Genomic DNA, 121,896 nt, shown 5'->3' on the forward strand with positions numbered 1-121,896 from the left:
GGAGGTCATCTGTGTGCTGAACTTCAAGAGATTGGGGAGATACTAAATGAATAGTTTGTGTCAGTTTTGACTGTGGAAAAAGAAATGGTGGCTAGAGAATGCAGGAAAGTCAATATTGATGTTGTAAAACAGTTCACATTATAAAAGAAGTCAAAGTGCACTTTTCAGGGTTAAGTTGCATCTGCCACTGACCTGCCCATCCCCAATCTGTTTTTATGCTGCTGTAACTTAATACCTTCTGCTGCACAGTCACCAACCAAGCAATCAATCATTATGTCATTCGCAAACAAATTTATCATCACTCCCCACATTTTCTTGCGTATCATTTATGTCACAAACAGTAAAGGACCCAGTGATATGTCTTTGGACACTGGCCTCCAGCCACACAAACAGTCTTCTGCTCCCATCCTCTATCTCATCCCACGAAGTCAATGTTTGGATCCAACTTGTCAAGTTACCCTGGATCCTGTGTGCTTTTGTATCTTTGTCACTCTCCTGTGTAGGCCTTTGTTAAAGGCCTTGCTGGAATCCATATAAACAACATTAACCAGTTATGGACCAGACCAAACAACCTCAAAATATATTAAGAGATTAACCTAGCCCTTATTTTAATGGTAAATTTAAGGTGTTGCATTCCTGATGCAATTTGATTGGTCAAACTACTCAACATTAAGCAAAACACAGTTTATTCATACAATATAGTTAAAATACAACAAAAGAAAAATGACAAGAAAAGGAATTGGCTTAGTTGGAAAAGGTTACAGATTAATGGAGCAGTTAGCAACTAAACAATGATTGTTCCAATACAGTAGCATCCCATAAACATACCCCTTAGCAAAAGGCAAACTCAGAAAATAGATTGTCTCACATGCAACTCGAGCAGCAGGATGGGAGAAACCTCAGATTTTAGTTATATCCAAAAATCACAAAAAATAGCTTCCACTTTTTCAAGATCTCAGCAGCAGAGTCTAAGGAACTGAGAAGCCTGGTTCTGTGAGAGCTTGACCACACCCATTCAGGCTGCTTCTATTGTTCCAGCTAAAAAAAAACAAGGCTGCACAAGCTGTTTATTGGCTTTCCAAATCAACAGCTCACTATATCTGTCCTCAAATCTCTCTTTAAAAGAAGAACAAAATAACCTCTTGAAGCCACGATATTGTCATAAACTGCACTAACCTCATCGACTCCTTAAAAAATTAAATCAAATTTGTTATGCACGACCAACACTTGACAAAGCCATGCTTCCTATCCCTGATTATAACTTTCCAAGTGGAGATTAAATTACTCCTTCAGAATTTTCTCCAGTTGTTTCTCCAGTGAACAGATGATGATGTGCGACTCATTGGTCTGTAACTCCATGGTATATCGTGACCACCCTTTTTGTAGAGTCGAGCCACATTTGCTGTCCTCCAGTCCTCTAGCACCTTCCCTCTGGCCAGAGAGGAATTAAACATTTGGGATAGAACCGCAGTAATATCCACCCTCACCTCCCACAGCAGCCTGGGCTACATCTCACCCAGACCTGGGAATTTGTCCGCTTCTAAGCCCTCCAAAACCTCCAATGCCTCCCCACTCCTGATGTCAATCTGCTCAGGAACCTCACAGTCCCCCTTCCTAAATTCTGGACTCACATCCTCCTCTCCAAAGTGAAGATAAAGTTGAAGTACTCATTTAGCACCTGACCAATGTCCTCTGGTTCCACACAAAGGCCGCCCCCTTGGTCACTAATGGGCCCTGGGGGCTTTTCCCTGTTTATCCATTTCCCCTTGGTGTACTGATAGGATACCTTGGGACTCTTCCCAAACTAATGTGTCACTATTTTTTCATTCCCCTCTTTTCTCTCTTAATTACTGCCTTCAGTTCACACCTGCATTTTATGTCCTCCACTGAGATCTCCATTGATTTGTTCCCTGTGTCCCTATTAAAAGCTTTTGTTTTCCTACTTTTCCAGTCCCGAATATTCTGAGACATCCAGGGTTCTCTGGGCTTCTTGCTCCTACATTTCACCCCAAAGGGAACATGTTGGGCCTATACTCTCGCCAATTTCATTTTGAATGCCTCCACTGTTCTGTGGTAGATTTAACCAGAAATAGGTGTTCCCAGTTAACTTTGGTCATCTTCAACTGATCTAAGGTAAGATGAAGTACCACCATACAGACCGATCAGACAAAACAGAACAGTTGTTCAAGCTTTGAAGAAGAACATCACGGAATTTGGACACCTGTCTGTAGCGTGTACAACATGTTGTGCCAGGAGAAGATGTGACTGTTCAAAGTTGGTGAGCCATGTTGGGCTAAGATTCTCACCTTCTGATGGTGGTGACTGCCCATCAGGAGTGTTCACCCTCCAGTCACTTACCTAACCATCCAACATTCCCAGTGAGAGTGAGTAGTGGGGGTTATTAATGATGCAATGATTATGTCATTGAGCTCATAGTCCCATGTTCTGAGTGAATGTTCTGGAGGCATGTGACATTAATTAAATTGTGAAATACAGAGCAGCAATGAGTTGTGGGGAGCAAAGCTTTTCAGTTAAATTGGCAGATGACACCAAGATGGGGAGGAAATTACATTGAGACACAGAGAGGTTGCAGACAGATATAGATAGGGTGAGGGAGTGGAGAAAAACTCTCTGTGTATAATGTGGGAGATCTTCACTTTGGCAGAAAGAAGAAAAAGTAGAAATTTACTTAAGTGGAGAATGACTGTGAAATTCTACGGTGCAGAGGGATTTAGATTTTCTCAGACATGAGTCACAAAATATTAGAAAGGGAGACTTGTATTTCATTACAAAGGCTCATGGGATGCTCCCCTTCATTTTGGAAGGAATTGAAAATAAAAGTAAGGGTGTTCTGCTTCACTAATACATGGCATTGCTGAGACCACATCTCAATTCTGTTCACCTTATTTAAGGAAGGATGTAAATGTACTGGAGGTGTATTGTCTTATGAGGATCGGTTGGACAGACTGAGCTTGTTTCTGCTGGAATTTAGAAGAATGAGGGGTGACTTGATGAAAGTGTCGAAGATCTTGAATAATCTTAACCAGGTCAACGTGGAAAACATGTTTCCTCTTGTGTGTGAATCCAGAACCAAGTGACACTGTTTTAAAATTCAAGATTCCCCTTTTGAGGACAGAGATAATGAGATATGTTTTCTCTCAGAGGATCGTGTAAGTTCAGAACTCTCTGCCTCAGAAGGCAGTGGGGGCAGGGTTATTGAATATTTTTAAGGTGGAGGTGGAGAGATTCTTGTTAGGCCGAGGGGTCAAAGCTTATTGGGCTAGGTGGGAATGAGAAACTCGGAACAGAAACAGAACAGCCATGATCTTATTGCACGGCAGAGCAGGCTTGAGGGTCTGAATGGTCTACGTCTACTTCTGTTCCGTGTGTTTGTTTATTTGTATAAATAGAGTCGTGGAGGAGGATTGTCAACATTTACATCCAAGTCTAATAGAGCAATAAAAGTGCTGGAAATACAGTTAGAGCCCATACACACTTTCAACTTTTATCAAAACAGGTCTGCAGTGTAACCAGCTTCTTTACCTCGGCAGTGTGTCGTGGTGGTAAAGTTAGTTTCTCCTGATTCACTGGCGTATCCTTTCTTACAGGTACAGTAGAAACCCCCGAAGGTATTGTGACAGTCTGTGTTGGTACCGCACAGGGCCAATGATTCAGCTTCGGTTTCACCGCACTCATTGTCATCTGGAAATATGATGAACAGGGTTAATAGATTAATTTTACCTTTTGGGAATTGAAGGGTCTCATGAAAGCCAATGGAATTTTCTCTCTGTTGGTGTTCAAGAAGGAATTGGCATTTCTGAACCGATATTGCTGTAAGGTATAGATAAATTAAGATCATGTTAAGTCCTCCCTCCGAACTGTACCTCAGCTGGGAATACTATATGGATTGAGGAACATGTTGCAGTTATGTAGTACATTCTGTCTGTTGCAGAACTTTTACATTCATCTTGTGTTATAAACATTGCTGACATTCATTGGTCAGTGCAGAATTCTCTCAAGGAAGTGGTGCTGAGTCTTTGTTTTAAACCATTTATGTCTGCTGATGACAGTGACGGTACAGACCCAGAGGTTTGACTCAGTTTGGGAAGCCCTGTACTTTAGGGAATGAAATCTGGTGCTTACTTGTTCTGACCTACACCAGGCTCCAAAGTGATTGACTCCTCACTGTCCTCTGAAGCCACTTATGAAGCTACTCAGCCACTGTAGAGTTGAATTCATACTCATGGAATTGTAGCTTTCAGACCATGTCCCAGAGAGCACCACCATCACCATATCTGGGTATGTCCTGTCCCATTGGCAGGAAAGGCCCAGCAGTGTTGGCAGCACAGTGGTACACAGTCAGGATGGCATTGTCCTGGGAGCCCTCAACATTGACTCCAGACCAGATTTAGGCACCAGATGAAGATCAAATTGACAAGGGAGACTCCTGCTTAGTACCATCTCCCCTCCCCCCACCTCTGTCCATTGAATCAGTAAACCTCCATCTTAAACACCACTTGGAGGATGCACTGAGGGTGACAAAGGTACCTCATATCCATCACCGAGGTTGGTTGGATAGCCCGACTACTTACAGAGAAGGCTGAATCCTAAAAGACTATGCTGCTGGACGGGGTCTGCAGCAGATGGTGAGGGAGTCAATACAAAGGAAATATCCACTTAACCTCATCCTCACCAATATCTACTTAAACTCATCCTCACCGATATCTACTTAACTTCATCCTCATAAATATCTACTTGAACTCCTCACCAATATCTACTTAACCTCATCCCTACCAATATCTACTTGACCTCATCCTCATCAATATCTACTTGACCTTATCATCACCAATATCTACTTAACCTCATCCCCACCAATATCTACTTAACCTCACCCTCACCAATATCTACTTAACCTCATCCTCACCCATAACTACTTGACCTCATCCTCATAAATATCTACTTGAACTCCTCACCAATATCTACTTAACCTCATCCCTACCAATATCTACTTGACCTCATCCTCATCAATATCTACTTGACCTTATCATCACCAATATCTACTTAACCTCATCCCCACCAATATCTATTTAACCTCACCCTCACCAATATCTACTTAACCTCATCCTCACCAATATCTACTTGACCTCATCCTCATCAATATCTACTTGACCTTATCATCACTAATATCTACTTAACCTCATCCCCACCAATATCTATTTAACCTCACCCTCACCAATATCTACTTAACCTCATCCTCACCAATATCTACTTGACCTCATCCTCATCAATATCTACTTGACCTTATCATCACTAATATCTACTTAACCTCATCCCCACCAATATCTACTTAACCTCACCCTCACCAATATCTACTTAACCTCATCCTCATTAATATCTACTTAACCTCATCCTCATTAATATCCACTTAACCTCATCCTCACCAATCTGCTTGCCACAGATGCATCTATCCATGACAGTGTTGGTTGGAGCAATGATCACTCAGTTCTTTTGGATATAAAGACCTCTTTTGACATTGAGGATACTGTCCATTATGTTGTAAGGCAGTGTGCTAAAGGGACAGACTTGGAAGAGTTCTAACAAATGAAGACTGAGCATCTATGAGGTGCAGTGGATTATCAGCAGCAGCTGAATTGTACTAGAACATAATCTGCAACCTCATGGCCCAGCATCTCCCCCACTCAATCATTACCGTCAAACCGGAGGATCAGTGTTCAATGGAGAGTGCAAGAAGGCATGCCAGGAACAGCACCAGGTAAACCTAAACATGAGGTACCAACCTGGTGAAACTACAACACAGGATTACTTGTGAACCCATCGAAATAAGCAGCAAGTGATTGACAGTGATTCTACAAATGATGGATACGATCTAAGCTCTGTAGTGCTGCTGCCACATCCAGTCATTAATGGTGGTGGGCAATTGCAAAACACATTGGAGAAAGAGGAACCACAAACATCCTCATCTTTGATTACTGAGGAGTCCAGAAATCACTGCAAAAGGTAACGGTTTAGTATTTGCCACAATTTCCTGCCAGAAGATCCATCTCACTCTCCTCCAAATGTCCCCAACATCACAGATGCCAGTCTTCAGCCAATTTGATTCATTCCATGTGATGTCAAAATGTTGAAGGCACTGGATAGTTCAAGGGTTACGGGGCCTGACAATATTCTGCCAATTGTACGAAAGACATGTGTTCCAAATCATAATATGCCCCTGGGCAAGCTGTTTCAGTCTCGGTATAACACTGGCATCTGCCTGACATTGTGGAAAGTTGCCCAGATATGTCCTGTGTACAAAAAGCAGGAAATATCAAACCCAGCGCACTACTGTCCTATCACTTGGGTTATCTCTCTGCTGGTTGAACTTGTAACTGGCACATCGGAAAATGGTTGTGGTTGGTGGAGGTCTGTTACCTCAGCACCAGGACATTTCTGCAGAGTTTCCTCAGGGTAGTGTCCTAGGCCCATCCTCAGCTGTTTCATCAACGACCTTCCCTCCATCATAAGCTCATGCTGAGGTTTGCTGATGATTGCACAACGTTCACCATCATTCTCAACTCCTCAGATACTGAAGCTACTCATGAAGATTGGGTTGCTTAGTGGCCATTAACATTCATACCACAGAAATGCCAGATAATCAGATAATGACCATCTCTGACAAGAGAGAATCTAACTCGCTCCCCTTGACCTTCAGTGGCATCATCATCATCATCATCATCATCATCATCATCATCATCATCACAGTATCCTATGAGCAGCATCCTGGGAGTTACTATGTTTCCACGCTGTAGGGGATCTGAGCAAATCTAATTGTATAAACTGAACTGGACAAAACACACACATATACTTAGACCACTCTACACTCACGCCCACACAAAATACACTCTGTATCACAGACACTCACAACCCCTCACCCCAGACACACACACACACTCCCACACTCACACATGCACCCCCTCACAAATTTAAGACACTCTACCCTCACATACACACATATATACACTCTCTCTCACACTCACAACCCCAAACCCAGACAGATACACACATACACACAAGTATACATATACATTTGTGGGGTGAATTTGTACTTGCAGAGTTGCATTGTACTTTGCTCAAAAACTACGTGGATTCATGTAAAACTCTGTTACCTCACTTTTTAGGTGAGAATCAATCTCAACATCATGGCAGAGACAGAGAACACAGGGGGCTAACACCTTCAACATGTTGTCTGGCTAACACCAAATTGTTACAGTTAACCTGAGAATGCAACTTTTGAAAAAGGTTTTGTGATTTAAAATGAAAGAAGTGCAACTGTCATGGTATTTGAACAGATGGAAGAGTCAACAGACAATCAAGGTATTTTTCAATGTATAATTTCAGTTACATCACACTGTAAACTTTTGCTCTACATTCTGTGCCTTACAATTGTGTGCTCGACAACCACCTGTTGAAGGAGCAGTGCTCCAAAAGCTAGTGTGTTTCCAATTAAACCTGTTGGACTATAACCTGATGTTGTGTGATTTTTAATTTTATCCATTCTGAGGAAGGGTCACTTGCCCCGAAATGTTAACTCTGAATCTTTCCATATTTGTTGCCAGACCTGCTGAGCTTTTCCAGCAATTTCTGTTGTTGTTTCTGATTGATAGCATCTGCAGTCTTTTTGGTTTTTAAATAGAGTGGACACAAGAGAAAATCAGAGAATGGGAATTCTCTGGTAAGTCACTTACCTCCTGACTCCCCAGATCCTGTCTACTGTCTCTAAGCCACAAGTAAAGGGTTTAGTGGAACTCTCTCCACTTCCCTGGATCAGTGCAGCTCCAACACCCACTGAAGGAGTAAGATCCCACTTGAACAAAGCAGACCACTTGATTGATAACTGCTCCAGCACCTTCAACCTTCACTCTCTTCACTGTAGTTGTACAGTGCTAGAAAATGCACTGCAGCAAATGAGTCAGCCTCCTGAGACATCACCTTCAAAAGCCACAACCCGACCACCTAGAAGGGCATGGGCAGCAGATACATGGGATTACCAGCATAAGGAAACCAGCATCCTGACTTGGAAATATATCTCCATTGGGTCAAAATCCTGGAACATTTCCCTGAACTACATTGTGACCGTCCTTGCATCAAACAGACTGTAATCGATCTCACTCCCACTTTCTCCAGGGTAGTTAGAGATGGGCAATACAAGATGGCCTTACCAGTGATGCCCTCAATCCTGTGAATGAACATATAAAATAAATTGTCTCCTGACACTGCTACAACATTGCATCCATGTCTCAAATTGCATTCTCTGAGGGAATGGGCTTGATGGGCCGAATATGAGTCGGGAGTGTGGTGCTGGAAAAGCACAGCAGGTCAGGCAGCATCCGAGGAGCAGGAAAATCGATGTTACGGACAAAAGCCTGTCTTCAGGAATGAGGGTGTACATCCCCACTGTACATCCTCAGAGGAATAAACCAACTGATCCCACTTGGATTCTGGACTACATTCAGACCAACACAGTTTGGATCTGAACAGGACAAGTACAGACGACAAATTCAAAATCTCCAGAAATGGTTCTCCTTCTGGATCCTCGGCTCCACACTCGCAGCCATGCACTGCCACCTTATCTCTCTACAGTCAGCCATGCCTCAACTGACGGCCACACTCTCTCAGAACTGCAAAGGACCCCTGCTATATGACATCCTCAGAAGAATTCTCCTCTACATTGGGGAGACAGGACGCCTACTTGCAGAGCGCTTCAGAGAACGTCGCCAGGACATTCACACCACCAACCCCACTGTCCCGTGGCCGAACACTACAATTCCCCCTCCCATTCCACCGAGAACATGCAGGTCCTGGGCCTCCCTGTCGTCACTCCCTTATCACCTGCCGCCTGGAGGAAGAATGCCTCATCTTCAGCCTTGGGGCCCTTCAACTCCACGGCATCAATGTGGATTTCACCAATTTCCTCATTCACCCTCCCCCCTCTCCACCCTTTATCCCAGTTCCAACCTCCCAGCTCAGCACCACCCTCATGACCTGTCCTACCTGTCCATCTTCCTTCCACTCCACCCTCCTCTCTGACCTATCACAACTACCCCCACTTCCATCCACCCATCGTACTCTCAGCGATCTTCCCCCCCCCCCCCCCCCAGCCCCACCCTCCCTCCCATTTATCTCTCCATCCCCAAGGCTCCCAGACTCAATCCTGATGAGGACTTTTGCCCGAAACGTTGATTTTCCTGCTCCTCCAATGCTGCCTGACGTGTTGTGCTTTTCTAGCACCAGCCTCTCGTCTCTAATTTCCAGCATCTGCAGTCCTCACCTTCATCTAGATGGGCTGAATGACCTCCTGATGATCCTATTTCCTGGCATTGGGAAGAACATGATGGTTGCAAACAATACATTTCTCTTTTGGTGAGAGAGACTTCTGTTCAAAACATGAAAGGGGGAATGTCTTGAGATTCAGTGACACAAAACCCATCATTGGTGCTGCCGTTTTCTTTGGTTCCCCTGCTTGGAGGATTCAACCCAGAGCTACTTGCTCAGTGGCAAGGGCACTACGCACTGCACCACAGGGACTTCCCTGACAAGGGATCAGGAACCTCTTTATTCCACTCAGCAAAATGAACCACCTTCCACTTCACCAAATGTCACTCCAAAAGTTTGTTAATAAAAATAAACATTGTAATAAGCAGCCCACGTTCTTTACTGTACATCTCCAGTTTGGTATTAGGTATAAATTTTGAAAATTTCTTATGTTATAATCAGTATTTCTCAAATTGAGTCCTCCTGCTGCCTAGTGGCTCTTATTGGAATTAATATCAGAGGAAGAAAGGAACAGAAATTTAGTCTCCAAGCCATGACTCACCAACACATGTCCTGTTTGCTCCAAGATAGAATCCTTTGCCACAGTTTGTGGCTTCGATTCTCCACGAATCCCATCCATTGGTGAAGGAGATCACTGGGAGGAAAAGAAAACTTCATGTACTTGAAAAAGGCTCACACCAAGTCCAGTTCACCCACCACTCCATTCCTTGTTTAGGGCTTGATTGTTTGCTCTCTTAACCTTCTCCAACCTGATAAACCCTTGAGATCTGTAATCTCCCAACATATACTAATTGAGCATCTCCATATTCTTACCCTCCACCATCAGTGACTGTACTGAGGGGAAGTTACACCTTTAGCTCTGCAATTCCCTCCCTAAACCTATGTCACCTGCTTTAACAAATTCTCAAAATCTATCACTTTGGTCAAAAATTTCACCACTCACTGTAACATTTCCTTTTGGGCCTCAGAGTCAGTTTTACTTTGATTGCTCTCCTGTTGTAGCATAATGAGAATGGATATAATATTGAGATGTATATCATAACGCAACAGAAAGATCTCCAATCACAATCGAGTGGCTGTGGAGAAAGGGTAAAATAGTCTGTACTAGTGAGAGATGTACTTACAGAGAATATTATTAGGTTCAACAGAGTGAATAAGAGAGTTTACAGAACTTATTAGATCAGGCAGCAGCCACTCTGAGATTAGGGGAAGCGATTATAGTGAACAAAGTACCAGAGAATTCAGGCTAGGCATCGGATCAATGTGCAGAATAGAAACCAGAGCCATGGCAAGACAAGTCACTTGGGCCATCTCATTATGTAAAGGGTGCAATATCCATACAAGCTGGTGTTGTGCACTGTTTCACACTTGTCATTGATCAGCTCCCTTTATTTAGACACAGACAATAATAAAAACATCAACGCTGAAATGTCAGGCTTCTTTCCAACAGATATCGTCATCACAGAATCAGAGAGGTTTTATGGCCCAGAAGGAGACCATTCATCTCATCATGCCTACACCACCTTTTCAAACGATCATCATTCTTCATGTCAATCTCTCACGCTTTTTCCCCATACTCTCGCACATTATTTCTATTCAACTATTCATCTAATGCCCTCAATTGAGCCTGCCTCTACTGCACTTCCTGGCAGTGCATTCCAAACCTTAACTAACTATCACCCAGATTAAGTATCTTCTCACAAGTTGTGTGGATTTGCTGTCCACTGGCCCTCCCAATATGCTACAGACCCAGTTGTAGAAGATATATTCCAACGCTCTGGTGTTCCAGTCCATTTCTCACAGTGGCTGAACAACTTGGGACTTCTCCTAATGAACCTTCTCTGCAAAATTTCAGGAAAACTGAAAGAATTGCTGAGAAAGACCGAACTGTTGACTTAACTGAAGTGAAGCAGAATGAGAAGCTTGATCAATTCAGACAGAATTCCTGGATATTATCATTGCTTCAGCCAGGTGAAGGTTGACTCAGATTTGATGAGCCTTCCCAGAGACAGATGTATTTGCATTGGAGACAGTTCACAGAACGTTCACTAGATTAATCTGAGCGATGAAAGGCTTGTCTCATTTGGAGATATTGAGGAGTTCAGGCCCAGACATGTTAGGCTTTAGAATAATGAGAGGTGATCTAGTTGAGGTACGTAAGACATTAAAGGAGATTGACAAAGTAAACATGGAATCGATATTCCTCCGTGTGGGCCAATCTAGTCCGAGAGGTTATAGTAAGAGACGAAGGGGTGGCCGATTTAAAATAGAGTTGAGGAGGAATTCCTTCTCTCAGGGACCATGAATCTGTGGGATGTACTACCCCAGAGTGTGGTGGATGGCAGGACACTGAATAAATTTAAGGAGACAATAGATTTTCAATTTGTACCAGGTTAGAGGGTTATGGGAGTGGGCAGGAAAATGGAGTTGAGCTGAGATGAGAGCAGTCATTAAATGGCAGAGCAGTCTTGAGCCGCCGAATTGTCTACTCCTCCTAGTTATTATATTTCTAGATGAGGAGAAGAGTTATAAGATAAGACAACTACCAGGCCAACTCTTGCAACATGTATTTCACACATTAGCAAACTGTAAAGAGCCTCTTAGTCAGTTCCAGAAGATAGACCAGAATCTGAGCCCAAGCAGGACTAGCAATGAAGAATCATTTTGACCGTCTTCCAAAGACAAATTGATCATTGAGTTTCATTTTGCCATTTGCAATGCAAGCAATTGTGTGGTAGTATCAGAACAAAGAACGCTGAAGAGAAGTTTTCAATCGTATGACCTGAAAGAGTGAATGGGGTGTTTGAAATTACTCTGCGCAAACTGTTGTACCCAAGTTGATAATGAAGTTTACAGTTATTTCAGCACAAATTCACAACTGATTATGGTGGATTTTAATTTGTTTTCTCTATCCAGAACTGCTCTTACATGCACATGAACAAATTTTTTTCCTTCAGCAGATCAGCCATGTTATTTTTTCATCAATTAACTGGTGAATTACCCATATTTCTGACTGAATAATTTACGTGCAAAGCCCGTTAATGGCAATACAAACCATCAAAGGTAAGGGGGATGTAGGGAGAGGGGAACGCGTGGTGGAATTTAAATATAGGATGACAACAGGCAGTGGAAAAACCCAGATGGTTCAACAAGCCAGCCCAACACTTGAGATATCTGAAACACCAGGAAAAGAATTGAAATTTGTGTCAGAGATGGAGGGGTTGGTTAAGAAGATGTTTAGCTTTCATTGCTCAAACCTTTAAATAAAGGAGTTGGGACGTCATGTTGAGGTTGTACAGCACATTGGTGAGGCTTCTTCCAGAGTACTATGTGCAGTTCTGGTTGCCCTGTTTTAGGAAGGAGTGGTCTCATAAAAGATTTCCCAGGATGTTGCTGGGAATGGAGGGTTTGAGTGATAAACATAAGCTGGGGATGGCCATGGATGATGGAGTGATTAGGGCTTAGCAGTAGGATAGTGAATTATCTTAGTTCAAAACAATGACTGCAGATGCTGGAAACCAGATTCTGGATTAGTGGTGCTGGAAAAGCACAGCAGTTCAGGCAGCATCTGAGGAGCAGTAAAATTATCTTAGGCATAGAGTCATTCAGTCCAACTGCTGATCAAGTTTCTCAAAGATTTTAAACTAGTCACACTTGCCTGCATTTGGCCCATATCCCTCTAACCCTTTCCTATTCATGTTACCGTCCAAATATTATTTACATGTTGTAACTGTACCTGCATCTACCACTTCCTCTGGCTGATTACAGGTCGTTCTGCTATAACACACATTTCATCAACACAAATTCACCGGAACATGATTGACTAATGGGGGACACTGTTGGCTGTGACGCAATTACATTGCCAATATTTTAAGTGCTAATTTTAAACCCATGAGGCTGTGGAGGAGCCTGTGTTGGTCTGGGGGGGACAAAGTTAAAAATCACACAGCACCAGCTGATAGTCCAGCAGGTTTGTTTGGAAACACTAGCTTTTGGAGCACTGTTCCTTCACTAGTTGGGTGTGAAGGTGATACACCATAACCACCTGATGAAGGAGCAGCTCTTCAAAAGCCAGTGCTTCCAAATAAACCTGTTGGACTATAACCTGATGTTGTGTGATTTTTAAAAACTATTTCTAAAGCATGATTTTTGTATAGTGCAAACTGTTGTGTTATAGAAGAACAGACTGTGTGCCACATATGAAGCACCCTTATATTACCTGCAGACAAAGGTCGGCTCACAGTCATCCTGAACAGAAGGGACTACACAGAGAAAGCCAATGCACTACTCGCAGACACTAACACCTACCAACAGGTGGCGTTGGACTCCACAACTAGGAAACAAAATTACATATCTCCGAAGAAAATTACACAATTCCGGACAATTAAACAAGACGGAATTCCAGAAAATGAAACCCGACGGGACCAACACCCCACGATTCTACGGACTACCAAAAATCCATAAACCTGGAGCCCCCCTCAGACCCATAGTCTCACTACCCGGAACACGAACTTACAGACTGGCCAAAGAACTACATGCAAGACTGAAATACCTAGTAGAAGAGTCACAGCACTCCATCCACTTAACCCAGGAATTCCTAAAAATCATCAAAAACACCAAAATAGAGGAAGATGAAGCAATGATCTCATTCGGCGTAACAGCACTGTTCACCTCCATCAACATCGACCTGGCAAAGGAAACACTTACCACACTTTTATAAGAGACCATCACACGCACACCAACCACCATCAATCACATTACCAACGAAAAAATCATGAAGCTAGTGGAACTGTGCCTCACCACCCATTTCACTTTCAACAACATAGTCTACAAACAAACCAACGACTCACCCATGGGATCTCCGCTATCAGGATTCAGAGCAGAAGCGGTAATGCAAAGACTAGAACAAACAGCCCTGCCAACCATCAAACCAAAAATCTGGGTCTGCTACGCAGATAAATCCTTTGTCATCACAAAACGAAACAAGATAGAAGAGATATTTAACATCATCAACAACACCCTCACAGGTATAAGGATCACCAAGGAGGAAGAAACCGACAACAAACTCGCATTCCTGGATGTCACAGTTGAAAGACAGGACAACGGAGAACTACAAACCTGAGTATATAGAAAACCGACAAACACTGACCAAATACTTAACTACACCAGCAACCATCCCAACACACACAAACAAAGCTGTATCAGAACACTATTCTAACGAGCCACCACACACTGTAGCACAGACGAACTTTGGAAAACGGAGGAAAACCACCTATACAATGTATTCAAGAAGAATCAATACTCAAAAAATGCAGTGCGCAGATTCCTCAAGAAAAAACCACGACAAGCAGACCAAACACAGCCAGAAACCCTAACCACCTTACCATACATCAAAGAAGTTTCAGAAATGACAGCCAGACTACTAAGACCCCTCAGAATCCTAGTAGCACATAAACCCACCAACACTCTCAAACAAAAACTAACAAACTTAAAAGACTCAGTACAACCCATGGACAAAACCAACGTCATCAACAAAATTCCATGCAAGGACTGCCACAAACGCTACGTAGGACAAACAGGAAGAAAGTTAGCCACCAGGATACACAAACACCAGCTAGCCACAAAAGACATGACCCTCTCTCCCTCTTAGCCCTGCACACGGATGAAAGAAACCACATTTCGACTGGGACAACACATCTGTCCTGGGGCAGGCAAAGCAAAGACATGCCAGAGAATTCCTAGAGGCCTGGCACTCCAACCACAACGTCATAAACAAACACATAGATCTAGACACATTCCACCCTGACCTTAAATTTACCTGGACCATCTCTGACACCTCGCTCCCCTTCCTGGACCTCTCCATCTCCATTAGTGGCGACCGACTTGACACTGACATTTTTTACAAACCCACCGACTCCCACAGCTACCTGGATTACACCTCTTCCCACCCTATCTCTTGCAAAAATGCCATCCCGTATTCCCAATTTCTCCGCCTCCGCCGTATCTACTCCCAGGAGGACTAGTTCCACGATAGAACACACCAGATGGCCTCCTTCTTTAGAGACCGCAATTTCCCTTCCCACATGGTTAAAGATACCCTCCAACGCATCTCATCCACATCCCGCACCTCTGCCCTCAAACCCCACCCCAACAACCGTAACAAGGATAGAATGCCCCTGGTGCTCACCTTCCACCCTACAAACCTTCGCATAAACCAAATCATCCGCTGACATTTCCGCCACCTCCAAAAAGACCCCACCACCAGGGATATATTTCCCTCCCCACCCCTTTCCGCCTTCCGCAAAGACCGTTTCCTCCGCGACTACCTGGTCAGGTCCACGCCCCCCTACGACCCACCCTCCCATTCTGGCACTTTCCCATGCCACCGCAGGAACTGTAAAACCTGTGCCCACACCTCCTCCCTCACCTCTATCCAAGGCCCTAAAGGAGCCTTCCACATCCATCAAAGGTTTACCTGCACATCCACTAATATCATTTATTGTATCCGTTGCTCCCGATGTGGTCTCCTCTACATTGGGGAGACTGGATGCCTCTTAGCAGAGCGCTTTAGGGAACATCTCCGAGACACCCGCACCAATCAACCAAACCGCCCCGTGGCCCGACATTTCAACTCCCCCTCCCACTCTGCCGAGGACATGGATGTCCTGGGCCTCCTTCACCGCCGCTCCCTCACCACCAGACGCCTGGAGGAAGAACGCCTCATCTTCCGCCTCGGAACACTTCAACCCCAGGGCATCAATGTGGACTTCAACAGCTTCCTCATTTCCCCTTCCCCCACCTCACCCTAGTTTCAAACTTCCAGCTCAGCACACTCTCCTTGACTGGTCCGGACTTGTCGAACCTGCCTATCTCCTTTTCCACCTATCCACTCCACCCTCTCCTCCTTGACCTATCACCTTCATCTCCTCCCCCACTCACCCATTGTACTCTATGCTACTCTCTCCCCACCCCCACCCTCCTCTAGCTTATCTCTCCATGCTTCAGGCTCACTGCCTTTATTCCTGATGAAGGGCTTTTGCCCGAAACGTCGATTTCGTTGCTCGTTGGATGCTGCCTGAACTGCTGTGCTCTTCCAGCACCACTAATCCAGTATTTGCTTTCCAGCATCTGCAGTCATTGTTTTTACCACATAGATCTAGATACCATCTATCAACCCCTCAAAAAAACGAACAGGAAATGACATCACCACAAACCCCAGGAACCCCATCCAGGACAAACATATAAACAGAAAGCAGGAGAGAACAGCTTCACTTCACTTAGAGGTCGCCACTGATGATGTTACCTAGCCAGGTAATGAAACGTCTGGATATCAAACCTACAACTCAGCGAGCAAACCTATACCCTGAACCACCCTTTGTGTGAGAAAGTTGCTTTCCAGGTCCTTTTTAAATGTTTCACCTCTCACCTTAAAATTATCCACCCGGGTTTTGAACTGACCTTTGCCGTTTAACTTTTTGAATCAATGCCCCTCACGATTTTATAAATCTCTATAAGGTCACCCCTCAACTTTCTATGCCTCAGCGATAAAAGTCCCAGCCTCTCCTGCTCATCTTTATAACTCAACCCCACCAGTGCTGACTGTTGCTGGTTGTAATCATTACTGTCCTGTCAGTGTTGCACTGGGGAGGTTCTGATCAAGTTTCACTGAATTAAATTAGAATCTACGGCACAGAAACAGGTAATTCAGCCCAACTAGTCAAGGCCAGCATTTATACTCCAAATTTGACTATGGTGTACATGTTCTGGTTGCCACACTAGAAGGATGTGGAGTCTTTGGCATCGGTACATAGAACATAGGACATAGAACAATACAGCGCAGAACAGGCCCTTCAGCCCTCGATGTTGCGCTGACCTGTGAACTATTCTCAGCTCGTCCCCCTACACTATCTCAAAATCATCCATGTGCTTATCTAAGGATTGTTTAAATCTCCCTAATGTGGCTGAGTTGGCTACATTTGCAGGTCGGGCATTCCACGCCCTTACCACACTCTGCATAAATAACCTGTCTCTGACATTTGTCTTAAATCTATCACCCCTCAATTTGTAGTTATGCCCCTCATACAAGCTAACGTCATCATCCTCGGAAAAGGTCTTTCACTGTTTACCTTATCTAATCCTCTGATCATCTTATATGTCTCTATCAAATCCCCCTTTGGCCTTCTTCTTTCCAATGAGAACAGACCCAAGTCTCTCATAAGACCTTCCCTCCAGACCAGACAACATCCTGGTAAATCTCCTCTGCACCTTTTCCAATGCTTCCACATCCTTCCTGTAATGGGGTGACCAGAACTGTACACAATCTTTCAAGTGTGTCCGCACCAGCATTTTGTGTAGTTGCAGCATGATATTGCGGTTCCGGAACTCAATCCCTCTACAAATGAAACCTAACACACTGTATGCCTTCTTAACATCACTATCCAGCTGGGTGGCAACTTTCAGGGATCCAAGCACATGGACACCAAGATCCCTCTGCACATCCACTACCAAGAAACTTTCCATTGACCCAGTACTTTGCCTTCCTGTTATTCTTCCCTCACATTTAGCTGCATTGAACTCCATTTGCCACCTCCCTGCCCAATTCTGCAGTTTATCCGAGTTCCCCTGCAACCTGTAACATTCTTCCAAACTGTCCACGACTCCACCGACTTTCATGTCATCTTCAAATTTACTAATCCAGCCACCTATGCCTGCGGCTAAGTCATTTATAAAAGTTACAAACAGCAGTGGTCCCAAAACAGATCCTGTGGCACACCACTAGTAACTGGACTCCAGACTGAATATTTTCCATCAACCACCACTCGCTGCCTTCTTTCAGAAAGCCAGTTTCTAATTCAAACTGCTAAATCACCCTCAATTCAATGCCTCTGCATTTTCTCCATCAGCCTAGCATGTGGAACCTTATCAAAGGCTTTAATGAAGTCCATGTTTACCACGTCAACTGTCCTACCCTCATCTACATGCTTGGTCACCTTCTCAAAAACTCAATGAGGTTTGTGAGACACGGCCTGCCCTTGAAGAAACCATGTTGACTATCTGAAATCAAATTGGTGTTTGCTAGATGATTATCAATCTTATCTCTTATAATCATTTCCAAAACCTTTCCTACACTGGTCTGTAATTACCTGGGTCATTATAGAGGACTGCAAACTGTACCGATGTTGTCTGATAAACTGTTACTGTCCATCTGAAAGATAATGACTAATTTCACAATAAAGCTCCTGTTACAGTGCACGAAGCAACTTCCTTCTCTATAATTACCCGGGTCATCTCTGCTGCCCTTCTTGAACAAGGGCACAACATTTGCAATCCTCCAGTCCTCAGGTACTAAACTTGTAGACAATAACGACTCAAATATCAAAGCCAAAAGCTCTGCTATCTCCTCCCCAGCTTCCCAGAGAATCCTCGGATAAATCCCATCCGGCCCAGGGGACTTGTCTACTTCCACTACAGAAAAGGTTAACCAGGATGTTGCTCGATTTGGAGGATCCTAACTATGAGGAGAAATTGGATAATATTGTTTTGTTTTCACTTCACCTTTGAAGGACGAGAGGTGAGCTGATAGAAGTTTATTAAATTATTAGAGGCATGGGTAGATTCATGAGTTAGAGGTTTTTTTTCGGCAGGGTAATGATCTGTCAATTATTAGGAGACATAGTTTAAGGTAAAAGGGGGCAAATTTAATGGAAATGTGAGAAACAAGTTTTTTATACAAAGGGCGCAAAGTGTCTGGAATGCGCTGCCAGAGGAAGTGGTAGAAACGAATACGATAGTAATGTTTAAGAGGCATCTTGGCAGATGTATGAATAGGCAGGGGATAGAGGGATATGGACCGTCTAAGGCAAAAGCTTTTTAGTTTAAAAAGGCATCATGTAAAATGCACCTTGGTGGGCCAAAGGTCCTGCTCCTGTATTGTACTGTTCTTTGTTCTCTTTGTTCTTTGGAAACTGATCAGCCCAAAATTCTTACACCATTTTACTTTGAACACTAAATACACTCTATCCTGTTAATGAACAGAACTGAGCTGAGAACACATCAGCATTCCTGCTGGACATCCATTCTTTCCAACCATTGAAATTTCCCATTCAGTACAGTTTCTGTTCTAGTATAATATAAAAATACTGAGACCGCGAACCCCATCTGATTCCTTGTACTCACCCAGGAGTAAGTAAGCTGTTCCTAATCTCATGACTTTCCACCCACAGTGTCACCAGAGGAAATGCTTCAGCAGAGCTCTCTCATGCACTGAGTCTGAGCACAATCTCAATATGTTTACACATTTTACATCATCCACACGTACAGCCACTGCAGTGGAGGAAGTTGCTTTATGCACTGTAACAGGAGCTTTATTGTGAAGTTAGACATTATCTTTCAGATGGACAGTAACAGTTTATCAGACAACATCAGTGCAGTTTGCAGCACTCTATATATGAGCAGCTCCAATTTATATCTGAACAATAACTTGCACATGTTTATGATGGACAGGAACTGTACTTGTCATATTTCGATAGAGAGAACAGAATCTTCCCAGGCCCTGAATGACATGGGCGATGGTGAGAAATCTGGAGGATTTGAGTGGGAAGTCAAGGGAGATGTTTCTTGATGTGACGAGCAAAAAGTTGTATTTTCCAACGTAGTTTTGAACCTTGAGACCAGATTTTCATTAATGATCAGCAAGAAGGCTTTAACTGGGAACATTGCTCATTCTCACCCTCATCATTATTTAATTTTGTCTCATTAATTGACAGCTTCCTTTTCTACCATCTGCCAGATAGAAGCAGATGTTGTGAATTCTTAAAGTGAATGTCTGCACAGGTCCCTGGCAACTCCAGCTTGTTCTTCCAGAGCTCCATCTTGGACACTCGGCAACAAGATCTCAGGCAGCTACCACCCCCAAACACCTGCTACTGCAAGGACACTGCATTATACCCAGCTGATGGACTGGAGCAGGCTGCATCTCAGGGCTGCTCACTTGCTGTTGGTGTTCACTCACATTGTGCCCACTTGGATGCAGACAGTATCACTTACCTTGCTTTTTGCCTTTTGGTGTTTTGACACTTGAACCAGATCCCAAAGTCTAACAGTACTGCTCTCTTGCCTTGCTGTGTGACACAGACATACAAGTTCCCTGATTGGGGCTATCAATCAGGTCCATTCAGGGAGCCCAGGCTGACAGTTCATAAGATACTCGGCAACACTTTCTGACACTCTGAGAGCTGGCTCAGAGGGATTTGAACCAATGTCAAGGAATTTCCAGTGATGGGAAATTGGCCTCTGTGGAGTTATCTCAGTGACAATGAGAATGAAGGATGTTTCTGAAGGACCTCACTGACAGCTGGGGGAAGTATTTCTGGCAAGATGCCATTATTTGGGAAGCTTGACTCATTCGACCCTGCCATCGACGACTGGGCGCAGTATGTTGAAAGAATGCATTACTTCTTTCCGGACAAATGACATTGGGGCAGATGGAAAGCAATGAGTCATTCTCCTGACAGTTTGTGGACCCATAGCTTTTTCAGTTATTAGGAGCCTGACTTCCACTGAGGCACCAGATACAAAAATATTTCAAAAGCTGTTGGATTTAGTTAAGGAATATTATGACACCAAGCCTCCTATAATTCTGAGATGCTATCATTTTTACTCAGCAAGTCGAGAACCAGGGAAATCCATACCAGGATTTTTGACAAGGTTAAAAACATCTGGCGGACACAAGTGACTTTGGTTTGACCCTTAATGAGATGCTGAGAGACCATTTGGTACGTGGGATTGGTACGTGACCATACAAAAGCACCTACTAGCTGAAACCCAGTTGGACTTCAAACAGGCACCACAACTGGCTTTATCATTGGAAACTGTGCCAAGTGGAGCACATGAGTTACAGGGTACTCCGATGGAAGTGGACATGCTCGCCAGTCTGACTACGTTTGGGGAACATCACTTGAGTGAAGACAATTGCATGGCCTCAGGACATATCCTAAACAGAGGGACTCTTGTTCAGCCCACAGCAAAACCCCAAATCAAAGCCAAGCCTCTGTCAAACAGTTAAAATTTCCTTCAGTATCTGGGCCGGCAAGCCATTGTAGTTGCTGCCAGAGTGTGGACTTGAGATAGCAAAGGAGTCCCACTAGATCTTAATTAGGAGAACTCAGAGGCTGTTCTCCAGTAAAGTTCACACCCTGGAACATGCATATGCATCAGGTTTGGAACAGTTAAATTGCTTAACATCATTCAAATCAGAATCAATGAAAATAAATATCTGTGGAATGGTCATCCAGTTCTTATGGAGGTCGATAACAGCGTGGTTGTTTCAGTGTTCACAGAACCATTTTTTAACAAAATTTGCTCTGGACTGCAATCCTGAAGTCTGCTCAAGGCCTCAGCTAGACTGAGAATTTGTCCTGGGGAACCTTTACAGATTTAGGCTCCAGCTTCGGTTCCAGTCTCTTTTGAGAAGCAGCTGATTCGGTTCCCAGTGATTGTCGTAAAAGGCTTGGACCCAAGCTTCATGAGGTGAAGTTGGTTGAGAGAGATTCACCGAGATTGGTTCAACATTTTTTAGTGAGAAAATGGTTGCCTGTGAAGTTCTAATGAAATATGCCAAAGTCTTTCAGGAAGGTCTCAGGACTATCAAAGGGACCAAGGCCATCTTTCATGTTGACCAGGAAGTAATTCCACAATTCTGCAAGGTCCGACCACCGCCATTTGCCTCACATGCAAAAGTAGAGGCAGAAATCAGGAAGCCGGATAGCGAAGGAACCATCAAACCAGTCCAGTTTCTGGAATGGACAGCACCTATTGTTCTGATTGTGAAGAAAGCACCGGTTCACCTTTGTGGGGACTTTAAATAAGTGGTAAATTGCTTTTCTCAGCTGGATGAATACCCAATCCCTCACATAGAGATTATATCCGAGATGGCAGGGGGTCTGTCCTTCCTGAAGCTGGATATGGTCCATGCATATTTGCAATTGTGGTTAGATGAGGTTTCCCAGACTGATGTTACCGTTAATAGTCATGAAAGTTTGTACCAATTTACGAGACTACCATTTGGGGTATCGTCAGCCTGTGCAATTTTTCAGCAGATGATGGAGAACATCTTACAAGATCTACCCCAGGTTGCCATTTATCTGGATGATGTGCTCATAACAGGGAAGACCAATAAGGAGCACTTAGAGAACTTGAACATAGTTGTTAGGTGTTTCTTCCAGGAGCGCGTCTGGCTAAGAAGGGAGAGGTGTGTGTTCCAGGCAGCCCAAGTGACCTCCTTGGGCTATCGAGTTGACAATATCGAGTCACACTCATTGGGCAATAAAGTGAGGGCAATCAAATGTGCCCTGGCCCCAACATCTGTACCGGAGCTCAGGTCTCTCCTTGGGCTGGTGAGTTCTTATGGAAAGTTTGTCCATAACCTGGCCTCCATCCTGGCACCTTGCATCAACTCCTAAAAGAGGGTGGGTCTTGGAAATGGTTGTGAAGCCATAGCTTTCAGGGAAGTGAAGAAACAGCTATCATTCTGGAAATTGTTGGCACACTATGATTTCAAACATGATCTGCTATTGACATGCGATATCTTCCTGGTAGGTCAAGTTTTGCATCTTCTCGAGTCAGTACATCCACATAAAAAATTAGAAAATGTTCTTGTTCACATTTAACAAATTCCTCTCAATCTAAACCCTTAACATTATGGCAGTCCCAGTCTATATTTGGAAAGTTAAAATCCCCACCATAATCACCCTATTATTCTTATAGATAACTGAAATCCCCTTTCAAATTTGTTCCTCAATTTCCCGCTGACCATTTGGGGGTCTATAATACAATCCCAATAAGGTGATCATCCCTTTCTTATTTCACAGTTCTACCCAAATAACTTCCCTGGATGTATTCCCAGAAATATCCTCCCACAAGGACCTCCTTTTAAAATTCCTACCTAACGTCCTATATTCTCCCTTCAGAATTTCATCCTTTTCCCTTTCTATGATTGGTTCCAATGTGTACAATGACCTCCTGCTGGTCCCACTCCCCTTGGAGAACATTCTGCACCTTCACTGAGACATCCTTGAAGCTGGCACCAGGGAGGCAACACACCATTCTGATTTTTCACAGCTGGCCGCAGAAATGTCTGTCTGTGCCTCTGACTAGAGGGTCCCCTAACACAGTCAATCATTTAGAACCCAACGTACCTCTCATTACATTAGAGCCTGTCTTGATACCAGAAACTTGCCTGTTCATGCTACATTCCCTTGAGAATCCATCACCCCTTAGATTTTCCAAAACAGCACACTTTCTTGAAATGGGGATACCACAGAAGACTCCTGCACTTCTGGCCTACCTCTCCTAACTTTCCTAGCATTAACCCATACATGTAACTGTATCTGCAGATTTTCTCCCTTCCTGTAACTACCATCTATCACACCTCCTTGCTGTTTTCAATTCCTCGTTCCCTCTAACTATCAGTCCAACCGATCCATTCGATCTGATAAGATTTTCAACCAACCCATTTATTGCAGATATAATCATCAGTAACACATAAACTCTCTCAAAACATCCACAACTGACAAAATGGGCTATTTTTGCTCTTTCCAATCTAGAGACCCAGAAAATAGCACCATCTTATTGCTCTACAAAACACAACTCCAGGCTAACTTAATATTTACGGCTTATATTTTTCATATTTAGTCAAGGGTCAGAGCTCAATATAAACCAAGAAAGAACCCACTCTACTCACTAGTTACTCTTCAGTGTGGACTAGTTGGGCCGAATTCCCTGTTTCCACACTGTAGGGATTCTATGATTCTCTGAACTATTGTAGATTTACAGCAAGGCTGCACTTAAAATTATACCCTATCTGTTTCGGTGCTGTGACCTCTCCCAAACAGGTTCCTCCAAGATCAGTTGTGAATTTCACTGTTTGTTAAGTTTTCCTAGACACATTCCAATGTCTTCTTTCTGCCAATGTGGCAAGTTTATATTGTTCCACATGACGGTCAATTTTCCAAATTTTGCCAATTCTCTTATATCTCTCTAATAACCCTTTGCAAACTCTCTATTTTGTCTCAAAACCTTAATTTCTTATCTACATTGGTATCATTAACAAATTTAGCTACCACCCATTCTGCACTTATTTCCAAAACATTACATAGATTGTAAATAGTTGAGGGTCCACCTTTGATCCCTGTGGCATCTAATCTTGTTAACCCAAAAAACGCCCAATTATCTCACTCTCTGCTTCCTTTTAGAAAATGAACCCTTTGTCTATGTGAATATGTTATCCTTCACAGCACAAGTTCTTCTGTTGTAATCTTTACTGTGGCATCTTATCAGATGCATTTTGGGAATCCTTGTATAAGTCCTCAAAAACTCCAATAAATTCAATTAAACATGATTTCCCTTTCACAAAACCATGCTGAGTCTACATGAACAAATTATGACCTTTATAAGTATTTTGCCAAAATTACTTTAAAATGGATTCTCGTTTGTGAATCAAAATGATCACACTGAGTGTACATGTCCAGGGTTTACCAGGCCTGTACTGTATTTCTTCCTGTCAGGTTGAGGGTACAGTGCTAGAAATGGTTTTCTGTGCTATTCAATTCAAAGAGAATCATGTCACCCAAGAATATAGTCACAATCATGCCGAAGAATATCAGGACGGTAAGTGGGTTTTACTTGACCTCTATTCAAGTTGCACTGGCAGCAAATTGATTGATGCCTATTGTGTGTGTTGTTGACTCAGTCAAATACTCTTATGTTAGAATGTTCAGCTGATATTCAAATCCTCAGAAAAAAATGGATTTGAAATTCAACAAAAATGCATCATGAAATTTGGTGCTGTCATAGAGATTGCTCATTATATGGTTTGCCTAAAATGGTCCTATTGAAGCCAGGGAGATACTGGTGAGTACAATGGGTGGTAGGTTTGATGCTGTCACTGTCCAAGATCAAATGCCTCTATCTGCACTGTAGGGGTTCTATGATTCTCACTGATTTCCTTCTCCCATTGGCACTCATGTGCCACTTTGGTGCTAACCAGCACGGGGGTTATCAAATCTATGATGTATGTTCACATGTATTGCCAGCAAATGTCGTGGATAGCAGAGCCCCTGACTAATATTTCCCTTTGCGAATCCAGAAGGTCATTTGTTATCCAGTTTACTTCAAAATGAGACTATTCTAATCAGCATGGCTGAAATGAACTCAGCCAAACCATCAGAGGACCCTGCGCCATTGCATTTTGGACAGAAAGTAAATCATTGGATGCAATCATAAGAATGTATTTTTCATTTTGTTGTAGAACTCAGAGTAATGATGAAACGGTTTTTGTCTCATCCACTGTGTGAAATAGACCTGACAGTCGAAGAAGTGGAGACCATCATTCGTTTTGCTGCAGTGATGTGGATGGACTTTTCATTGCTCCTTGAACTGACTGGTATTTGTTCCAAGGACCATGTGCATTAGTGACAAGAATCTCAATTCTGGCAACTGATGCATGGAAACACCACCCTGTGTGACCTCCCACCTGCCCCCACCCCAAATTGAATGGTACCATGACTAGTGACTAGAATTTGGCCATTCCTTAATCATCACTGAGTCAAAATGTAGAATTCCCATGAGGTAATAGCATGTTGGAAATCCTTCAGTGCCTGGACTGTAGTGTTCGAGGAGGTGGCTCACGACCTCTTTCTGAAGGCAATTTGGGGTAGACTGTAATTGTCAAGTACTGTGAAAAGGTTTCACGTTTCCCTCTATAATGCTGGTCCGATAAAAATCATGATTAAGATTTACAAAACAAAATTTCTTATTGCAAAACCAGGCAGCTTTCGGTTCTTCTCTGTATTTTGGTCTTCTTGTCTTCTTCTTGCAGATTCTGCCTCACAGGTTACTGATTGATAAAGGTATCTTTAAGAGAGCTATTTTGTTGGCAGTCTTTACATGCTGGTGGTTTGGCAGTTCTCCTCCCAACTGTTCAATTTTCCCCGGTCTTATCCCCAAAAGCATAGTTCAAACTTGATTGGAATTTGGTATATTTCGGGATGTAATTTAAACTGATTGGTCTAATTTGAATCTGTTTTTGTCTCCAGGCAACCAGCTATCCTAGCTTTCAACCAAGAGTTACATTGTTACCTTATTGAGAACACTTGGTGCTGTCAAACAGTTATTTTAGCTTTTAACTCTCTTAACTCTCTTAAAGGTACAGTACACCCACATCTTCATAACATAATGCAACCCTGGATGTGAAAAGATGGGTCTTCAGTAGTTTGGAGCATTCAATAAAGGTCATAAAAAAACTCTGCTGTTGTCCTACTGACAAGGATCCCGGGACATATCGATAAACACAAAATGGAGTCAGTCTGTCATAGAAACATAGCAAATAGGGGGCAAATAGGGGCAGGAGGAGGCCACTCAGCCCTTCGAGCCTGCCTCACCATTCAATATGATCATGGCTGATCATGCAACTCAGTCCCCTGTGCACTCTTTCTCCCCACACCCTTTGATGCCTCAGAACTATAGCTACTTCCATCTTGAAAACATTCAATGTTTTGGCATCAACCACTTTCTGTGGCAGACAATTCCACAGGCTCCCCACTCTCTGAGTGAAGGTGTTTCTCCTCATCTCAGTCCTAAATGACCTACCCTGTCTCCTTCGACTGTGAACCTCTAGTTCTAGACTCCCTGCTCATCAGGAACACCCTTCCTGCATTTAGCCCTGTTATAGGTTTCTATGACATTCCCCTCACCCTTCGAAACTTCAACGAATAAAATCGCAACCAGCCCGATCTCTCTTCATGCACAAGTCTTGCTATCCCAGGAATCGGTCTGATAAACCTTTGTTGCCCTCCCTCCATAGCCAAACCATCCTTCCTCAGATAAGGAGTCCAAAACTACACACAATACTCCAGGTGTGGTCTCACCAAGGCCTGAACAATTGCAGCAAGACATCTCTGCACACAGTCAGTGTGTGGATATGCCAGAGACTGGAGATAGCGATGCTAAACTCTCTGGTAAGGAATCCTATAACACTCCTGGAGTCTGAGTTCAGGGAATTGAGTGTGTGCTCTGGAGTTATTTAGTTTCCAGTTACTTTCATTGTCTCAAGGAGAGGTGCAAGCTGATGGAAGGCATGAGGTAAATGCATAGAAATTCACCAAATGGAAACCAATTGCATGTATGAGCAAGAGCTGGCGTAAAGATCATGATGAATGTTTGTTAGGGTTGAGGAATTTGTATTGATATTGTTGGGAACAGAGACAGTGAAAATTGTATCCTTTTTCTGGGTATCTGAAATGAGAAGTTTCCAAACCTTTTTTATCTTTGTCAAATATGTAAAGTACTTGTTGTCTTGTTTGATAAATAATTGCTGCTTGTTGTTTAAAGTACACCAGCAGACTCTGGTGATTGTGCTCAGTATTTTACAGTTTTTCTAAAAAGAAGCCCTGTCAGGGTCTACCAGCTGTCATTCTGGGATCTGTCCTGTCAAGATTAGCATCAGTTTCGATCATGTCACTGGAAATAATGATCATTTTGCAATGCCTTCAAAAGTTGTGCTGCTTCCCCTGTATGTGACAACCAGAAATGAGTCAGGCAGTAAGATTTCCTCCCAGCACAATTGTGCAACACCTGACAGGGTTATGATCAGCAAGAAGGAACCTCTCTTACAGGTTCTGTTCAAAGGAAGTGTTCGGTGGATCTGATTATGAAGATTGCACAATTATTGCAATGCATTTCTGTAAACACACCCCAGGCCTAAAACCATAGAATCTTTACAGTGTGGAAGCAGACCATTCAGACAATAAAGTCCACACAGACCCTCTGAAAAGCATCCCAACCAGACCCTGCAACCCCACATTTCCTATGGCCTACACATCCCTGGGCACTGCAGGGCAATTAAACATGGCCAATCCACCTAATCTGCATATCCGCAAACTGTGTGAAGGAACCGGAGCACCCAAAGGAAACCTGCACAGACACAGGGAGAATGTGCAAACTCCAAACAGACAGTCACCCGAGGCTGGAATTTGAACACAGGTTTCTGTGGGGATTCTATGATTCTTAATCCACTGATAATATCACTAGGCCATTATCTCCCTTTATCATCCTTTTTATGCTGATCTGAGGGCTGTCAGTAGCAGGTGGTGGAGAATGGAGCACAAATAATTACCACAGACAAACCTGACTTAGTGTTAGTTAGTAACTATGGGTTATATTTACTGTTAGATATGTTAACAGGAGTTAGAGAAATCTCTTGTGACTCCAATAGGAGACTGTACCAGAGTCCTCTGGTTATGGTGTAGTCCCTTCTATGAAACCTAAGGGCTAGCCATTGAATATTAAGCCAATGTATCAATTAAAAATCACACAACACCAGGTTATAGTCCAACAGGTTCATTTGGAAGCACTGGCTTTTGGAGCACTGTCTCCATCATATCTGATTTGACGATCCCAATGTCTACATTGCTGCTTTGAACAATTCTCCACATTCCCTGACTGAAGACCTCCGTCTGACTCAGCCCCCGATTGTGGCAATTCCAACTCCCGCACTGCTGTTCCCACCTACTTTCTCAGAAAGACACAAGGGTAACCTTGGTCCCCACTTTTGACTCCACCAGCCTCTTTATGAAAGGAATCATCCTCTGTTATCTGAGTGAGGCCAGCACCAAATGTATCTGCTCTTCCATTCCTCCTTTCAGTGTCCCAACACCATTCCCATGCATCCTTCTCAGGCATGTGTAGACAGGCTACTGAAGAAGCCATTGCGTACGCTTGCCTTTATTGGTCAGTGCATTGAGTATAGGAGTTGGGCGATCATGTTGTGGCTGTTCAGGACAATGGTTAGTCATTTTTGGAATACTGCATTCAATTCAGGCTGCCCTACTGTCGGAAAAATGTTGTGAAACTTGAAAGGGTTCAGAAAAGCTTTACCAGGATGTTACCTGGAATGAGGGATTTGAACTATAGGGAGAGGCTGGATAGGCTGGGACTTTTTTCACTGGAGAGGAGGGGGCTGAGGGGTGATCTTACTGAGGTTTGTAAAATCATGAAGGGCTTGGAGAGGATTGATATCCAAAGTCTTTTTCCCAGGATAAGGGAGTTCAAAAAGTTGTCCCCCAAGTCTTTTTTAGATCTTTCTCTTCTCACCTTAAACATATGCCCCCCCACCTTGAAATCCCCCACCCTAGAGAAAAGATACCTGCCATTCATCTTATCCGTGCCCCTCATTATTTTATAAACCTCAATAAAGTCCCCCCTCAGTATCCTACGCTCTAAAAAAAGGCCCAGTCTATCCAGCCTCTCTCGATAGCTCAGACCGTTGAGTCTTTTTTCCCAGGGTTGGGGACTCAAGGACAAGAGGGAATCAGTTTAAGGTGAGAGAGGAGCTTGAGGGACAACGTTTTTACACAGAGGGTGGTACACATATGGAATGAGCTGTCAGCAGAAATGGTTGAAGTGGGTATATTAACAACTTTTAAAAGGCAATTGAACAAACATGGATAGGAAAGGATTAGGAGTATATGGGTCAAGTGGGCGGAAATGGGGTTATTGTGGATGGACATTTTGATCCACGTGGAACAGTTTGGCCAAGGGGCCTGACCTGGGTATGATTCCACCTTCGGCCGACTGTCTGCGTGGGGTTTGCACATTCTCCACATGTCTGTGTGGGTATTCTCCATGTGCTCTGGTTTCCTCCATCAGTCCAAAGATGTGCAGGTTTAGTGGATTGGCCATGCTAAATTTCCCCATTGTGTCCAGGGATGTTCAGGCTAAGTGGGTTAGCCATGGGGAATGCAGGGTTACGGGTAGAGAGGTGGGTCTGGATGGGTTGCTGTTTGAAGGGTTGGTATGGGCTAAATGTCATGTTCTCACACTGTAGGGATTCTATGCCGCAGTGGTTCAAGAAGATACCCTGCTAGGGACTGCAATAAATGCTGGATTTGCCAGCTCTCCCTATATTGCAAAATTGAGGAAAAGGGATAAATCATTTCAAATCCATGGCTTCAGCATATGCCAACTACAAAGCGGATGACAGTAATTTGCCAAAGCTGCATTTAGAGAGCGCCTTTCAAGCTTGCTTAGAGGAGCAAGGGCAGCAGATACATAGGAACGCCATCACCAAGTTCCTCTCTGATCCACATAACATCCTGACTTGGAAATATTTCACTGTTCCTTCATCAACTCACTGAGTCAAACGTTTGAACCTTCACTCCACATCCCCCTTGGCCCACAACCCAAGTATTACAGCAGTTGAAGAAGGCAGTTTTCCATCACCTCCCGAAGGGCAGTTAGGGATAGGCAATAGACACTGCACTTGTCAGTGTTACCACCATACCACGAAGGGGAAACAAAAAATAACCATTTGCCTGTGTAGGGAATACACTGAAGGACAAGGTTAATGGCTCTTATATTCCAACATTATGTAACATTGTAAAACGGACATGCATCATCTTGCAGGTAATCTCAGACAATGGAAGCAATGGAACCAAACATACCATGAGATGCAAAACAGTACCAGCTCTTCAGCTTCCTTGTCCTCCTCGCACTGAAACACCCTCACAGATCTGCAGATATTTGAGAACAGTCATGAGACCACTCACATTTCACAAGTGCGATTGCAATCGCTTTTGCAGCAACATCGAGGTGTATTGATAATATTAATTCAATTGCAATTGGTTGTTTCTGTCTCTCTCCCCCACCGCCCCCCACCTCCGGAATCAGAGATTTGTGAGTTCAAACCCCTCTCAATTATGAGACTCCAGCATAGCACAGAGGGAGTTCTATGGTAGGAATTGCCTCTTGGATGTGATGTCACATTAATTGAGCGACCATCTCAACTCAGCATGGAGTCGGCTCTACCCACTGTCCCAGGTCAGTGTGGAGTGAGAATCTTCTCACCCATCATGGCTCAGTGTAGAGTGAGAATCTACTCACCATCTCAGCCCAGTATGGCATAGGCTCTACCCACTGTCTTGGCTCAGTATAGAGTGTTCCCAGGGGAACATATGAAGCAGAAGGTTCCCACTGATACCCTGGACAATAGTAGTCCCTTAACCAATGCCAACAACTGGTGATTGCTGGATGACAGATCTGAGTGTTTCCTGCATTCCAGCTGTACCAGGGAAAACAGGAGAAGTTTGAGGTAGAACAGCAGTGTCACCCATTCCAGGAAGCTCTAGGTTCAAGTCCCAGACAAGATTTGTATCATCGATCATCACAGGTGAGAAGACTGGAGGCTGGCTAACGTGGTACCCCTATTTAAGAAAGGTGTTAAGGAAAAAAACAGTGAACTACAGACTGGTGAGCTTGATATTAGTGGTGAACAAGTTGTTGGAGGGAATCCTGAGTGACAGGATTTGCATGTATTTGGAAAAGCAAAGACAGGTTAGGGATCGTCAGCATGGTTTTGTGCATGGAAAATCATGTCTCACAAACTTAAATGAGTTTTTTTGAATAAGTAGCAAAGAGGATTGATGAGGGCAGAGTGGAAGACTAGATCGATATGGACTTCAGTAAGGCGTTTGGCAAGGTTCCTCATGAGAGACTGGTTAGCAAGGTTAGATCTCACGGAATACAGGGAGAACCAGTCATTTGGATACAGAACTGGCTCAAAGGTGGTGGTGGAGGATGCTTTTCATACTGGAAGCCTGTGACCAGTGGTGTACCACTAGGATTGGTGCTGGGTCCACTGCTTTTCATCATTTATATAATTGATTTGGATGTGAACATAGGAGGTATAGTTAATAAGTTTGCAGATGACACCAAAATTGGAGATGAACTGGAGAGTGAAGGTTACCTCAGATTACAACAGAATCTTGATCAGATGGGCCAATGGGCTGAGGAGTGGCAGATGGAGTTTAATTTAGATAAATGTGTGGTGTTGCATTTTGGAAAAGCAAATCAGAGCAGACTTATCCATTTCATGGGAAGTTCCGAGGGAGTGTGGCTGAACAAAGAGACCTTGGAGTGCAGGTTCAAAGCTCCTTGAAAGTGGAGTTGCAGGTAGATAGGATAGTGAAGAAGGCGTTTGGTATGCTTTCCTTTATTGGTCAGAGTATTGAGTATAGGATTTGGGAGGGCATGTTGCCGCTGTACAGGACACTGCGTGCAATTCTGGTCTCATTCCTTTTGGAAGGATGTTGTGAAACTTGAAAGGGTTCAGAAAGGATTTACAAGGACGTTGCCAGGGTTGGAGGATTTGAGCTGTAGGGAGAGGCTGACGGGTTGGGGCTGTTTTCCCTGGAACGTCGGTGGCTGAGGGGTGACCTTATAGAGGTTTATAAAATCATGAGGGGCATAGATAGGATAAACAGACAAGGTCTTTTCCCTAGGGTGGGGGAGTCCAGAACTAGAGGGCATTGGTTCAGGGTGAGAGGGGAAAGGGATCTAAGGGGCAATCTTTTCACACAGAGGGTGCTGTGTGCCAGAGGAAGTGGTGGAGGCTGGTCCAAATATAACATTTAAAAGGCCTCTATTTGGGTATATGAATAGGAAGGGTTTGGAGGGATATGGACCAGGTGCTGGCAAATGGGTCGAGATTAGGTTAGGATATCTGGACGGCTTGGACAAGTTGGATCGAAGGGTCTGTTTCCGGTGCTGTACATCTCTATGACTTTCTGACTCTGTGTGTCAAAAATGTGTCAAAGCATGGCCAGGCCAGTTAGCTTCTCAACCTGTGAATGGTTCTGATCTGCTCCACACAGCAAGACTGGGAGAGTTTCCTGGTTAGACAGGACTGTCTGCAAGTTCTGGGGAGCCCTCAAATCCCACAGCCCAAATTGAATAACAGGATGTTCCAAGGGACCACCACACACTCTACAAGGTACACTTAACCACCTGTGAAACCCTTCAGAATGCCCTGAAAGGTGCTATTTAAATGCAAGAAACACCATTTAGATTAACACATAAAGATCTGCTATTCACATTACCATGCGAGCCAATACATGTGTGTACACACTTAAGCCAGCATGTTATATACTCCTGTATCATGATAATCAGTTTGAATCTTGTAACCAAGCTTTTATTTAGAATCTCTACAGTGTAGTAGCAGGCCATTCAGCCCATACTGACCCACCAAAGAGCATCCCACAGTGACCCACCTACCTTATCCAATGGCTAATCTGCCTATCTGGGCATCACTGGATACTCTGGTCAATTTGAGCACGGCCAGATATCCAATCTGCACATCTCTGGGCTGTGGGAGGAAACTGGAGCACACCTACACTGACACAGGGAGAACATGCAAACTCCACACGGACAGTCACCCAAGTGTGTAATCAAATCCAGATTGCTAGCACTGAAATGGAGCAGTGCTAACCACTGAGCCACCTGTGACCACATTTCTTTCCTGTTCAGACTTCGACGAAGGTATTGGTTTCTTGACTGTGAAACCGCATCAGGGAAGGGAAACTACACATATCTGCAAAGTAATTTCAGAAACACTGCATTGGAGAGACTGTGGCCCACAGTTTCTATGAGTTGAATAATCGGAGGGATCAGAGAGAACACCTCCCTCCAGATATCTGCTTGGGTTTCTTTCAGCAGAACCTTGAGGTGAAGCTCACAGGTTGATGGCATTGAATAGTACAGTGGTAGAATTAAAAAAAACTGTTTACAGGGACTATAAATCTCATTGAAACATGTCTGGGTCAGATTGACTGGGTCAGTGCTGGGAGGATATTTCTCTCATGGGAGAGTCTTGGACAAGAGGATACAGTCTCAGAATTAAGGGGCTCCAATTTAAGACTGGGATGTGGAGGAATTTCTTCTCTCAGTGGGTTCTAAGTCTTTGGAATTCCTGGGTGGGCAGAGTCCTTGTGTATATTTAAGGCTGAGATAGAGAAATTCTCGATCAGTCAGGGAATCAAGAGCCACAGGACCGTGGACATGAGGTTAGGATCAGCCAGTTGAATGGTGGAGCAGGCTCGAGGGGGTTGAACAACCTCCTCCTGTTCCTATTTCTTCAAATATTGTCTTAAAAATATCTGGCACTCAAAACAACACACAATCAGCAGCACAGAAGACTTACACAGAAGAGGCATTGTAAATGACCAGATGTTGGAGCAGTCCTGTGAGCCGAAATCATGCCAAGAGATGGATTGAAAGCGATCCTGATTTGTGGAACTTCTAAGCAACCAGCATCATTGTAAATGTGTTGCTTACTTCAGTCAGAATGGACGGCCATGTTAAGTTCAACTGTGTGCAACTCGTTGTGTGCCATTGATATTTGGTCAACACCTTCAGATGCAAAAAGGGTTATCTTTTACATTCCACAGAGTACAAACTTGTCTGCCCCATGTGGGCAATTTTAATATTCAGTGAAGTTAGCAGTTCACTTATTTTAGTGCAGTTAACATATACAAAGTATTCTTCCTCAATTTGTGGGACTACAAACTGAATATGCATCATGACCCCAATTCTCTGATCTGTAGGAGGAAGGAATCAAATAATCAGCAACCGAACTTACAGTTTAGTAGAAAATGTGAGTTTTCGGGGGGTGGGTAGTGTATTCACTCGATTTCACAGTCTCCCAAAATCTCCTGGGAAGAGATTCCCTGCTCAGTGCAACTTGTGACAGTGAAGATGTGAGGGGATCTGCAAATTCATCCTGTGTATTGTGTTCTTTGCAATAAGAATATCAGTCTGAGAGTCACATGATAGGTGTTTGTGATGTGATCATAATCTGTCCAACTCAGATGAGAATAGACGTCAGCTGTGTTGCAAGATTACTTGTGAGTTGGCACAGTATTTAGAGTCATAGACATGTACAGCATGGAGATAGACCATTCGGTCCAACCCGTCCATGCCGACCAATATCCCAACCCAATCTAGTCCCACCTGCCAGCACCCGGCCCATATCCCTCCAAACCCTTCCTATTCATGTACCCATCCAAATGCCTCTTAAATGTTGCAATTGTACCAGCCTCCACTACTTCCTCTGGCAGCTCATTCCATACACGTACCACCCTCTGCGTGAAAACGTTGCCCCTTAGGTCTCTTTTATATCTTTCACCTCGCACCCTAAACCTATGCCCTCTAGTTCTGGACTCCCCAATCCCAGGGAAAAGATTTTGTCTATTTAACCTATCCATGCCCCTCATAATTTTTTAAACCTCTATAAGGTCACCCCTCAGCCTCCGACGCTCCAAGGAAAACAGCTCCTGCCTGTTCAGCCTCTCGCTGTAGCTCAGATCCTCCAACCCTGGCAACATCCTTGTAAATCTTTTCTGAACCCTTTCAAGTTTCACAACATCTTTCTGATAGGAAGGAGATCAGAATTGCACGCAATATTCCAACAGTGGCCTAACCGATGTCCTGTACAGCTGCAACATGACCTGCCAACTCCTGTACTCAATACTCTGACCAATAAAGGAAAGCATACCAAATGCCTTATTCACTATCCTATCTACCTGCGACTCCACTTTCAAGGAGCTATGAACCTGCACTCCAAGGTCTCTTTGTTCAGCAACACTCCCCAGGACCTTACCATTAAGTGTATATGTCCTGCTAAGATTTGCTTTCTCAAAATGCAGCACCTCACATTTATCTGAATTAAACTCCATCTGCCACTTCTCAGCCCATTGGCCCATCTGGTCCAGATCCTGTTGTAATCTGAGGTAACCCTCTTTGCTGTCCACTACACCTCCAATTTTGGGGTCATCTGCAAACTTACTAACTGTACCTCTTATGCTCGCATCCAAATCATTTATGTAAATGACAAAAAGTAGGGTCCCAGCACCGATCCTTGAGGCACTCCACTGGTCACAGGCCTCCACTCTGAAAAACAACCCTCCACCACCACCCTCTGTCTTCTACCTTTGAGCCAGTTATGTATCCAAATGGCTAGTTCTCCCTGTATTCCTTGAGATCTAACCTTGCTAATCAGTCTCCCATGGGGAATCTTGTCGAACGCCTTACTGAAGTCCATATAGATCACATCTACCGCTCTGTCCTCATCAATCCTCTTTGTTACTTCCTCAAAAAACTCAATCAAGTTTGTGAGACGTGATTTCCTACGCACAAAGCCATGTTGACTATCCCGAATCAGTTCTTGCCTTTCCAAATTCATGTACATCCTGTCCCTCAGGATTCCCTCCAACAACTTGCCCACCACCGAGGTTAGGCTCACTGGTCTATAGTTCCCAGGCTTGACTTTACTGCCCTTCTTAAACAGTGACACCACGTTTGCCTACCTCCAGTCTTCCAACACCTCACCTGTGACTATCGATGATACAAATATCTCAGCAAGAAGCCCAGCAATCACTTCTCTAGCTTCCCACAGAGTTCTCAGGTACACCTGATCAGGTCCTGGGGATTTATCCACTTTTAACTGTTTCAAGACATCCAGCACTACCTCCTCTGTAATCTGGACATTTTGCAAGATGTCACCATCTATTTCCCTACAGTCTACATATTCCATTTCCTTTCCCACAGTAAATACTGACGCAAAGTATTCATTTAGTATTTCCCTCATTTTCTGTGTCTCCACACAAAGGCCGCCTTGCTGATCTTTGAGGGGTCCTATTCTCTCCCTAGTTATCCTTTTGTCCTTAATATATTTGTAAAAACCCTTTGGATTCTCCTTAATTCTATTTGCCAAAGCTATCTCATGTCCCCTTTTTGCCCTCCTGATTTCCCTCTTAAGTATACTCCTACTTTCTTTATACCCTTCTCAGGATTCATTCGATCTATCCTGTCTATACCTGACATATGCTTCCTTCTTTTTCTTAACCAAACGCTCAATTTCTTTAGTCATCCAGCATTCCCTATACCTACCAGCCTTCCCTTTCACCCTAACAGGAATATACTTTCTCTGGATTCTTGTTATCTCATTTCTGAAGGCTTCCCATTTTCTAGCCGTCCCTTTACCTGCAAACATCTGCCTCCGACCAGCTTTTGAAAGTTCTTGCCTAATACCGTCAAAATTGGCCTTTCTCCAATTTAGACCTTCAACTTTTAGATCTGGTCTATCCTCTTCCATCACTATTTTAAAACGAATACAATTATCGTCGCTGGCCCCAAAGTGCTCCCCCTCTGACACCTCAGTCACCTGCCCTGCCTTATTTCCCAAGAGTAGGTAAAGTTTTGCATCTTCTCTAGTAGGTACATCCATATACTGAATCAGAAAATTTTCTTGTACACACTTAAGAAATTCCTCTCCATCTAAACCTTTCACACTATAACAGTCCCAGTCTATGTTTGGAAAGTTAAAATCCCCTACCATAACCACCCTATTATTCTTACAGATAGCTGAGATCTCCTTACAAGTTTGTTTCCCAATTTCCCTCTGATTATTGGGGGGTCTATTATACAATCCCAATAAGGTGATCATCCCTTTCTTATTTCTCAGTTTCACCCAAATAACTTCCCTAGATGTATTTCCAGGAATATCCTCCCTCAGCACAGCTATAATGCTATCCCTTACCAAAAATGCCACTCCTCCTCCTCTCTTACCACCCTTTCTCTCCTTCCTGGAGCATTCGTATCCTGGAACATTCTGCTGCCAGTCCTGCCCATCCCTGAGCCATGTCTCTGTAATTGCTATGATATCCCAGTCCCATGTTCCTAACCATGCCCTGAGTTCATCTGCCTTCCCTGTTAGGCCCCTTGCATTGAAATAAATGCAGTTTAATTTATTAGTCCTACTTTGTCCCTGCCTGCCCTAACTGTTTGACTCACTTCTGTTTTGAGCTGTACCAATCTCAGATCTATCTCCTTCCTCACTAATTCCCTGGGTCCCTCCCACCCCACCTTACTAGTTTAAATCCTCCCGAGCAGTTCTAGCAAATTTCCCTGCCAGTATATTAGTCCCCTTCCAATTTAGGTGCAATCCGTCGTTCTTGTACAGGTCACTTGTACAGGTCACTTCTATCCCAAAAGAGATTTCAATGATCCAAAAATGTGAATCCTTTTCCCATACACCAGCTCCTCAGCCATGCATTCATCTGCTCTATCCTCCTATTCTTGCCCTCACGCTCGTAGCACTGGGAGTAATCCAGATATTACTACCCTTGAGGACCTCCTTTTAAAATTTCTGCCTAACTCTCTGTAATCTCCCTTCAGAGTCTGAACCTTTTCCCTTCCAATGTCATTGGTTCCAATGTGGAAATGACCTCTTGCTGGCCCCTCTCCCCCGTGAGAACATTCTGCACCCTCTCTGAGACATCCTTGATCCTGGCACCAGGGAAACAACACACCATTCTGCTTTTTCTCTGCTGGCCACAGAAACGTCTGTCGGTACCTCGGACTATAGAATCCCCCAACAAAGTTGATCTCTTGGAAGCCGACGTACCCCTCGTTGCATTAGAGCCAGTCTCAATACCAGAAACTTGGCTGTTTGTGCTACCTTCCCCTCAGACTCCGTCACCCCCTACATTTTCCAAAGCAGCATACCTGTTTGAAATTGGTATATCCACAAAAGACTCCTGCCCTAGGTGCCGATCTCTCACACCCTTCCTGGAGTTAACCCATCTATGTGACTGTATCTGAGACTTTCCCCCCTTCCTATAACTGCCATCCATCACATACTTTTGCTGTTGCAAATTCCTTATCACTTCGAACTATCTTTCCAACTGATCCACTCGGTCTGATAAGATTGGCATCCAACAGCATTTATGGCAGATATAATCTGCAGTAACCCTTAAACTCTCTTTAATCTCCCACATCTGGCAAGAAGTACATATCACTGCAAAGGCCATTTTTGCTCCTTCACAATCTACAGACCCAGAAAATAACACTATCTTATTCCTCTACAAAACACTGCCCCAGGTTAAATTAATAGCTATGGCTTATATTTTAAGTTTAATCAAGAGACTTATCTCCAAAAACATATAATCAAGAAAGAATCCACTATACTCACTACTGCAGCCTTTCTCTTGGACAGACTTAAAACAACAATGAACTTATTTGATTCTGTGTTGTGAACTTTACCCAACAGTTCCTCCAAGATTCTTGTGAATTTCACTGTTTGTTAATTTTCCCAGATGCACTCTGATGTCCAGTGATTCACGAATTCAAACAGCAAAGGTGGTCTCTCTCTTTTTCTCTCTCTCTCCTCTCTTTCTTTCTTTCTTTCCTTTTCTCTGTCGCTCTCACTCTCGCTCTCACTCTCCTGCACTGTCCTCACCATGTGCTTCCTTCGTCTACACCTCTCCCTTTTAAACTGCTGTTGTTTTGACTTTTTTTTCCAAGTTACAAAACAATGCAACAGCATATTAAACAGTAATTGCTGCTCCTGGAATTTGAAAAAATCACCTCCAGCACCTAAAATACCTCAAAAAAAGGAGCAGCTCTTACAGCCAGAAAATTTTCCCGTCTTCTATCTTGGATTACCCAGAATCCATTTGTAATATACAGGAAATGAAAATGCTTTTTTGTCCAGTTTTAAGGAAGTTAAATGAAGCTAATTCCCTGGGTGGCATGGCGACTCAGTGGTCAGCACTGCTGCCTCATAGCACCAGGGTCCCAGGTTCGATTCCAGCCTCGTGTGACTGTTTGCGTGGAGTTTGCACATTCTGTGTGAGTTTGCTCTGGTTTCCTCCCACAGTCCAAAAATGTGTAGTTCAGGTGAGTTGGCCATGTTAAATTGTCCATTGTGCTAGGTGCATTAGGCAGAGGGAAATGTGTCTGGGTGGGTTACTCTTCGGAGGGTCAGTGTGGACTGGTTAGGCCGAAGGGCCTGTTTCCACACTGCAGGGAATCTATTCTAATCATAATTGTTGACAGATATTTTGTATATGGGATGCAGAGTTCCCATAATCAAAAGCAACTACATCCAGCTTCTGTTGCAGAGTCATACAGAGGCACAGAAAAATGCCTTTCAGCCCATCAAATCAACTCCAGTCAAAAACAACAATCTAACTGTTCTCATCCCATTTCCCAGCACGTGGTCCATAGCCTTGACATCACAAGCACACATCTAAATTCTTCTTCAATGTGATGGGGGTCTCTGCCTCTCCTACCCTGACAGGCAGTGAGTTCCAGATTCCCACCACACATTCCTCACATCCCCTCTGTGTCTCCTGCCCAATCCCTTAAACCTATACCCCCCTGGTCATTGATCCCTCCAACAATGGGATACATTTCTTCCTGTCTGCTCTATCTATACCCCTCATAATCTCATACATCTCAGTCATGTCCCCTCTCAATCTCCTCTGCTCCACGGAAAACAACACCAGTCCGTCCAAATTCTCTTCATCACTGAAATGCCCCAGCTCAGGCAACATCCTGTTCTAACATCATACTGAGCTTTCCATTCTGTGATACTCCAGTCAGAATGCTTCTTACAACGTTTTAAAACTGCTTTTTGTTTTAATGGATAATGATGAACAATTTCAGATATCGCCACCAAGTAGGGTCAGCTGACGTTCACAAGTTCAATGCAGACTGTCAATGATTTCTTCAAACTAACTTAGACCAGGCTTGTGGGTCATTTTAAACAACAGCAAGAGAAAAACTTTTGGCAGCACAGTGGCTCAATGATTAGCCCTGCTGCCTTACAGTGCAAGGGAGCTGGGTTTGATTCCAGCTTCGGGCGACTGTTTGTGTGGATTTTGCACATTCCCTGCGAGTCTGCGTGGGTCCCCTCTGGGTGCTCCTATTTCATCCCACTGTCCAGAGATGTGCAGGTTAGGGTGAATTGGCCATGCTAAATTGCCCATGGTGTTCAGGGATACATAGGTTAGGTGCATTAGTCAGGGGAAATGGGGGTAATAGGGTTGGGGAATGGCTTGGGGTGGGATAATCTTTGAAGGGTTGGTGTAGAGATGTTGGGCCAAATGACCTGTTTCCACACTGGAGGGATTCTGTGAAAACTGAAACACTGCGGATACTGGAGATTTGAAATAAAAATGGGAAGTGCGGGAGAAACTCAAATCTATGCTCAGCCTTCTCGCTAAGGAGAACAATCTGAAATTCTTCAGTCTATTCTCATCACCGAACCCCTGGAATCAGTCACTTTTGCATTCTCACATATGTTCACATCACTCCTACAAAATAGCTCCCAGTACTGTGCACATCTGTGGTCTGACAAATGTCTAATACAAGATCAGCATCACTTCCTTGCTCTTCTATCTATGACCCTTTTAATAAAACTGAGAACAATGTATGTAACATGTCACTATCACAGAGTGAGCTGGCTAAGGCTCAGGTAATTTACATGTGACAATGAGGTGGCTCATCTCCAACCCAGAATTGCAAAGGTACAAGCACTCGTACAGTTTCTCAAACTCAATGCAAAATGTGAAATGATGAGATTTTTAGGTGTGTGGGGAGGTTTTTAGTTGATCATGATCTTCAATGTTGTTGGTCCCCTGCTTACTGCAGAAAAAAGCAAAAGTGGAATGGGCCAGGAAATACCAAGCAGGTTTTGAGAAACTGAAAGGCATTTTAGAACAAAAGGACTAGGAGCAGGAGTAGGCCATTCGGCCCCTTGAGCCTACTCTGCTATTTAATTCTGATCGTAGCTCATCTCACCTCAACTTCAAATTCTACTTTCCTGCTCAGTGTCCATAACCCTTCAATAAGACCATAAGACACAGGAGCAGAATTAGGCCATTCGGCCCGCTGAGTCTGCTCCACCATTTGATCGTGGCTGATATGTTTCTCATCTCCATTCTCTTGCCTTCTCCCCATCCCCTTTCCAATCAACAAACTGTCTATCTCTGCCTTAAAGACACTTAGTGGCTTGGCCTCCGCAGCCCTCTGCAGCAATGAGTTTCACAGAGTCACCACCCTCTGGGCTGAAGAAATTCCTCCCCATCTCAGTTCGAAACGGTCGCCCCTTCACCCTCAGGCTGTGTCCTTGGGTCCTAGTCTCTCCTATTAGTGGAAACATCTTCTCCACATCCACTCCATTCCAGCTTCTCAGTATTCTCTTAAGTTTCAATCAGATCACTGTCCTTTTAAACTCCATTGATTCTAGATCTAGAGTCTTCAACTGTTCCACACATGACAAGCCCTTCGTCCACAGAATCATTCTTGTGAACCTGCTCTGGACCTCCACAATGCCAGCACATCCTTCCTCAGACATGGAGCCCAAAACTGCTCACAATATTCAAATACAGTCTGTCCTGAGCCTCATACTGCCTCAGCAGTACATCTCTGCTCTTGGTCTCCAGCCCTTTTGAAATGAATGCTAACATTGTATTTGGAACTAACCTCCAACTGAACCTGCAAGTTAAACTGAAGAGAATCCAGAACCAGTACTCCCAATCCCATTGTGCTTCAGATTTCCGAAGCCTTCCCCATTTAGAAATCAGTTTATGCCTCTGTTCCTCCAACCAAAATGTATAAACCCACACTTTGCCAAATTGTATTCCATGTCCTGCCCACTCTCCTAGCCTGTCCAATTTCAATTTCTTCTGCAGCCCCCCCCCCCACCACCCCACACTTCCTCAACGCTACCTGTCCCTCTCGCTTTGTGTCCGAAATCTTAGCACGATTTGGCATCAGTTCCTTTGTCCAGGTTGGTAATGTATAATATGAATAATTGTTGTCCCAACACACAACCCCTGCGGAACTCCACAAGTCACTGGCTGCCATCTGAAAACCCATTTCTCTCTACTCTCTGCCTTCTGCCAGTCAGCCAATCCTCTATTCATGCCAGTATCTTGCCCCTAACACCATGTGCTCTTATATTATTTAGCAGCCTCTTGTGTGGCACCTTGTCAAAGGCCTCTGGAAATCCAAATCACGTCCATTGTCTCTCCTTTGTCCAACTGGTTTGGTACCTCCTTAAAGAATTCTAACAGATTTGTCAGGCATGACCTCCCCATGATGAAGCCAAGCTGACTCAGCCCTATTTTACAATGCACTTCCAAGTACTCCACGATCTCATCCTTAATAATGGACTCTAATCTTACCAACTGCCAAGTTCAGACTAACTGATGGGTAGTTTCTTCTGCCTTCCTACCTCCCTTATTAAACAGGGGTGTTACATTAGCCATTTCCCAGTCCTCTGGCACCCTTCCTGTGATTTGTGAAAGATCACCACCAATGCCTCTACAATCTCCTTAACTATTTCCTTCAGATCTCTGGGTGTAGTCCATTGGTTTGGATGCAGTCCTTTGGTCTGGAAAAGGAGTCAGGGAAAGGGAAGAGAAGTTATTTGAAATTGGAGAGCTCAAGGTTGAGTTCATTCCAGCTCATTCCTTTCCCAGACCTTTCAGCTTCCCCAACACCTTCTCTGTAGAAACTGGCCACAACACTCAGTTAAGCTCCGAGTCTCTTAAAGTTCTGTCTTCTACTGGAAAGACTGATGCAAAGCATCTATTCAGTTCCTCCACCATTTCTTTGTTCCCCATTACTACATCTCCAGCCTCATTTTCCAGTGGTCCATTATCCACTCTTGCCTCTGTCTTTTAGATATCTAAAAATATCTCATGTGACCTTCTTTCATATCACTAGCTAGCTTACTCTCATATTTCATCTTCTCCCCTCTTATTGCTTTTTTAGTTAGTCTGCTCATTTTTAAAGACTTTCCAATCTTTTGGCTTCCCACTAATCTTCACCAGATATATACTTTTTTAATGCAGACTCTAATTTCCTTTGTCAGCTCCAGTTACCTCTTCGTCCTCTTACTATGTTCCTTCTTTAGGAGGAATTTCTGCTGTGTCCCCTGAATTACTTCCAGCAACTCCCACCGTTGCTGCACCACTGTCTTCCCTACTCCACTCCCCTTCCATTCAATTCTGACCAGTTCCTCCTTCATGTCTTTGTAATTACGTTTGCTCAGTTGTAATACTGTTACATCTGATTCCAGTTCCTCCCTTTCAAACTGCAGGGTAAATTCTAACATTGTGTGGTCAATCAGACTGCAAATTGGAGGAGCAACACCTCATCTTCTACTTGGGCTGCCTAGTCCAATTTGCCAAAACATGATCAGAGTTTTCCAGATGCAAAATGGCCTGAATCCGTAACAATGAAATGGAAGCTCTTAAAAAAAGTTTTCTTTGATGCGTTGAATGGTCTGCTCCCACACTGTAGGGATTCTATGATTCTAGCTGGAAATGCCCAGGTCCCTCTGCACTGACGTACTTTGAATCTGCTTCCCACTTAAATAAAAATTTGCCCTTTTGTTTGTTTTCAGCCAAAATGGTAACCTCACGCATTAAAATCCATCAATTAGCATCTGATATGTCTCAATTAGCTCTCCTCTCAATCTTCTAAACTCCAGCAAGTGTAAACTCAAACTGTTCAAACTCTCTTCACGAGACAAATCAATAATTTCTGGAATCAATCGAGAAAACCTCCACTGAAGTGTCTCCAATACAACTACATCCCTCCTGACGCAATGGGACCAGAACTCTTTGCAATACTCTCTGTGCTCCCTGATCCTTGGACAATTGTGGTAATACTTCCCTACTTCTATCATAATAAACAATCCCGTACTAGCAGCTCCAGACACTAGCTAAGCGTTTAAAATTGTCATTGATTCCTTGACATGGGAGCTCTACTATTAGGGAAGGGTAAACGAGAATCACTTCCCCAAAAAACCTGAATGGACATCATCAGTAACATTCCAAAAGAGATAAAGAAACATTAGGTTTCTTACTGGCTCTGAAACACTTTGAGATGAGTGTCTGAAACTGATACACAGAGGGACCACGGTTTATTCAATCACAACCCTCTGACCTTTGTTTTGGTTTGATTTATTGTTGTCACATGTACCTAGGTATAATGAAAAGTTTTGTTTTTGCGTGCAGTACAGGCAGATCATACCAGGTGCAGGAGAGTTGACGTTTCGAGCATTCCTGATGAAGAGCTTATGCTTGAAACGTTGACTCTGCTGTGTCTCGGATGCTGCCTGACTGGCTGTGCTTTTCCAGCACCACAATCTTCGACTCTGATCTCCAGCATCTGCAGTCCTCACTTTCTCCTAGCTCCATTCAGAAGTCTATTAACCACGGGAAAGAAGCTGTTCCTGAATCCGTTGGTACGTCTGTTTAAGCTTTTGTATTTTCTGCCTGACTAGAGAGGTTAGAAGAGATTATAACCGGGGCAGGAAGGGTCTTCGATGTTGGTTGCTTTCCTGAGGCAGGGAGAAGTGGAGATGGAGATAATGGATGGAAGGTTGGCTTGTGTGATGGACTGGGCTGTGTTCACAACTCTCTGTAGTTTTGTACAGTCTGGGGCAGAGGAGTTGTCATACCAAGCCGTGATGGGTCCAGATTAGAATGCTTTCTGTGGTGCGTCTATTAAAACTAGGCAAGAGTCTTTAAGGACATGCAAAATTTCCCTAGCCTCCTGAGGTAGTAAGGGCAATGCTGTGCTTTCTTGACTGTCAATCTGGGTGATCCAGGACAGATTGTTAGTGATCGTCATGTCCACATACATGTTACATTCGACCCTCTCCACCTCAGCTCCATTGATGTTGAGGGGGGCATACCCTCCACCTTGCTTCCTGAAGTCAATGACCAGGTCTTTGGTTTTGCTGACATTGAGGGAGAGATTGTTACCTTTACACGATGCCGACAAGAACTCTATCTCCATCTCGACATTGTTTGCAATCCAGCCTGCAGTGGTGCCATCAGTGAACATGTAGATGGAGTTAGGATGAAACTTGGGTGCACAGTCATGAGTGTACAGGGAGTACAGTAAGGAGCTGAGCACACAGCCTTGTGGGGCGGCGGTGTTGACCTTTGTGGAGAAACTCAAAACTGAGAGTGCACATTTATCCAATTGGAGTTTATTTCTCCAGACATCTCATCTAAATATTATCTCTTTACAAATTACATCATTAATTAATGTACAGTTGGGGGGAAGATTGTTGTGCCAGTTTTGGCTCAGTGGCGCACCTTGGGGTCCACAAAGTCGGGGGTTCAAGTCCCACTGCAGGGTTTGAGTGAATCACTGCTGCAAAAGGAGAGGTGGAGATGCTGTCTTTCAGATGCGATGTTACCCTGAGCTCTCAGACATATCTGAAAGATCACATTATGGTATTTTAGCCAAAGAACTGACTTTCATCCCTGGAATCAAACTCGTGAGCTTCCTCTGAAATGCTTCCAGTGCCAAGTAAGGAGCCTGGAAGTGAACACAATATTCTAGATGCTCTCTCACCAATGCCTTTTATAATTGTAACAACACGTCTTTACTTTTACAATCCAGTCCTTTTCCAACAAATGCCAGGATTTTATTTGCCTTTCTTATTCTATGCTGTACCTGCACACCCACATCAAACTCTCAACCAATGTCACACAAAAACGCATCAGGCTCTCTGATCGTGATCACAAAGGTAGCCACATTCTCAAACCTGTTTACTTTGTGAAGCCGGCACAAGTAAAGTTGAAGCACTTCTCAGCCTAAGTGTGGATTTGTAGATGTTTGCTGCACACCCCTTGACTTCCTGAGGGGCCAGCTCTTGCTACACCTCAAACAGCAACACGTCCTGCAACAGAAACAGCTCAGGCAAGTACTAAATGCCAGATATAGCTCATCCGTGAGATACTAAACACGAGCACTCCCCGACACAGTTGTCTCACAACCCTTACAGCCACCATCCCAACATCTACCTTCCTTTCACCAGCCTTCTTCCAGCCCAACCTTCAGGATCTTGACTACACTAGAAGTGAGGAGAAAGTGAGGATTGCAGATGCTGGAGATCAGAGTCAAGAGTGTGGTGCTGGAAAATCACAGCAGGTCAGGCAGCATCCTCTCAATCCATGTCAATAAACAATTTCGTGGCCAAGATGGTCAAGTTCCTAGGAGAGATGATAACCAACAATCTGATCTGGTCCACCCACGTTGATGCAACAGTCAAGAAGGCACAACAACACCTCTGCTTCTTCAGGAGCTAAGGAAATTCAGCATGTCCAAAAGAACTCTTACCAATTTTTACAGATGCGCCATAGAAAGCATTCTATCTGGAGGCGTCATGGCTTGGGATGGTAACTGCTCTGCCCAGGGCTGCATGAAACTACAGGGAGTTGTGAACACAGCCCAGTCTATCATTGTAGCCACCCTCCCATCCACTGACACCATCCATACTTCCCACTGCCTCGGGAAGGCAACCAATGTCATTAAAGACCCCTCCTGCCCTGGTTATAATCTCTTCCAACCTCTTCTGACAGGAGAATATACAAAAGCTAAAACACGTACCAACAGGTTCAAGAACAGATTCTTTCCTGTTGGTATTAGACTTCTGAATGGACCTCTTAAATTTCAAATCTAATGCTGGTGTTATTTTTGTGCACTTTCTTTGCAGCGTAACTGTGTATTCCTTGCTCTGTTCTATCTCCCTCTGATCTTGTACAGTGTAATCTGCCTGTACTGCACACAAAACAAAATCTTTTACTGTACCCCGGTACACGTGACAATAATAAATCACATCAACTTGTCCACTTATTCAGTTTCAAATATAGTGAAGATATAACAGACATGACTCATGAATCAGCTTCATATAATCCCTTCATACCTGCCCAATTCTCTACAGCAACCAGCCAATACAGTATCTCAGCGAAGCAAGGGTCCAGGCCAGAACACAATAAATAAACTTACGAAAGTCAAACGCTATCCTTGACTGTTAAAAAAGTCACAAACAAATTCCTGGAGTTCCTTTCCAAATGCTGTGCTGGTAATGAATTTCTGAGAAATATAGGGGCAGGAGAGGGTGAGTCAGTCCCTTGATCAATTAAGTTAAGCCATGTTTGTATCTCCATCTTCACTCCATCTCTTTGCATCAGTTTCATATACTTTAATATCTTGTCTAATAAAAGTCTATAAATCTCAGTTTTAAATTTTCCACTGGCACTGAACCTTAATAGCTTTCTTTGTTGAGTTACATAGCTATACAAAATAGTGATAGGGCCTTCAGTCCAACTTGTCCATGCTGATCAGGTTTCCCAAGCTAAACCAAGTCCCATTTGCCTGTGTTTGGCCCACATCCCTCTAAACCTTTCCTATTCATGTACCTCTGCAAATGTCCTTTAAATGTTGTAACGGTACCTGCACCTACCACTTCCTCTGGCAATTCATTCCATTTATGTACCACTCTCTGTATGAAAGAAATTGCCCCTCGGTTCCTTTTAAATCTTGCCCCTCTCACCTGAAACCTATACCCTCCAGTTTTTAAACTTGGATTCCAGATTTCGTGTCATGAAGAGATATCACATTTAAGGACTCTAGGTATGTTGCAAATCTTCTGATCAATCTGTTTGCTGCTGGGAGGTTTGCTTTTGCTGTTGTTAAGTAAACCAGCCACAGAGTTCATCAACAGAAGAAGGGTCACTGCACCCAACATGTTAACTCTGTTTCTCTCCACAGATGCTGCCAGACCTGCTGCATTTCTCCAGCAATTTCTGTTATTATTTCAAATCTCCCGCATTCATCATATGTTGCTGTTATTTGAGTCTTAACTGGGTTATCCCTTGAAATGTCCATACTGAAAGGTTTACAAGTCCAGTGTATGCAAGGTGATCCCCAGAAGTGAGTCCTTTATTCCTCAGGATTGTTCTTGTGAATCTTCACCACACTCCTATCTTCCCCAGAATGGAGCACTGTATTCTCAATCATATCTAACCAGAGATTACTGGAACATAACTCCCACAGTTCTGTTATTCAGCCCTATGGAGGCAAAGACTAACATTCCATTTGCCTTTAAAATAGTCTTTGTTCTACCTGTTCACTACCTTTAGGTGATTTCTTTGCCGAAGCCTCACTGCTCATCTTGAGTTTCTAACCTCTCACCACTTAGAAAATGCCCTCAATTATGTCTTTAGTCCAAAGCAGATGGTGTGACATTTTCTACCCACAATGAATTCCTGTTGATCTATAAATGTGCTGAGAAGTCTACATTAAGACTGAAGAGAGGAAGTAGATGTAAATAACAGTGTATTTTTTTGGTCCATCATTGTTAGTGCTGACTCACTGGAAAAGCTGTTTTTCAATGCAGGGATTTTTCTCCACCTTGTAAAAGATACGTTTGAATGCATTTCCAGCATTTTCCTACCAGTGCCCAACACAGCATTAAAGAGAAAAACATTCTTCATCCCCTGTTTGGATTTCTTAATAATCATCCTAAATCTATGTCCTCGATCTGCAACCTTTTTCCCAGGGTTAATCGTTCCTGCATCAAAATCCTTCACCACTCTGATTATAACTCCCCGTAATCTTGTCTACTTTAAAGAGAACAATTCCCTCTTTACCAATCTCACCATGTAACTGCGTTCTGTCAGCCCCGCTCTAATTCTGGAAAGGTGCCTCTGTACGCTCTCTAAGTTCTTCACGCCACCGTAGTCTGTCGTGCTCAGTGTTTGACAACGAAATTCCAGCTAATGCCGAACGTGACAACACTGTGGCTTTAAGGGATGTATTTAGTTCTGTATTTTTTATGAAGAAATGTTTTAAGACAGCAGTAACAATCTCTCTATTTGCATCCAGTAAAATACACCGCTTGTGAGGCCTTGGAGTTTTTAAAATGTTGCAACAATGCTTTGAATGAGCGGAGTCAATTCAGAACCATGAACTTTAGTTTTAGTTTTTCAGCAGGAGTTGCTGGGGTCTTGAAGCTGGGTTTGGAAGCTGCAGTCCATCTCTCTCTGCTCTCTCAGAGATTTCTCTTGATGGTTTTCCTCCTATTGCTTATGAGACAATCTACTTTACTGAACTGGCCTTTGCCAAGGGTGTGTTTGTGGGCTGTTTCTGTGTTGGAACAGTTACTGTTTAGCAAATAAATAATATATTATTCTGTTAGGTTTTCCAGAAGGGTTAAGTTATTCCAATTTCTTCTTTCTTTTGTTAAATTTTAATTATGGTGTATGAATAAAGTGTGTTTTGCTTCAAATGTGATAGTTTGACAATCAAATTTAATCCAGAACACACATTTAACAATTGCCTTTAAAATAAGAAAATGTTAGGATCTAGGCTGTCTTCTTAATATATTTTGAGGGGGTTTGGTCTTGCCCATAACACTAACCAATGTTTTACAAAGAGCTAGCCAATTTTCTGGCTGAATCACAGAATTGTTACTGTGCAGAAGGTGGCTGTTCAGCCCATCCGCTCTGTACCATCTGTCCTGATGAACCACTATCATCCATTTTGTGCCACCATGACAGCTCTTTTTCTTGTGGGCCTCCTCTCCATGTCTGTGTCTGTTCTTCTTTTTCTGATAATCTCAAATTCCCTTTTTCAATGTCTTGATTGAACCTGCCTCCACCACAGTCTCAGGCAGAGTGTTCTAGACCCTAGCCACTCGCTGCTCATAGGATTCCTATGGTGCAGAAAGATTCCATTCAGCCCATTGAGTCTGCCCAAATGCTCTGAACAGCATCAGCCTCACACCTATTCCCACCCCATTCCTGCAACCCTGCATGGGGTTTTTACCATGGCTAACCTACCCACCCATCCTACACATCCCTGGACACTATGGGGCAATATTCAGCATGGCCAACCTCCCTAACCTGTACATCTTTGGTCTTTGGATCAAAAACCTTTCTTGCCACTTCCCTTTTGCCAACTACTTCTCATTCTCAATCCTTTCCTGAGTGGGAGCAGTTAGCTTGGATGGTTAGTTCCTGATGCAAAGTAACGTGGGTTCAATTCCTGCCCTGACTGAGGTTCCTATGAAGGGGCTCTCCTTCTCAATCTCTCCCCTCGCCTGAGCTGTATTCACCCTCAGTTTAAACCACCGTGTCAGTTGTCCCTCTCTAATGGGGTAAGTGGGACAATGGTAACTTTATCCTTACGGTGCACTTCTCCACATTGAATTCTATTTGTCCTGTACCTGGCTATGTCACTGCTAACTTGTTCGCTCGATTGCCAAGTTTTATATCAAATGCAAGCTTTGAAATAATATAATCGAAATCAGGTGACAAACATCGAAAAGAGCAGTGTTCCTAATATTACCCCTATGGGGACACTGTTTTATAAGAGTGCAAGGGCTCGAAAGGATTAATGCTGAGCAGTGCACTACCCACTATGATAATACCACCCGCATTCAGGAGACTGTGGTACAGTGACACTGACACCAAGCTCATAACCCAAAGGCCCAACGAATGCTCTTGGGTTCAAATCCCACCATGGCGAGTGGTGAAGTTTATCATTAAAAGGAGGAGATTCCTGAAATTGAAAAAGAGTCTGCCAAACCATCATTGATTGCTGTAAAAAAACATCTGATTCACTAATGCCCTTCAGGGAAGAAAATATGCCATTTTTACCTGGTTAGTGTGACTCTAGACCCACAGCAAAGCCTTTTAACTACTCAATGAAACAGCCTGACCAAACCATTCAAAGGTAATGAATCCCACATCCCTTGAAAGAGTAGATTTTTAAAAGGCTCATTTGGGGAACAGCTTGAAGGAGCAAGCCTTCACATCAAGGTCTCTCTCATAATCTCAATCACAATGTCCATCTGATTGGCCTAACTTGTACCTAGTTGCTGATATCAAATGAACAACATGTTGTTAAGGTAACAGCCTCTTCTTGTTAGAGTACCAGGTGGTTTTCCTTTCCCACACTGGACCAAATATGCTCAAGTGGGAGTGGAGATGGTGGCTGCAAACATACATTGCACACCTCGATGAGCCGTGGTGAGGGCCCATTTTACAACAAACACCACTGTGTATTTCCCTCCAGTCTGTAAAACAATGGTTCACCACTACTCTCTATCTCTTCCTGTGTCTTGGCCAGACCCATACTCAAGGTGCCATTGCCCCAGCAATCCCATGGACTTGCACTTTGCTAACAAGTCGAACACGTGTCACTTTATGAAATGGCTTTCGCAAAATTGGTTCATGGGATGCGAGGATCACTGAGCTTTCAATCTCCATCTCTAGCTTCCTTTGGGATGATGGTGAGCTGCTTTCTTACACCACCACAGTCCATTTTAAACGCTGCATTGGATACACAATCCTCATTCTTGTTGCGTATTTGGGCTACATCATAAGTGAGACTTGAATTTCCGAACTGAAAATCTCAATGTTAGACTCTTTCCAGAATGTTGGTCTCCATTTTTACCTATCATGGCACCCCCCCACACCTTTTCCACTGAGCATCGATATCCAAGTTCAATGAGCCTCTTAAACTACACGTTCTAACTCTAGCCCTGACCATCCACTGCCCACTGAGTCAACACTTCACGAAAAACACCACAGATTCCCTGGTTCTTAAACATTTGCCGCTTTCCTAGCTGAGTTCTCCATTTCTGCAGCAAAATGCAAATGAGTGCAGAAATAAAATCCAAGCAAAGAAGTTTCATTTTGACCAGGACTCTCAGTAAGTCATGAGTGAATAAATATACAGCATTGCAGTCTCTGGGCGAAGGCAGAACACGTGTGAACAAATCACAAGCTGAGAGATTGAAAAGGACAAAAGCACTTCAGTAGCATGTGTTGGGCTAACTTTCTGGGTAAGTCATTAATATGAATGGGTAAGTCATGAATACCTTTTGACCAATATACCTGATGTAATTGCTTGATATACAGTTCTTATGTAAAGTATTTCCACAACATTATTCTTTCTAAGTTCCTGCTGCAGATTTGCAGCATTGTTTTCTTTTCTGAATCTACCAATAGCTTTTCTTTGAAGTGTGGAAACAGGCCATCTTGGCCCAAAGGTCCACACTGACTCTCCAAAGAGTAACCCACCCAGACCTCTAGTTTCTGGACTTTCTGGGAAAAACACCTTGGCTATTCACCCAATCCATGCCCCTCATGATTTTATAAATCTCTATAAGGTCACCCCCCCCAGCCCCTGATGCTCCAGGGAAAATAACCCCAGACTATTCAGCCTCTCCCTATAGCTCAAACCCTCCAAACCTGGCAACATTCTTGTAAATCTTTTCTGCACCTTTTCAAGTTTCACAAAATCTTTCATAAAGCAGGGAGACCAGAATTGAACAGAATATTCAAAACTGGCTGGACCAATGTCCTGTACAGCAATAACATTACATCCTATACTCAATGCACTGACCAGAAAAGGCAAGTGTACCTGATGCCTTCTTCACCATCCTATCTGTGTTGAGACTCTATTTTCAAAGAACTATGAACCCATACTCCAAGGTCTCTTTGTTCATCAACACTCCCCAAGACCTTACCATTAAGTTGAGGAATAAATAGGGAAGACATTCCTTCTCTTCTTTGAACAGTGGACACAGATTTACTTACACTTACCTGAGAGCGCAGGTGAGGTTTGGTTTCAAAATTCACCCAAACAGTGACACCTCAGACAATGCAGCACTCCCACAGTACTGCACTGGGAAACATCAGTTTAGCTTTCAGTGCACTAGTCTCAGAAGGCTGGGTTTAAAAATCTGACTTTCTGACTCAGAAACAATGGTGAGTATCACTGAGGCACAGACAACACTTCGAACCACTTTGGAGAGATTTTTGTTTGTATTAAAAAAACAGACATCATCCCAAGAACTCACTGTTTGTCTCTTCCCTTTCAAAGGGGTGGAGGAGAGTCCAGGAGACAGTTGACATCCGGTGCAGTTTAGTGACGTAGTTGTGAACTTGTTGGACTGTAACTTCTCACTGTACCTCAGTTAATGTGGCTTCAAGTTTTATCACTTGCTGCCATACAGACATCAAGCCCCAGGCAGCCTGGTTTATAACTGTTATGAAGATGTGCGTGCACTGTACCTTCAGGAAAGTTAAAAGCTAGCAGAACTATCTGACTGCACCAAGTTTCTCAACAAGATACAATGTGGCATGTGGTCCAGCAGTTAGGGTAGCTGGTTGCCTGGAGACAAAAGAATTACACCCCAAAAAATATTAAATTCCAGTCAAGATTGAATTTAGTACAATGATAATTCTAAAAGCCAATGATACAATCCGATGCTTTGAAGGTATAAGACCAGGGAAAATTGAACAGTTGAGAGGAGAACAGCATGTAGAGATTGCCCAGAGAATAACTCTGTTAAAGGTACCTTTATCGATCAATAACATGTGAAGCAGAAATCCCTAAGAAGAAGAAAAAAAGACGATTCGAAATCTGGCTGGTTTTGAAATTTGAATTTTTTCAGTAAATCTTAATCGGGGGTTTATCAGACTAGTGCTGTGGAAGGGGAAGGTAAAAGGTAGGTTAGAGGAAGAAGTTGTAAATAGTTGTTAGTTAATTATTCTCTGTTATACTTTAAGAAATAAAGTTGTCACTTTTACTCTAAGTAGTTCTTGGCTTCTCAAATTTTCAGATTACTGCACAGGATAAATCCTGTTGCTGTGTTGCTGGCTTAAAGTAAACAGGAGGGTTTACCCCGTGTCATAACAGTTTGGGGGCTCATTGCTAGGATTTAAATGTTTTGGGGGGCTTTGGTTCACAATTTGAACAGTTTGGGTCTTGGAATTGGGATTTGAACTGGTTTGAACAGATTTGAATAGATTTGGGGGGTACAAATTACCCACGAGATTTAAACACTTGCAGGTTAATGATCTAGATCTTTAAATGAAACGTAGATGAGACAATTTGTTTCATTTTGATGGCTTGTGGTTGATTAGGTTGAAAGTGAGAGAAATGGCTCTTAAAATTGCTAAAGAGGTTCTGGGAGTTGAAGATGATTCTCAAATTTGCCAAGAAAGTTTAGAAGGAAAGAAAAAGGCCATACTTTTAGAATTTGCAAATCAGTTAGATTTGGGTTTAACCAAGGAAAAAAAGTGAAGCTGAACTTGTAAAGGAATTACACTAAGGTGTGTCAGAGAAACAGACAATTGCAGAAGAGGTAGAAAAACCTGAATTACAATTGAGGAAAATGGAATTAAATGATAAACAAAGAGAGAAAGAGGAAAGAGAGAGAGAAGAGAGAGAGAGAAAAAAGAGGGAGAGGAAAAAATAGAGGTAAGGTTCTTTCCTGAACAAAAAGCAAGAGAAGAAAGGGAGAGAGAAAGTGTGAGAGAGGAAAGAGAGAGACAAAAACAGAGAGAATTTGAACTTGAGAAGTTGTGACATAGTCAGCAAAGTCAAGTTAACAGGATGGACATTAAAAGAGAAGGTAGTGATATATACAAATATGTCAAAACTCTGGCACATTTTGATGAGAATGATGTTGAAGCCTTCTTTATTTCATTTCAAAACCTCGCGAGGCAGATCGAGTTGTCTGAGGATTTATGGTTAATGCTAGTTCAGACTAAACTGGTCAGCAGAGTTAGTGAGGTATTTGCTGCGCTGTCAGATGAGGGGTCAAGAGATTATGAAGAGGTTCAATCAGCTATTTTATGTGCTAATGAATTGGTACCAGAAGCATTTTGACAGCGGTTCAGAAACACAAAGAAGGAACCAGGTCAGACGTACGTTGAGTTCAAAAGAATTAAACATAGTCATTTTGATCGATGCTTTGAAAAGAGGTAAGACCTTTGAGGCTTTAAGAGAGATTGTTCTGCTGGAGGAGTTTAAAAACTCACTTCCAGAGATGGTAAGAATTCACGTGGAGGAACAGAAAGTTCAGGAAGTGAGAAGGGCAGCAGAATTGGCAGATGAGGACATGTTGGTGCATAAGACAAGCTTCCAGCCAGAATTTCGACCTGTGAGGGACAGAAGTTGGGAGAAGGCGAGATCCTACACTATGAAACCAAGAATATAGCACACTGATAAGAACTTATAATAAGATAAAAAAGAAGCCCAAGAGGGTGGAATGGAGGTGAAAAGCCTCAGGACTTTCCACTGAGGTAAAGAGGGACACATACAGTCACAGTGCTGGTCGTTAAAGAAAGGTGCTGTGGGAAAAGAAGCTAAGCCAGTAGTCAAGGTAGTGAAGGATTATCTGTGGGATAATTTGTGGGATAGATGGGCAGAAATGGGGCGGCACGGTGGCACAGTGATTAGCACTGCTGCCTCACAGCGCCAGAGACCCGGGTTCAATTCCCGCCTCAGGCGACTCTCTGTGTGGAGTTTGCACATTCTCCCCGTGTCTGCGTGGGTTTCCTCCGGGTGCTCCGGTTTCCTCCCACACTCCAAAGATGTGCAGGTCAGGTGAATTGGCCATGCTAAATTGCCTGTAGTGTTAGGTAAGGGGTAGATGTAGGGTAATGGGTGGGTTGCGCTTCGGCGGGGCGGTGTGGACTTGTTGGGCCGAAGGGCCTGTTTCCACACTGTAAGTAATCTAATCTAAAAAAAAATTAGCATTCCTCTATGCAAGATCAGTTTGGAGTGCCAACTCAAGACTGGGGAAGTTACAGCAGGAATGATCGACAGAGTGCGAGTTCCAGGAATTCAGTTTGTTTTTGGGAATGATTTGGCAGGATCCAAGGTGGGAGTGACACCCTTTGTTATGGAGAAGCCCAAGGAAGACCAAGAAAGTGAGGGGTTAAAACAGAAATATCCTGGTATTTTCCCAGACTGTGTGGTAACCAGCCCCCACTGTCATAAGTCACAGCACAAAGTGAAAAGTAAAGAGAAAGATGAAGGAGTTGAGGTTCAGTTAGCAGATACCCTGTTTGATGGAATGGTGTAGGAAAAACCTGAATAGAATAGGCAGAGGGTCAGATAGAAGCGCTCAGTCCTGAAAGACTAAGAGACTTGCAACAGCAAGACAAGATGATGAAGGAGGCAGAGAATATTCCAGAGGGTTATTATCTGAAAGATAGAATCCTAAGATGGAAATGGAGACCATGGCAAGTTAGTGCAGAGGAGAAATAGACCAAAGTGCACCAGATTGTGTTGCCGGTAGCATACAGACAGGAGGTGTTACAGGTAGCACATGAACTACTGTAGGAGGTCACCTGGGGGTACAAAACGCTCAGGCTAAGGTACAAAAACAGTTTTATTGGCCTGGAATGCACAAGGATGTGGTTAACTTTTGTCGTACATGTCATACAAGCCAAATGGTAGGTAAGCCACAGGTGATAATAAAACCAGCCCCTTTGTTGCCAATTCCCAAATTTGAAGATCATTTCATCCGGGTTATAATTGATTGTGTCGGTCCCTTCCCGAAAACTAAAAGTGGGAACCAGTACTTGTTAACCATAATGGATGTCAATCAGATTTCCAGAGGCAATTCCATTCTGGAGTATCAAGGCAAAAACGATAGTAGAGGAGTTAGTAGCTTTCTTCACACAGTATGGGCAACCCAGAGAGATTCAGTAAAAACTCTGAGACTCAGACATTTTCCCAAGGGGATGATATGTTAGTACTGTTTCCAGTGATAGGAGATTCCTTCAAAGCCAGGTTTAGTGGTTCCTATCAAATTGAGAAAAACTTGAGTCAAGTGATCTATTTAGTAAAAATGCCAGATAGGAAGTAAAGGTATTGGGTATGTCATGTGAACATGCTGAAACTGTGTTATATGAGACAGAAAGAACTGGAGAAACAGGTATTAAATACTGACCCGCAAAGTGAGGAATCAAATCCAGATGATGTGGATTTTGATGTGCCTCAAAATAGATTTAAAAATGAAGAAGTCCTTGAGGAGTGGGATAGATTAGTAAGCTATCTGTCTCAGGAGCACAGAATGCAGTTGAGAGATTTGTTACTTTTGTATGAACACACATGTAAGAATCAGGTGGGGAGAACCAATGCAATTGTACATGAAGAAGACATGAGGAATACTGTTCTGATAATCCAACACCCTATCAGCTTAATCATTTCAAAGCCAGACAGGTCTAGAAGGAGGTGGAGGCCATGCTCGATGAGGACATCATCGAGCCAAGCCAGAGTGAGTGGAGTTCGCTGATCGTCCTAGTTCCCAAACTGGACAGGACTCAATGATTCCGTCTGGATTATCGGAGGGTCAGTGCTGTTACAATATTCGACTCATATCCAATTCCTAAATTGTATCGAGAAAGCTAGACAAGCCAGTTACATCATAAAGTTAGACGCAATGCGTGGTTACTGGCAGGTACCTTTATCAGAGACAGTGAAAGAAATTTCTGTGTTTGTAACCCCAAATGTGCCATATCAGTTTAATGTGATGCCCTTTGGAATGAAGAACGTACCCACCACATTCCAAAGACTCAGGAACAAGAGTTGTGGCTGGGTTAACAAACCATGTAGTCTATTCAGATGATGTAGTGATCTTTAGTACGTCCTGGAAAGATCACATGGTAAAGTTGCCAGAGCTGTTTGAACGACTACAAGAAGCAAAACTGGTGATAAATTTAAATAAAACGGAATTCACCAAAGCAGAGGTGATGTTCATGGGACAGAACATCGGTCATGGAAGCTTGACCCCACGGAATGCAATGATGAAGGCCATTGAGGAATTTCTAAGACCAAGCTCGAAGAAAGAGGTGCTTCGATTCTTAGGACTCAGCGGATTGTATCATCAATTAAACTATTAATTTGCAAGCAAGAGTCAGTTGTGGCCCACATTTCACTGTCAAAGCAGCTGTAGTCTCAACAAAATGTGCCAAAAACATCTCTTTGATACGAATTCCTCCTTTTCGTTGTGTTCACTTGAAAGTGGTGTCAGGTTAGACACCCAGCCACATTGAAGAATTCTCAGAGACAGCAAACCAGTTGGTAAAAAGCTGGATGTTTTTAAAATTTCACTTTTGGTCAAAATTTTACACAGTGAATATTTGGACAAAATCATGGGTTGAAGTTAGAAACTGAACTATCGTTCTCAATAACAAAACAAGGTTTTCTTTTATAAAATGACTTTCTTCTCACAATAGAGAAGCTGGCATTCCACAATGTATGAATCTAGTTTTGCAGGAAACCAGTGAGGCTTTTTTAACATAGAACATAGAACTGTACAACATAGTACAGGCTCTTCGGCCCTCAATGTTGTGCTGAACTTACCGCTTTCAGTGCAGAAGTAGTTTGATTTGGTTTTATTTATTGTTGTCACATGTCCCTTAGTACACTGACTTGCGAGCAATTCAGGCAGATCATACCGTACAAGGACACACAGATCACAGGGTGCCTAGACAGGACGAGACACACAAGGTTACAGCTGCACAGATGTGCAAAAGCAAGATCAATGTTAGATTTGAAATTAGGTCCATTCAGCAAGGAAGAAGCTGTTCTTGAACCTGTTGCTGCATGAGTTTAAGCTTCTGTATCTTCTCCCTGGCAGAAGAGGTTGGAAGAGTGTTTCCAGGGTTGGAGGGGTCTTTGATAATGTTGGCAGCCTTTCCATGGCAACGAGAAGTCTAGATGGAGTCCACGGATGGGAGGTTGGCCCTCGTGATGGTCTTGGCTGTGTACATAACTCTCTGTGGTTTCTTATGGTCCAGATCAGAGCAGTTGCTGCACCAAGCCATGATGGATCTGGACAGATGCTTTCTACGGTGCATCTGTGAAAGTTGGTGAGGGTCCTTATGGACATGCCAAATTTCCTAAGCCTCCTGAGGAAGCAGAGGCATTGTAGGTATCTTCTGGACTGTCGCATCTATCATTATCCCAGTACCAAGGGGAATACATGCAACGTGGCTCAACAACCACTGCCCAGTGGCTCTGACCTCCGTCATCATGAAGAGAAGTTAGTCATGGACCACAGTGACTCTAGCCTCCCAGCCTGTCTTGATCCCCTACAACTTGCCGACCGGCAAAACAGGTTGTCAACAGACCTGATACTCTGCCAGCAATGGTCTTGAATTTTAAAGAAGGGAATGATGGTGACTTCCCTACTCCTAGATCAGCCAGCCCGGGTTCAAGTCCCACCTACTCCACATCTCCAGTCCATTAGAACTCTTCCAGAGTCTATAGAATGCTGGAAAATGACCACCAATGCATCCATTATTTCTAGGGCCACTTCCTTAAATACTCTGGGATGTAGATCATTGGGTCCTGGGGACCATTGAGGTTTACTCCCATCAATTTCCCCAATACCATTTCCTGACTAAGAAGGATTGCCTTCAGTTCCTCCTTCATGCTTGGCTCTGTGTCCTTGAGCATTTCCTGAAAGTTATTTGTGCCCTCCTGAGTGAAGACAGACCCAAAGTATTTGGTCAACTGGTCGGCCATCGCTTTATTGTCCTTCATGAATTCACCTGACTCTGATTACCAGGAACCTGTCTTCACCAGTCGTTTTCACTTCACATAGCTATAGAAGCTTTTGCAGTCAGTTTTTATGTTTCCCACAAGTAATCTATTTTCCCTTTCCTAATTAAATCCTTTGGTCTCCTCTGCTGAATTTTAATTTTCTCCCCATACTCAGGGACTTTTTCTGGGTAATTTATGTGCCTGCTCTTTGGCTTTAACACTATCCCTGATTTCCCTTGCTAACCATGGTTGAGCCACCTTCCCTGTTTTACCCTTACACCAAACAGGGATGGACAATTGTTGAAGGTCATCCACGTGTTCTTTCAATGTCTGCCTTTGCCAATCCCCCATCAATCCCTTAAGTATCCTTGGTCAGCTTATCCTAGCCAATGCTTGTCTCATACCATCAAAGTTAGCTTTCTGTATTCTCAGGACCCTAGTCTCAGATTTAACTGTGTCACTTTCTGCCTTAATGAAGAATTCGACCATATTATGCTCACTCTTCCCCAAAGGAGCTCGCACCCCAACGTAGCTAATTAATCCTCTCTCATTACACAATTCCCAGTCTAGGACAGCCTGTTGTCTACTTGGTTCCTTGACATAAGTTGGTCGTATTGAGAGTGTGGTGCTGGAAAAGCACAGCAGGTCAGGCAGCATCGAGGAGCAGGAGAATCAGACATAAGCCCGTCATCAGGAATGCAGGAGAATCAATGTTTTGTGCATAAGCCCTTCGTCAGGAAGACCCGAAACATCAATTCTCCTGCTCCTCAGATGCTACCTGACCTACTGGGCTTTTCCAGCATCACATTCTCGACTCTGATCTTCAGCATCTGCAGTCCTCACTTTCTCTGCTATAAATTGGTGGAAGAAACCATCCCTCATACAGTCCAGGAAATCCTCCTCCATTGTATTGCTATCAGTTTGGTTCACCCAATCAGCACATGCACTGAAGTCACCCATAATAACCGCTACACCCCTACTGCATCTCCAACTTCCTGTTTGAGACAATCCCCAACCTTACAACTACAGTTTGGTAATCTGTACACAGCTCCCGTTAACATTGATTCCCTTTTGGTGTTCCGTAGTTCCACTGATACAGATTGCACATTGTCCAGGCTAACCTCCTTCCTGACCATTGTGTTAATCTCCCTTTCCTTTCCATCTATCTATCCTAAACATTGAATGGCCTGGATATTGAGTTCCCATCCTCTTGGTCACCATGGAGCCAGGTTTCTGTGATCCCCAATTACAACATACCCATTAACAACCATTTGCGCAGTTAATTGTTCTACCTCATTACAAATACTCCTCACAAGGAGACATACAGCCTTCAGGCTCAGTCTTTTTTGTCAATTATTTAGAATTAAGTGCCCTTTTAGGATTAGAATAAATATAGAACATAGATCACGATATCACAGTACAGGCCCTCGATGTTGTGCCGACCTGTGGAACCAATCTGAACTCTATCTATCCTGCATTATTCCATTTTCATCCATATGTCTTTTCAATGACCATTTAAGTGCCCTTAAAGCTGGTGAGTCGACTATTGTTGCAGGCAGTGCAAACAATGCCTCCACTATTTGAGGAAAAAGGCTCTCATTTCCACCCTATCTAACCCTCTGATTATCTTATATGTCTCTAGAGTCAGGGGATGTAGAGTCAGTGTGGATAGAGCTTCGAAACACTAAGGGTAAAAAGACCCTCATGGGAGTCATCTACAGGCCCCCAAACAGTAGTCTGGATGTTGGAGGTAAGTTGAATCAGGAGCTGAAATTGGCTTGTCGCAAAGATGTTACTACAGTTGTTATGGGGGATTTTAACATGCAGGTAGACTGGGAGAATCAGGATGGTATCGGGCCTCAAGAAAGAGACTTTGTGGAGTGCCTCAGAGATGGATTTTTAGAGCAGCTGGTGCTGGAGCCGACCAGGGATAAGGCGATTCTGGATCTGGTATTGTGTAATGAACCAGAATTGGTCAGTGACCTCGAAGTGAAGGAGCCATTGGGAAGTAGTGACCATAATACAATAAGCTTCAATCTGCAATTTGAGAGGGAGTGGGTACAATCTGAAGTGACAATATTTCAGTTGAATAAAGGGAAATATGGAGCTATGAGGGAGCAACTGGCCAAAGTTCAATGGTTTAATACCTTAACAGGGAAGACCGTGGAGGAACAATGGCAGATATTTCTGTGTACAATGCAGAAGATGCAGGATTAGTTCATTCCTAAAAGGAAGAAAGATCCCAGGAGGAGACATGGGCGGCCGTGGCTGACAAGGGAAGTAAAGAAACATATAAGGTTAAAAGAGAAAAAGTATAACTTAGCGAAGATAAGCGGGAAAACGGAGGACTGGGAAGCTTTTAAAGAACAACAGAGGATTAGTAAGAAGGAAATACGCAGAGAAAAAATGAGGTACGAAGGTAAACTGGCCAAGAATATAAAGGAGGATAGTAAAAGCTTTTTTAGGTATGTCCAAGGCAAAAAAATGGTTAGGACAAAAATTGGGCCCTTGAAGACAGAAGCAGGGGAATATATTAGTGGGAACGAAGAAATGGCAGAGGAATTAAATGGGTACTTCAGATCTGTGTTCACTGGGGAAGACACAAGCAATCTCCCTGAGGTAACAGTGGCTGAAGGACCTGAACTTAAGGGAATTTCTATTTGCCAGGATTTGGTGTTGGAGAGACTGTTAGGTCTGAAGGTTGATAAGTCTCCGGGACCTGATGGCCTGCATCCCAGGGTACTGAAGGAGGTGGCTCGGGAAATCGTGGATGCGCTGGTGATTATTTTCCAGAGTTCAATAGAATCGGGGTTGGTTCCTGAGGATTGGAGGGCGGCTAATGTTGTGCCACTTTTTAAGAAGGGTGGGCGGGAGAAAGCAGGAAATTATAGACCAGTTAGTCTGACCTCAGTGGTGGGAAAGATGCTGGAGTCTATTATAAAGGATGAAATTACGGCACATCTGGATAATAGTAACAGGATAGCACAGAGTCAGCATGGATTTATGAAGGGGAAATCATGCTTGACTAATCTTCTTGAATTTTTTGAGGATGTAACTCGGAAGATGGACGAGGGAGATCCAGTGGATGTACTGTACCTGGACTTTCAGAAAGCTTTTGATAAAGTCCCACACAAGAGGTTAGTGAGTAAAATTAGGGCGCACGGGATTGGGGGAAAAGTACTAGATTGGATAGAGAATTGGTTGGCTAATAGGAAACAAAGGGTAGTGATTAACGGCTCCATTTCGAAATGGCAGGCAGTGACCAGTGGGGTACCGCAGGGATCCATGCTGGGACCGCAGCTTTTTACAATATATGTAAATGATATAGAAGATGGTATCAGCAATAACATTAGCAAATTTGCTGATGACACAAAGCTAGGTGGTAGGGTGAAATGTGATGAGGATGTTAGGGGATTACAGGGTGACCTGGACAAGTTAGGTGAGTGGGCAGATGCATGGCAGATGCAGTTTAATGTGGATAAATGTCTGGTTATCCACTTTGGTGGCAAGAACAGGAAGGCAGATTACTACCTCAATGGTATCAAATTAGGTAAAGGGGCTGTTCAGAGAGATCTGGGTGTTCTTGTCCACCAGTCAATGAAGGCAAGCATGCAGGTACAGCAGGTCATGAAGAAGGCTAATAGCATGCTGGCCTTCATAACAAGAGGGATTGAGTATAGAAGCAAAGAGGTGCTTCTGCAGCTGTACAGGGCCCTGGTGAGACCACACCTGGAGTACTGTGTGCAGTTCTGGTCTCCAAATTTGAGGAAAGACATTCTGGCTATTGAGGGAGTGCAGCGTAGGTTCACGAGGTCAATTCCTGGAATGGCAGGATTGCCTTACACTGAAAGACTGAAGCGACTGGGCTTGTATACCCTTGAGTTTAGAAGACTGAGAGGGGATCTGATTGAAACGTATAGGCTTATGAAAGGACTGGACACTCTGGCAGGAGGGAACATATTTCCGTTGATGGGGGAGTACCGAACCAGAGGACACAACTTAAAAATACGGGGTAGACCATTTAGGACAGAGATGAGGAGAAACTACTTCACCCAGAGAGTGGTGGCTGTGTGGAATGCTCTGCCCCAGAGGGCAGTGGAGGCCCAGTCTCTGGATTCTTTTAAGAAAGAATTGGATAGAGCTCTTAAAGATAGTGGAGTCAAGGGGTATGGAGATAAGGCTGGAACAGGATACTAATTAGGAATGATCAGCCATGATCATATTGAATGGCGGTGCAGGCTCGAAGGGCAGAATGGCCTACTCCTGCATCTATTGTCTATTGTCTATTGTCTATTGTCTAATTAAGTCGTCTTTCTATCTTCTTCTCTCTAATGAAAACAGCCTCAAATCCTTCAGCCTTTCCTTGTCAGACCTTCCGTCCATACCAGGCAACATCCTAGTAAATCTCCTCTGAATCCTTTCCAAAACTTCCACATCCTTCCTGTAATGTGGTGACCAGAACTTTACACAATACTCCATGTGCAACCACACCAGAGTTTTGTACAGTTGCAGCATGACCTCGTGGCTGCAAAACTCAATCCCTCTGCCAATAAAAACGAACACACCGTATACCTTCTTAACAACACTATCAACCTGGATGCAACTTTCAGGGATCTATGTACATGTTCACGGAGATCTCTCTGCTCATCTGCTCTACCAAGAATCTTGCCATTATAGTTCAATACTCTTTGTTCCTGTTGCTCCTTCCAAAGTGAATCACCTCACACTTTTCCACATTAAACTTCATTTGGCATCTCTTAGCCCAGCTCTGCAGCTTATCTATGTCCCTCTGTAACCTGCAACATCCTTCAGCATTATCCACAACTTCACCAACCTTAGTGTCATCCACAAATTTATTAACCCTTCTAGGCTCCAGGTCATTTATAAAAATGACAAACAGCAGTGGCCCCAAAACAGAGCCTTGTGGTACACCACTGGTAACTGAACTCCAGGATGGACATTTCCAATCAACCACCATCCTCTGTCTTCTTTCAGCTAGCCAATTTCTGGTCCAAACAGTGAAATCACCCTCAATCCATTGCCTTCATATTGTGTGCAATAAATAGCCTACAGCGGGGAAGCCTTTCAAATGCCTTACTGAAATCCATATACACTACATCGACCACTTTCCCCTCATCCAACTGTTTGGTCACCTTCGCAATGAGGTTTGTGAGGCACGACCTACCCTTGACCAAACTATGTTGACTGTCCCAAAGCAACTTATTCTTCGCTCAATCCAACTAATTCACAGTGCATCCACACAAGAAGTTGTTAGAATATTCCCTAATACCAGCTGAGACATGGTTACTTTTAGATTTGCCAGATCAACCCCAACTGGAGCCTCAGTACTCTTTGTATGTCTTAATGTGGACAGGTACTGGCATATGGTCCAGTGTAACCAGCATCAGTGGTGAAATCCATATCCACAGGCTGAGGGATTCTGAACCTTATCCAACTCGTGATGAACTGATGACATATCCCTTGTAGTTGTGGGATTGGGCAACACCATAAACGGAATCTCCAAACTTGAACATATCTCCACATCCTCGGTATACAGGCCTTAATCAGTTATGTGACGCTGATAATTAGCCTTGTAGTCACTGTGATCGCTACTCAATGGAAGACTGAATGTTGGCTGAGCCCTGGTTTTGGTGCATCCAAGTTTTTTGGTTTGGGAGATCAGTTATTGGATCAGTAATCCCACAGCCAATCATCCGAGTCCCAGGAGGTGCTCAGGATAGCAGCGATGCCCATTTTCTGCTGCTTCATCAATAACGTTCCCTTTGTTGTAGAGTAGATATTTTCGAATCCCTTTATTCAGAGAGATTCCTACATAGTTTTGGAGTTGAAGGGACTTGAACACAGGCCTGCTGGCTTAGAGGTAGGGGCATTACCACTGTGTCACAAGAACATCAGTGTCCTGCATCTGGTATTTGTAGGCACTTTCCCATCCAAGTACTGGCCAGGCTTGAGTCTGCTTAGCTTTCGAGACCAACAGGATTGGACATTTTCACACTAACGTGTAATGACCCATCTCTGGATCAGGTTCAACTTGAACCCAGATCTTCTGGCTCAGACCTGGGAGACACTACCACTGCACCTCAAGAACCCGAGCCTGTTGTGGAATATCTAAAACACCCCATGTCAGTCAGCCGTGAAGTGAGTCAGGTGAAACTTTACAACCGTGAAGTGATGAATGTCCTGATAATCAAGACCCACTATTCCATCAGTCATATCATTTGTATAAATGTGTTGCTGCAATCACCTATTTGGCCAATTGATTCCCTTGGAGTCAACTAGTTCGAGTAGAAGGCACCTTCACATCCCTTCCTGAATGAACTTAAAAATAATCCATGTATTACAAACAAAATTTAATACTAAAGCATTGTAAAACTAGTTAACCACAACATTTTAAAGTGTAATTAAAACTATACCTGATTAATCTCTGACAAACAAATTCACATGATTCAAAACGACTAGAAACTCTGCAGTATTAACAAAGATAGAAAAAGGGAAAGAGCAGTCTTGCTGATCCATGGTCACTGATACAAAGGATAACGTTTGATGAAACGATGATTCTTTTGAATGGAACAAAATCTGTGATCGCAGCAAATCGATGGCAAATTCTTGGTACCAGGCTTTGATTTGGATGGAAATCCACTTAGAAATAGGGCTCTGCATAAAGGTTCCATTTTAATACTTTTATTACGATTGGCAAAAGTAGCCCAAATATTGAATTATGAAACTGTATACAAATTATTCCTAAATTTGTGCAGGACAGAAGGAGTGAGGGAGCTTTTTGATTTGCATGCGGCTGCTGTTCCTTTTCCAAGTGCCCGCTGTGTTGATAGACTCTCTCTGCCCTTCCCCTGGTGTTCAACACAGAAACCCAATGCAGCAAGGTTTGCTGGGTAATCACCAACTGCCAGAGTCTCCTCTCAATAGTGCTCCATCTCCTGGTGTTTTCCACATAGTCCACAATAAAAATATGTATTCCCATCAATGCAGGTATGTCATTGAGGGAGAAACTCTCAGATCACTCTGAGAAGAAGTATCAAACCAATCAAAGGATCTTGACTTTATTTTTACAATTTCTTGTGACATTGCTTGTAAGATTACTTCATAGACTCCAGTTATATCATGAATCATATGCTTATGTTTATAGTTTGTGTTACTTTCATTGCCTGCGTAAAAATAAGTTACTGTGTTGCTCACCATTCTGACTTGGGACAATATTGTCATTCATTCACTGTTGCTAGGTAAGAATTCCAAAATTTACCCAATTCACAGACTGCAGCAATTCACAAAGGTTTCATGGTATTTGAACCTGTGTCTCCAGAACGTCAGCCTGGGCCTGTGGATTATTTGGTGAGTACAGCATCACTGTCCTTTCATATTTAAGTCAACGTGCAGGAAAACCCCCTTCAGTTTGTGTGACTGGGATTCACTAACAAGATGTGTACTTGAGGTGGACTCTGCAACAGTATTCAAGATTCAGTTTGATAAGTGGCTGAAGGGAATGGGGTTGAAAAGACATCAGTAAAAAATGGATAAAGGTGATTAGAACAATTTGGGCTCACAGATGGTAAACATCAACACAGACTTGTTTGACTGAATGTCCTGTTTCCTCAGTAGCTGCTAAGTATTTCAGTGTTTGATGGTTCCATGATCACGGTGGCAGAGACAATGATCGTTTTCATGTCTTCATCTGTCACACAGCCAGTGAGGGAAAAGAAGTTTCCTCAGTCCTTTGAGACCTGAAAAATAAGATTGTTAGGTTATTAACCAGAAAACTAATTGTTCAAATCTGATTCTACTATTATAAGTATATATTCGGATGAATATCTAATTATTATATCCAAAAATACAGAACTAACTTTATTAAGAAATTGCCTTACTAGTGTAGAATATGTGGAACAAGCAAGGCAAAACTCATGAATTTGGTTGGAAACTAATGAACAACTATTTCAAAGCTTTGTTTTGTGCTGATGCCAAAGATTTATATATAAAAAATATACTCATCCATCTTCTCTGTTAACATAAAGACAAAGGCTTGTTAACTCTCCAAAAACAATTTGAAAAATGTCAGTGTCTTAGTATTCTTGGATTGTTTACCTTTCTGCTGATTATGAAATGTTTGTGCAACCCGGAAGGAAAGCTGTTATTATCTTTCATAATAAAGATCCTCGATGGCACCTGTCACATTCACGGGGAATACAGGAAATTTCAACAGATAGGCATTGTCAGGGGAGGCTATGAGATCGTAATTTAAATGAAGAATTATATATCTCTTTGAACAATTGTAACTTAAGGTGAATTTTCATCTTGTTAATGAAACATCTGGCCAATTTATAAAGAAAACGATACAAGTTGTTGCTGAAAATAGTTTGATGTTTAAGTCAGGTAACTTGGGAAACTAATGAAGGACTATCAGCAGCAGATTGAAAGTTTACTTGGTGACTGTATGTACAATTTTGTGCAACATATTTGTGAACGATGGGTGTCTTGTTAATGGGTATATTGTAATTTTCAAACCTGGGAAAGGCAATGATGCTTAATTTGAGTAGGTATCTAAAAGAGACATGGGATTCAAAGTGTTAACTTCATTTCTGTCTCCAGTGATGTGACCAGACCTGTTGAGCTTCTCCAGCACTTTGTTATCATTTCAGATCTCCTGCATCTGCAATATATTGACGTTATTTGACTGCCTCAGTTGAGCTTTGACTGTTGTGTCAATGGACTGAACTTTACGCTCTCCCACCGGCATGTTTATACACAGGCTGTGAAAATACCATGGCTGGCCATGCCCCACTCTCTCTTCCACCCTGACCTGTCTGCAGTTTTACAGTGGGCTGGGCGAGAACGAGGCCAGACTGCCCTTTGGCCAGTTGAGATCCGAAAGTGGGCAATTAATTACTTCTTACAGGCTGTTATCCCCCTTGTCTCAATGTTCAGGCTGGTTGGAGGAGATCAGGACCTTCCTCTTGAGCTTAGTAATCATCCCCCCCACTATAGGGTTTGCCTCCCGTGGACAGACCTGCTCCCTCCTTCCCCATTTCTTCTTTGAGCTCCCCTGTCCCCACCACCACCTCCAAACCCCCTCCCCCTCCCCAGCCTCACTTTTCTTCATTTGCATGACACCACCTATATTTACCTGGCCCTTGACTCTGGGACTTAGAATCCAGGGGCTTCTTGTCGTTCCAATCCTATCCACTGCTCTACTACATTGCTGGGGCAACCGAGCTGCGAGCCAATCAGATTCAAAGGTCAATGGCGACATTTCACATGCTGATTGATGCCAGTCAAGGCCTACTTACCGACAAGACTGTCATTGTGTTGGCTTTGTCCTCCTCTGAGGGCTTTGTGTCCATTGCCTTACACTTGCTGGTGAAGTAGTTAGAATATGCTGCCCTCACCTGAAAACAGAATGTAGCAGGCAGTCAGTGATCCGATGGTATCGAACTAAATGGAATCAATTTGAATTTCACTGAATCTCTGACCTTGACATACTAATAATACACATCAGAATTTCGACTGCCTTAAAAGTATCAAGAAGCCCTAAGCATCTTGAGGTCCCCTCCCTGTCTGTCTCTTTCCTGTATTGGCAGACTGCAGCTCTCTCAGTGTTGGAAGGCTTTCCATTGGCCTTGCAGCATTAGGAAATGGCTGACTGTCCTCAATTGAAAAGGCATAGTATCATCGACCCCCTACAATGGAGAAGGAGGCTATTCAGCCAATGAAGCCTACAGCAACCCTCCAAAGAGTATCACACCCAGACTGAATCCCATCTCACACCCCCACCCTCCTAATTGCTGTAACCCCAAACTTTTAAATTTAACATCGCTAATCAAACTGCTTGGATGGTAGATCCAACAAATTGGAAAATGAGCGAACCTTTGGGGGTAATTAATCAGCTAATCTTACAAAAGTTGTGTAAGGTGTCTACTTCTGACAGGGCATGCATTCAAGTCACTGAGTCAGAGAGATATACAGCACGGAAACAGACCCTTCACTCCAACTCATCCATGTCATCAGGATATCAGAAAGAAATCTTGTCTCATTTGCCAGCACATGGCCCCAATCTCCCCAACCCTATCCTGATGCCTTTTAAATGTTGTAATTGCACCAGCGTCCACCACTTCCGTTGGCAGCTCTTTCCATACAGGCACCACCCTCTGCGTGAAAACGTTGCCCCTTAGTTCCCTATTAAATCATTCCTCTCTCACCTTAAACCTTTGCCCTCTAGTTTCAGACACCCCACCCCAGTGAAAAGACATTGTCTATTTACCCTATCCATGCCCCTCATGATTTATAAAATGATGTCATCCCTCAGGCTCCGATGCTTCAGGGAAATTTGTTCCAGCCTATTCAGCCTCTCCCTATGGCTCAAACCCTTCATCCTGGAAATATCCTTGGAAATATTTTCTGAACCCTTTCAAGTTTCACAACATCCTTCGGATAGCAAGGAGACCAGAATTCAATGCAGTCTTCCACAAGTGGCCGAACCCATGTCCTTTGCGGCCACAACATGACCTCCAACTCCTATAGCCAATGCAGTGATCAATAATCGAAAGCATAATAAAAGCTTTCTTCACAAATATATCTACGTACGACTTCTCTTTCAAGGAACTATGAACCTGCATTCTTTGTTCAGCAACACTCCCTAGGACCTTACCATTGACTGTATAAGTCCTGCCCTAATGAGCCTTTCCAAAATGCAGCACCACACATTTATCTAAACTAAACTCGATTTGACACTCCTCAACACATTGGCCCATCTGATTGTCCAGCTGATGTAACCTTCTTTGCTGTCCACTATACCTCCAATTTTAGTGCCATCTGCAAACTTACTAACCATACCATCTATGTTCACATCCAAACCATTTATATGAATGACAGAAAACAGTGGACCCAGCACTAATCCTTGTGGCACTCCACTGCTCCCAGGCCTCCAGTCTAAAATGCAACCCTCCACCACCACCCTCTGTCTTCTACCTTCAAGCCAGTTTCTTATCCAAATAGCTAGCTCTTCCTTAAGCCAGCCAGCACCTCCTCCTCGGTAATATGGACATTTTTCAAGATGTCGCTATTTATTTTGCCTTTTTAAAAATTTTCTGTGTGCTTCCCCACAGTAAACATTGATGCAAAATACTCATTTAGTAGCTCCCCCATCATCACTCTGTAACCACATCACTGCTTACCTTGGGGTTTAACATGCAGAGGAGAATGAAGATGAAAGTCCCTTGGAAACTGTTGATGATGGTGAATAAATAGGTCATTACACCGGGCTGCTCCTGAAACTGAAACAAACCAAAAATCCAAGTGCAGCCCAGGATAAACACCTGAGCAATGGCTTTGAATGTCAACATCCTGCAACAGAGACAGAAGGAGATCAGTGAGAATACAAGGAGCCCGGAAACAAGGAAGGCACCAATAGATCAGATCAAAGCTCTGCAGCTCTGTAACATGCTGTTCTGAATGCTTGTGGATGTGGATGTGGAAGCAAATAATGGGAGAAGGAAGCTCCATGAGCATCCCTTCTCCATTGCATGTTGGTTCGGCAATAATCGGCAGTGTTTTAGTGACAGAAATTAGTTAATGAGATATTGTATGTTGTGATAATGTGATTTTACTGTCAAGTCACATGAAAAAATGTGAAACAAAGTAAAAAGTGTCTTTTAATGTTGAGTAATTGTTTTCATATTGTATGTGGTGCATTGTATCAGCAAATAAATCCTTGAAATAACGCTGACATTTATGGTTGTACCCATATAAACCTTTACAGAATCATATCACCCAGAAGGAGGCCATTGAAGTGTTTAAGCCCATGTTGTTTCTTTGAAATGCTAACCCACTGAGTCGCATATCTCTAATCTTTTCCTGTAACGCTGCACTACATCAGAGTGTGGTGGAATGCTGTGAAACTGAATCCATTCAAGAAGGAAATCGACAGCATTTTCATAACTAACATATTAAAGGGGTATTGGGAGGGTGCAGGAAAGTGGACTTGAGGAGGTCTGAAGGACTGAATTGTCCTCTTTTGTTCCTGGTTTGAATTTTCTCTGCAATTTACCCTTCTTTACATGTTCCTGCCAACTTCAACAATATTTCCTTCAAGTTCAAGACAAAAGTATCTTACCTTGTATTCTGAAGTTTTGACACTTTAGTGTCCCGTTTAGAAACTTCTCTTTTCAATATCAAGAGTATTGTGAAGTACAGAGCCATGTTGATCTGTTGGAAGATTTCAAAATATGTTAAATGACTGTCAAGAGATTGTTGTTGGAGCATATGTGAAAGTAGCTCGATTTAATTCTTAATTTATTTTGCAATTTGCCAAGTGATGTTTGCAGCCAGAAATGGTGAAATTTCAGCCTGTCCTCCCTGTCACCATAATGTTTGTCATATTTTCTCTGCTTGCTCTGAAGATCCTCATTTTCTCCTGATTTTGGGGAAGACAGATCATCCTATGGGCAATTTAGCATGCCCAAATCACCCTAACCTGCACATCATTGGATTGTGGGAGGAAAGCAGAGCAGCTGAAGACAGAGAGAAGAAGGAAAGGTTTTGGGAGAGACGGCTATGGATGGCATGGTAATGGGGTGAAGAAGTTTTGGCAGACAGTGTATGGAGAAGAGAGGATATGGAGAATCGAGGACATGGAAGAGATGCTGTGCAAACGAGACTGGTAGAAGGTGCTGTATACTGAAAATGTCATTGTGCATTTGGCCACCTGAGACTACCTTGTAGCAGCAAAATAATTCTCTGAGGAAGAGGTAGGACAGGATCCATCTTTAACCCAAATGTCTTTTGCTGGATGTGGAACTGTTATGTCCCAGAAACATTATGGGGGAGGGGGGAGTGTAGTGAATGGAAGGATGTCAGTCAGGTGGATCTCAGAGAATATGAGTTACCTGATTGGGGCTGTTAACCTGAGCCAATCAGGGAGTCCTGGCTGACAGATATAAACAGGAGAGTCAAGGTTTCTGCTCAGTCCAGGAGAATGTTCTGTGCTAGCTGGGTCAGTGTAATGTGCTATATACGTGTAAATAAAGGGTGATTTGGTGATGGGATGCCAACCTTCATGGAGTTATCTCAGGGATAGAGAGAGTATTAGAGAGAGATAATGTGCAAAAAGAGTATATTATGGAAAGCAATGGGATATAAATGAGCCGCAAATTGATAATACCTACTTGTGACAGTTTGATTTGATTTGATTGGTTATTGTCACATACCAAGATACAGGGTAAATTATTGATTTGCATGCTGTCCAGAAAAATCACACCCTACATAAGTACGTCAGGGTAATATTACAGAATGCAGAATGGACTATTACAGCTACAGAGAAGGTGCAGAGAAAGATTAAGTGTAATATACAATTTCATAGAATTGCTTCAGTGTGGAAACTGGCCATTTGGCTCAACAAGTCCACACCAACCCTGCGAAGGGTAGCATATTAGTCTCCATTTACCCCTGACTAATGCATCTAATCTACGCATCCTATGGGCAATTTAGCATGCCCAAATCACCCTAACCTGTACGTCATTGGATTGTGGGAGGAAAGCAGAGCAGCTGAAGAAAACCCACACAGACATGGGGGGAATGTGCAGACTCCACACAGACAGTCACTCAAGGCTGGAATTGAACCCATGTCCCTGGCGCTGTGAGGCTGCAGTGCTAACCACTGAGCCACTGTAATATATGAGAGGTCAGTTCATCAGTCTGATCACAGCAGGGATGAAGCTGTTCTTGAATCTGTTACTAAGGTTAGGTAAATAAAAAAGGGGTTTACTGTACATTTTAAACACAAACATTTCATGCAATCAGATAGAAATAAAACACAATAGACTTGATATGAGTAGTTAGAAAATTACCCCAATGATCAGACACACAGGTCCCAGGAAACTCCAGATGAATCCTCTGTTTGTGGAGACCCAGCAGCTGGAAGTTGAGAGAAGAAAGTAAATCATTCAGAACAATGAGTATCAACAAGAGAATAAGACCCAGGAAGTGGGAGCTATTCATGATGCAAAAATAGTTTCACAACCCGTGCACTGATTGGATGATGATATTCCTGGTGGTTGTAGGTAAAACTAATTCAGAAGGTACTCAGTGAAATACCTTTGTAATATGAATTATGAATGAAATAAGAGCACAAGTCGACTATTTATCACATTGAAGCTGCTCCACCATTCAACAAGATCATGGTTGATCTGATTGTGGCCTCAATTCCACATTCACACCTGACCCACTCCCCCCTCCCTCCCCCCAGCAGTAATCTTTGACTCCCTTGTGAGTCAAGAATCTGTCTCCCTTTGTGTTATAAATATTCAATGACCCTGCCTCCACCACTGTCTGGAGAAGAGAGATCCAAAGACTCACAATTCTCTGAGAGAAAATGTTTCTCCGCATTGCTGTATTCAAGTGGTGACCCCTTTATTTTCAAACTGCTCCCCCCCCCACCCTCTAGTTTTGGTCTCCCACAAGGGAAAACATCTTGTCGGAATGGATCCATTCTGTCAAGTCTCCTCAGGATCTAATATGGCACATTTAGATCACCTCTCGTCCTTTTAAACCCCAAAGGGTACAGTCTCAGCCTTTAGAACTGTTGATTATGAGATTATCACCCAATTGAGGTTTCCATGCCTTGATGTGACTGAACCAAAACTGTCCACAAACAGACCATGGGCCACTAATGGTTGTGATGCATGTTGGCTGCTGTTCCCTTCTCAGATTTTTTTTCAGAGTGCTGTCTGCTTTTACATGGGTTTCCATCGCTTGGACCTGGTGTATGGTTCTGGTGTATAATGCTCTTGAGATGGCTTAATGCCGACTGGCCAGCCACCCTTTGGGGAGAGTCACATTCTGTATAAAACTGGGTACTTCTCTTCACAGCATTGTACATCTGCCTGTTTGGCCTTTGCCCTGTCACAGGGACATGCACTTCATCCCTTTTTCACTTGCCCCACATCTGCCTCCATCGCTCTTGATTTCCATTCCCTTTTTGTAGACCCAAGACCTATCCATCCCTCAACTGTTACTGTGGTTAACAAGGATCATCAATCTTTTTGACAAAAATGAATTCTACAACTGCAAGTGTTGATGATTTGAAGTGTACTTTCTGAAAGGATTGCAGTAATATAATGAATGGAAAGTTTCAAAAGGAAAACAATGATTGAGATTTTATGGTTCTTGGCTCCAAGAGGGGGGACTAATTGAGCAGCCCTCTGAAAGATGGGGTGAATGATCCCCTTCATTACTCTACAATCCAGTGAAATGCATCCTTTCCTTCCTGTGCACAAAGGTGAAAGGTGACATTGGAAATTAGGATCTCTGCTGTGGACCACAGTTACAGAATCCACTGCTGGCAAGTGTTATTGTCAGAGGGAGGAAGTGTAATTCCTGGAGTGGGGTTGGGATACATGAGTCAAGAGCCTATTCCTGATATTGCTGACAAGGAAACAGAGAGAGAGAGAGAGGGAGAGGGAAGGGAGGGAATGGGTAAAGAACAAAATGGATGAGAGGAGAGAGAGAGAAAACATGAGTAAAAATGAGAGGAAGGGAGAGCCAGGGGATAAGTCAAGGGAAGAAAGCTGAAAATGAGAGGAAAAACATAATGAGAGTATCTTCTGGTTCCTATATCGCAGAAATAGTCACACTTTCAAATCAAAATGCTGGAGTTTCATTGAGTGTATTTCTCACAGATTTCCCTTTGGCTGGTGGACTGACAGATTGATCCTTGGTTACTCAGCACATGACCACAGTGCATCAGTGATACATATTCACATATTATTCAGTCACAAATCAGTCCCAAGCTCTTCAGGAATAATATGAGGATTAAACAACATGTATGGCACATTTTATGTCTCAAAGCATGTAACAGTTATTGAAATACTTTTGATGTGTAGTCACTGTTGTAAAGTAGGAAATGTGTCAGACAATTTGCAAACTGCCACTAACAACAATATAGTAATGTTTGGGATAATTCTTTTTTGAGATGTTTATTGAGGGGTAAATACAAATACACTGCCATTCTTTCCTATGGGAGCTTGTATATCGACCTGAGCAGGTAAATGGGTCTTTGGTTTAATGTCTCATCTGAAGAATGGCATCTTTGCAGAGCAGCGATCCCTCAGTGCTGTGTTGAAATGTTGGACTTTTGTGCTCAAAGCCTGGAGTGGGGCTTGAATGCTTGAAGTTAAAGCTAATTTCATTGATAACACGTGTGCAAGAAAGAGAAAGAAGTTTAAATTCTGAAGATGGCTTGAACCGGAAGGTGATAATTCTAGCTATAAGATTTGAAGAAGAGGAGCCATTACTTACTGCCTGGGTGATCCATAGCCATCATGATACACTGCAGCGGAAATGACCACAATTGCCGCAGGAACCCCATAGCCAAGAAGGTACTTGAATTTCTCAACTTTTTCCGAATGAGGAACCCTCAAATTCCTGATGTTTCTGACCATGAGAAAAAGCTGGACTCCCTCCAGGAACATCCAAACAAACGCAGCCAGGAACAGGTAGTGTAGAAATCCTGCTATAATCCCACACATCACCTGTAATAATGAGAAACAGCATGAGAGCTTTTTTTGAAGCAGTGATTCCTCACAATTCCACCTGACACACTCTTGGAGCTAACCCCAAAACCATGTCCCAGCTGATGGTTTGTGCTCATCAGCAGAAGGGTGCCCCAGTTTGAGTGAGCCAGTGGGCATCAGTACCATTACAGAAGTATCCTGATCTTCTATCTCTACAGAATGTATTAAAGAAGGATGGTACAGAAGAAGCCTGGTTCAGAGGAGGAATTCCAGATTTCTGGAACCATCGGGTCTAAAGGTAGCTGAAGGTACAATCACTAATTGTGGGAGAAGGAAGTGAGGATTTCATAAGGGATAGAACTTGATGCACAAGGATCAAATATACAATCAAATGAACATCAAACATATTTGTACACGAGTGTACAATCAAATCCATTCAGTTGCACTGGACAGATATTTACACAAGTACCCATCTGTACCGACATACTCTCACACTCGCACTCAAACCCACACATGCTCAGACACATTCTGTTTCTGTTATACACACACATTTACTCTGTCACACAGACCCTTCTCTCTCAAACATATACATTTTCATACACACTCATAAACATAAATCTCTCCCTCTCACACACAAACACACACACTCTCTCTATGACACAGACACTGTCTCACACACGCACACACTCTCTCTCTCTCTGTGACACAGACACTCTCTGACACACGCACACACACTCTCTATGACACAGACACTCACTCACACACGCACACACACTCTCTCTCTGTGACACAATCTCTGACACGCACACACACTCTCTCTCTCTGTGACACAGACAATCTGACACACACACACACACACACACTCTCTCTCTGTGACACAGACACTCACACACGCACACACTCTCTCTCTGTGACACAGACACTCACACATGCACACACTCTCTCTCTGTGACACAGACACTCACACACACACACACTCAGACACTCTCACTCTCTCTCCCACACAACCTGTTGCATTGCTGGCTGTGGTGGATTCTCTTACCCGGTTTGTGGTTCTGTTGATGCCGAGAAGGAAAAGCAGCTCCGCCAGGAAGAGACTCACACACAGCTGCATGTGGGTGATGTGGAGAGCATTTCTTACATTGATGCAGAAAGCAAAGGTCACAATGGTGATTCCCAGACACACCAGAGAAATTGGGATCCCAATCAATGTAATTGTCGTCAAAGCAAAGGGATAGTCCTTGGAAAGAAATGTACTTGCATTAAGTTTTTGTCTTTCTGAACATGGTAAAATCCCCTCTGATAATCTGATAGGGTGAAAGCAGGGGGAGGGTGCTATACCCTTAAAGTGAGACCGAGATTAACAAGACTGTATTGTTTGATTATTCTGTGATTTTGACTGTGGATTGAAATGGGACATGGACTGTTATAAAAACCAAACATTGTGGAAGGGTTTGCTGCCCCTTTAAAAAGTCAGATTCCGGTAACTTTTTCTAAGGAGATGGTGAGGACTGCAGATGCTGGAGATCAGAATCGAGAGTGTGGTACTCGAAAATCACAGCAAGTCAGGCACAGTCCGAGGAGCAGGAGAGTCTACATTTCAGACATAAGCCCTTCGTCAGTACCACACTCTTGACACTCTTTGTATCTGCTGTTGACACAGCTGTTTTTTTAGCAGTGGTTACTACAAATGTGCTGGAGCCAAGGGGTGTATACAAAGGGAGATTTGGCCAGTTGATTGGGATATGATTGGTGACCAGTTGACAATAACGAAGGCCTTCTGCCTATCATCATTTATGTGATTGACTCTCAAGTCGTTAAAAAGTTTGTGAACATGACTGTTTGATTCGAAGCCAGCAGGCCTCAGGAAAGGAAGGTTCTATCTTTCTCTCTGCAGCAAAATATATCTAAAGTCTAAGAAAGCCGATAGAAATCCCCTTATCAGTTCCTGTGAGCTGTGACTTTCAACCAATAAGGCAGAGATTTTACAAATGTTTAAATGGAGGTTCGGGTTTTTACGAGTAGTTACATGTCAACGGCTCATAATGAATTACCTGAATGTTGATTTGATTCATTTGTAATAAATAGTAATTTTTGTTCAGTAAAGCCCCCTGCTGCATGCTTTGTGTGATCATGGATTGTAAGGGTGGGACAGCTGGGACAGTGTGCATATTTTTATAAAACCTTTAACTTTGTGATGAGTCCAGCAATAGCAGGGCTTGATTTCCTGTGATGTGTTCCAGTGAGGCCGACCAGAGTGATCAAATGGAGCATCTTTTCACAAAAGGGTGTTTGGAAATCTGAAACTCGGTCCCCACAAAGTTCTCAAGGTTGGAAGTCCAATGACATTTTCAAAATTGAGTTTGATCGTTTTATGTCAGGGAAGGATACTATGGGATATGGCATGGAGACAGATAATGGAGTATAGGTACAGACCACTGTCTTATTGAGTGGTGCAATAGGTCTGAAGGGAGCTGAATGTCCTCCTCCTCTTCCCATGTAAGTTGTCACATTCCTGACTGAAGCCTTGTCAATGTGGTAAGTGTGGTCACTTCTTCTGTAACTTCACATCCATCATTTTGATCCTTTGGGGAATATTGGAGGAGAGATGGAAGGATTCACAATCTGATCAGCCTGTTGAACACTTAGGACTGCTCCTTCCATTGCTAACAAGACTGGGTGTTGACTTGATTTGATAGTGTCAGGCCCAGAGGTACTAACCCTGTATTAGGTTTCGGATTAGGGTTTGTGTGGTCATTGATAATGCTGTATGATAGTAAAAAAAGCAGATTTTCCCACTATGCAATGCTTTTACATGAGATGGTTTCACCTTTAGTTCTGTATTGCCTTTAGATAATCTAGATTTGCCTGTGTTTCTAACCCTTAACTGCAAGGTGCACATAATGTCCAACATTTCAAAGAATCTTAATTATACTTTTCATGCTCAACATTTCCCCTTTAATTCACTGTCTGTCTGTCTCTCTCTGTATCATTGGCATCACCATTGTCACGATATCACGATGGGGTGAAGTATGGAGTCTGCTCCCAAAACAGCATCCAGTACCTTCTGATATTATTACCTTTTATTCTGCACCACCTTCTAGCCACTGAAGCTAATCAGCTTCTTTTTAATTCACGACAAGTCCCAAACCCATTGAAACTTTGAATGCTGTTCCTGTTCCATTGTGTTAAATATACAATGCAGAGCCAGGCCATTCAGCCCAACCTATTTCTGCCAATGTTTATTCTCCACATGGGTCTCCACCCACTTATCTTCATCTGCCCTTTTCAGTGTAATCCTTGATTTCCTTCTCCCTCAAGTGTTGTTTGTCGTCCAGATTTCTCTTAAATGCATTTCCTATGTGCACTTCAGTTTCTTCACAAGTTCCACATTCCAACTGCTTTTTGCATGAGCTATTTTTTCAAACCTGTGTTCAATTTATCAGTGACTACAGGAACCTAGAAACGAACAGCAGGAGTAGGCCATTTGATCCTGCTCTGTCACTCAACGAGATCACAACTGGCCTGTTACCTCATCGCTGTTTTCTGGCAGTATGAATTAGAATGAGAATGAGCTTTATTGTCACACGTACTCTAATGTGTACAGGGGAAATTGTGCCAGTTGATGCTAATGGCATCATCTTAGGTACAAACGTCCTCAGGTACAGCTTTTTCAGATGCAGTTCATGGAAAATAGAGAAGTAAAAAAATGTCCAGCATTGCAGATTTCGGAATAAATTATAACGTGGAGAATACAAATACAGAGAAACCATCTTCTGAACCAGTCAATGTTGACATCTAGCCTCCCTGAGATTGCATGTCCACACCGAGACCATGCCAAGCTGAGAGACTGCCACCTAGTGCCCAAAAACCACTACGCTGGGGCGCTGGGAGATCACCACACCAGGCCAAGAGACCTCCACCTACCACCAGAACACCCATGTTAGGCTGCTGGAAGATCTTCACGCTGGGCTGAGAGAATACCATGAACCATTGTAAGACCAGCACTCTGGACCGAGAGGACACCACGTACCGCTCAAAGACCACCATGCTGAGCCAAGCGGACACCATGTACCACCCAAAGACCACCATGCTGGGCCAAGAGGATATCATGTCCTGCTCAAAGACCACCACACTGTGCCAAGAGGACACCATGTATCACCTGAAGACCACCGTGCTGGGCCAAGAGGACACCATGCACCACCCGAAGACGAGCATGCTGGGCCTAGAGGACACCATGTACTGCCCGAAGACCACCATGCTGGGACTAGGGGACACCATGTAGCACCCAAAGACCACCTCGCTGACCAAGAGGACACCATGTACCACCCAAAGACCACTACGCTGGGCCAAGAGGACACCATGTACCACCTAAAAACCACAGTACTAGGTTAAGAGGACACCATGGACTGACCAAAGACCACTTTGCTGGGCCAAGAGGCCACCATGTACTGCCCAAAGATGACTGTGCTGGGCCACTTTGAGAATGCCACGCTGGGCCAAGAGGACACTACGTATAGCCTGAAGACCACTATGCTGGACTGCTGGGAAATCGCCATGCCATGCCGAAAGATTACCATGCTGGGCCAAAAGGACACCATGCTGAGCTGAGAGGATGCTACTCTCAGCCACCAGGTGGCCACACTGGGCCAAGAGACCATCATCCTAAGAGGCAACCTGGTCGGGTCTGTACTGAAGTCAGGAGTTCCAAGGCTGGGAATTCTGAGGCAGCCAAGTCGATGGCTGTGAGTTAGGAGGCTGGAGGTCTGAGGCTGGGATTTCTGAGGCTGGGATTTCTGAGGCTGGGGTTTCTGAGGCTGGGGTTTCTGAGGCTGGGATTTCTGAGACCAGGAGGTTCGAACATGGGAGGTTCAAGGGCGAGAAGAGAGAAGAGGAGGCTTAAAAAAAGACGAAAAGAGAAAAAAATGAGAAAGGAAAATAATTCAAATGTACGAGCTCTTTGAGAAGCGTCCTACTCTGCTGCTGTCTTGCAGAAAGGACATACTCCTTGATAGTTTGAGATGTTATGTTTATTGTTTATTAAGCATCTCCATTAGGTTCCTGCTCAGCTTCCCTTTCCTGGAATGAAGTCCAACCTGTTTAGATCTTTCCCTTCCAGATGTCCCCTCGGTTTGAATGAGACTTTTCCAACTCTCTCAGTCACTAACCGCCTACGGTAAGTCTTCTTTCCAACAACTACAGATTACGCAATTCACTACCTCCAACTGTCCTCTGGGTTTTCAAATCCTGTCTTATTTTCCATACGCCTTAATTGACTCCTTCAGTTGATACTGCCCGACATGACGTACTTGGCCCCATCACCCAGATGAGACTGCATCCAAAAAATATTAACTGGTTCCTAAGGTGCCAAACACCCAGGTCCTAAGAAGCCAAATTTCCAACCCATTGAGTCCCTTCAACAATACTTCTTGATTGGCTCTGAAATGTCACCATTATTTGAGACTGTCCTGCACAAGAGTGTTGGTGCACCCCCCAGATTTAAATCCTTCACTCTAGGAGCTTGCATTGTAACATAATCTCGTTCACAATCACTGCAACACTCAGGGCCTGTATCCAGTTCATGAATTCTGAACTAACTGTAGAGATCACAGATGGAGAAACAGTTTTACCTGCCATCCAACAGGAGACATCAGCAATGCCAGGGTGGAGAAATGGTTACATCGACACTGGGTGTGTGTTCCACTGGAATCTCCCACACTGCAGCCAAGAGGAGACCAGTAGCTTTTCCCAACTGTGTAATCCCAGTGGACACAGTGGGTTGTCCACTCACTGTTCGCTTGCTGTGGAGAGCAAGGTTTATATTCAATATGAGAGGGATTCAATATCAACTTAAGGTTGTTGTGCATCAGTTATACATGGTATTGGTAAGACCACATCTCAAATCCTGTGTGCTGTTTTGGTCCCCTTTTTAAGGAAGGATGTTAATACATTGGAGATAGTTCAGAGAAGGTTTACTGGATTGATATCTCAAATCAGTGGAATGTCTTATGAAGAGAGGTTGACCTGACTGGGTCTGTTTTCACTGGAGTTTAGAAGAGTGAGGGCTGACTTGATAGAAGTGTACAAAATCCTGAATGGCCTATACAAGATGGATGGAGAAAGGATGTTTCTGTTGTGGTTGAGTTCATGTCAAATAGACACAATGTTGAAATTATGGGTGACCCTTTTAGGACAGAAATAAGGAGAATTGTTTATTGCCTCAGAGGGTTGTGCTAAGTTCAGGCTGTCTGCCTCAGAATGTGCTGAAGGTGATGTCACTGAATATTATGAATGAAGAGGTAGATGGAGTTTGGTTAGGGAGTGGAATGAAAGGTTATTGAGGTGATATGGGAATGTGGAATCAAAACACAAACAGATAATTCATCATCTTCTTAAATGATAGAGCAGGCTGAAGGGGCCAAATGGCCTACATTTGCTTCAAGTTCATATTTTTGTGTGTTTGACTCTCTGCTATTATAAGTTGAATGTTCACTGAATAAATGTGTGTGTGTGTGTGTACGTTTGTCTGTTCATGTGCCTGCCTGGGTCTGTCGATGTGTGTCTCTGTGTTGAATCTTCTGCTGACACTGTCTTCCTTCATGGAGGAGGAATGAAGAATTGAGGGAAGGAATGTCAGGCTGTTCTCACACAAGAGTCAGGATATTGAACGAGGAGGGGAGGAAACTGAAAAAGTGGGCAAATGTTCACTAACTCTGATAAGAATAAAGAAGTCTCTCATTAATTTATATTTCCTGCATCATTAAAAGCTTTTATGTCTCTAAGAAGGTGTGTATATTTTCTTTTTGGGGATGATAAACTAAAATGGAATTTGGAGTGCCGACTCAAAATTATCTGCAATTTAAAAATCAAGTGCTGCAAATGTTTTGAACTGTGTGGTACAAGGTTGCTATCAGAAGCAGCGAGAAGGGAAATTCTTCACTGAATGGCAATGACTGGGTTTCAAGTGAAGGAAGTTCTGCTTGACAAAAGCCCTCCGGTTGGTTGAGCTGCAGTTTGATAAGTAGGAAATCCCAGGGCAGCTGAGAGAGAGAGAGGGACAGACAGACAGTCAGTCAGTTCCAGAAACTGCATGTAGAAATGTTCTATTTATCCTTCTCTTTCTCTTCATCTCTCTGTCTCTCTCTTTCTCTTCATCCCCCAATTGGGAAAAGACAAAAACAAAACAAGAAAGCTGAAAATAAATTTTGAAACAAGAAAAGCCTTTGGTCCAACCAATCTACAATGAAGTCAAATAATGACCATTACTCCACAGGCAGCAGTGTGTTATCCTTGTTAAAATCAAAAGGACTGGGAGAAAATACCTTCCAACCTTGTGGACTAGAATGTGGATGTTCAGAATTTTGTTTCCCCAATCTGTATTCTTTTTCCACCCTTCGTATACGTGTTAAACTCTCTATCCCTGTCTCATTTCCTGATGTTTGAGTCTGTGTTTACGTGTTGGGTTTTCAGGGAGTATAATCTGAGGCACATAGTGGTAGATTGGAAATTCTTTCTTTTCTCTGTTTTTGGCAATGTGAAGTGTGTTGAAATAAGTAGTTATTCTTCTGTTATGAAACTCACCAGCTGTGAAATGCTTTTGTCCGAATATCAGTCAGTCAGGCAAATTGACCATTTTGGTGGTGTCAGTGGGGTTTAATATATTTTGTGAACACACATAGAGCAGTGGGGCTCGATTATTGGTGCACATGTTCCAGTTAAATTGTGACAGGTCTCAGAGCTGACTTTCGGTGGCTCATCTAAAATAATATTATGTCACATAAAAGAAAGATAATCTCTCTCTCTATTGGAAGCAGTGAAACTGTGTCAAGTGGAAGCAGGTCAAACGCCTTTCAGCTGATCTGAAATGGCATGCAGCTCAAAATCAAGTGCTTGTCTATTGACATCCTTCCTCCCAGTTATCACCCAATTTAAAGGATGCAATGTCCCATTTTCTACTCTAAATGGAACTCACAGACTGATGAGTATATCTTTTTTAGCTTTATTTTTGGACATATCTGAACCATGTGTATGTGTATTACATTATTATTTCTTCTTGTATTTGGCAATTAATAAACTCAGTCTTTCACTAAGTCAAGGGAGCCTGGTTAAATTGGCTCCCTTTAGAATATCAATTACATTTGTCTGGGTGAAAGGCACCTACAAGAGAAGGGATTGTTTTCAAATTAACCTTGTAGTGACCAGCAGGGAGGGTGGATGAATACACAATGGCAGCCCTTCTCATTGGTCCTCAGCAAGGACTTGGCATTTCGCAGTTCCCCGCCTGGCTCTGTAATGAATTGGAGAACTTCACCCAGTCATAACACTCTATACAAACCTGAGTGTGCTTGAAGGTGATGTTCACAATTGGGTCAAGTCCATTGTTGTCCCTGTTCGTTATCACGGCTGAGACTACATCTGAGATTAATTGAAACGGCTTCTGTTTCCCACCAGTGGTGCTGTGGAACTCACTTCCATTCAGAATGGAGTCCATGTCCTTGTAGGCGATCAAAGCCACCACTGTTAAATCTAATTATGCAGGGATCATGAAGCATTACAAATGCTGGAGAGAGACATTTAGGGTAAACATTTGCAACAAAATACATGTACATCAGTTGCAGAAACAGAACAATAATAACCAACGTCTTAGAAATGGTCATGACCAAGTGCAGCTGGATTTCAAGATGTTCATACCACATACAGTTAGGATTGGAGAACAGCTAATACTGGTCTTGCAATAAATATAGGAAGGGGCAGCAAGATCCCAGAATGGGGAGCCTTTTTTTCAGCCGATTACTCTTGCAAAAGACAGAGTTCCTTTCCATCTTCCTTTCCAAGGCCGTTTCTTCGATGGGTTTCTCCCTCCACAAACTAACCCGAAATCAACTCCATGTTCTGGTCCCTGTGACTGAGGAATGTTCTCCCCATCAATGTCCATTCCATCAGTCTCACTGATTCACTTGTGCTCCTTAATTTCATGTCTACATAATTGCTGAAGCTGTCCTTGGATTAACTACATCCACATCCTCTATCCCTCTTTAAATCCAGTGCCAGGATTTTCCTGTCAAATCACTTTGTCTCCAGTCAATTCTTGACACTCAGTCCTTTGCCTCTGGGAATCAGGCTTGGGGATCTTCTCTGCACTGAATCTATTCCATGCCATCTCTTGAAATGATGTTCAAACCTTCTGGTGCTGAAGGCTCTGACTGACCAAAACACCTTTCAAACTGACCTCAGCATATCCCCTTTAGCATGTCTCACTTCACTTCAAAGAGAATAAACTAAAACGAGAATGCTGTACAATGCAGTTAGTGCTCGCAAGGGTTAACTGACATCACAAGGTCACTTTTCCTCATCAGAATGGAAAGGACAGATCCTGGGGGATGTGAAGGATGTCTCAGCCTAGTGTTCCAGTCCCAGTTGCTCTGGTGCTAAGATCATGTGATAAATACCAATGTGTCATTACTTGGAAATTGAGGCTGAAATTCTGACAGGACCCCAAACAGGGGAACAATGGCCTCGTGGTATTATCACTGGCCTGTTAATCCAGAGACTCATGTAATGTTCTGGGGACACGGGTTTGAATTCTGCCACGGTAAACAATGAATTTTGAATGGAATAAAAATCTGGAATTAAGAGTCTAATGATGACAATAAATCAATTGCCAATTCAGAGAATCATAGAATCCCTACAGTGTGGAAGCAGGCCATTCAGTTCATTGAGTCCAGACTGACCCTCTGGATAGTATGCCAACCAAACCCAACCCCATGCCTTGTATTTCCCATGGCTAACCACCTAGTCTGCACATCCCCGGGCACTATGGACAATTTAACATGGACAATCCACCTGATCTGTACAACTATGGACCGTGGGAGGAAACCAGAACATTTTGAGGAAATCCATGCAGATACAGAGAGAATGTGCAAACTCCACACGGTAGCTCGAAGCTGGAACCAAACCCAGGTTCCTGCTGCTGTGAGGCAGCAGTGTTAACCACTGAGCCACCGTGCCACCCATCTGGTTCACTACTGTCCTTTAGGGAAGGAAACGACCACCTTTACCTGGTATGGTCTCATAATGTGATTCCAAGTCCACAGCATTGTGGTTAATTCTTCACTGCCCTGTGGACAATTGGGATGGGCAATAAATGCTGCCCAAGCTAGTGATAGCCTCATCTTGTGAATTGATAAAAAAAAGTGTCTCAGATATAATATAATGAACCATGTCTTAAACATTTCCTGTTCTGCAAGTTTAAACATCTCTTCTGCCAAATACTTTGTGTGCATGTCCTTTCATTTTTGGTTTCAGTAAATCTAAACCCTGTAAGAACGATTAGTGAAGGTATCTCAGATGGTTCTGGAGAATGTAATCGTACGCCATTATGACAGAGAACTGAAATGGAAGGAGACATAACCAGTAAAGTTACCAGTTGTATTTCCTCTGCTGTGTGTCTGTCGGTTGATATCCATTACAGTGTCCTTCACTTGTAAACGAATTCTGTCCAGGGCTGACCTGTTTCCTCCCTGAAAAGCCCTTACTTCCATATCTAAATGTGAAAAAAATATCAAACCCTGAAGTGAGTCATATCGGAGTGTAACATATTCACAGTCTAGTTATATTGTTCAGGCTCAACCGTCAGTTTAATTGATGGACACAGCTCTGGGCTGCTTTGGACTAGATTTCGCTCCTGAGGTGGCTAAATAGAGCTTGGAACATTCCTACTCCTTGCACCATGGGAGAAACAGACCTGGATTCCTAGAGTTTTAATTTGGGAGGTCCAGTTCCTCAGCAACAGTTTGGAGGGAGCCATGGAGGTTGCTGAATCCTGTGGTGTGCTGGTTAAAAAGCTCACCTCAGTGGACTGGGACTTCACCCATGGTCAAAACACAATAGCCATGTTGTGATTAATTAAAATATAATCCACGAATCTACTACAGGCTTCGCTCTATGAACAAAAACGATTCTCATTGATGAAATCTCATTCAATACACTGAAATCCCTTCAAACTTAATCTCTCGTAACAACCTTTGTACTCATTGCTCTTCATTCAGAACAACTAATCCTTTAATGATATCTTGATGTGGTCAATCACATTTTGAACATATAGGATCCCAATGCAGTAATAATACTGGAATGATAACCCTCAAGCTTATGTCAGTAAACAGGTACTGAAATAGGAAAAACTGAATTTTTAACCCTGAGACATCGTGGGCTGTTCTTTATTCCCAAAATTTAAAGAACAGTAGATTTAAGTAACTTAATGGGTTGACCATTCCACTGACCATCTCCACCTTTTATGTGCATGCAAATCAACTCTTAAAAATTGTAAGTCATATACTTTGGGAAATATACCTCTTTCTATCAACAAATGTGATCTATTTGAACTCAACACTGACTTCACACTGTCCTGGATGTTTCGATTTTCCCCAGTGTTGGAATTACATCCTGCTTCTCAAGCCTCCCCATCCTTGGTGTGTTCAAAATCAGAAGGGGAAATAGGTCAGGAGGGGACGGCTAATAAGGTAAGGAATTGCACAATGAATGATAGGACCCTGGAAAGTACTGAAGATCAGAAGAACCCTGTTTGTGTATGTCAGTACATCCCTGAAAGTAGCAGGTGTGATTGATCGGTGGTTAAGAAGGCCTTTTTTACAAAGTGATAGAACACAATAATGGGGTGATTATGCTGCAACTATAAAACTTGCTGGTTTTGTAGCAACTGGAGTATTGTGTGCAGTTCTGGTCAACACATTATCAGAATGATATGATTGCAACGAGGAGGTAGGGAGCTGATTTAACCAGAATGTTACCTTAAACCTCGTCTGAGTTATGAGGAGAGATTGGATAGGCTGAAGTTGTTTCCTTTGGAGAAGCAAAGATTGAGGGGTATATGATGTTGAGGGTTTCAGACAGAATGGATGGGAAGGCACTTTTCCCATTGGTAGAGCTGTCAATAACCAGGGAAGAGGTAGAAGGCTAAGAGGAGATTTGAGGAGCAATCTTTTCACTTAGAGGATGTTGGGAGTCTACAACTGACTGCCTGAAGAGTCAGAAATTCTCACAACATTCACATTTTAGATGTTCACTTGTGTTGCTGTAACCTGCAGGACTATGGGCCAAGAACTGGAAAATGAGATAAGTGTCATCAGATCATCATTGAGTGGTGCTGACATAGTGGGCTGAATGGCCTCCTCCTGTGCTGTAAATGTCTATGAATCTAAATCATTTCCACTCATGAAAGGATCATGGATCAGTGGGCAAAAATCGAAAGTAGTAGGCAAAAGCAGTAAAAGAGAAATCCTTTTCTCAGCGAGAGTGTTTAGGGTGTGGAATGCAGTTCCTGAGGTGCATGTGAATCAACTGAAATGTTCACAAGAGAAAAGGAAGAACATGCAGGGGTATGGAAACAGGGTGGGAGAATGGCACCACGTGAATTGATCATTTGGGGAGCTGAGGGAAACCTGATGGACAGACTGGCCTCCTGTTCTGGGACAATTCTGTGGTTGTAAAAATAAAGATGAGTATAAAACTATTGGAATGTGGTAAAAATGCAGCAAATTCACAAAAGATCCTTGATATTTGTATCTTATCTGTTCTTGATGGGACTCTTATCTAACACCAAAATGACAGATGCTGACCTTGTAAAGGAGGTCAATAAATGCCAGATGTACCAACAATTACAACATCTCAGCAAGGAAAATGAAAAATAAAGAATGACTCATGATTGAAATGTTGGCAGGCCATGCCTAAACAGGAGGGTATTTTATTAGATGAGAATATAGTGTATTTATCCAAATCCCAGGATGGGGCACAGAAACATGAGGATACCATTTGGCCTCTTGAACCTTGAATCAATTGACTGTATTTTAATCCCATTGATCTGTCTGAGTTCTGCAACCCTTAATACCTAACATGCACAAATCTATCTATCTCAGAGTGGAAATTTTGAACTGAACTGATCTCAACAGCTCTCGGGGTGAGATTCCATCAAACTTTGTCTGAAGGAGTGTTTGTTAATTTGAATGCTGAATGCCCAGATTCAATGTTATGATTTGTGGGTAAAGAGTTAATGTGAATATGTCAATGAGGTAGTCTCCATCTTCATTGGGAAGTAATGTAAGATCATCTGACAGGGCTAGGTGGAGTCTTCTGCTGTACATGTTTAATATACAGTTTTGTGAAGGCTAGGTCGTGACTCACAAATCTTCTTGAGCTCTTTGAGAAGGTGACCAAGCAGGTGGATGAAGGTAAAGTGGTTGATGTGGTCTTATGGGGAAAAGCTGAGGGACTTGAGGCGATTTTCGTTTGAGAGAAGAAGGTGAAGAGGTGACTTAATAGAGACATATAAGATGATCTGAGGGTTAGATTGGGTGGACAGTAAAAGCCTTTTGCCTTGGATGGTGATGGCTAGCTCAAGGGGACATAGCTTTAAATTGAGGGGTGATAGACACAGAATAAATGTCAGAAGTAGTTTCTTTACTCAGAGAGTAGTAACGGCGTGGAACGCTCTGCCTGCAACAGTAATGATCTCACCAACTTTATGGGCATTTAAATGGTCATTAGATAAACATTTGGATCATAATGGATATGGGTAGGTTACATCAGCTTCAGATTGGTTACACAGGTTGGTGCAACATCGAGTGCCAAAAGGCCTGTACTGAGCTGCAATGTTCTATGTTCTAATATTTACCATGTTTGAAGAATAGATCATGTTTGGCAACAACCAAGATTCCTGCAATTTTTATCAGCCCCTTACCAGTGGTCACAAGGTGAGAGGGGAAAGGTTTCAGGGAAATATGTGTGGAAAGTTCTTTATGTGGAAGGAGGGTGGTGCCAGTGGAGGTGGTAGAGGCAGGCAGGATCACATCATTTAAGATATATCCTGACAGATACATTAATGGGCAGGGAACAGAGGGATACAGATCCTTGGAAAACAGGCGACAGGTTTAATTGAAGCATCTAGATCTGCGCAAGCCTGGCGGGCCGAAGGGCCTGTTCCTGTGCTGTAATTTTCTTTGTTCTTTGCTCTTTGTTCTTACACAACCAAACAGCAGAAAGATTCATGTTTCCATGCTCTGGACTGTCACATCAAAGGGCATGGCTTCTTTTCCTCCTTCTCTCACAAATAATTTAACCATTTTAAATCATGTTAAGGAAACAAATCTTATGGATGAAAATACATTTGTTTTGCAAGTTCGTGTGTTGAAGTCTCTGGTGAGCCATCAAACAACCAGTGGAGATCCCTGGACTTTGATGCTCAGGTCCTCATTAGTTAACTTCAGACAGCCATGAGATTTTATGAAATTGGGCATCATGGTGGCTCAGTGGTTCTCACTGCTGCCTCACAACACCAGGGACCTGGGTTCAATTACTGCCTCAGGCAACTGTCTGTGTGGAGTTTGCACATTCTCCCCGTGTCTCCGTGGGTTTCCTCTGGGTGCTCCGGTTTCCTCCCACAGTCCAAAGATGTGCAGGTTAGGGTGAATTAGCCATGCTAAATTGCCCGTAGTGTGAGGTGCATTAGTCAGGGGTAAATGTAGTGGAATGGGTCTGGGTGGGTTGTTCTTCAGAGGGTCGGTGTGGACTTGTTGGGCTGAAGGGCTTGTTTCCACACTGTAGGGAATCTAATCTAATCTAATCATAAACCGAAAGGGACTTGAAACATTTTAAATTCAGGATCTACACTTGACAAGTGTATCGGATGATTTCCCAATAATGATGAACTTGTTTAATATCTCAGTACTAGACACTGTGTAAGGTCAGTAATATGAAGATTCTTTGTGTGATGTACATAGCTGATTGAACAAAGTCGATTACACAAAATATCTTTTGCTGAGCTTACTGATATTTTCAGTTGATATTGTTCTGTTTCCCTGAGGTGACAAATTCAGAGCGGCAACAATGGCAACATTTTCCATGGTTTGCAGGAATATGGAGCAGGAATAGAGTCGTTGTTCTTTTTCCATGTTTTCCCACAAGGAATAATTCCTTAAAATATCACTGGAGTTTGAAATGATTTCCTGTAGGAAAAAAACAATTCATTTCCATCCTAGCGAACACAAATAATTTCTCAAGTGCCATTTATTCGAAGATTGTCATTGCTCCTTTTAATGGATCTGCTCATTGACCAAATGGTGACCAGTTGCGGCTCAACAGGTAACGCTTCTGTCTCTGGGTCAAATCCTGCTCCTGCACAACATTTAGACTCGCACTCCCAGAAGGACAAATTGTTGGGCCAAATGGTCTGTTTCTGTGCTGGAACATCATTGTGTAATCCCTCATTGGGGTCTCAACATGTTTCTTCACTGTTACCTGGCCATTGCTTCTCTGTCGTTGACTGACATCCCCTATCAATCATTTTAAAAGCTGTAGAATTCAGAGCTGTAATTGAGGATTCAAATTTTGGATTCTAGCTGTTGTTAGAAGCAACAAATATATGTAGGCTTTGCATTAAGAACAAAATGGCTGCAAGTTATGATTTGACTTCGTGAACCTGTTTCTTTGCTGAATTAGCTAGAATAGAAGATAATGCAAACAATGGAGCTTTCGTAAAATGTATACTGACACATTAATTGCCCATTCGAACTAACCTTGAACTGCTAGCATGAGATGATGATTTACGTAAAACAAGAATCATTTCCCAGGAAATAACATTGGATTAGCGTGCTGTCAATAATGTCACCATATTACAGTTGATGGGTCTTTTCTTGTATTTAAGGCTGTAATGTCTCTTAAAAAAACATATAAAAATGCTTATTGTTCAATTGTAATTGTGCAATTTCGCCACAGAGCACAGAAGCTTTAACGTCTGTGTTGCTGAACAGAATTGCGTCAGGATGCCTTACTTTATGAAACAGATAATCTTGCTTTATACAGACTGCATTCTGTTGACTCGTTTGACCAATCTCGAAGCCGAGGGATCCCGTCTGGAATCCACATCTTCATAATCATTGTACCAATCCATCACAGACAAAACTAAACCAGTATTTTTCACTTAATGGGGAAATTAAATGTCAAGGTAAATGATTCGCAATCAGGTACCTGAGGGATTATCTTAGGAACTAGTGTTAATTTTGTGTAGTCTATGTGCATGACTTGGCTTTTAAAACACTGAGTGCATTGTGGCCAAATTTGTTGATGAATCAAAGACAGGTAGGAAAGCAAATATTGAAGAGGCATGCAAGAGTTTACAAAGGGATGGAAATGGGTGTATAGAAGGGATATAGAAATTTGGTAGAGGAGCATAATTTTGGAAAATATCAGGTTGTCCATTCTCCCAGTAAGAAGAGAAAAGCAGAATTTTATCTGAATAGAGAGGGACGGCAGAACACTGATGTGCTGAAGGATCTGGGTATCCTTGTACATGATTCCTATAATGTTGGGATGCAGGTGCACCACATAATCACAAAGGCTAATGTAGCATTAGATTTGTTGTTTGGGATGACGAAATGTAAAATATCAACAGCTCAATATACGTGTACAAGGCATCTGTTTCAGATCACCTGCTCAGTTATGTCATTGCAAAGGAATTGTAGGATTGTGATAAAGTTTATAGACACTCCAATCCAGAGAGCTTTGCAATTTACTGAGTTAAATGCTTTGATGAAGAAAAAACAATGAGTGAAGGGAAATGGGGAAGAAAAGGACTGAACTTTATGTCATGATCTTAGAGAATGATGTCACCAGCTCCTATATTCTACCCATGATGCAATGGGGTGTATGTCATGACTGACCTGTACATTCTGATGAGTAATCTGATTAATGGTGGAGTTAATCCATGAACAAAATATATGGTAAGTAGTCAGGGATATCTGTGTGAAGGAGAGAAAAGAGGCATCAAAATCTTTCAAGCAAGAGAGTTAACTTCAGTTCAGTAAATTCATTTATCCCTTCTCAGACTGATTCATTGATCATGTTAATAAACATATGATACCTATAAGTGCACAGGTGATAGGCATGTACACTGTTACAGAGATCATGTGTTCCATAGATCATACACAATCATGTCTTGCATAAAGATACATAGGTACAAGTATATAAGCTGCATACATACAGCACTCTGAATGTATCAAAACATTTTAGATACCTCAGGCAAATACAAAACTACACCATCTAAACAGTTATAAAGACAGGGGATCAAAAGGAAAGGGAGTTTAAAGGGGTATGTGAAGGTGTTGGGAATGGAGGAGGAGTGGATGGCCCAGAGAGAATGGTCCCTACAAAATGATATCAACCATGATGGTGGGGAATTCCTGGTTGAGAAAAAAGGTTGAGTCTTTGGAGGCCCACTTCTTGAAGATGGCATCATCAGAACAGATACCGTGGGTCAGACGGTGCCCTCAGCCATGTTTGACCCATCTCCTTCACACCAGCCCTCACCCCCTCATTTCCCTGCTTCACCAACAATAGGATCCCTCTCAGATTCTCACCTGCTATTCCCCCAGCATCCACATTGAGAAGATTATTAGCTGTCATTTTCACCACATCCAGCAGGATGTGCCATCTTTCCCTCCCTCACCTTGTCAGCATTCTACAGGAATTGTTCCCTCCAGAGCATCTTGGTCCATTCCTCCACCTCATACATTCCCATAGCACCTTTGTTTTCAATCGCAGAAGGAATAAGTCCTGCCTGCTTCCTTCCTCCTACCTCAGTATCCAAGGCCCGAGACACATCTTTCAGATGAAGCAATGATCCACTATATTTGCTGTTCACAATGTGGTCTCCTCGACATTGGGTGAGCTCTTTGCAGGGCACCTACATTCGGTCCACAAAAATGACCCTGAGCTTCAAGTTATTTGCCACTTCAACACATCGCCATGGTTTCCGGCCAACATCTCTGTCTCAGGCTTGCTGCAGTGCTCCAGTGAAGCTCAGCACAAGCTGGAAGAATGGCACCTCACTTTCTGCTTGGGAACCCTGCACCTTTCTGGACTCAATAATGAGTTCAACAATTTTAGAGCCTGAGCACCTTCTCTCATGTCCTTACCCCAACCCCACACTCACCAGGCCTTGTCATCACATTGGCTACTACCACAAACAACCCATTACTAGCTATTACTGGTCCCTATTTGCAGCTATTTCTTCTCCCAGGTTGACCTTTACCCAGTCCCTTGTCTGCCCAACTGTATTATCTCTCTCTGGGTTCCATCCTCACCCATAGTTTACTCCTCCTCCCCTCCCCACAGTGCATTTTCAACACGCGTAACAACCTGTTCCCAGCCCCACACAATTCTGAAGAAGTATCCCTGGACCCAAAACGTTAACTCTGTTTTCTCTCCATAGATGCTGCTGGACCTCCTGAGCTTTTCCAGCAATTCCAGTTTTTGTTCCATAATCCTGTGCCTTGCTCTATCTCCTTGTGAAGGGTTATAGTCCTGACCTTTCACGATACTCTGCCACCAAACATCTCATGCTCAGTTGTCCCTTGTGAAATAAATTCATTTTTTTAAACCTCTATCGTTTTCCTTTCTGTGAATTTCAATTGAATGTAAAATGTTGAATTGCACGTCAAGTCACTCATTCTGCACTGTGGAGGTGCAGGTCATCATTGAGAACAATATCCACATTTCCACTTTTAACTGCACATATGATGGCACCAAAAGTTGCTCTCAGTTTTATACAGTGTAGACGATGAACTGTGATTGTTTCACCATCATTAGGCCAACCAGTATCTCATATCAGCCATGTCAAAATTCTTCACAATCTCCTCTTTGCCTGCACACATATCCACTTGGTATCCTAAACTTCTCCCTATAACCACAGTGTCCAATCATTAGAAATACCTTTCCTACCTTTGTAAAATTGTTCAGGCTGCATTGTTCTGTGTTGATCCTGTTTAGTTCTGTAAAATAATGAAGAGATTTAAAATGTCGCTCACTGACAGGAGAAATGAATGTGAATGCTGTAAGAATTTAACATTGAGCCTTCCTCAGCCTGAATGACTAAGTGAGACATCACAACAGAGCTCAGTGTGAGCACCACCCAATGAGAGCAGAACCTGAAACAGAGGTTATGGCTGCATTGGAACGAACACAAAACCTAGACTGATACTCCCACTGCAATACTGAGGTAATGCAGCAGAGTTGGAAGTGTCATCTTTTAGAAGAAATGGTAAGGCCCTCTCCAAGGCAGGAATGTGACCTTGCTTGTGACTGACATGACCCACTGGAGCACAAAACATCCCCCTCCTCTGGACCCAACAGCCTCCTCCCACCTGCCAAGCCTGACACTGCCCTCTCCCTGGCCCCACTCCGAATGCTCCCCACCATCGGAGTCAGCACTTACCTGAGCCTGACCTGCGTGAAGCATTCATTCACAGTTTCCTGGCAGCCTGGAACCCCACTATATATTGTGTTACTGACCTCATTCTCTGTTTTACTAGACCCTGTTACCCTGCCAGCTCACCCACCTGACACCCCACCCCCCCAGTACCATCAACAGCTCATACACAATGCATCTAACCTCCAGCACCATGCCCACTTTGTTCACCCAGCATACCACATGACCGATATAGCATGGATCTCATCCACTTGGCCCCTACCTCCCTAACCCACCTGGCACCCTAACCCCTTATAACTAAATGCCACACTATTCCCACACTTACATAAGTGAAATACTTTGCCTTTCACAGGAGCTGTCAAAGTGTCTGGATCTGCTGCTGCTGCACAATTAATTCACTGAATGCAGCCAGATTGCTGCAAAACAGGGATTGGGTGCTTTCTATGGCAATTTTCTTGATGGCATGGATTCCAGTGCAGGTTTGAAACAGGAGGCTCCTATTCAAGTTTCTCCAACATGGGAGACATTGAAAAGTAAATGGGTATTTGATCAATGTCGAAAATAGGCTTTTTGACCTGACCGGAACTTCTGGGCCATTGTACAAAAAAGGCCGACATGTAAATGACAATCTTACAAAAGTGAATAGAGTCAGAGAGCAGAGGTACAAATCAGAGATTGAAGGGACGCAGAACAATTTTTTGGGGATTCATTACAGCATGATTGTCAAGGACGTGCCAATAACAGATAGGATAGCTTAACGTTTTAGAAGTTGTTTTGCATTCAGTATAGTCATTACCTTGGCACAGTTTTACCAGGAACAGAACATTCTCCAGTTGTTGAGCTAAATCCTTCATTACAGGGACAATAGATATTTCCTGCCCAAAAGAATCTCCTTGACCACCTTCATGTACTGATCATCTGCTGGAAGCTTCTGACTAAACCTTAGTTTGATCTCTGTCTCCCTGTGACCTGGCTGGTGTGAATATCTCTCCAAGAGATTAGTTTACCTGTTGCGATATGGAAAAGGGAGTCTCAGAAAGGAGAGTCTTACAGAACATGAAACAACTCAGGAAATATGGATACAAAGCAGAGAAGAAAGAACCACAGCTGAATTATTCTGGGGTCCATTACAGTGTGAGAATCGGGTCTTTGGGAAAAAAATCAATGCATCAGTATTAAAGAATGAAAGTCTGGTGAATGTTTTAAATGGTGTTCCCCAAGTAGAAAAGTCTTTACCTTGGCACTGCGTGACTGTTTTATCGGTGAAGGTATGTTCTCCAGTGGTTGAGACAAATCCTTCATTACAGATACACACAAAACCACCAATGTTGTTGGTGCATGTTGCATTTGAACCACACGGGTCTGTCTCACACTCGTCAATATCTGGAATACAAAATAACCATGAATCTCCCTGGACACCTTCATGTATTGATCATCTGCCAGAAGCCTGTGTCTAAACGTTTGTTTGAGTTCTGTTTCCCTGTGTCCTGGCTGGTGTGAGTTTCCACCCAAGACATTGGTTTACCTGATACGGCAATCCTGTTATCTCCTAGACCAGAATGAACCTCACATGGATGTTGTGGTGTTGAAGAATCCAACAAACATTTGTTACAACTAATTATTTGGTGCAAACATTATATTCTTCAGATGCAGAAGTGTCTGGGCCAATATTCTGCTGTTTCATTATAACAGAGGAGAATGGTTGTAAAATAGAGGGTCATGCTTCCAATGATCTGAGGTAAGATGGAGTGTGATATCTTTATACCATCAGGTCACATCCAGTGATTCAGTAATGATATCACAAGCATTTCTCTAAACATTTTACTGACTGACTTGAAACATAACACAGCAGTAAATCGATTTTGCGAGCAAAAAATCTCAGAAATTGAACATGAGACTGCACCATGTGTTGGGATGAGAATCTGATGCTCCAAAAGAGTGAGTCTGGATGAATTAATTGAGAAACTAATGCTCCAAACCAGTGACTCTGTAACATTAAAGCAGCTCAATGAACTCGTCATCCAATGTCAAGCCAAGGAACCACTGAATCAAAATAATACGCTAGCTACCTGCAAACTGTCAAATTAAAGTTGGATTCAGTAATTATTTTTCAGTATTACTTTGATTTGACTCCCCTGCATGACCATTCACTCACTGGAGATACCATGTCACAGTGGGTATGTTCCAAAGTGTATCATCCAGAGTCTCCAATTAATGCTCTGAAGGTGAGAGTTTCCCACATGTTACTGTACAGAAAAGGGAGTCGCGAAAATGAGAATGTTCTAGAAATTGAAATAGTCGGGAAGTTTGGATACATAACAAAGAAGAAAGAAACACAGCTCAATTATTCTGGGATGCATTACAGTGTGAGGTCAGGTTGTTGTAAAGAACATATGTATCGGTATTAAAGAGTGAAAGTCTGGTGAATATTTCAGATGTTGCATCACAAGCAGAATAGTTTTTGACATGACTGTTTTATCAGTAAAAGTGCGTACACTGGAGGTTGAGACAATCCTTTATTACAGGTGCAATAGAAATCACCATTTGTGTGGATGCGTGCTGTATTTGAACCACACAGGTCTGTCTCACACTCATAAATATCTGGAATACAAAACAACAATGAATCTCCCTGACCACCTTCATGTACTGATCATCTGCTGTAAGCTTCTGTCTAACCACCTGCTTGACCTCTGTCTCCCTGTGTCACGGCTGGTATTGGTTTCCGTCAAAGAGAAAATTCTTCATGACAGGTGCCATTTTCATCAGAAAATGTTAAGCTGCTGTCTTGTAGCAAACCAAGTTATTTCAGTCCAACATTACAAAAGCATGCAGTTTCAAAGAGGACCTTTGGCCCATTGAGTCTGTACTGTCAAAGAATGCTTCAAATCGACACAATTCCTGCTTTCCAGCACTTGGCTCATTGCTTTGAATGCAATGATATTTGAAGTGCTCAACATAAAGAGTGTAGGGCTTTCTTAAGAAAGAAATGAGGAAAGCAAAGGGGTCAATGAGATAGCATGGTCAGGTAAGGTTAAGGGTAATCCAAAGAGATTCTACAAGCACTACAGGCATGGTGAGTCAGTGGTTAGCATTGTTGCCCCACAGCCTCAGGGACCCAGGCTTGATTCTAACCTCTATGTAGAGTTTGCACATTGTCCGTAAGGTAAAAACAATGACTGCAGATGCTGAAAACCAAATACTGGATTAGTGGTGCTGGAAGAGCACAGCAGTTGTGCTCTTCCAGCACCACTAATCCAGTACATTGTCCGTATGTCTGTGTGGGTTTCCTCCCACAATCCAAAGATGTGAAGGTTAGATGACTTGGCCAAGCTAAATTGCCCATAGTGTTCAGGGGTGTGTAGGGTAGGGCGTTAGTCAGTGGCACATATTGGATAATAGTGAAGGGGGCTGAGTGGGTTATTCTTTGGAGGATTGGTATGGACCTGTTGGGCCAAAGGGCCTTTTTCCACACTGTAGGGATTCTCTCTAGAAACTTTAGAGTAAGAGGAGACCTCAAGAGAGGATAGCGAGATCAAGGAGGTCATCTGTGTGCTGAACTTCAAGAGATTGGGGAGATACTAAATGAATAGTTTGTGTCAGTTTTGACTGTGGAAAAAGAAATGGTGGCTAGAGAATGCAGGAAAGTCAATATTGATGTTGTAAAACAGTTCACATTATAAAAGAAGTCAAAGTGCACTTTTCAGGGTTAAGTTGCATCTGCCACTGACCTGCCCATCCCCAATCTGGTTTTATGCTGCTGTAACTTAATACCTTCTGCTGCACAGTCACCAACCAAGCAATCAATCATTATGTCATTCGCAAACAAATTTATCATCACTCCCCACATTTTCTTGCGTATCATTTATGTCACAAACAGTAAAGGACCCAGTGATATGTCTTTGGACACTGGCCTCCAGCCACACAAACAGTCTTCTGCTCCCATCCTCTGTCTCATCCCACGAAGTCAATGTTTGGATCCAACTTGTCAAGTTACCCTGGATCCTGTGTGCTTTGTATCTTTGTCACTCTCCTGTGTAGGCCTTTGTTAAAGGCCTTGCTGGAATCCATATAAACAACATTAACCAGTTATGGACCAGACCAAACAACCTCAAAATATATTAAGAGATTAACCTAGCCCTTATTTTAATGGTAAATTTAAGGTGTTGCATTCCTGATGCAATTTGATTGGTCAAACTACTCAACATTAAGCAAAACACAGTTTATTCATACAATATAGTTAAAATACAACAAAAGAAAAATGACAAGAAAAGGAATTGGCTTAGTTGGAAAAGGTTACAGATTAATGGAGCAGTTAGCAACTAAACAATGATTGTTCCAATACAGTAGCATCCCATAAACATACCCCTTAGCAAAAGGCAAACTCAGAAAATAGATTGTCTCACATGCAACTCGAGCAGCAGGATGGGAGAAACCTCAGATTTTAGTTATATCCAAAAATCACAAAAAATAGCTTCCACTTTTTCAAGATCTCAGCAGCAGAGTCTAAGGAACTAAGAAGCCTGGTTCTGTGAGAGCTTGACCACACCCATTCAGGCTGCTTCTATTGTTCCTGCTAAAAAAAAACAAGGCTGCACAAGCTGTTTATTGGCTTTCCAAATCAACAGCTCACTATCTCTGTCCTCAAATCTCTCTTTAAAAGAAGAACAAAATAACCTCTTGAAGCCACGATATTGTCATAAACTGCACTAACCTCATCGACTCCTTAAAAAATTAAATCAAATTTGTTATGCACGACCAACACTTGACAAAGCCATGCTTCCTATCCCTGATTATAACTTTCCAAGTGGAGATTAAATTACTCCTTCAGAATTTTCTCCAGTTGTTTCTCCAGTGAACAGATGATGATGTGCGACTCATTGGTCTGTAACTCCATGGTATATCGTGACCACCCTTTTTGTAGAGTCGAGCCACATTTGCTGTCCTCCAGTCCTCTAGCACCTTCCCTCTGGCCAGAGAGGAATTAAACATTTGGGATAGAACCGCAGTAATATCCACCCTCACCTCCCACAGCAGCCTGGGTTACATCTCACCCAGACCTGGGAATTTGTCCGCTTCTAAGCCCTCCAAAACCTCCAATGCCTCCCCACTCCTGATGTCAATCTGCTCAGGAACCTCACAGTCCCCCTTCCTAAATTCTGGACTCACATCCTCCTCTCCAAAGTGAAGATAAAGTTGAAGTACTCATTTAGCACCTGACCAATGTCCTCTGGTTCCACACAAAGGCCGCCCCCTTGGTCACTAATGGGCCCTGGGGGCTTTTCCCTGTTTATCCATTTCCCCTTGGTGTACTGATAGGATACCTTGGGACTCTTCCCAAACTAATGTGTCACTATTTTTTCATTCCCCTCTTTTCTCTCTCAATTACTGCCTTCAGTTCACACCTGCATTTTATGTCCTCCACTGAGATCTCCATTGATTTGTTCCCTGTGTCCCTATTAAAAGCTTCTGTTTTCCTACTTTTCCAGTCCCGAATATTCTGAGACATCCAGGGTTCTCTGGGCTTCTTGCTCCTACATTTCACCCCAAAGGGAACATGTTGGGCCTATACTCTCGCCAATTTCATTTTGAATGCCTCCACTGTTCTGTGGTAGATTTAACCAGAAATAGGTGTTCCCAGTTAACTTTGGTCATCTTCAACTGATCTAAGGTAAGATGAAGTACCACCATACAGACCGATCAGACAAAACAGAACAGTTGTTCAAGCTTTGAAGAAGAACATCACGGAATTTGGACACCTGTCTGTAGCGTGTACAACATGTTGTGCCAGGAGAAGATGTGACTGTTCAAAGTTGGTGAGCCATGTTGGGCTAAGATTCTCACCTTCTGATGGTGGTGACTGCCCATCAGGAGTGTTCACCCTCCAGTCACTCACCGAACCATCCAACATTCCCAGTGAGAGTGAGTAGTGGGGGTTATTAATGATACAATGATTATGTCATTGAGCTCATAGTCCCATGTTCTGAGTGAATGTTCTGGAGGCATGTGACATTAATTAAATTGTGAAATACAGAGCAGCAATGAGTTGTGGGGAGCAAAGCTTTTCAGTTAAATTGGCAGATGACACCAAGATGGGGAGGAAATTACATTGAGACACAGAGAGGTTGCAGACAGATATAGATAGGGTGAGGGAGTGGAGAAAAACTCTCTGTGTATAATGTGGGAGATCTTCACTTTGGCAGAAAGAAGGAAAAGTAGAAATTTACTTAAGTGGAGAATGACTGTGAAATTCTACGGTGCAGAGGGATTTAGATTTTCTCAGACATGAGTCACAAAATATTAGAAAGGGAGACTTGTATTTCATTACAAAGGCTCATGGGATGCTCCCCTTCATTTTGGAAGGAATTGAAAATAAAAGTAAGGGTGTTCTGCTTCACTAATACATGGCATTGCTGAGACCACATCTCAATTCTGTTCACCTTATTTAAGGAAGGATGTAAATGTACTGGAGGTGTATTGTCTTATGAGGATCGGTTGGACAGACTGAGCTTGTTTCTGCTGGAATTTAGAAGAATGAGGGGTGACTTGATGAAAGTGTCGAAGATCTTGAATAATCTTAACCAGGTCAACGTGGAAAACATGTTTCCTCTTGTGTGTGAATCCAGAACCAAGTGACACTGTTTTAAAATTCAAGATTCCCCTTTTGAGGACAGAGATAAGGAGATATGTTTTCTCTCAGAGGATCGTGTAAGTTCAGAACTCTCTGCCTCAGAAGGCAGTGGGGGCAGGGTTATTGAATATTTTTAAGGTGGAGGTGGAGAGATTCTTGTTAGGCCGAGGGGTCAAAGCTTATTGGGCTAGGTGGGAATGAGAAACTCGGAACAGAAACAGAACAGCCATGATCTTATTGCACGGCAGAGCAGGCTTGAGGGTCTGAATGGTCTACGTCTACTTCTGTTCCGTGTGTTTGTTTATTTGTATAAATAGAGTCGTGGAGGAGGATTGTCAACATTTACATCCAAGTCTAATAGAGCAATAAAAGTGCTGGAAATACAGTTAGAGCCCATACACACTTTCAACTTTTATCAAAACAGGTCTGCAGTGTAACCAGCTTCTTTACCTCGGCAGTGTGTCGTGGTGGTAAAGTTAGTTTCTCCTGATTCACTGGCGTATCCTTTCTTACAGGTACAGTAGAAACCCCCGAAGGTATTGTGACATTCTGTGTTGGTACCACACAGGGCCGATGATTCAGCTTCGGTTTCACCGCACTCATTGTCATCTGGAAATATGATGAACAGGGTTAATAGATTAATTTTACCTTTTGGGAATTGAAGGTTCTCATGAAAGCCAATGGAATTTTCTCTCTGTTGGTGTTCAAGAAGGAATTGGCATTTCTGAACCGATATTGCTGTAAGGTATAGATAAATTAAGATCATGTTAAGTCCTCCCTCCGAACTGTACCTCAGCTGGGAATACTATATGGATTGAGGAACATGTTGCAGTTATGTAGTACATTCTGTCTGTTGCAGAACTTTTACATTCATCTTGTGTTATAAACATTGCTGACATTCATTGGTCAGTGCAGAATTCTCTCAAGGAAGTGGTGCTGAGTCTTTGTTTTAAACCATTTATGTCTGCTGATGACAGTGACGGTACAGACCCAGAGGTTTGACTCAGTTTGGGAAGCCCTGTACTTTAGGGAATGAAATCTGGTGCTTACTTGTTCTGACCTACACCAGGCTCCAAAGTGATTGACTCCTCACTGTCCTCTGAAGCCACTTATGAAGCTACTCAGCCACTGTAGAGTTGAATTCATACTCATGGAATTGTAGCTTTCAGACCATGTCCCAGAGAGCACCACCATCACCATATCTGGGTATGTCCTGTCCCATTGGCAGGAAAGGCCCAGCAGTGTTGGCAGCACAGTGGTACACAGTCAGGATGGCATTGTCCTGGGAGCCCTCAACATTGACTCCAGACCAGATTTAGGCACCAGATGAAGATCAAATTGACAAGGGAGACTCCTGCTTAGTACCATCTCCCCTCCCCCCACCTCTGTCCATTGAATCAGTAAACCTCCATCTTAAACACCACTTGGAGGATGCACTGAGGGTGACAAAGGTACCTCATATCCATCACCAAGGTTGGTTGGATAGCCCGACTACTTACAGAGAAGGCTGAATCCTAAAAGACTATGCTGCTGGACGGGGTCTGCAGCAGATGGTGAGGGAGTCAATACAAAGGAAATATCCACTTAACCTCATCCTCACCAATATCTACTTAAACTCATCCTCACCGATATCTACTTAACTTCATCCTCATAAATATCTACTTGAACTCCTCACCAATATCTACTTAACCTCATCCCTACCAATATCTACTTGACCTCATCCTCATCAATATCTACTTGACCTTATCATCACCAATATCTACTTAACCTCATCCCCACCAATATCTACTTAACCTCATCCTCACCCATAACTACTTGACCTCATCCTCATAAATATCTACTTGAACTCCTCACCAATATCTACTTAACCTCATCCCTACCAATATCTACTTGACCTCATCCTCATCAATATCTACTTGACCTTATCATCACCAATATCTACTTAACCTCATCCCCACCAATATCTATTTAACCTCACCCTCACCAATATCTACTTAACCTCATCCTCACCAATATCTACTTGACCTCATCCTCATCAATATCTACTTGACCTTATCATCACTAATATCTACTTAACCTCATCCCCACCAATATCTACTTAACCTCACCCTCACCAATATCTACTTAACCTCATCCTCATTAATATCTACTTAACCTCATCCTCATTAACATCCACTTAACCTCATCCTCACCAATCTGCTTGCCACAGATGCATCTATCCATGACAGTGTTGGTTGGAGCAATGATCACTCAGTTCTTTTGGATATAAAGACCTCTTTTGACATTGAGGATACTGTCCATTATGTTGTAAGGCAGTGTGCTAAAGGGACAGATTTGGAAGAGTTCTAACAAATGAAGACTGAGCATCTATGAGGTGCAGTGGATTATCAGCAGCAGCTGAATTGTACTAGAACATAATCTGCAACCTCATGGCTCAGCATCTCCCCCACTCAATCATTACCGTCAAACCGGAGGATCAGTGTTCAATGGAGAGTGCAAGAAGGCATGCCAGGAACAGCACCAGGTAAACCTAAACATGAGGTACCAACCTGGTGAAACTACAACACAGGATTACTTGTGAACCCATCGAAATAAGCAGCAAGTGATTGACAGTGATTCTACAAATGATGGATACGATCTAAGCTCTGTAGTGCTGCTGCCACATCCAGTCATTAATGGTGGTGGGCAATTGCAAAACACATTGGAGAAAGAGGAACCACAAACATCCTCATCTTTGATTACTGAGGAGTCCAGAAATCACTGCAAAAGGTAACGGTGTAGTATTTGCCACAATTTCCTGCCAGAAGATCCATCTCACTCTCCTCCAAATGTCCCCAACATCACAGATGCCAGTCTTCAGCCAATTTGATTCATTCCATGTGATGTCAAAATGTTGAAGGCACTGGATAGTTCAAGGGTTACGGGGCCTGACAATATTCTGCCAATTGTACGAAAGACATGTGTTCCAAATCATAATATGCCCCTGGGCAAGCTGTTTCAGTCTCGGTATAACACTGGCATCTGCCTGACATTGTGGAAAGTTGCCCAGATATGTCCTGTGTACAAAAAGCAGGAAATATCAAACCCAGCGCACTACTGTCCTATCACTTGGGTTATCTCTCTGCTGGTTGAACTTGTAACTGGCACATCGGGAAATGGTTGTGGTTGGTGGAGGTCTGTTACCTCAGCACCAGGACATTTCTGCAGAGTTTCCTCAGGGTAGTGTCCTAGGCCCATCCTCAGCTGTTTCATCAACGACCTTCCCTCCATCATAAGCTCATGCTGAGGTTTGCTGATGATTGCACAACGTTCACCATCATTCTCAACTCCTCAGATACTGAAGCTACTCATGAAGATTGGGTTGCTTAGTGGCCATTAACATTCATACCACAGAAATGCCAGATAATCAGATAATGACCATCTCTGACAAGAGAGAATCTAACTCGCTCCCCTTGACCTTCAGTGGCATCATCATCATCATCATCATCACAGTATCCTATGAGCAGCATCCTGGGAGTTACTATGTTTCCACGCTGTAGGGGATCTGAGCAAATCTAATTGTATAAACTGAACTGGACAAAACACACACATATACTTAGACCACTCTACACTCACGCCCACACAAAATACACTCTGTATCACAGACACTCACAACCCCTCACCCCAGACACACACACACACTCCCACACTCACACATGCACCCCCTCACAAATTTAAGACACTCTACCCTCACATACACACACATATACACTCTCTCTCACACTCACAACCCCAAACCCAGACAGATACACACATACACACAAGTATACATATACATTTGTGGGGTGAATTTGTACTTGCAGAGTTGCATTGTACTTTGCTCAAAAACTACGTGGATTCATGTAAAACTCTGTTACCTCACTTTTTAGGTGAGAATCAATCTCAACATCATGGCAGAGACAGAGAACACAGGGGGCTAACACCTTCAACATGTTGTCTGGCTAACACCAAATTGTTACAGTTAACCTGAGAATGCAACTTTTGAAAAAGGTTTTGTGATTTAAAATGAAAGAAGTGCAACTGTCATGGTATTTGAACAGATGGAAGAGTCAACAGACAATCAAGGTATTTTTCAATGTATAATTTCAGTTACATCACACTGTAAACTTTTGCTATACATTCTGTGCCTTACAATTGTGTGCTCGACAACCACCTGTTGAAGGAGCAGTGCTCCAAAAGCTAGTGTGTTTCCAATTAAACCTGTTGGACTATAACCTGATGTTGTGTGATTTTTAATTTTATCCATTCTGAGGAAGGGTCACTTGCCCCGAAATGTTAACTCTGAATCTTTCCATATTTGTTGCCAGACCTGCTGAGCTTTTCCAGCAATTTCTGTTGTTGTTTCTGATTGATAGCATCTGCAGTCTTTTTGGTTTTTAAATAGAGTGGACACAAGAGAAAATCAGAGATTGGGAATTCTCTGGTAAGTCACTTACCTCCTGACTCCCCAGATCCTGTCTACTGTCTCTAAGCCACAAGTAAAGGGTTTAGTGGAACTCTCTCCACTTCCCTGGATCAGTGCAGCTCCAACACCCACTGAAGGAGTAAGATCCCATCTTGAACAAAGCAGACCACTTGATTGATAACTGCTCCAGCACCTTCAACCTTCACTCTCTTCACTGTAGTTGTACAGTGCTAGAAAATGCACTGCAGCAAATGAGTCAGCCTCCTGAGACATCACCTTCAAAAGCCACAACCCGACCACCTAGAAGGACATGGGCAGCAGATACATGGGATTACCAGCATAAGGAAACCAGCATCCTGACTTGGAAATATATCTCCATTGGGTCAAAATCCTGGAACATTTCCCTGAACTACATTGTGACCGTCCTTGCATCAAACAGACTGTAATCGATCTCACTCCCACTTTCTCCAGGGTAGTTAGAGATGGGCAATACAAGATGGCCTTACCAGTGATGCCCTCAATCCTGTGAATGAACATATAAAATAAATTGTCTCCTGACACTGCCACAACATTGCATCCATGTCTCAAATTGCATTCTCTGAGGGAATGGGCTTGATGGGCCGAATATGAGTCGGGAGTGTGGTGCTGGAAAAGCACAGCAGGTCAGGCAGCATCCGAGGAGCAGGAAAATCGATGTTACGGACAAAAGCCTGTCTTCAGGAATGAGGGTGTACATCCCCACTGTACATCCCCACTGTACATCCTCAGAGGAATAAACCAACTGATCCCACTTGGATTCTGGACTACATTCAGACCAACACAGTTTGGATCTGAACAGGACAAGTACAGACGACAAATTCAAAATCTCCAGAAATGGTTCTCCTTCTGGATCCTCGGCTCCACACTCGCAGCCATGCACTGCCACCTTATCTCTCTACAGTCAGCCATGCCTCAACTGACGGCCACACTCTCTCAGAACAGCAAAGGACCCCTGCTATATGACATCCTCAGAAGAATTCTCCTCTACATTGGGGAGACAGGACGCCTACTTGCAGAGCGCTTCAGAGAACGTCGCCAGGACATTCACACCACCAACCCCACTGTCCCGTGGCCGAATACTACAATTCCCCCTCCCATTCCACCGAGAACATGCAGGTCCTGGGCCTCCCTGCCGTCACTCCCTTATCACCTGCCGCCTGGAGGAAGAATGCCTCATCTTCAGCCTTGGGGCCCTTCAACTCCACGGCATCAATGTGGATTTCACCAATTTCCTCATTCACCCTCCCCCCTCTCCACCCTTTATCCCAGTTACAACCTCCCAGCTCAGCACCACCCTCATGACCTGTCCTACCTGTCCCTCTTCCTTCCACTCCACCCTCCTCTCTGACCTATCACAACTACCCCCACTTCCATCCACCCATCGTACTCTCAGCGATCTTCCCCCCCCCCCCAGCCCCACCCTCCCTCCCATTTATCTCTCCATCCCTAAGGCTCCCAGACTCAATCCTGATGAGGACTTTTGCCCGAAACGTTGATTTTCCTGCTCCTCCAATGCTGCCTGACGTGTTGTGCTTTTCTAGCACCAGCCTCTCGTCTCTAATTTCCAGCATCTGCAGTCCTCACCTTCATCTAGATGGGCTGAATGACCTCCTGATGATCCTATTTCCTGGCATTGGGAAGAACATGATGGTTGCAAACAATACATTTCTCTTTTGGTGAGAGAGACTTCTGTTCAAAACATGAAAGGGGGAATGTCTTGAGATTCAGTGACACAAAACCCATCATTGGTGCTGCCGTTTTCTTTGGTTCCCCTGCTTGGAGGATTCAACCCAGAGCTACTTGCTCAGTGGCAAGGGCACTACGCACTGCACCACAGGGACTTCCCTGACAAGGGATCAGGAACCTCTTTATTCCACTCAGCAAAATGAACCACCTTCCACTTCACCAAATGTCACTCCAAAAGTTTGTTAATAAAAATAAACATTGTAATAAGCAGCCCACGTTCTTTACTGTACATCTCCAGTTTGGTATCAGGTATAAATTTTGAAAATTTCTTATGTTATAATCAGTATTTCTCAAATTGAGTCCTCCTGCTGCCTAGTGGCTCTTATTGGAATTAATATCAGAGGAAGAAAGGAACAGAAATTTAGTCTCCAAGCCATGACTCACCAACACATGTCCTGTTTGCTCCAAGATAGAATCCTTTGCCACAGTTTGTGGCTTCGATTCTCCACGAATCCCATCCATTGGTGAAGGAGATCACTGGGAGGAAAAGAAAACTTCATGTACTTGAAAAAGGCTCACACCAAGTCCCGTTCACCCACCACTCCATTCCTTGTTTAGGGCTTGATTGTTTGCTCTCTTAACCTTCTCCAACCTGATAAACCCTTGAGATCTGTAATCTCCCAACATATACTAATTGAGCATCTCCATATTCTTACCCTCCACCATCAGTGACTGTACTGAGGGGAGGTTACACCTTTAGCTCTCCAATTCCCTCCCTAAACCTATGTCACCTGCTTTAACAAATTCTCAAAATCTATCACTTTGGTCAAAAATTTCACCACTCACTGTAACATTTCCTTTTGGGCCTCAGAGTCAGTTTTACTTTGATTGCTCTCCTGTTGTAGCATAATGAGAATGGATATAATATTGAGATGTATATCATAACGCAACAGAAAGATCTCCAATCACAATCGAGTGGCTGTGGAGAAAGGGTAAAATAGTCTGTACTAGTGAGAGATGTACTTACAGAGAATATTATTAGGTTCAACAGAGTGAATAAGAGAGTTTACAGAACTTATTAGATCAGGCAGCAGCCACTCTGAGATTAGGGGAAGCGATTATAGTGAACAAAGTACCAGAGAATTCAGGCTAGGCATCGGATCAATGTGCAGAATAGAAACCAGAGCCATGGCAAGACAAGTCACTTGGGCCATCTCATTATGTAAAGGGTGCAATATCCATACAAGCTGGTGTTGTGCACTGTTTCACACTTGTCATTGATCAGCTCCCTTTATTTAGACACAGACAATAATAAAAACATCAACGCTGAAATGTCAGGCTTCTTTCCAACAGATATCCTCATCACAGAATCAGAGAGGTTTTATGGCCCAGAAGGAGACCATTCATCTCATCATGCCTACACCACCTTTTCAAACGATCATCATTCTTCATGTCAATCTCTCACGCTTTTTCCCCATACTCTCGCACATTATTTCTATTCAACTATTCATCTAATGCCCTCAATTGAGCCTGCCTCTACTGCACTTCCTGGCAGTGCATTCCAAACCTTAACTAACTATCACCCAGATTAAGTATCTTCTCACAAGTTGTGTGGATTTGCTGTCCACTGGCCCTCCCAATATGCTACAGACCCAGTTGTAGAAGATATATTCCAACGCTCTGGTGTTCCAGTCCATTCCTCACAGTGGCTGAACAACTTGGGACTTCTCCTAATGAACCTTCTCTGCAAAATTTCAGGAAAACTGATTGCTGAGAAAGACCGAACTGTTGACTTAACTGAAGTGAAGCAGAATGAGAAGCTTGATCAATTCAGACAGAATTCCTGGATATTATCATTGCTTCAGCCAGGTGAAGGTTGACTCAGATTTGATGAGCCTTCCCAGAGACAGATGTATTTGCATTGGAGACAGTTCACAGAACGTTCACTAGATTAATCTGAGCGATGAAAGGCTTGTCTCATTTGGAGATATTGAGGAGTTCAGGCCCAGACATGTTAGGCTTTAGAATAATGAGAGGTGATCTAGTTGAGGTACGTAAGACATTAAAGGAGATTGACAAAGTAAACATGGAATCGATATTCCTCCGTGTGGGCCAATCTAGTCCGAGAGGTTATAGTAAGAGACGAAGGGGTGGCCGATTTAAAATAGAGTTCAGGAGGAATTCCTTCTCTCAGGGACCATGAATCTGTGGGATGTACTACCCCAGAGTGTGGTGGATGGCAGGACACTGAATAAATTTAAGGAGACAATAGATTTTCAATTTGTACCAGGTTAGAGGGTTATGGGAGTGGGCAGGAAAATGGAGTTGAGCTGAGATGAGAGCAGTCATTAAATGGCAGAGCAGTCTTGAGCCGCCGAATTGTCTACTCCTCCTAGTTATTATATTTCTAGATGAGGAGAAGAGTTATAAGATAAGACAACTACCAGGCCAACTCTTGCAACATGTATTTCACACATTAGCAAACTGTAAAGAGCCTCTTAGTCAGTTCCAGAAGATAGACCAGAATCTGAGCCCAAGCAGGACTAGCAATGAAGAATCATTTTGACCGTCTTCCAAAGACAAATTGATCATTGAGTTTCATTTTGCCATTTGCAATGCAAGCAATTGTGTGGTAGTATCAGAACAAAGACCGCTGAAGAGAAGTTTTCAATCGTATGACCTGAAAAAGTGAATGGGGTGTTTGAAATTACTCTGCGCAAACTGTTGTACCCAAGTTGATAATGAAGTTTACAGTTATTTCAGCACAAATTCACAACTGATTATGGTGGATTTTAATTTGTTTTCTCTATCCAGAACTGCTCTTACATGCACATGAACAAATTTTTTTCCTTCAGCAGATCAGCCATGTTATTTTTTCATCAATTAACTGGTGAATTACCCATATTTCTGACTGAATAATTTACGTGCAAAGCCCGTTAATGGCAATACAAACCATCAAAGGTAAGGGGGATGTAGGGAGAGGGGAACGCGTGGTGGAATTTAAATATAGGATGACAACAGGCAGTGGAAAAACCCAGATGGTTCAACAAGCCAGCCCAACACTTGAGATATCTGAAACACCAGGAAAAGAATTGAAATTTGTGTCAGAGATGGAGGGGTTGGTTAAGAAGATGTTTAGCTTTCATTGCTCAAACCTTTAAATAAAGGAGTTGGGACGTCATGTTGAGGTTGTACAGCACATTGGTGAGGCTTCTTCCAGAGTACTGTGTGCAGTTCTGGTTGCCCTGTTTTAGGAAGGAGTGGTCTCATAAAAGATTTCCCAGGATGTTGCTGGGAATGGAGGGTTTGAGTGATAAACATAAGCTGGGGATGGCCATGGATGATGGAGTGATTAGGGCTTAGCAGTAGGATAGTGAATTATCTTAGTTCAAAACAATGACTGCAGATGCTGGAAACCAGATTCTGGATTAGTGGTGCTGGAAAAGCACAGCAGTTCAGGCAGCATCTGAGGAGCAGTAAAATTATCTTAGGCATAGAGTCATTCAGTCCAACTGCTGATCAAGTTTCTCAAAGATTTTAAACTAGTCACACTTGCCTGCATTTGGCCCATATCCCTCTAACCCTTTCCTATTCATGTTACCGTCCAAATATTATTTACATGTTGTAACTGTACCTGCATCTACCACTTCCTCTGGCTGATTACAGGTCGTTCTGCTATAACACATGTTTCATCAACACAAATTCACCGGAACATGATTGACTAATGGGGGACACTGTTGGCTGTGACGCAATTACATTGCCAATATTTTAAGTGCTAATTTTAAACCCATGAGGCTGTGGAGGAGCCTGTGTTGGTCTGGGGGGGACAAAGTTAAAAATCACACAGCACCAGCTGATAGTCCAGCAGGTTTGTTTGGAAACACTAGCTTTTGGAGCGCTGTTCCTTCATCAGTTGGGTGTGAAGGTGATACACCATAACCACCTGATGAAGGAGCAGCTCTACAAAAGCCAGTGCTTCCAAATAAACCTGTTGGACTATAACCTGATGTTGTGTGATTTTTAAAAACTATTTCTAAAGCATGATTTTTGTATAGTGCAAACTGTTGTGTTATAGAAGAACAGACTGTGTGCCACATATGAAGCACCCTTATATTACCTGCAGACAAAGGTCGGCTCACAGTCATCCTGAACAGAAGGGACTACACAGAGAAAGCCAATGCACTACTCGCAGACACTAACACCTACCAACAGGTGGCGTTGGACTCCACAACTAGGAAACAAAATTACATATCTCCGAAGAAAATTACACAATTCCGGACAATTAAACAAGACGGAATTCCAGAAAATGAAACCCGACGGGACCAACACCCCACGATTCTACGGACTACCAAAAATCCATAAACCTGGAGCCCCCCTCAGACCCATAGTCTCACTACCCGGAACACGAACTTACAGACTGGCCAAAGAACTACATGCAAGACTGAAATACCTAGTAGAAGAGTCACAGCACTCCATCCACTTAACCCAGGAATTCCTAAAAATCATCAAAAACACCAAAATAGAGGAAGATGAAGCAATGATCTCATTCGGCGTAACAGCACTGTTCACCTCCATCAACATCGACCTGGCAAAGGAAACACTTACCACACTTTTATAAGAGACCATCACACGCACACCAACCACCATCAATCACATTACCAACGAAAAAATCATGAAGCTAGTGGAACTGTGCCTCACCACCCATTTCACTTTCAACAACATAGTCTACAAACAAACCAACGACTCACCCATGGGATCTCCGCTATCAGGATTCAGAGCAGAAGCGGTAATGCAAAGACTAGAACAAACAGCCCTGCCAACCATCAAACCAAAAATCTGGGTCTGCTACGCAGATAAATCCTTTGTCATCACAAAACGGAACAAGATAGAAGAGATATTTAACATCATCAACAACACCCTCACAGGTATAAGGATCACCAAGGAGGAAGAAACCGACAACAAACTCGCATTCCTGGATGTCACAGTTGAAAGACAGGACAACGGAGAACTACAAACCTGAGTATACAGAAAACCGACAAACACTGACCAAATACTTAACTACACCAGCAACCATCCCAACACACACAAACAAAGCTGTATCAGAACACTATTCTAACGAGCCACCACACACTGTAGCACAGACGAACTTTGGAAAACGGAGGAAAACCACCTATACAATGTATTCAAGAAGAATCAATACTCAAAAAATGCAGTGCGCAGATTCCTCAAGAAAAAACCACGACAAGCAGACCAAACACAGCCAGAAACCCTAACCACCTTACCATACATCAAAGAAGTTTCAGAAATGACAGCCAGACTACTAAGACCCCTCAGAATCCTAGTAGCACATAAACCCACCAACACTCTCAAACAAAAACTAACAAACTTAAAAGACTCAGTACAACCCATGGACAAAACCAACGTCATCAACAAAATTCCATGCAAGGACTGCCACAAACGCTACGTAGGACAAACAGGAAGAAAGTTAGCCACCAGGATACACAAACACCAGCTAGCCACAAAAGACATGACCCTCTCTCCCTCTTAGCCCTGCACACGGATGAAAGAAACCACATTTCGACTGGGACAACACATCTGTCCTGGGGCAGGCAAAGCAAAGACATGCCAGAGAATTCCTAGAGGCCTGGCACTCCAACCACAACGTCATAAACAAACACATAGATCTAGACACATTCCACCCTGACCTTAAATTTACCTGGACCATCTCTGACACCTCGCTCCCCTTCCTGGACCTCTCCATCTCCATTAGTGGCGACCGACTTGACACTGACATTTTTTACAAACCCACCGACTCCCACAGCTACCTGGATTACACCTCTTCCCACCCTATCTCTTGCAAAAATGCCATCCCGTATTCCCAATTTCTCCGCCTCCGCCGTATCTACTCCCAGGAGGACTAGTTCCACGATAGAACACAGCAGATGGCCTCCTTCTTTAGAGACCGCAATTTCCCTTCCCACATGGTTAAAGATACCCTCCAACGCATCTCATCCACATCCCGCACCTCTGCCCTCAAACCCCACCCCAACAACCGTAACAAGGATAGAATGCCCCTGGTGCTCACCTTCCACCCTACAAACCTTCGCATAAACCAAAGCATCCGCTGACATTTCCGCCACCTCCAAAAAGACCCCACCACCAGGGATATATTTCCCTCCCCACCCCTTTCCGCCTTCCGCAAAGACCGTTTCCTCCGCGACTACCTGGTCAGGTCCACGCCCCCCTACGACCCACCCTCCCATTCTGGCACTTTCCCATGCCACCGCAGGAACTGTAAAACCTGTGCCCACACCTCCTCCCTCACCTCTATCCAAGGCCCTAAAGGAGCCTTCCACATCCATCAAAGGTTTACCTGCACATCCACTAATATCATTTATTGTATCCGTTGCTCCCGATGTGGTCTCCTCTACATTGGGGAGACTGGATGCCTCTTAGCAGAGCGCTTTAGGGAACATCTCCGAGACACCCGCACCAATCAACCAAACCGCCCCGTGGCCCGACATTTCAACTCCCCCTCCCACTCTGCCGAGGACATGGATGTCCTGGGCCTCCTTCACCGCCGCTCCCTCACCACCAGACGCCTGGAGGAAGAACACCTCATCTTCCGCCTCGGAACACTTCAACCCCAGGGCATCAATGTGGACTTCAACAGCTTCCTCATTTCCCCTTCCCCCACCTCACCCTAGTTTCAAACTTCCAGCTCAGCACACTCTCCTTGATTGGTCCGGACTTGTCGAACCTGCCTATCTCCTTTTCCACCTATCCACTCCACCCTCTCCTCCTTGACCTATCACCTTCATCTCCTCCCCCACTCACCCATTGTACTCTATGCTACTCTCTCCCCACCCCCACCCTCCTCTAGCTTATCTCTCCATGCTTCAGGCTCACTGCCTTTATTCCTGATGAAGGGCTTTTGCCCGAAACGTCGATTTCGTTGCTCGTTGGATGCTGCCTGAACTGCTGTGCTCTTCCAGCACCACTAATCCAGTATTTGCTTTCCAGCATCTGCAGTCATTGTTTTTACCACATAGATCTAGATACCATCTATCAATCCCTCAAAAAAACGAACAGGAAATGACATCACCACAAACCCCAGGAACCCCATCCAGGACAAACATATAAACAGAAAGCAGGAGAGAACAGCTTCACTTCACTTAGAGGTCGCCACTGATGATGTTACCTAGCCAGGTAATGAAACGTCTGGATATCAAACCTACAACTCAGCGAGCAAACCTATACCCTGAACCACCCTTTGTGTGAGAAAGTTGCTTTCCAGGTCCTTTTTAAATGTTTCACCTCTCACCTTAAAATTATCCACCCGGGTTTTGAACTGACCTTTGCCGTTTAACTTTTTGAATCAATGCCCCTCACGATTTTATAAATCTCTATAAGGTCACCCCTCAACTTTCTATGCCTCAGCGATAAAAGTCCCAGCCTCTCTTGCTCATCTTTATAACTCAACCCCACCAGTGCTGACTGTTGCTGGTTGTAATCATTACTGTCCTGTCAGTGTTGCACTGGGGAGGTTCTGATCAAGTTTCACTGAATTAAATTAGAATCTACGGCACAGAAACAGGTAATTCAGCCCAACTAGTCAAGGCCAGCATTTATACTCCAAATTTGACTATGGTGTACATGTTCTGGTTGCCACACTAGAAGGATGTGGAGTCTTTGGCATCGGTACATAGAACATAGGACATAGAACAATACAGCGCAGAACAGGCCCTTCAGCCCTCGATGTTGCGCTGACCTGTGAACTATTCTCAGCTCGTCCCCCTACACTATCTCAAAATCATCCATGTGCTTATCTAAGGATTGTTTAAATCTCCCTAATGTGGCTGAGTTGGCTACATTTGCAAGTCGGGCATTCCACGCCCTTACCACACTCTGCATAAATAACCTGTCTCTGACATTTGTCTTAAATCTATCACCCCTCAATTTGTAGTTATGCCCCCTCATACAAGCTAACGTCATCATCCTCGGAAAAGGTCTTTCACTGTTTACCTTATCTAATCCTCTGATCATCTTATATGTCTCTATCAAATCCCCCTTTGGCCTTCTTCTTTCCAATGAGAACAGACCCAAGTCTCTCATAAGACCTTCCCTCCAGACCAGACAACATCCTGGTAAATCTCCTCTGCACCTTTTCCAATGCTTCCACATCCTTCCTGTAATGGGGTGACCAGAACTGTACACAATATTTCAAGTGTGTCCGCACCAGCATTTTGTGTAGTTGCAGCATGATATTGCGGTTCCGGAACTCAATCCCTCTACAAATGAAACCTAACACACTGTATGCCTTCTTAACATCACTATTCAGCTGGGTGGCAACTTTCAGGGATCCAAGCACATGGACACCAAGATCCCTCTGCACATCCACTACCAAGAATCTTTCCATTGACCCAGTACTTTGCCTTCCTGTTATTCTTCCCAAAGTGCATCACCTCACATTTAGCTGCATTGAACTCCATTTGCCACCTCCCTGCCCAATTCTGCAGTTTATCCGAGTTCCCCTGCAACCTGTAACATTCTTCCAAACTGTCCACGACTCCACCGACTTTCGTGTCATCTTCAAATTTACTAATCCAGCCACCTATGCCTGCGGCTAAGTCATTTATAAAAGTTACAAACAGCAGTGGTCCCAAAACAGATCCTGTGGCACACCACTAGTAACTGGACTCCAGACTGAATATTTTCCATCAACCACCACTCGCTGCCTTCTTTCAGAAAGCCAGTTTCTAATTCAAACTGCTAAATCACCCTCAATTCAATGCCTCTGCATTTTCTCCATCAGCCTAGCATGTGGAACCTTATCAAAGGCTTTAATGAAGTCCATGTTTACCACGTCACCTGTCCTACCCTCATCTACATGCTTGGTCACCTTCTCAAAAACTCAATGAGGTTTGTGAGACACGGCCTGCCCTTGATGAAACCATGTTGACTATCTGAAATCAAATTGGTGTTTGCTAGATGATTATCAATCTTATCTCTTATAATCATTTCCAAAACCTTTCCTACACTGGTCTGTAATTACCTGGGTCATTATAGAGGACTGCAAACTGTACCGATGTTGTCTGATAAACTGTTACTGTCCATCTGAAAGATAATGACTAATTTCACAATAAAGCTCCTGTTACAGTGCACGAAGCAACTTCCTTCTCTATAATTACCCGGGTCATCTCTGCTGCCCTTCTTGAACAAGGGCACAACATTTGCAATCCTCCAGTCCTCAGGTACTAAACTTGTAGACAATAACGACTCAAATATCAAAGCCAAAAGCTCTGCTATCTCCTCCCCAGCTTCCCAGAGAATCCTCGGATAAATCCCATCCGGCCCAGGGGACTTGTCTACTTCCACTACAGAAAAGGTTAACCAGGATGTTGCTCGATTTGGAGGATCCTAACTATGAGGAGAAATTGGATAATATTGTTTTGTTTTCACTTGACCTTTGAAGGACGAGAGGTGACCTGATAGAAGTTTATTAAATTATTAGAGGCATGGGTAGATTCATGAGTTAGAGGTTTTTTTTCGGCAGGGTAATGATCTGTCAATTATTAGGAGACATAGTTTAAGGTAAAAGGGGGCAAATTTAATGGAAATGTGAGAAACAAGTTTTTTATACAAAGGGCGCAAAGTGTCTGGAATGCGCTGCCAGAGGAAGTGGTAGAAACGAATACGATAGTAATGTTTAAGAGGCATCTTGGCAGATGTATGAATAGGCAGGGGATAGAGGGATATGGACCGTCTAAGGCAAAAGCTTTTTAGTTTAAAAAGGCATCATGTAAAATGCACCTTGGTGGGCCAAAGGTCCTGCTCCTGTATTGTACTGTTCTTTGTTCTCTTTGTTCTTTGGAAACTGATCAGCCCAAAATTCTTACACCATTTTACTTTGAACACTAAATACACTCTATCCTGTTAATGAACAGAACTGAGCTGAGAACACATCAGCATTCCTGCTGGACATCCATTCTTTCCAACCATTGAAATTTCCCATTCAGTACAGTTTCTGTTCTAGTATAATATAAAAATACTGAGACCGCGAACCCCATCTGATTCCTTGTACTCACCCAGGAGTAAGTAAGCTGTTCCTAATCTCATGACTTTCCACCCACAGTGTCACCAGAGGAAATGCTTCAGCAGAGCTCTCTCATGCACTGAGTCTGAGCACAACCTCAATATGTTTACACATTTTACATCATCCACACGTACAGCCACTGCAGTGGAGGAAGTTGCTTTATGCACTGTAACAGGAGCTTTATTGTGAAGTTAGACATTATCTTTCAGATGGACAGTAACAGTTTATCAGACAACATCAGTGCAGTTTGCAGCACTCTATATATGAGCAGCTCCAATTTATATCTGAACAATAACTTGCACATGTTTATGATGGACAGGAACTGTACTTGTCATATTTCGATAGAGAGAACAGAATCTTCCCAGGCCCTGAATGACATGGGCGATGGTGAGAAATCTGGAGGATTTGAGTGGGAAGTCAAGGGAGATGTTTCTTGATGTGACGAGCAAAAAGTTATATTTTCCAACGTAGTTTTGAACCTTGAGACCAGATTTTCATTAATGATCAGCAAGAAGGCTTTAACTGGGAACATTGCTCATTCTCACCCTCATCATTATTTAATTTTGTCTCATTAATTGACAGCTTCCTTTTCTACCATCTGCCAGATAGAAGCAGATGTTGTGAATTCTTAAAGTGAATGTCTGCACAGGTCCCTGGCAACTCCAGCTTGTTCTTCCAGAGCTCCATCTTGGACACTCGGCAACAAGATCTCAGGCAGCTACCACCCCCAAACACCTGCTACTGCAAGGACACTGCATTATACCCAGCTGATGGACTGGAGCAGGCTGCATCTCAGGGCTGCTCACTTGCTGTTGGTGTTCACTCACATTGTGCCCACTTGGATGCAGACAGTATCACTTACCTTGCTTTTTGCCTTTTGGTGTTTTGACACTTGAACCAGATCCCAAAGTCTAACAGTACTGCTCTCTTGCCTTGCTGTGTGACACAGACATACAAGTTCCCTGATTGGGGCTATCAATCAGGTCCATTCAGGGAGCCCAGGCTGACAGTTCATAAGATACTCGGCAACACTTTCTGACACTCTGAGAGCTGGCTCAGAGGGATTTGAACCAATGTCAAGGAATTTCCAGTGATGGGAAATTGGCCTCTGTGGAGTTATCTCAGTGACAATGAGAATGAAGGATGTTTCTGAAGGACCTCACTGACAGCTGGGGGAAGTATTTCTGGCAAGATGCCATTATTTGGGAAGCTTGACTCATTCGACCCTGCCATCGACGACTGGGCGCAGTATGTTGAAAGAATGCATTACTTCTTTCCGGACAAATGACATTGGGGCAGATGGAAAGCAATGAGTCATTCTCCTGACAGTTTGTGGACCCATAGCTTTTTCAGTTATTAGGAGCCTGACTTCCACTGAGGCACCAGATACAAAAATATTTCAAAAGCTGTTGGATTTAGTTAAGGAATATTATGACACCAAGCCTCCTATAATTCTGAGATGCTATCATTTTTACTCAGCAAGTCGAGAACCAGGGAAATCCATACCAGGATTTTTGACAAGGTTAAAAACATCTGGCGGACACAAGTGACTTTGGTTTGACCCTTAATGAGATGCTGAGAGACCATTTGGTACGTGGGATTGGTACGTGACCATACAAAAGCACCTACTAGCTGAAACCCAGTTGGACTTCAAACAGGCACCACAACTGGCTTTATCATTGGAAACTGTGCCAAGTGGAGCACATGAGTTACAGGGTACTCCGATGGAAGTGGACATGCTCGCCAGTCTGACTACGTTTGGGGAACATCACTTGAGTGAAGACAATTGCATGGCCTCAGGACATATCCTAAACAGAGGGACTCTTGTTCAGCCCACAGCAAAACCCCAAATCAAAGCCAAGCCTCTGTCAAACAGTTAAAATTTCCTTCAGTATCTGGGCCGGCAAGCCATTGTAGTTGCTGCCAGAGTGTGGACTTGAGATAGCAAAGGAGTCCCACTGGATCTTAATTAGGAGAACTCAGAGGCTGTTCTCCAGTAAAGTTCACACCCTGGGACATGCATATGCATCAGGTTTGGAACAGTTAAATTGCTTAACATCATTCAAATCAGAATCAATGAAAATAAATATCTGTGGAATGGTCATCCAGTTCTTATGGAGGTCGATAACAGCGTGGTTGTTTCAGTGTTCACAGAACCATTTTTTAACAAAATTTGCTCTGGACTGCAATCCTGAAGTCTGCTCAAGGCCTCAGCTAGACTGAGAATTTGTCCTGGGGAACCTTTACAGATTTAGGCTCCAGCTTCGGTTCCAGTCTCTTTTGAGAAGCAGCTGATTCGGTTCCCAGTGATTGTCGTAAAAGGCTTGGACCCAAGCTTCATGAGGTGAAGTTGGTTGAGAGAGATTCACCGAGATTGGTTCAACATTTTTTAGTGAGAAAATGGTTGCCTGTGAAGTTCTAATGAAATATGCCAAAGTCTTTCAGGAAGGTCTCAGGACTATCAAAGGGACCAAGGCCATCTTTCATGTTGACCAGGAAGTAATTCCACAATTCTGCAAGGTCCGACCACCGCCATTTGCCTCACATGCAAAAGTAGAGGCAGAAATCAGGAAGCCGGATAGCGAAGGAACCATCAAACCAGTCCAGTTTCTGGAATGGACAGCACCTATTGTTCTGATTGTGAAGAAAGCACCGGTTCACCTTTGTGGGGACTTTAAATAAGTGGTAAATTGCTTTTCTCAGCTGGATGAATACCCAATCCCTCACATAGAGATTATATCCGAGATGGCAGGGGGTCTGTCCTTCCTGAAGCTGGATATGGTCCATGCATATTTGCAATTGTGGTTAGATGAGGTTTCCCAGACTGATGTTACCGTTAATAGTCATGAAAGTTTGTACCAATTTACGAGACTACCATTTGGGGTATCGTCAGCCTGTGCAATTTTTCAGCAGATGATGGAGAACATCTTACAAGATCTACCCCAGGTTGCCATTTATCTGGATGATGTGCTCATAACAGGGAAGACCAATAAGGAGCACTTAGAG

The 121,896-nt window shown here is 43.2% G+C and overlaps 1 protein-coding gene across 1 annotated transcript; it reads right to left on the bottom strand.

Annotated features, from left to right (window-relative positions):
- Positions 1–67,244: 67,244 nt before the first annotated feature.
- On the bottom strand, positions 67,245–118,917 carry LOC140468102 (adhesion G protein-coupled receptor E3-like). The gene is made up of 17 exons (XM_072564281.1): positions 118,883–118,917; positions 109,239–109,331; positions 103,076–103,234; positions 97,234–97,380; positions 95,511–95,560; positions 93,452–93,529; positions 91,561–91,738; positions 87,145–87,264; positions 85,057–85,247; positions 82,352–82,522; positions 77,764–77,961; positions 76,507–76,739; positions 74,058–74,124; positions 72,326–72,417; positions 71,388–71,556; positions 69,504–69,602; positions 67,245–67,943 (listed from the first exon to the last, which is right to left on the bottom strand). Exons 1-17 carry the CDS (start codon positions 118,911–118,913, stop codon positions 67,929–67,931), a joined length of 2,091 nt encoding a protein of 696 aa, XP_072420382.1. The 5' UTR covers positions 118,914–118,917; the 3' UTR covers positions 67,245–67,928.
- Positions 118,918–121,896: the final 2,979 nt, after the last annotated feature.

This window comes from Chiloscyllium punctatum, chromosome 46 (genome assembly GCF_047496795.1).
Source record: "Chiloscyllium punctatum isolate Juve2018m chromosome 46, sChiPun1.3, whole genome shotgun sequence".
Taxonomy (NCBI): Eukaryota; Metazoa; Chordata; class Chondrichthyes; order Orectolobiformes; family Hemiscylliidae; genus Chiloscyllium; species Chiloscyllium punctatum.

Excerpts from the sequence above, each read along its gene's own strand:
- LOC140468102 (XM_072564281.1), bottom strand. The coding sequence starts at position 118,913 with ATGAGATTAGGAACAGCTTACTTACTCCTGG. Across the intron at positions 109,332-118,882 it reads AACAGCTTACTTACTCCTGG|TGATCTCCTTCACCAATGGA; the intron begins GTGAGTACAAGG and ends TTTTCCTCCCAG. Across the intron at positions 77,962-82,351 it reads TGTCTCCTGTTGGATGGCAG|GACTATCCCTTTGCTTTGAC; the intron begins GTAAAACTGTTT and ends TTTCTTTCCAAG.